At 56.5% G+C, this 126,010-nt stretch overlaps 4 protein-coding genes and 1 pseudogene across 14 annotated transcripts; 2 read left to right on the top strand and 3 right to left on the bottom strand.

Moving 5' to 3' along the window:
• The first annotated feature begins 8,452 nt into the window (after positions 1-8,452).
• Positions 8,453-57,459, top strand: PKD1 (polycystin 1, transient receptor potential channel interacting). 3 transcript variants are annotated; one of them, XM_037034671.1, is made up of 46 exons: positions 8,453-8,847; positions 23,489-23,560; positions 23,679-23,750; positions 23,991-24,160; positions 25,318-25,989; positions 26,107-26,290; positions 27,033-27,253; positions 27,591-27,706; positions 28,151-28,277; positions 28,621-28,868; positions 29,450-30,205; positions 31,070-31,201; positions 31,313-31,488; positions 31,748-31,881; positions 32,481-36,097; positions 36,285-36,434; positions 37,034-37,177; positions 37,294-37,573; positions 37,655-37,868; positions 37,948-38,119; positions 38,919-39,071; positions 39,635-39,779; positions 39,952-40,572; positions 40,735-40,891; positions 41,162-41,414; positions 41,518-41,713; positions 43,355-43,525; positions 43,610-43,753; positions 43,843-44,053; positions 44,154-44,280; positions 47,219-47,335; positions 47,428-47,477; positions 47,714-47,898; positions 48,002-48,095; positions 52,222-52,340; positions 52,422-52,624; positions 52,700-52,894; positions 53,108-53,247; positions 53,671-53,783; positions 54,047-54,182; positions 54,296-54,421; positions 54,701-54,875; positions 54,999-55,289; positions 55,365-55,499; positions 55,573-55,875; positions 55,971-57,459. In XM_037034671.1, exons 1-46 carry the CDS (start codon positions 8,642-8,644, stop codon positions 56,436-56,438), a joined length of 12,891 nt encoding a protein of 4,296 aa, XP_036890566.1. In that variant the 5' UTR covers positions 8,453-8,641; the 3' UTR covers positions 56,439-57,459. The 3 variants fall into 3 exon arrangements, with proteins under 3 accessions (XP_036890566.1, XP_036890565.1, XP_036890567.1); XM_037034670.1 differs by having other exon boundaries at positions 54,035-54,182; XM_037034672.1 differs by lacking the exon at positions 37,034-37,177 and having other exon boundaries at positions 54,035-54,182.
• A 49-nt stretch (positions 57,460-57,508) lies between these two features.
• Positions 57,509-93,376, bottom strand: TSC2 (TSC complex subunit 2). Of its 5 annotated transcripts, none has more exons than XM_037034673.1 (41): positions 93,285-93,376; positions 92,577-92,743; positions 90,686-90,772; positions 88,552-88,662; positions 87,470-87,614; positions 86,295-86,412; positions 85,833-85,881; positions 85,315-85,440; positions 84,862-84,935; positions 83,616-83,742; positions 82,671-82,814; positions 81,696-81,833; positions 80,788-80,891; positions 80,221-80,302; positions 79,023-79,178; positions 78,462-78,578; positions 77,292-77,414; positions 76,283-76,389; positions 75,918-76,068; positions 74,533-74,655; positions 73,902-74,036; positions 72,423-72,612; positions 71,438-71,531; positions 71,192-71,294; positions 70,809-70,903; positions 69,452-69,580; positions 67,880-68,044; positions 67,472-67,624; positions 67,221-67,333; positions 66,477-66,692; positions 64,984-65,187; positions 62,995-63,125; positions 61,943-62,436; positions 61,615-61,690; positions 61,268-61,354; positions 60,093-60,279; positions 59,635-59,774; positions 58,343-58,421; positions 58,168-58,259; positions 57,983-58,081; positions 57,509-57,847 (listed from the first exon to the last, which is right to left on the bottom strand). In XM_037034673.1, exons 2-41 carry the CDS (start codon positions 92,712-92,714, stop codon positions 57,677-57,679), a joined length of 5,373 nt encoding a protein of 1,790 aa, XP_036890568.1. In that variant the 5' UTR covers positions 92,715-92,743; positions 93,285-93,376; the 3' UTR covers positions 57,509-57,676. The 5 variants fall into 5 exon arrangements, with proteins under 5 accessions (XP_036890568.1, XP_036890571.1, XP_036890570.1 ...); XM_037034676.1 differs by having other exon boundaries at positions 67,880-68,041; XM_037034675.1 differs by lacking the exon at positions 93,285-93,376 and adding an exon at positions 93,184-93,261.
• Positions 93,377-93,459: 83 nt separating this feature from the next.
• On the top strand, positions 93,460-99,362 carry NTHL1 (nth like DNA glycosylase 1). 3 transcript variants are annotated; one of them, XM_037034682.1, is made up of 6 exons: positions 93,462-93,617; positions 94,940-95,178; positions 95,864-96,034; positions 96,999-97,158; positions 98,962-99,067; positions 99,186-99,362. In XM_037034682.1, the coding sequence occupies exons 1-6, from the start codon at positions 93,500-93,502 to the stop codon at positions 99,307-99,309; spliced, it is 918 nt and encodes a 305-aa protein (XP_036890577.1). In that variant the 5' UTR covers positions 93,462-93,499; the 3' UTR covers positions 99,310-99,362. The 3 variants fall into 3 exon arrangements, with proteins under 3 accessions (XP_036890580.1, XP_036890577.1, XP_036890578.1); XM_037034683.1 differs by lacking the exon at positions 93,462-93,617 and adding an exon at positions 94,164-94,188; XM_037034685.1 differs by lacking the exons at positions 98,962-99,067; positions 99,186-99,362 and adding an exon at positions 98,635-98,952 and having other exon boundaries at positions 93,460-93,617.
• Positions 99,363-100,625: 1,263 nt separating this feature from the next.
• NHERF2 (NHERF family PDZ scaffold protein 2) lies at positions 100,626-110,962 on the bottom strand. 3 transcript variants are annotated; one of them, XM_037034679.1, is made up of 7 exons: positions 110,580-110,962; positions 108,146-108,346; positions 102,640-102,819; positions 102,236-102,389; positions 102,115-102,158; positions 101,505-101,567; positions 100,626-101,261 (listed from the first exon to the last, which is right to left on the bottom strand). In XM_037034679.1, exons 1-7 carry the CDS (start codon positions 110,790-110,792, stop codon positions 101,103-101,105), a joined length of 1,014 nt encoding a protein of 337 aa, XP_036890574.1. In that variant the 5' UTR covers positions 110,793-110,962; the 3' UTR covers positions 100,626-101,102. The 3 variants fall into 3 exon arrangements, with proteins under 3 accessions (XP_036890574.1, XP_036890575.1, XP_036890576.1); XM_037034680.1 differs by lacking the exon at positions 101,505-101,567; XM_037034681.1 differs by lacking the exons at positions 108,146-108,346; positions 110,580-110,962 and adding an exon at positions 105,380-105,613.
• A 10,609-nt stretch (positions 110,963-121,571) lies between these two features.
• On the bottom strand, positions 121,572-125,396 carry LOC118978817 (F-actin-capping protein subunit beta-like; annotated as a pseudogene).
• Between the last annotated feature and the right edge of the window lie 614 nt (positions 125,397-126,010).

The raw sequence follows: 126,010 nt of genomic DNA, 5'->3' as shown, positions 1-126,010 counted from the left end.
TGGGCACCTTGAACAGAAGAGGTCAAAGTGTGGTCCAGTTGCTTGGAAGAAATGGCAGATAACCCAACTGGTAACATAGGAGGGGGACTAGAGTATAAGGCAAATGTAAACGTTTTGCCTATAAGCTTGGAGATTGTTCAGCAAGAAGTAGGGAGCCATGCGTGGTTTCTGAGCAGAGCCTCAGAGGACACAGCTACAGGAATACTGCAGAGTAGCAGAAAGGGAGTGGATGGTGCAGCTCATGGAAAGGGAGGTAAGTCTGAGGGGGGTGCAGTAACCTAATGGGAGGTAATAGGGACAAAGGGGACCTCCAGAAGGGACAGAATCTGTAGGCCTGCAGGTGAGGCAAAGAAGAGTCAGAGCCCATGGGGCAGAGACTGTGTGGAGTGTCCCGATGGATGAGAGATGGCAAGTTCTTTGCTACTCCTCCCAATCAGGGAGGAGGGTCTATGTTCCCCACCCTGGGGCCTGGACAGGAGCTGTGATTGCTTTGCTGGCAGGGGTGACCCTGTGTCCCATTGTGGACTCAGAATTTACAGACTGGCAGAACCTCCTTCCTGTCTCCTGGAACATCATATTTGGAACCCAGCTACCATACTATGATAGAGCCCAAACAGCCTCTTGGAGAAGCCCATGTGGAGAGGAACCAGCTTGCCAGCCACGTGAATAAAGAAGGCATTCCATGTAGAACAGTTATGCCATCCCACTGAGCCCTGACCAAAATGTAGATTCATGGGCATTTGGGAGATGTTTGTTATACAGCTGTAGATAACAAGAACAGGCTGCCAGCCAGGGGAAGGAAAATGGCCCATTTGGTGGGAAATGACCGCAGAGCAGCCTTGGCTGGATCCGGGGATGCCCAGAATCTTGGGACCTTCAAATCTACAGAGAAGACCCTCTGCAGGCCAGGTCGGGTTCCTGTAGCAGGGCATGGAGTTGTGAGCCATGGGGTTTAACAGTGGAAGTGGGGGCGTGGGGGTGGCAAGGACCATGTCCCACTGGGGACAGAGGCCTACTGCCCTCAGCCCTGTTGACATAGGGTTGGCTCTGCTATGCAGGGGAGGGTCTACATGTGTCCATGTTCCAGCAAAGGGATGGAGCAACCCCAGCTTCCTTGAGGCTTCCCTCCTGGACTCCAAAGCCCAGCACCCTCTGGCACTGATTTCTGGTTCCCTTATGTCCTGGGCCTCTAGCTGCTGTACTCTTTCTGGGTGTCTGACCCCCTTGTCCTGGAGTGATATGTGCCATGCGTACCAGATACAACAATCCTCTAGGACCTGTGGTCGGGGACCGTCTCCCTCTGGGTTCCCATTTTCCAAGCCCTCCTGCTTCGATCGCACATTTCGCTCATCCATAGGACGTGGCCCTTAAGTCAGGCAGGCTCAGGAAGCAATGAGCGTCCTCGTCATCGTGCTTGGAGCACACTCTTCCAGGCAGTCTTTTCTGGCTTATCCCACTCCCACTTCTTGTTCCATGGACATGCAAATTTGCTGTCCAGTGGTCCGCTGCAGGTCGGGGTTGTGCTGTTCTAAACCAGCCCATGAGCTTCCTGAGGACAGTGTGGATGCTGCTTGCTCCTGCCCGCTCCTGCCCAATCCGGCCCTCCCGCTCCTCCCGCTCCGGCCCTCACCAAGCACTAAATGGGAAACTTCGTGACTGAGCAGAACAGAGCTAGGCTGGACTTCAGGGGTCCTTTAGCAAGGGGGATATGAAAAAGCCCCCGAAGTTTGTGCCCCCGGGGTACCTTCCAAGAAATCAGTCCTACAGAATTCAGTTGTCTGAAATCTCAGGGAAAGGAACCCTGGCTGGGAATGGCACCAGGAGGTAGAGGCCCCCGGTTGGTCCTGACTTGCTGTGTGACCCTGGGTATGTGGCATCCTCTCTTTGAGCCTGTTCCCCTCTCTGTGAAATGAGGGGGTTGAAGGAACTGATGTCTGAGGTTCCTTCCAGCTCAAACACCTTATGTTCTATGAAATCTGCATGAACGTTGCCATGGAGACGTCAGAGAAGAACTGCAGCAGCACTGAATGTGACTTCCACCCCAAAGGAAGAACCCAACCACCCCAGAAGCAGTTGGTGTCAGAGGTGTGTTTTCCCACCATGCTCAATGTCCAGGTGCAGACCTCTTGCCTTGGTGGCACTGAGGCCCTACCTGGCAGGTGGGAAGGTGGGGGTGTCCATCCCTGTCTGAACAAGGAAAGGACTGTTCCACAGAGGGCTGCTCCAGCAGAGGGGGCAGATCCACTCTCTGCGTCACTCCCCACAGCACCTCAGGTCCTCACACGTGAGTACTCTCGGAAGTTTTAGGATGAAAAATGTGCCAACTGCAGAACAGGGGATTAGGAGGGGCCCCGCTCTGCTCCAGACCCTGAACTGAGGCCCCATTGGGTGAGACCTCTGGGTTTGGGCGGATGGACCAAACCCAGAACCTCCCCAGTTGCCTCACAGTCCAGGCTCTCCAGGCAGCCTCTGAGTGCCATACCTGATCTTTTTTTTTTTTTAATTTATCGACTGATTGATTTTTAGAGAGAAAGGAAGGGGAGGGAGAGAGAGAAAGAGAGAGAGAAACATCCATTTGTTGTTCCACTTATTTAGGGATTTATTGGCTGATTCTCTTCTTTAAAGATTTTAGTTATTTATTTTTTAGAGAGAAGGAAGGAAGGAAGAAAGAGAAGGATTGATGTGCAAGAGATACATTGATCACTTGCCTCTCACATGCCCACAACCCAGGCATGTGCCCTGACTGGGAATTGAACCAGGAGCCTTTTGGTTTGCTGGCCAGCACTCAATTCACTGAGCCACACCAGCCAGGACCTTACCTGGCCTTATGGTGGTGGGGCATAGGTGCAGTATAAAGAAATAAAAACGGAGCCCTGTGTAACCATGACGACCACTAAAGTCTGAGCAATGGCTGCCTCCCAATTAGACCAAGTGCTTCACTTGCATTGTCTTTACTTTTTCTTTTTCTTTTTTAAAAATATCTCATCTACTGTCTTTTTTATTTTTTATTTTATTTTTTAAAGATTTTATTTATTTATCTTTAGAGGGGAAGGGAAGGAGAGAGGGAGAGAAATATCAATGTATGGTTGCCTCTTGTACATCCCTGCTGGGAACTGGCCTGCCACCCAGGCATGTGCCCTGACTGGGAATTGAACTGCAATTCTCTGGTTTGCAGGCCTGCGCTCAATCCACTGAGCTATACCAGCCAGGGCTGTCTTTTCTTTTTCTAAATTATAAAAGTAATATATAATATTTGCTGGCATGTCAACGATTAAAAGGTAAAGGCAAGAATAAAAGTTCCCATCCTCCTCAGATCCTATCTTCCACAGGTAACCACTGTTAGGTTTGGTAAGGGCACCCGTATCAGTTTCCTATTGCTGCTGTAACAAATTTCCACAAACAGTGGCACAAAACAACTCAAATTCATTATCCCACACTTGGGAGGCCAGAATTGTAAAATGAGTCTTATGGGGCTGACATCAAGTTGTCAGCAAGACTGGTGCCTTCTGAAGGCTCCAGGGGAGAATCCTTGCCTCTCAGCTTCTGGAAGCTTCCAGCTTTCTTTGACTCATGGCCACATCCCTCCGATTTTCATTTCCATAATCACCTGGTCTTCTCTTCTGCTGCTCTCAAATCTCCCTTTTATCTCTGGCTGGTGTGGCTCAGTGGATCAATTGCCGGCCTGAGAACTGAAAGGTCACCAGTTCAATTCCCAGTTAGGGTATGTGCCTGGATTGCTGGCCAGGTCTCCAGTGTGAGAGGCAACTGATTGCTGTATCTCTCACACATCAATATTTCTCTTTCTCTTTCCCTCCCCTCCCCTTCTCTAAAAATAAATAAACAAAATCTTTTAAAAAAATTTCCCTTTTATAAGGACACTTGTGATTACACTTAGCCCCGACCTGGATAACACCCTCTACCTCAAGGCCATTAATTTAATCGCAGCTGTAAGAACCCTTTTGCCATATAAGGCAACATTCACACGTTATGGGGAATTGGACCCAGATATCTTTGGGATCCATTATTCAGCATATGAGTTTCTGTTTTGAGATTTTGTTTGAAACTGTGCCTGAGACCAAAATCACTGGGCTATGTTGTTGTTCTTGTTGTTTTTAATTGATTTTAGAGAGAGAGAGCAGAGGGGAGAGAGAGAAACAGATTTGTTGTTCCACTTATTTATGCATTCATTGGTTGATTGTTGTATGTGCCCTGACCAGGCATTGAACCTGCATATCAGGGTGACAAGAACCAACTGAGCTGCCCAGCCAGGGCTGGACTGTTTTTTATGTACTATCTTTTTCCAGTTTGTTTAGGTACCCACTAAGTACCCACTAAGTACCCACTGAGTACATTGTACCCACTAAGTACATTGCATATTTATGCATAAATATACATAAAATACATTAAGATGTGACTGTTCTTTAAGAGTATAAATAAAATAATAATTATTTGGTCTTTTCACGTTTGATAGGATTTGTCCATAGAAACATCTGAATTCAGTGTCTTTTCCTGGTATGGTTCTGATATGTTCTCAATTTCTTTCTTTATTCTTCTTCTATTCAGGTTTTTTAAAATCTCCTCTTGAGTCAGTTTTTAGAGTTTTGTTCTAATGTATAATGATCTCACCTAGATTTCAAAAATTAGACAATTGAACATAATTTTCTCTTGTAATTTTAACTATTTCTGTGAACAAAGCTTTGTTCTTGATCTTAACATTCTGTACTTTCTTTTTACCTCTGTCTTTCAGCCACAATTGCCAGCAGTTCTTAAAAAATCTTAATAGCCTTATATATTAAAAATAGCTCTTGACTTTATTAATCAATTCTAGCCTTTCTTTTAAAATTACTTATTTATGGTTAGTTTTCTAATTTCTTCTCTTCTACTTTGCTTTGGCTTATTTTATAGTTGTGTATCTAGAATGTTGACATGAAAGTTTATATGCTAGTTTGATTTTTTATGCATAATAATACAAAAGTGATATCATAGTTTCTTTCCATGTATATCTATTGCTTCCCACAGATTTAATAAAAGGCATGCTCATTACTATTCATTTCTATATAATTTGACTTGAATTTGGATTTTTGGGGGTCCGTTATTTAAAAGAAGGTATTTTAGTTTTCACATTGTTAGGTTTTTACAAATTAGCTTTATTGAGGCATCACTTATGTAAAGTAACATTTACCAATTTTAAATGTACAGTTTGGTGAGTTTTGACAAGTACATAGTCATTTAAACATCATAATACTAATTATATGAAACTTTGTTTTCACTCCCCAAAGTCCCTCCTGTCCCTTTGCAGTAGTCCCTCCACCTGTCTCTAGTCCCTGGCTACCACTGACCTGCTTTTTTGGTCACTCTAAATGGTTAGATATTTAAGAAACAGTTTTACTGAGGTCGGATTGATATGCAGTAAATGCACATATTTAAATCATACAAGTTTTGACATATGTATATACCCATGAAGCAATCACTGTACACAAGATAATGGAGATATCCATCACCTGCACATTTACTTTCAATTACCTGGATTGCCAGGCTGTCCAAGCCTGTCCCGAGGTCCTCTGGAGACATCTGGCAGACAACCCTGAGCTGGGGAGGGGTCAGCTGTGGGCCGGACTCAACCTGTGGTGCTGTGAGCAGGTGAATGAACCTAGGGAACCTCTAGGGGGAGGTGTTGCCTAAGGCCACTTTCTTGCCTAATCAGTTCCCCTGATCTAGCCAACATATTGTTACATAAAATAGAACTTGTTAACTGTGCCATTAACAAATTGCTTAAGCGGTTTTCAAGCGATGTGCCTCAACAGGTATACTGGTGTACTGCAAGAATTTTCCAAACATGCACAAGGATAGCTGTCCACTGTGAATGAATCAAGAGTGTGCCTTTCTGGGGGGTCAGATCAGCAAATATGTTTGTGTGTGTGTGCAGACACTCTCTGCATAATTTTAGTAATTGGTTTGCGTGTACCATGAGATGAAAAAGGTTGAAAAATCACTGCTCCATATCTGTACTGATTTTAAAAATTGCTTCATTATTACGATTCAAAGAAATGGGTAATAAAGTCTCCCATATTGATTTTGTCAATTTCTAATAGTTTAGCTTTGCATGTTGATTTCTATTTTTGAGAACACAATGGTTTATTATGTATTCTACACAGATTGTACCTTTAATTTTTCATTTATTTAATTTAAAATTTTTTTTAAAGATTTTATTTATTTTTAGAGAGAGGGGAAGGGAGGGAGGAAAACATCGATGTGTGAGAGAAACATCAGTTGGTTGCCTCTCACATGCCCCCAACCAGGGACTGTCCTGTGCCCCTACAGGGAACCAAACTGGTGACCCTTTGGTTTGCATGCTGGCACTCAATCCACTGAGCCACACCAGCAGGGCTTAGTATGTTTTCTTATATGAGATCCTTGTTCTTTAATGGGGGAATTTTACTCATTTATGTTTTTTATGATCATCCATGTGCTTGGTCTTATTTTGTGTTTTCTGATTAAAATACATTGTTTCATTTCTTTTTTTTTTAGATTTTATTTATTTATCCTTAGATGGGAAGGGAAGGAGAGAAATATCAATGTATGGTTGCCTCTCGTGAGTCCCCTGCTGGGAACTGGCCTGCAACCCAGGCATATGCCCTAACTGGGAATCAAACCGCGATCATGTGGTTCGCAGGCCCACGCTCAATCCACTGAGCTACACCAGCCAGGGCCATTGTTTCATTTCTTAATCTGTTCCTGGGCCATTCAAGTTTTCTTGTTTCTCCTCTTCCCAGTAGTTTCCTTCTTTATTTTATGCTAATAGTTATCATTAACTGTTAATAAAAACTTTAAAATCTATATTTGATCAAGAATTAAGCATTTCCCCAATGTCTCCATCCCTAAATCAAATAATGATCTTTGGCAAATTTTATTTTCTCTGTTTTACCACAAAGTCTGTTGAAATAGTTGAGAATTTCATTTAGATAATGAATTTCTTCTTTAAGCATATATATTTTCTATTTCAGAAACCCTTTCCAAAGAGTTGCATGTATTCCACAACCACCTTAAACAAGTCTTTAAACTTGATTAATATCTTTTTCTCCAATTGCACCTCTGTTTCTCTTGGGTATTTCTTCCCTCATCTAGAGTCCTTGAGTTTTAACAATTTGTCATTTGACTGTATTTAAAAGCACGGGTCTGGGATATAATCCCAGTTTTGGCACTTACCTGCTGTGGGACATGGCACATTTCTTAACCTCTCTGTGCCTCAGTTACATTATTTAATACAGGGACTAATATAGTACCCAAATCCTAGAACCGTGAAGACTCAATGGAATAAGGCAATGAATGAGTGGATGGGGAAACTAAGGAATGTGTTTCCTTCCTCCTGCCTCTCAAGAAGCTCTCACCACTAATCTTCCTGCTTTCTGTTCCCAGTGGTGGAACAATTTTATTATTTCTTCATTATTCAAAAAGCTGAGCTGTAATTCACATACCATAAAATCCACCCTTTTAAGAGCACAATTCGATGATTTTTAAAAGTATATTCACAAAGCTGTGCAACCATCACCACTAATTCCAGAACATCATCATCTCAAAAGTACCAGGTACCCAGACCCTGGCTGGTGTGGCTGAGCTGGTTGGAGCGGCTACCTGCAACCAAGGGTTGCGGATTCCACTTCCAGTCAGGGCACACACCCGCGTTGCGGATTCCATCCACAGCCTGGGTGCATATAAGAGGCAACCTATCAATGTTTCTATGTTTCTCCCTCTACCTTCCTCTCTCTGAAAGCAACGGAAAGAACGCAGCGCGAACGCGGCGCCCAGCAAGCAGAAACCCTAGCAGAAACCTGTGTTCTGACCAGGCGGGCGGGATGCTGCACTTCACTAGCCCAGTGAGGCCCACCTTGGGTGTCTCCTCCGTGACTGCGGGAGCTATCAGTGACACCACGCTGGGGCTCTCACGGGAACTCCAGGAGTTCTATGTATAGAACATGTATATCTACTGTGCGCCAGGTTCTCGGGATACCGCGTAAAGCGAGAGGGACAGAGGCGCTGGGAGTGATTGAGCACACGTAGCAGGCTGTCTGACACCTCCCTCCGCGGTGATTATTATTGCTAGTGTTTTCAGTGTTGGGACTGTGGAGACTGGCCGGGGTTCGGTGCCCGGGGGCGCCGGAGGAGCGCTGGGAGGCGCGGATACGACCGGAATCTGAGGTGAACTCTGGGACAGGCGAACGCGAAGAGTTTGCGCTGAAGAGGGGCGTAGCCTCAGATCGCCCCGCCCGTCGCGCCCCACCCTGCAAGGCAGCAGCACCGCTAGAGCAAAGGGCGGAGCCACAATGAGCGGGGCTCCTCGAAAGACTCCGTGGCGCAGAGGGCGGAGCCTAATACGCCACGCCCCCTAGGACGCCACGCCTCGTTGTGCGGGGCGGAGGAGGAGCCGGTGGTTGGCCGCACTGCCCCGCGCGGCCGGGCTCGAGCGAGGAGCGGGTGTAGCGCAGGCGGCCGGGCTCGAGCGAGGAGCGGGTGTAGCGCAGGCAGACAGGCCACAGACGCCCCTGGATCCTGTCCTGCCATGCCATCCGCGGGCCCCGCCTGAGTCGCGGCCGCCAGCGCCGGGCGGGCTCGGGGTCGGGGCCATGAGCTCGCTACCCTGACGATGCGGCCAGCCCGCCTGGCGCTCGCCCTGGGCCTGGGCCTGTGGCTCGGGGCGCTGGCGGGGAACCCCGGGCGCGGCTGTGGGCCCTGCACGCCCCCTTGCCTCTGCATCCCCGCGCCCGGTGCCGCCTGCCGCGTCAATTGCTCCGGCCGCGGACTGCGGACGCTGGGGCCTCCGCTGCACATCCCAGAGGACGCCACCGCGTTGTGAGTAACTCGCTGCCCCGCAAAGCGGGCCGGGCGGTTGCCGTGGCGCCAGGCAGGCGTGAGGACCTTGTGAGGCAGTGCGGGCCTAGCCGGGCGCAGGGCGTCTGCAGGCCTCCTCGCGCCTGCACCCTCCTGGGAGAGGCCGGGCCGGGCGCGCCGCCGGCCTGGCGGCCTGGCGGGCCTCGCAGGGCGTGGGCGCGTCCCCGGCCTCTAGAAGGGGAAACGGAGTGCGGGCCAGGCCTTTCCCAGGGCGAGGCTCCAGCGTAGTGAGGTCGGCCCGACTAAATAAGGAAAACCGGGGATCGCAGCCGGCTGTCAGCCCTCCTGGCGCGGGCCAGAGGGAAACAGAACAATCCCGGTTTCTGTGAAAACATAGACATCCCACCCGGTGGGGCTCTGCAAACGCGAGCTGATGGGGGGCCTGTGGCAGCATGCGGGGGCGGGGCGGGGTGGGGCGGTGTCTGAACGGAGTCTGCAAACACTTTAAAGGCTAATTGGAGACTTAACAGGATTGTGCCTGGCTGATACCCAGCACCCGAGAGCCTCAAGGGAGCGAAGAGGTGGAGAGTTCTGTGTGGAAGGCTTCCTGGTAGAGGTGTCTGGACAGGGATTGGATGGATGTGTAAGAATTAACCTGAAACTTAAGGATGGGCAGGAAGGTGTGTCTAGGGGAGGGGAGGAGGGAACCGTGTGTGCAAAGACTTGGAAGCTGAACTTGGTTGTGTGTAGATGTAGGGTTCATTCCCAGTGTGGCAGCGACAAGAAAGTATGAGGGAGGGCACCGTGGGAGGTGGGCAGCGGTCCTGAAGGGCCTCAAGTGTCCTGCCTAGGGCTCTGATGTTATCCTGGGAACAGTGGGTGGCTGGGGTTTAAAATGCCAAAAAGCTATTGTCAGATTTGCAATTTGGAAGTAGTAATGAATCAGCTTTTATGGATAGCTTGCCTTGAGTGAGGTCCTGTGCCAAGTTCTGATTGTGGTTATCATGCTTAACCCTCACCCTAATCCTCTGAGGTGAAGGTACAGTGAGGATCACTATTTTACAGATGAGAATACTGAGATGTAGGTGATTCGGTTTGTCTAAGTACAAGTACCAAGTAACAGCCAGTAAGTGGCAGAGCTGGGTTTGACTGTGAGGTGCCCAGGATCCAAAGTTGGGATGAAAAGTTCGTAGGAGACCAAGATTTGCAGACAGTACCCGCCCCCGCCCCCACCCGGGGCTGAGGGCAGGCTCAGGGCCTGCTGATCCACATCCCTATGGCCCTGTTGGCATTTCTTGGGCACTTCCAGGCACCTAAGGCAGGACTCCATCTCTCCTTGGCTGCAGGTTGTTAAATCTGGGGGTGGGTTTTGGCATTCAGTTTTGTAACATTGTTTCCTGGGTGACTCCAGCGCCTGGCCACNCTCGGGGGGGGGGGGGGGGCTGTGGTTGGATGTTGAGGAGTGTGTGGGAAGTAGGGATGTGTGCTTCTCCTGAATGGTCTAGATGTTCTTGGGGCTTTGCCAAGTGGACTTGGGGGTAGGTTCTCCAGGGCCAACCGGGAGCCATGGGGACTGTGCTGGGCCTGTCATCCTGCTCCACAACCACTAAAGCATTTGCCATCTTTGCTATCTCTACGGAGACGAGCCTCCTGCCTGCCACCAGTGCTCACATAGTTGCATCAATCCTCCCTACCTGTCGTTTCTTGATGCTGTGGGTGAAATTACCTTCATCTCAGGTGGGCTGGGAGTTGCTGGGGATCTGGCCTGGCTCCTGCTGACTCATCTGAGCTGGCCTCTGGTAGCTGTCCAGGGAATAAGCGATGCTGGTGGGTCTAAACTGCATCTGGGCACATGCTCGGGAGGCTCTCAGAGACGATGATGGAGTCCAGGGCTGTTGCCTTGCCTGTGTCCCTTTAGACTCTGCTTTTGGTTTTGGAGGTGTTGGGAGCTGGTGGCATGGACCAGCCTGAATTGGCAGGATTCCCAGGGTTGTTGGCCCCTCTGAGTGTGTGACAGGACCTGGGAAGTAGGTGGATGGGGAATAGAGGAGACTTCATGCTCTTCTCTACATCCCTGAGCTGCTTCTGTGAGATTTCCAGAGGCTGAGGGTGAGGACCCAGGGGAAACTGGGCCCTTGGGTGCAGACGGTAAGGCTATCTCTGGTTCTCTGTCTGCACCGTGTGGGCTGCCCCAGCCATTCTGCCTATCAACCCTCTATCCCCTCCTGAAGGAGAGGGAAATAGGTGAGTCTTCTCCTAGAGAGAAGGGCCGAGCTTGGAGTAGCCGGAGAGCCTTCCCGGCGAGTATATGCATGTGCAGGGGACCCGGCAGCCTCCTCTGGGGGGCGTGGGCCTGGTGCCTCTGTGACCAGTGTCTTGCAGCCCCTCCTCTATTTGAAACCCCTTGGCCAGCCTGGGATGTGGTAGGACAGTTGGGCTAGACCTGTGTGGGAATCTGGCCAGTGTGGTTCTCTCAGCTCCTGGGGCTCCCAGGCCCCAGCCTTTCTTGGGTTAGCCCATGCTGCCTTAAGGTGGCAGCCTGAAAACGGTGATGTCAGCAAAATGCTGCTACTCTACTTTTAAAGCGTTTTTCGCAGAGAATTTGAAGATAATACAGAAGAAGAACAGCCTGGTGAACCTTGGACTCACTGCCCTATGGCTTATCCTGCCCTTCCACACCCCCACCCACTTTTTTGAAACAAAGTCTGGCACCTGACTCTTTGATCCATAAGTATTTTGGAGTGCACGGTACCACCATGATCATACCTACGGCAGTGAGTGATTCCCTGACTCCATTACAGGTCCAGTGTGTTCAAATTTTTGGCTGTCTCAGTTTGTTTTACTGATTGGAATTAGGATCCAGATAAGGTCCACACAGTGCTGTCTCTGTGGATGTATAGGCTCCGCCTTTATTTCTTTTTTCTTTGTGCGGTTTGTTGAGACCGGCCTCCACCGCGGTGCCTGGTCTTTGTGCCACCTGCATGGCTCAGCCACTGTATCCCTCCACCCTCTGTTTCCCATACATTGATAGTTGGGTGCAGAGCTGCAGTGTGTTGCGAGTCGCATTTCAAGTGCTCTGGAGCCACCTGCGGCCAGCAGTTACTGTGTTGGAAAGAGAATGTTCACCACCACAGGTACTTCTAGCTGTGGCAGCGCTGTGGCTCTAGGTGTGGTCTCGCGACCAGTTAGTTTCAGGTGTGGGTGATTTTGGCCGAACATCCCTCAAGGTGTTGTGCGCTGCTCACTTTGGCCTGGAACCCACACTAGGTTTCGTGTGCTGTATTGTGCATGTCTCACGTCTGGGACTAGGCTAGGAATGGAGACTCAACGGGGACTTGGTGCACTAATTAAAATACTTGGGGACCTTAGGGTCATCTGTTGGCTGGGAGCACTCAGGGGCTCACACTTCCTCCCCCGTGACACTAAATAACAGGAGAGTGTGGGGGAGGCTCGGCCCCTGGTGTCTGCACAGGGCGTGCGTGTGCGGGAAGTGAGCCCGGACTTGGTCTGGGCCTAGTGTGTGTGTAGCATGTTGGACTGCAGGTGCCATGTGTGTTGCTGCCTTAAGGGCTGGCCCGGGCACCTGGAGGGCGTGACTGCTGTGTGCCAGCCCTGTGCCGTGGGTCTTCCAGGACCACCTTTGTAAGGCTCAGTTACAAGGGAGCGAGTGTTGAACCAAAGACACAGGTGATGAGGAGGGGGCCGCTTTGGAGGGGTTGCCTGGAAGGACCCCCAGTGTAAGTGACATTGAAGTCAAGATTCAGTGTTTGCACAGGGGTCATCCAAGGACTGGCGAGAGTGTCCCAGACAGAGGGGACAGCTTGAGAGTCTCAGATGAAGGGGTGGGGGGTGAGAGAGCAGGTAGGGAAGCACCGAAGGACCTAGGAGCAAAGCAGCATGCTTGGCATCTTCTAGGAAGAGCACTGGCTGCTGTGTGGAGACAGCAGGTACTGGGAGGACCTGCGTGTCCTGCACACTATGCCGGTCTCCCTCTCACATTCCCTGCGCTGCACACGACAGCTGGCACGTGGGAAATCAGACTCTGAATGTGTGTGTGATGTTAGTTTCCTGATGAGACACAGTGCAAATTTGCCAGAACTATGGACAGAAGGGCACATACACCTCTGTATGTGGTCCCCTGAACGGGGGCCTCGGGGAAAACACGTGCAAATCATCTGTCTGGTGAGAGACTGCAGCCCGAGTATACAGGGTCCGGCAGAAGTAATGCCTGCTTGAGTGTGGTTGGTAGGGGAATAAATGGGTGTGATAATTTATAGTTTTAACTTGACATTTTAACCTAAAATGTCATATGATGTGCTTGAGTGTGATATGTTACAGAATTCCATGCTTATGATTTTGTACTAAAAGATTTTTGTTATGAAAAAGGGGCATTATTTGTGCTGGATCCTGTATAAAAAACACCCTTACAACTTAATGCAAAAAAGACAAATGACCCAATTAAAAATAGGCAAAGGATTATCTCCCAAAAAGATACATAGATGACTAGTCAGTGTGTGAATAGATGCCCAACTACTAGCTTTCAGGGAAATGCAAATCAAACCTCAGTGAGATTCACAGTGGGACCACTAACCCCAAAAAGACAGACAAGGAGGCGTATCAGTGAGGATGTGGAGAAACTGGAACTTCCCCCACCCTGGTGGGGGTGCAGAATGGAGCAGCCCTTTGGAAATAGGCAGTTGCTCAGGAGAGTAGACATAGAACCACCAGTCCCGGCTGATGTGGCTTGGTGGACTGAGTGCCGGCCTACAAACCAAAGGGTCACAGGTCTAATTCGCAGTCAGGGCACATGCCTGGGTTACGGGCTGGGTCCCCAATGGGGGATGTGCGACAGCCAACTGCACGTTGATGTTTCTCTCTCTTTCTCCTTCCTTTTCCTTTTCTTTAAAAATAAATAAATAAAATCTTTAAAAAAGCAAAAACAAAAACATAGAGCTACCATAGAACTAGAAGTTTTGCTTCCAGGTACCTACCCAAGGGGGATGAAACATACGTCCCTACGAAACCTGTATACAAATGTTTATAGCAGCATCATTCATAGTAGCCAAAGGTGGAAACAACTTAAATATCTGTCAGCAGATGAATGGACGAACAGAATATGGTCCATTTGTACAGTGGAATATTACTCAGCCATAAAAAGGGATGGACTACCGATGCACTATAATCGTGGATGAGTCTTAAAAACTTGATGCTCAGTGAAAGAAGCCAGGCACAAAAGGCCATAGATGGAGGGCTTCCACTGATATGAAATGTCCAGAACAGACAAATCCATGGAAGCAGAAACCTGACTAGTGTTGTTTACAGTTAGGGTGGGGAATGGGAGTAGGGGGTGATAGACAAGGAGTGTGGTTTTTCTGTTTGGAGTGATGAAAATGTTCTGGAATTAGATAGTGGTGGTGGTTGTAGAACCTCGAGAATATACTAAACCATTGAATTATATACTTTAGAAGGGTGAACTTTATAGTATGTGAATTATGTCTGAATTAAACAAGTCTCGGAAGAAAATGCCCAGGCTGGTGGCCCCACCCCACTACTGCCTCGCCCTCTCCCACCAAGGTCTCCAAGCACCGTGCTCCATACGGGCCCTTTCCAACCGTTACCTCACGGTTCCTCCCACAGTGCTGTGCAGGCGGAACCATTCTTGGTCCCATTTTACAGACCAGGACATTAGTCTCCTGGAGGTTGAGTCACTTCCTGGGGTCACGTGGCTGGAGTACTGTGGCAGAGGTGACTTCAGCGGCACGCTTTGGAGTGTATCCCCACAGCTTCATGCAGGGGCCTGGGGTACAGCACCAGCAACCTGGCCCATACACCATGGAGAGGGCGCAGTGGGGGTGTCCCTGTGTGGGACCAGGTGGGCTCTGGGCTCAGGCCCCAACTCCTTGCTTGGCCCAGCCCTTCCCACACAGACCTCCCTTGCCTGTTCCTGTTCTGGTCCTTCCCAATGACCTGTTTGATTTTAGGAGGGAGTCATGGGAGCCCAGGAGTAGGGGGTTTGGGTCCTGGGTCAGACTGGGTTCACATCCCAGCTCCTGCATTTCCTGTGTGACCTTGCCTGAGTCACTCAGCATCTCTGAGCTTCAGCTTCCTCACCTGCAGAATGGACGCCATAAGTGGACACATCTCATGGGGTCGCGGGGCATCAGAAGAGTGTGCGCCCATCCATGGGGCTCAGTTGCTGCTGGTCCCAGTGACTCTAACTGTTGCCAAAGCGGCCCCTCCATTCCTCCTTTCCACGTTCTCAGAGCGCATGACTGTGTCCCCAAGCACTGGCCAGCAGGAGATGGGCCCCCAGGAGCACAGGGCACAGAGCTCAAAAGCATGAGTAGAAGGCCCCGAGCTGGTGTGCACGTGCCCGGGACTCTCTTGCTCAGACCGAATGCCAAAGCGGGCGGGAGAAACTCAGGTGAGCCCAAGCAGGCAGGCTCCTGCATGCCCCTCGCGCCCAGGCCGGAGCCCTGTGTCCAGAAGCATGATCTAACCCCAGAGGTGCCTTCAACTCAGGGCCGCACAGCTACTGGCATTCATCACACCCAGGCCTGGCACGCTCCTGTTGTGTTTTTATCTCAGTTTTAAGCCTTTGTTTTTTAGTTTAGTTTTTTGTTGTTGTAATCTTTACCTGAGAACTTTTTTTATTGCATTTTGGGGGGTGGGTGGGTGGGGAGAGATTGAGAGAGAAAAAGAGATCTCTCATTTTCTGTGGGGAGAGATCAATGAGTGGTATTGATTGGTTGCCACTGGTAGGTGCCCCAGCTGGGGGTCAAACCCGCAATCTAGGCGTGTGCGTGACTGGGAATGAAACCTTTCGGAGAATGGGACGATGCTCCAGCCAACTGAGCCACATTGGCCAGGACTAAGCTTTTGTTTTCTTTTTCCCTCTTTTTTTTTTTTGTCTTTTCTTTCTTTTCTTTTTCTTCTTTTTTGGGGGGGTGGTCTGTGTTCTCTGAGCCTTTCTTTTTGATGGATTCAGGTGGAGATACGTAACACAGTGAAGGTAGGTGTGTGAACAGAGTGCTATGGACTCTCGAGTATTCCTTGTTTTGATGATTTGGTGGCCTTGGAACCTGCCCGCCTGTAAGCTGTTCAGTGTCCCCCTGGCACATTGTCCCTGCTTCCACCTCGGCTGTCACACCCACACCCTTGTGGGGGAGTGACAGGAGGCGCTAACTGATGAGGTCCTTCTGGAGAAGGTGTGTCTGGCTGCCCCCTTCCCCAGGCTCAGTTTTCCTCTCCTCATTTCCTGCAGGCTAGGCCTGCAGTCCCCCGCCCCCAAGCCACCGCCCCCCGCCCCCCAGCATGTAGTCAGGGCCAGGACATCTCCTGGTAGACTTCTATGGGGACCTCCTCGTCCTGCCTTCCAAGGCTGTGCCTTGGAATCACCAGCATGTGACAGCTGGCGGGGTTAGTGGGTACTGCCGGATGTGGTCCCACCCTCCACCCCTCCCAGCTTTCCCCACGCCAGGTGGGCCGGGAGTGTGGAGACCCTGGCTGCGGTTTGGTTTCCAGTGAAGAAACCATTTTGGATGGAGATGGACATTTTCCTTTCTGGAATGTTGTGTGGTGGCCAGTGCCAGCAGTGAAAACCCAGTGGGCCTAGCCCGCCAAACACTGTGGAAGGAAAACATCCCGTTTCTTCTGCCACCGTCTAGGGTGGTAGGCATGTCGTCTGGATTCAGGCGCACTGAGGCTGGCCCTGTGTGCCAAGTGTCTGTGTCTCCAGCTGGCTGAGGCAGCAGGGGCACTGCAGAGAGAAAGGCGGCTGGAAAATGCGGCTCATGTCCTTTTTCCCTGGAACACCTCGTTCTTTACTGCCTGGCAGCCATCTCCGTCAAGGGGCCCAGAGGTGCCCAGCTGCTGAGACCAGGGAGAGGGCTGCATTTGGGGGCCAAGGCAGAGCTCTCTCTCTCCCTGAGGAGCCTGTGGGCCCAGCCTGACCAGGTATGGTGCTCCCGTGCCCGAAGTGTGTGGAGCCCCCTCCTGTGATCCTGTGGGGCGGGCCGCCCTGGAAAGGGCTTTGCCAAAGGAAAAGGAGAGCCGGCTTTTCTTTCCAGCTGAGGTGGGGCATGAGAGCCAGGGCTCAGGGCAAGGCTAATGCCATTGGGGGCTCAGAGTTCTGTGCCCCCAAACTGCTCTGTGACCCTGGCATCAGGCCGTCATGCCATTGGCTGTGTCCAGCTGCAGAGTGGATGGTGGGATTGCTGGAAAGCCAGAGGCCTGTTCTGGCCCCCTGGCCAGAGTGGGGAGAGGCCTGCCTGCCTTTCTCCTTTACTCTTTGGTTTCTGAGGACGTGATGGTGAGGTGAGGGGTGTGGCCTTCCTGAGCCCCAGCGTTCCCATCTGTAAGGAGGTAGTGCGGGCCTTGTTCTGTTTGGCTGACAGGCCCAAGTGCAGAGGGACGGACCAGTTGAGTACAGTGCCTGGGGGGCCCCCAGGTGCTGGTTTTTGTCTCCCCTTAACCTGGAAGGAGGCCCCAACTCTCCAGCTTCAGGTGGACGGGTGAGCTGGGCCCCCCTCCTAGACAGGCCCCCCTCCTTCCCAGCCTGTGGCCCCCCACCCTGGTCTGTTAATGTCCCAGCAGTGGCTGATTTCCAGACACTCCTCTTCGGGGTTGGGCTCTGCGAAGGGGACCCCACACCTTCACCTCCTGCCTGAGGCCCCCCCTCCCTCTCCCTGCCTGTGGGCCCAGGGTCATCCTGGGCAGTCAGTGTCACTGCACCGGACGCCCATGTCTCATCCTGGTGAGCTTTCAGTAATGGGACGGCAGAGCTCCTCAAGGGAACCTCACCAAAATGGTCACTGCCTGCTGTTCCAGTGCCACGGGGCTGGGGGGCAAGAGGTCCTCTCACAAGCCTTTCCCTCTAGTCTTCAAGGTTGGGACACTCCCCACCCCCCTTGCTGATTCCCTTAGACCCAGGTGGGGACGGGAGCTTGGACGTAGAGCCAAGGTGGGTCTGATGGGCCCTCCCTGCCCCTTTTCTCTGGCGGGCCTGCCCCCTGCTCGCCACCAGCCCCCCTGCCCCGCCCCAGCTCATCCTCTCCAAATGTTTTTCTTCAATTCAGCTCTCTCCCCTAAACTTGAATTCATTAATTTAAACGTCATCACTTCCGGCCCTGGAAGCCAGCCTCACGCTCCATAAATAGAAGGGAATGAAAACAGAGTGAGGTTATTAGACTCAAACTGGCGCAGGCACTGGGCTCCTGGATGCCTGACCCCCATGCTGAAAGGAGCCGATAGTGGGGTGTCAGGGTGGCACGTGGGTGGCACTGCTTGACCTGAGGGCCGAGGGGTTGGGCAGGGGCCCCCGAGGGATCAGATCTTCCCTTCGGCCTGGCCATGGCTTCCAGGGACCTTGTTCGGCGTTCCTGTTGCTGGGCTGAGAAGAGCCTGTTTCTCCCCAGAGCCTGTGGGGCCTCCAGGGAGAGGACCCTGGCTCAGCAGGGCCCACAAGGCTCTGATTCCAGGAGCCCTGAGGGCTCGGGTTGGAGGGAGGAGCCTAGGCCTTGAGCCCTGGACGAGGAGTAGGGTGCCTTCTCCCGATGCCCACTGTGCTGTTCTGTCCTGCCAGAGGGAGGAGGCAGCTGCTGGCTTGGGAAGAACAGGTTACATAATGTGCGGGCGGCCCCTCTGGAGCCCATTCCCCTCAAGCCCAGTATCCACTGCATAGGCCAGCACTGGGGTGGGGGTGCTGCGCTGGGGCCTGGCACTCACCCCCGCCACTGACCACATGTGTCTGGAATGTGCAGATGTTTCCTTGGGGGCTCCAGCAGGCCCCCAGACCTCGCCCGGCATCTGGACTGGGGAACTCGAGACTGGGGAGCAGGCACCCAGGCCACTCCCCTCCTTGGCAGAGGGAGAGACTTAGGCAGTTCTGGGCTGCTGCCTGGGGGCTTTGTTTCCTCAGCTCTGAAAGGGACTGCCCTTGGAGCCATCCAGACCCCCTGTCACTCAAACTTCCTTCCCTCTCTTCCTGCTGGGGCTCTGGGACTCCTTCCCTGCCTTTCTTATCCCCTCTCCCTTTCCTCCCTGCCTCCCCTGCAAGGCCTGGGATGTGAGCAGGAGCCCTATACGGGGAGGGCAGGGGGAGCTGCCTTTGTCCATGGGGTGGGGGCCCTCAGTGCCTCCTGCTGCGCCCCTCCAGCTTGGTGGTGGGAGCAGGGATCTCCCCCTGCCTTCCCACACCCTGCTCTAGCTCTTGCTTGGACCAGGAAAGACCAGAGCCAGAGGCATGGGGATGTGCCATTGGGTACTCAGAACCTGAAGATAAAGATGCAAGCCCAGAGAAGGCTGCTGGCCCTCCCCTTGAGAATGTCTGATCTGGAAGGCAAGGGGTATTGGGGCTACCCCTTCGTGGGCAAAGGCTGGGATCCTCAGTGACTGATGGGAAAGGAGGAGGAGAGCCCCATCAGTGTGTAGTCCTGGGGCCCTCCCGTTGGTGTGTAGAATAGACCAGGAATCTTTCCTTCTCCTCCAATACACTTGCCTGTCTTGGAGTAGGAGAGGGGGCAGCGGAAGGGATGGGCTGGAAGAGTCCCCATTCCTATGGGGTTTATATTCAGTGCTGCAGACTATGGGGACCCCTCCCATCCCTATCTCTGATGCCTAGGTAGGTGACACATGTCTTGTGCTGTTATAGGTATGTGTCTGTTCCCAGGTCACCTCTTCCCCTGGCCCTAGACGGCTGGATCTCTCCAGCCTTGGCATCCCTGGAAGTTGCTGGTTCGGAGTTTGCAGGGACCTGAGAGGGTCCAGCTGGCTCAGAGGGTGGGCCCTGCTTGGCCTAGGGACTCTCAGGGTGCTGTCCAGACAGGCTGCTGGCTCTCCTCTTGTGGGGCTGGCCGCTGCCCTGCATGTCCAGCCTCTGCTGCTTCTGCCCACTGCATGGGCTCCTGTAGGCAGCTCCTGGGGCCTGCTGTGTCCTGTCAGTCACCCCCCCATGTCACTCTCCCCCCAACTTTTACGAGACTGTGGGGGAACCATGTGGGGGCAGAGAGTCAGACTTCGATGACATCACCTGGGGGTGCAGAGGAAGCCTAGGGCCAGGAGAGGGGATGGGGCTGGCCCGTGGCCTTGGTGCTCTCCCAGAGCACTGATGGCGACAACAGATGGCGATGCGGGAAGTGGCTGTTCAGGGCCACAGGGCTGGGGGGGCTGGGTGAGCGTTCTCCCCATGTCCCCTTCCCGTGACTGCCCCTTAGTGACCCTCCCCCGTGACCCCTCCAGTGGCCCCCACTCAGGACCCTCTCTGCTCTTCTTCTTCCCAGAGCTCTCTGAGTGCAGAGATGGCTGGTGCTGCCCTAGCAGAAAGCACGTGCCCCTTCCATGGCTCCCAGACCCAATTTTTTTATTGATTTGAGAGAGAGAGAGACATCTATTTTTTGTTCCACTTACTTAATGCACTCATTGTTTGCTTCTTGTATGTGCCCTGACCAGAGATCAAACCCACAGCCTTGGTGTACTGGGATGATGCTTCAACCAACTGAGCCACCCAGCCAGGGCCCAGACCCACTTCTAAATGAATATCTGGGCTTATCTGATAGCAGCTGCCAGACTGTAAGGAAGAAGGCTCCTCTCACCCCCGTGTGGGAGCAGACAGGGAAACTAGGCTCAGTTGGGGAGAGCAGAGGTAACCCTGTCCCCGGCCCACAGAGGCCTCTGCTCCTGGAGTTCGTGGAATCCACACTCTTGGCACAGGCCCCCTGTCCCACAGCCCTTGGGGGAAACAGACTGGCATGTGCAAGCACACACCCCCATTTCCAGATGGGAAACCTCTAGTCTCCGCGAGGGTAGTGTGATACCTCGCTCAGATGAGCTAGGGTGGAGATCTGATCCTGAGCCCACAGTGCCGGTTCTGGAGCGGAGGGGGCCTCGCTGTCCCGAGCACCTTGGCTGGAGTGGCTCCTGACCACCCTTGCCCACCCCTTGCCATCCGCTCCCCTCCAAAGCCCTGTCTCCTGGCCCCATCCATGTCCTGCCTCGGCCCCTGCCCCAGGCTGCCTTGGGCAGTCTGTTTGTCTCTTCTGCCCAGAAGCCTCCACACCCCATTTCTCCTACTTCAAGAACAGAATCTGAGTGTGGAAAATCTAGGGTACCTGTCTGCTCTTGAGAATAGGTTTATGACTCTGCACTACCTTCCAGCACTTTGTAAAAATTTTAATGTAATCTTCATTGTTGTTTTTCCCCCCACCAGCGCTTTCTTTATTTCTCAGTTTGAACAGTTGCAGGGAGCGGGAGGGGGGGGGTTGCTGCATTTCGCACCTGTTTCTCCTGCCACTGTGTGCTGAGGGGCCTCCCAAGCCATGCCTGCTAGTGGGCCTAGGGCTCTCAGACTAGAAATCACGTCCCACGTCACAGGTGAGGGAAGGATGTTTGAGCCTCTCCCCGTGTGAGGCTACACTGGTTCTCAGAGCTGCCAGGCTCTCAGGGTGGTGGTGGCCTGACTGGGAGAGCTGGCACCTGTGGTGCCGTTTGACCTTACAGGGCAGAGAACCTTGCCAGATTAGGTGTCCGTGTCCGGCATCCTGCTGGTTGGGCCACTTGGTCAGAGCAGTGGTGGGGCTGCTATGGGTCTTCCGGCAGAAGCCCCACCCTGTCTGGTCCCTGCAGGAGCTCTGAGTGTCTCCCCTGCCCTGTAGGAGCCCAGTCCAGTCTTGCAGATGTTCCACTGCCGGGAGGACCGGCCTTCTCTTCTGCTGGCCTGGCCCATCTGACCGTGTTTGAGGTTTCTCTCAGATTTTCTCGTGGAGCCCCTGATTCACTGCAGGGCCGTGGTCTCGCTCACCCGCTGCCCGTGGCCTGCCTCCCCACCTGCCTCCTGCCCAGGCAGCCTGAGGCCAGCATCTTCACGTCCGTGTGCCATCTTCTCATGACGTCCCTGGGTGGCTGCCGTACTTTACAGAGAGCAAGGGAGGCCAGGTTCCCAGGGTTGGCTGATTGCGCCCACACTCCACCTCCCCGCCCTTGCTTCGTGGAAGCCACAGGGGGCAGGAGCCTCTCTGGGCCTGGCTCCCTACATTGGCCACTCAAAGGCCAGTGGTGCCCCTCCAAAAGCTCCCGTGGTAGCCCCCTGGCTATGTTGGGAGCCAGGATAGTAAGAGCAGCCTAGATAAGACCCAGCCCCCAGCTCCCAGCCCCTGTCCTTGATAAGTAGCCAGCATTCAAGTATTGGTTGCCATGAGGCCCCATGTGGCCAGCAGATCTTCAGGGAGGAACAGTGGTCAGTGGTTGGGGTGGGGGCATTTCCCGAGCCTGGTTCCAGAGGTGGTCCTTGTCACTGGGAGCCGGGCAGAGGGACTGTGCCAGGTACTCCAGCCTGCCAAGCCCTGAGACCCTGTCTCCCCCTCAACTGTGTCGTTGGGGCCTGGACTGGCATTCAGTGCCCTGGCTCCCAGGAGGACCTTGTTTCACACCAGCGCTGTTACTGAGCTCCTGCCATGTTCGGAGCTTAGGCTGGAGGAAGCAGGGCCCATTCAAGAGGGCGGCTGATGGAAGCTGGACTTCGGGACATCCCCCGCCCCATGCTGCCATGGGAGCTTGGATAGGAGGGGTCTTGGAGGTAGGGCAGGTGCCAGGGATGGGGGTTTGGACCAGGCTCTAGCTGGGGTAGGACGGGGGAGGCTGAGTGCTTTAGGAACTGGGTTGGCAGGCCTGGAGGCGGCATTGACCCACACCCCCGTCTCTGCATGACGGGGTGGTCTGGTCATTGGTGGGAAGACAGGGCTGGTGAGAGGCATTTTGAGACATCAGAAGGCAGAGGCTTAAGGGTGGGAGGCCTCATTCATTCAGAGTCTATGGCCAGAGGTGCCCACTGAGTCTGGGTGATCCGAAGGTCCCCGACTCAGGAGGTAGATAGGCAGGGGCGACTGTGACCTCTGCCTGTGGGCTGGGAGGGGACATGGAATTGGGGGCTAAAGAACGCGTCCTGGTTATGTCAGTCCTGACTTTCTTTGCACAGATTCTTGTGGTGCCACAGCCAGTTTCAGGAGGTCCTCTTGCTTTCCTTAGCCAATGCATCCACTCCTACATGTGTGGCGCAGTTTACAGCTTGTCTGGATGACTCTCGCCCAGCCACGCTTCTCATTGAGCCTGTGTGCTATCTTGGTGACTGTGTGGGGTTTTTACTGAGGTCCTGTTGACCTTGAAGTTGAACATGGGCCATCACCATCACTGTGGCACTGTGCCATCCTCGAGGGTCCCTCCCAGTTCATCTGGCCTTTGTTTCCCCCCTGTATCTCAGGGACATTCAGAGGCCTCTGCAGCTGGCAGCAGCTGGGCTCCTGGCCATGGAGACCCCTGTTCTGCCCTGGTGTGTCCCAAACTCTATGTGGAGGGGGAAGAAGTCTGCCCTCCATGGTGTGGGATGACCTTGCTGCGCCAGGGGGCAGGGGACTGGGTGGGACCTTGAACCTGCAGGGAGGGAAATGGGGCAGGGCACAGATGGAGGGCTGAGGCCTCCAGCCCTTTCCTGCCTTGGTTTTTCCAGATGAAAGTTCATTCCAGTTCTCCATTCTGGCCCTAGGCGTAGGGAGCTTGGAGAGTGGGAGGCCACAGCTTGGGGGTACTAGGGAACTTGCAGGGACGGGCTTGGGGTTGGCTTTGTGCCCTACCCAGGAATCCAGTGTTGACTCACGGCCTCTTTGCTCCCCAGAGATGTCTCCCACAACCTGCTCCAGGTGCTGGATGTCAGGATCCTGGCGAATCTCTCAGTGCTGACAGAGTTGTGAGTGTCCACTTTGGCCTGGCTGTGGGACCCCACAGGGCAGGCAGGCGGCAGCAGCTTGCACCGTGGGGTTATGGGGGCATCCCTCAAAAGCTCTGAGTCCCTCCCTTTCTTTCAGGGACATAAGCAACAACAAGATTTCTACCTTAGAAGAAGGAACATTTGCTAATTTATTTAATTTAAGTGAAATGTAAGTTGCACTGTTTTGGGCGGGCTTCAGTGGCTGGGCGCCTGGTCCCCCAACAGCACCCTGCCCTCCTGGCCTGGCCTTTGTGCTGGCTTCCTAGTTTGAGACCAGACCCTGAAGGCTGTCCCCGGGGAAGTGGGAGGCTGTACTTGTCAGGGAGCCCAGACGCTCCCTCAGGGCCAGGCCTGGTTGCCCATCCCTGCCCCACTGAGCGCTGAGCACTTGGCCCTGCCCTTCCCGCAGAAACCTGAGTGGGAACCCACTGGAGTGTGACTGTGGTCTAGCTTGGCTGCCGCGCTGGGCAGAGCAGCAGCAGGTCCGTGTGGTGCGGCCTGAAGCGGCCACTTGTGTGGGGCCTGGCCCCCTGGCTGGCCTACCCCTCCTCCAAGTCCCTCTGTCTGACAGTGGCTGTGGTGAGTGTGGGTGGGGCAGGGCCAGCTTGGTCCTTCCCCTTAGGACAGCCCTTCCAGGCAGGGACCCCACAGGTGCTCAGGGGTTGTCAGCTGGGGTGGGGCGCAGTAGATAGGGACCTGGGGCACAGGGCTGAGACAGAGTGGGTCAGGCAGGCCCTCTGGCCCGGGAGTCAGTGTGGGTGGGATGGGGGTTGACTCACGGCCTCTTTGCTCCCCAGAGATGTCTCCCACAACCTGCTCCAGGTGCTGGATGTCAGGATCCTGGCGAATCTCTCAGTGCTGACAGAGTTGTGAGTGTCCACTTTGGCCTGGCTGTGGGACCCCACAGGGCAGGCAGGCGGCAGCAGCTTGCACCGTGGGGTTATGGGGGCATCCCTCAAAAGCTCTGAGTCCTTCCCTTTCTTTCAGGGACATAAGCAACAACAAGATTTCTACCTTAGAAGAAGGAACATTTGCTAATTTATTTAATTTAAGTGAAATGTAAGTTGCCCTGTTTTGGGCGGGCTTCAGTGGCTGGGCGCCTGGTCCCCCAACAGCACCCTGCCCTCCTGGCCTGGCCTTTGTGCTGGCTTCCTAGTTTGAGACCAGACCCTGAAGGCTGTCCCCGGGGAAGTGGGAGGCTGTACTTGTCAGGGAGCCCAGACGCTCCCTCAGGGCCAGGCCTGGTTGCCCATCCCTGCCCCACTGAGCGCTGAGCACTTGGCCCTGCCCTTCCCGCAGAAACCTGAGTGGGAACCCACTGGAGTGTGACTGTGGTCTAGCTTGGCTGCCGCGCTGGGCAGAGCAGCAGCAGGTCCGTGTGGTGCGGCCTGAAGCGGCCACTTGTGTGGGGCCTGGCCCCCTGGCTGGCCTACCCCTCCTCCAAGTCCCTCTGTCTGACAGTGGCTGTGGTGAGTGTGGGTGGGGCAGGGCCAGCTTGGTCCTTCCCCTTAGGACAGCCCTTCCAGGCAGGGACCCCACAGGTGCTCAGGGGTTGTCAGCTGGGGTGGGGCGCAGTAGATAGGGACCTGGGGCACAGGGCTGAGACAGAGTGGGTCAGGCAGGCCCTCTGGCCCGGGAGTCAGTGTGGGTGGGATGGGGGAGACTGGTTGTGGGGCTGGACGGGGTGATCTGGGGTCTGGAATGGGGGCCAAGAGGCAGCCATCTGCCCTTTGCAGGTGAGAAGTACATCGCCTGCCTCCCTGACAACAGCTCAGGTGCTGCGGTGCCGGTGGCCTTCTCAGCTGCCCATGAAGGTCCGCTGGTGTCCGAGGCCTGCAGTGCCTTCTGCTTCTCGACTGGCCAGGGCCTCGCGGCCCTCTCAGAGCAGGACCACTGCCTGTGTGGGGCTGCCTATCCCCCCAACATCTCCTCTGCCTGCCTACCCTTCTGTTCCAGCCCCCCACTATCCCCTGCCTCTGTCTGTGGGGGCCCCATCCTCCTCCAGAATGTTTTCCCTGCCTCTCCAGGGGCTGCCCTGGTGGGGCCCCAAGGACCCCTGGCCTCTGGCCAGCCAGCAGCCTTCCATGTCACTGCCTTGCTGCCCATCAGCTCCACACACTGGGACTTTGGCGACAGCTCCCCTGAGGTGGACGTGGCTGGTTCTGCTAGCACTCACCGATATGTGCTGCCTGGGCGCTATCACGTGATGGCAATTATGGCCTTGGGGGCTGGCTCCGTCCGGCTGGAAACGGAGGTGCAGGTGCAGGCGCCTCCTGCCGCCCTGGAGCTCACATGTCCAGTCTCGGTGCACAGTGATGAGACCCTCGAGCTTGGCATCCGAAATCTTGGTGGCTCAGGCCTTGAGGCCACCTATAGCATTGTGGCCTTGGGCGAGGAGCCAGCCCAAGGTGGGTGCCTCCCTGGGCCCAGGTCACTACTGTTCCTCACCCCAGGGTCAGAGGTGGGTGGGGCAGAGTTCCAGGAGGGCACACATTAATGGCCCCTCTCTCCCCGCCGGTCTCCAGTGGTGAATCCACTGTGCTCCTCTGACACCGTGATCTTCCCTGGAAATGGGCACTGCTACCGCCTGGTAGCAGAGAAGGCAGCCTGGCTTCAGGCACAGGAGCAGTGCCACGCCTGGGCTGGGGCCGCCCTGGCCATGGTGGACAGTCCTGCCATCCAGCACTTCCTGGTTTCCCAGGTCACCAGGTGCCTGCCCCCACCCCTGAGAGGCGGGGAGGTGGGGGTTGGGGGGCAGAGCACAGCCCAGGGTGGAGCCTGAGGCAGGCAGGAGGAGGGGTGGCAATGGGGGAGGGGGCAGAGGCCAGATTGTTACCTCCAGGGTTCCCTGTGTGGCAAGAGCCCAGCTGGACTGTGAAATCACACCTGGACATTGGCAGTGTGCAGAAGGGGAACTGAGGACCAGAGTGATCAAGGCCCTTGCCCACGGTCACCCAGTTAACATGCTTGGCCCCGGTGCCTGGCTCTGACTACAGCACCTCATTTCCCTCTCTGTGTCTGTCCCTGTCCCTCTGCCTGTCCCTGTGTCTGTCTGTGTGTTCATCCCTATCCATATATCTCTAATCCCTTCCTCTAAGAGGGCCTTCCTACCTTGGCAGAGTGGTGGGGAATAGCCCTTTGGGGACTGATCTGTGGGTGTCTTGGTCCCCACATGCTGTACCCTGGGCCTCCCCGCAGCCTGCAATGCAGGTCTGATCGAAGCCGGGCTCCCTTGGCTGGGCTCCTAGCCCCTGGCCCTGGCGGCTGCATGAGCACTGCTGTGGGCCTTGCTCTCCAGGTTATGTCTCTAAGCCTCAGGTTTCTCATCTAGAAAGCAGGAGCAAGGTCCCCCTGAGGGGCTGCTGTGAGAAGCCTGTCTCCAGAAAGGGGATGAATGGAGGGGCATCTATCTTTGGGGAGCCCCCGGGGTCCTCACTCTCCCCATCTGCAGGAGCCTGGATGTGTGGATCGGCTTCTCGGCTGTGGAGAGTGCTGAGGAAGGCCCATTGCCTCGGGGCGAGGCCTTCAGCCTGGAGAGCTGCCAGAACTGGCTTCCCGGGGAGCCACACCCCGCCACTGCAGAGCGCTGTGTGCGGCTAGGGCCTGCGGGGCAGTGTAACACGGACCTGTGCTCGGCGCCACACAGCTACGTCTGTGAGCTGCGCCCCGGAGGTGCGCCAGGTTGGCTGGGGGACTGGGGAGTACCTTCTGCCCTGAACCAGGACAGCTAACCCCAAAAAACACACAGTCTCACAGCCACCCTAGAGCTCCTCCTACCCTTGGCCAGGACAGTGCCCCCTCCACCTCCCCCCAGGCTCCTTTCTCAGCTGGTCAGTGTTTAGGCATTTGCTGAGCACCTACTGCTGTCCTGGGCTGGGCCTGCACTGAAGGGAACAGACACAGATGAGGAAGCTGGGGGTTCCCACCAGGTGGCTCGGTCCCACCCTGGCCCCCGACAGTATCCTCTTTGGCCTGGGACTAGAACCTCATCACACACTTGCTACCCTAGGCCCTGTGTGGGATGCAGAGAACTTCCTCGTGGGGGCGTCCAGCGGAGACCTGCAGGGACCCCTGAGTCCCCTGGCACAGCAAGAGAGCCTCTATGCCCCCCAGGAGCCTGTAGAGGTAGGCCAGCCAAGCCCCTGCTCCCTGGCACAGTCTGGAGATCACCAGACCACCCTTGCTCTGGCTGCTGTGTCTCTTTAAAAAACAGGCTGACTTCCCCAACCCCTGGGCCTTTCTAATGTCCTGTGTGCCCAGTAAAGATGTTGGGAGAAACCTGCTATTGTGCAGGGAGGAATCTAGGAACGTGCTGAGCTCCTGCGCCTTTTCTCTCTGTGTGGATTTAAAAAAAAAAAAAACAACAACAACAAGGTGCTACTGCTCACAGATGGTGTTTCAACATGGCTCCTCCACCCTAGTGAAGCATTTGTGGAGGGCCTGGGAGAGCCCCATACCGTGGCTCCTTCCTCTCTTGGCCAGTGGGAGCTGAGATCCAGGATCTGTGGAGCTGTGTGTTCCAGCCCCAAACCCCCACTCCTGTCCTTGTGCCCCTCCCAACTTCACCAGGTGATGGTGTTCCCTAGCCTGAGCCTGGGCCGCACAGCCTTCCTCACCGCTGCAGAGTTTGGAACCCAAGAGCTCAGCCAGCCTGTCCAGATGAGGCTGCAGGTGTACAGGCCCATGGAGGGAGCAGGTGGGACCCTGTTCTGGTGGTAGGGGGAGTCGGGGGGCTGGGGTAACTTCCCTGCGCTGCCATGTCTGCTTGTCCCTGGGCCACTAAACTGGTCTCTAGCCTCAGGATGGACAGAGTAGGGTCCACAGAGACACTGACTCCTGCTCGGGACCCCAAGGGCAGATTGGATAGGCTTGCCTGGGTGGAGTTCCCTCCTGAGTGAGTCAGCCGGCCTGGTGTTGTGGGGGCAGGGGAGTGATGGTGGAGGCCAGGAGAGCTTTTCTGCTGGGCCTCAGGTAGTAGTGGGTGTCCTCGACTGTGGCCTGTTGGCAGATCAGACCTGATACCTTTCCTTCCCTGGCAGGGGCCCCAGAAAACAGCAGCAAGCCTGAGAGTGGGCCCCCAGAGAATGGGACTGAGCCAGCTCCTGAGTGCACGCCGGAGGGTCTCTGGTGCCCCAGATCCAACATCTGTCTGCCGCTGGACACCCCCTGCTGCCCTCGGGCCTGTGCCAACGGGTCTGCGTCGGCGCTGGGACTCCCCAGGGCCTCCTACGCACTGTGGAAGGAGTTCTTCTTTTCTGTGCCTGCAGGCCCCCCCGCTCAGTACTCGGTGTGTGTCACTGGCCCAGGTGTCGTCTGCCTTCCCCTCAGTCCCCCAAGGTCTGGGTCTCCTCATAAAACTCAGAGAAAATGCATATTCTTAGGCATAGCCGACTGGGTCCCTCTGACCAGGCTCCTGCCCACCTCTGGCCTTGTCAGAGCCCTTATTCATCTCCCATTATGAGAAGCTCCTGCCCCAGGGCCTTTACACTTTCTGTGCTTTCTAAGGATGACTCTAAATGTCTCTTGGCTTGGCTGACTCCTTCCTGTCACAAATCTTGGCTGCATTGTCCCTCAAAGGTTCCTCCCCTGTCTGGCGAATCCCCATCCCTGCCTTATTCTGTCTGCCGGTACATGTTCATTTTGTCCAAGGCCCCGACCATGAATGCCTGGGGCCCCTGTGAAGCCTGTTGGAGTGTGAGTGACTGAGGAGTGTTTGAGACCCTTGTGGAGGGGTGACTGTGTCACCCTGGGAGGGGATCTCGCCCGCCTGTTGGATCTCGCCCCTGGCTCAGTCCCTCCACAGGCCCCAGACCAGTGGAGGGGACCCACTGTGAGGACCTGACACAGCCCTGCCTCCCTCTCCTGTAGGTTGCCTTCCATGGCCAGGATGGCCCCCTGCTCCCCGGTGACCTCATAGGCTTGCAGCACGATGCCGGCCCAGGTGCCCTCCTGCGCTGCACCCCGGCACTTGGCCACCCTGCCCCTGAGGCCCCATACCTCTCTACTACTGCCTCGGCCTGGCTGGCCTGCCTGCCTGCCCAGCTGGAGGCCAGCCAGGCTGGCCAGGCGTGTGCCCTGCGACTGCTCACTGCCACAGAACGGCTTACCCCACTGCTGGGCCTGAGGCCCAACCCGGGGCTGGGGCGTCCAGGACGCTACGAGGTCCGGGCCTCAGTGGTCAGCAGCGTGTCTAGGCACAACCTGTCCTGCAGCTTCGAGGTGCTCTCCCCGGTGGCCGGCCTGCGGGTTATCCACCCCATTCCCCATGACGGTCTCCTCTATATATCCACCAACGGCTCAGCCTTGGTGCTCCAGGTGGACTCTGGTGACAATGCCACAGCTACAGTGCGCTGGCCTGGGGGCAACATCAGTGCACCCTTCGAGGCTTACTGCCCTGATTCAGTGGCTGCCCTGGTGCCTGGCTGTGCCCGTGAGGCCAACATCACCTTGTACTCAGTGTTGGCACTGCCCAGGCTCAGTGAGGGCAAGCACGCAGTGGAGGTTGTGGTGGAGAACAGCGCCAGCCGGGCCAACCTCAGCCTGTGGGTGAAGGCGGAGGAGCCCATCTGCGGCCTTCGAGCCACGCCCAGCCCCGAGGCCCGAGTGCTGCAGGGTGTCCTGGTGGTGAGTGTGGCCAGCTGGTCTGCCCAGCCTCTCTTGAGACAAGGTGCCCCGTGCACAGAGTGGCCCCTCCCCACTGAGGAAAGAGCTTGGTTGATGGGCAGGTCCTGTTAGGTGATAATTCATTCCTAAGTTACTAAAAAATTACCACTAGAATAATGGCTCTGAAAATGTTTCTTTCTCTCCTCACATTTGAAGAAACAGACTATGGAACTCTTTGCCCACCTCTGACCTCCTCAAGCCTGGGTGTGTTTATGAGGCCCTGAGTACTTTTTGAGTTGCTTCTGACACTACCTGGCCACCTCAGTGCCTTTCTGGGGAGGGGCTGTCCTTGGCTGGGACTGCCCGTCCTGACCAAGGCAGCTGTCAGCTCTGCATCTTTGCACAGGGGCCGTGGAAGGCTGTTTCCGACAGCCCTGCCACTGCGTAGCTGTGTCCCCAGCTTGGCCAGTCTCACCTGTTCTGGGTGATGCAGGCAAATACCAGCCATGAGGCCTGGTGAGACTCCCATGCCTTCCCAAATGGCATTGTGTTGTCCAACTAAGAGGCCTGAGAAGGAGCCCTGGGAGGGGTGTGCAAATTGAGAGATGACAGGTGGGGAAACTGAGGTCAGAGAGGTTAGGCTGTGACTAAACCCAAGCTCAGCCCCATACCATGCGGCTCCCTAGTCGACCATGGGCCCCAGGGCCCTTCGCCCCCTCCTTCTTGCCTTCCCACTCTCCCGTAGTGTTTTCAAGCCCTGTTCCATGAAGCCCCGTGGGGAGGTGTGTCTGAGCCAGTAGACGTGGTCCGAGGTCACAGTTGGCTCTATAAAGACCCTGTGCTGCAGCAGGGTCACTGTCAGCCAATGCCGTGTCCTTCCCCCAGAGGTACAGTCCCACGGTAGAGGCCGGCTCGGACGTGGTCTTCCGCTGGACCATTGATGACAAGCAGTCACTGACTTTCCACAATGTTGTCTTCAACGTCATCTACCAGAGCGCTGCCGTCTTCAAGCTCTCGGTGGGCAGAGGAAAGGGCACGGGCAGGGGCAGGGGTGAGTGTGAGGCGGGACTCTGCCTACTCTGCCTTGAGGCCCGTTGGTGACTTGATCACTGCCAACTGTCTCCATAGCTGACAGCTACCAATCACGTGAGCAACGTCACTGTGAACTACAATGTCACTGTGGAGCGGATGCATAGGATGCAGGGCCTGCGCGTGTCTGCGGTGCCCCCCGTGCTGCCCCCCAATGCCACGCTGGTGCTGGCAGCTGACGTGCTGGTGGACTCGGCCGTGGAGGTGGCCTTCGTGTGAGTGCACTGGGCCCAGCAGGTAGCAGGGGTGCCAGGTTCTTCCCCAGCACCCCTCCACAGTTCTCACCTCATCTGCCAGGAGGTGCAGGGTAATGGGATGTGGGAGGGGGTGGGAGCTGCAGTGGGGCTGGGTGGCACTCTGAACAAAGGTACGAGAAGAGTGGTCACGGCTGGGCCAGTGGGCGCCCCCCATGGGAGTGGCCAGCCTCTCCCACTCATCCCCCAGCGACTCACTGCCTGCCTGCTGCCCTGGCAGGTGGACCTTCGGGGATGGGGAACAGGCGACGGGCCAGTTTAAGCCTCCATACAACGAGTCCTTCCAGGTCCCAGACCCCACGGTGGCCCAGGTGCTCGTGGAGCACAATACCACACACACCTACGCCATCCCAGGTAAGGATGGGCCTCGCGCCCTGCTGGCCCCCACTGGGCAAGCCCTGCGCTAGGGGCAGCTCTGTCCAAGTCAGCTTGGGGTACTGACCCTGGCCTTACTAGCATGCAAGAGGGGTGGCTAGGGGTGAGGGGTGGCCTAGGTCACCGAACCCTGTGATTTGAAGCTGCTGATCAGAAACTGGACCCTCCTGTCTACTGAGCCTTTTTTTTGGAGAGAAGGGGGCTATTTTTCAGTTACGGTTAAAGCCCTGGAAGCCTCTCACGCAGAATGCAGAGTAAACAGCAGGCCCCTGGCTCCTGTCCTGCGCCACCGCTCGCTAACCCGAGCTCGCTTGCGCGTGGAGACGGTTTGCTCCTCGTCCTGCAGTGGCTGTGGCCCTGTGTTTTGCCCTGTGCTGATGCACTTCACATACACCTCACTGTGAGGACCCCTGGGGTGGGACCCGAGGGTGTTCTTTTCATTTTGATGGTGGCCCTGCTCTGCCCTCCAGACAGGCTCCTCCTGCTCACGAGCTGCCCTCGTGGGGTTAGGGAAGGGTTGTGCTGAGCAGGCGGCGTAGTGGCCACGGTGCCATTCCTACTCTGGGCCTGTCCCCCAGGCGAGTACAACTTGACCTTGCTTGTATCCAATGCCTTCGAGAACCTGACGCAGCTGGTACCGGTGAGCGTGCGAGCCTCTCTGCCTGCCATTGCTGTTGCCGTGGGCAGCCCTGTCCTGGTGGCTGGTCAGCCCGTCACCTTCTCCCCACACCCAGCACCCTTGACTAGGGGCATTCTCTACACGTGGGACTTTGGGGATGGCTCCCCAGCCATGACGTACCACCAGTCAGTGGTCAACCACACGTACACCTGGAGGGGCACGTACCACGTCTACCTGGAGGTCAACAACACAGTGAGCAGCACAGTTGCACACACTGATGTCCACGTCTTTGAGGAGCTACGTGGCCTGAATGTGAGCCTGAGCCCAGCTGTGGAGCAGGGTGCACCTGTGGTGGTCGGCGCCACCCTGGAGTCAGGTGACAATGTCACGTGGACCTTTGACATGGGGGATGGCACAGTGCTCGTGGGCCCTGAGGCCACAGTAGAGCATGTGTACTTGCGGGCACAGAACTACACAGTGACCGTGGCCGTGTCCAGCCCCGCCGGCCACCTAGCCCAGAGCCTGCCCGTGCAGGTGTTTGTCCTGGAGGTGTTGCGGATCGACCCTGCCACCTGCATACCCATGCAACCCCAGGCCCGGCTGGTAGCCCATGTCACTGGAGACCCTACCCACTATTCCTTCGACTGGACATTCGGGGACGGCTCATCCAACATGACTGTCTGGGGAGACCCATCTGTGCTGCACAGCTTTACCCGCAGCGGCACCTTCCCCCTGGCACTCGTCCTGTCGAGCCGCGTGAACAAGGCACACTACTTCACCAGCGTGTGCGTGGAGCCCGAGGTGGGCAACGTCACCCTACTGCCTGAGAGGCAGTTTGCGAGGCTCGGAGACGAGGTCCGGCTGGTGGCCCACACCTGGCCTCCGTTTCCCTATCGCTATACCTGGGACTTTGGCACCGAGAATGGGCCCAGCATTGGGGTCTCTGAGGCCACATTCACCTATTGGGACACAGGCTCCTACCTGGTGACGGTCACTGTGTCCAACAACATCTCAGCTGCCAATGACTCGGCACTTGTGGAGGTGCAGGAGCCTGTGGAGCTCACGGGCATCAGGGCCAATGGGTCCCGGGTGCTGGAGCTGCAGCAGCCCTACCTGTTCTCCACCGTGGGCCGTGGGCGCCCTGCCACCTACCTGTGGGAGCTGGGGGATGGTGGGCAACTCGAGGGCCCTGCAGTCACCCACATCTACACCAGCACCGGCCACTTCACCATCAGGGTGACTGGTTGGAATGAGGTGAGCCGCAGCGAGGCCTGGCTGAATGTCTCTGTGCAACGGCCCGTACGGGGGCTCAGTGTGAATGCCAGCCGCACGGTGGTGCCCCTGAATGGCAGCGTGAGCTTCAGCACCTCGCTGGAGGCAGGCAGCGATGTACAGTACTCTTGGGTGCTCTGCGACCGCTGCACCCCCATTCCCGGGGGCCCCACTATTTCCTACACCTTCCGCTCTGTGGGCACCTTCAACATCATCGTCACGGCCGAGAATGAGGTGGGCGCTGCCCAGGATAGCATCTTTATTTATGTCCTGCAGCGCATCGAGGGGCTACAGGTGGCTGGTGGTGGTGGTGGCTGCTGCTTCCCCACCAATAGCACACTTCAGCTGCAGGCCGTGGTAAGGGATGGCACCAACATCTCCTATGGCTGGACTGCCCAGCGGGACGGTGGCACAGCCCTGGTTGGCAGCGGCAAAACCTTCTCACTCACTGTGCTCGAGGCTGGCACCTACCACGTCCAGCTGCGGGCCACAAACATGCTGGGCAGTGCCACGGCCAACCGCACTGTAGACTTTGTGGAGCCTGTGGGGTGGCTGGCCTTGGCTGCCTCCCCAAACCCAGCCCCTGTCAACGTGAGTGTCATCCTCTGTGCTGAGCTGGCTGGTGGCAGTGGTGTTATTTACGCCTGGTCCCTGGGGGATGGGCTGAGCTGGGAGACCCCAGAGCCCTCCGTGACCCATACCTTTCCCACCCCTGGCCTATACCTAGTCACCGTCACAGCCAAGAACCAGCTGGGCTCGGCTAACACCACCATTGAGTTGGCTGTGCAGGTACCTGTGAGTGGCCTCAGCATCAGGACTGGTGAGATGGATGGCAGTTCTGTGGCGACTGGATCAACTGTGCCCTTCTGGGGGCAGCTGACCTCAGGCACCGACGTCAGCTGGTGCTGGACTGTTCCAGGTGGCAGCAGGCATGGCCAGCATGTTGCTGTGGTCTTCCCCGAAGCTGGCACCATCTCTCTTCAGCTCAACGCCTCCAATGCAGTCAGCTGGGTCCTAGCCACGTATAGCCTCACAGTGGAGGAGCCTGTTGTGGGCCTGGTACTGTGGGCCAGCAGCAAGGTGGTGGAACCTGGGCAGCTGGTCCACTTTCAGATCTTGCTAGCTGCTGGTTCAGCTGTCAGCTTCTACTTGCAAGTCGGCGGGGCTGGCCTTGAGTTGCTCCCAGGACCTCACTTTTCTCGCAGCTTCCCCCGTGTTGGGGATTATATAGTGAGCGTCCAGGCCGAGAACCACGTGAGCCGGGCACAGGCGCAGGCGCGCATCCTGGTACTGGAGGCTGTGGGTGGGCTTCAGGTGCCCAACTGCTGCGAAGCAGGCATTGCCACTGGCACTGAGAGGAACTTCACAGCCCGGGTACAGCGGGGGTCTCGTGTCGCCTATGCGTGGTACTTCTCCTTACAGAAGGTCCAGGGGGACTCGCTGGTCATCCTCTCAGGCCGCGATGTCACCTACACCCCTGTGGCTGCGGGCCTACTGGAGATCCACGTGCGTGCCTTTAATGATCTGGGTGGTGTGAACCACACTCTCGTGGTTGAGGTCCAGGATGTCATCCAGCACGTGGTGCTGCGCAGTGATCGCTGCTTCACCAACCGCTCCGCCCGGTTTGAGGCTGCCACAAGTCCCAGCCCCCGGCGTGTGGCCTACCACTGGGACTTCGGGGACGGGGCCCCGGCAGAGGTGACAGAGGATCCCTGGGCTGACCACTCCTACCTGCAGCCTGGGGACTATCGTGTGGAGGTGAATGCTTCCAACCTGGTGAGCTTCTTCGTGGCCCAGGCCACAGTCACGGTGCACGTGCTGGCATGCAGGGAGCCCAAGGTGGATGTGGCCCTGCCCCCTCAGGTGCTGATGCGGCGCTCCCAGCGCAACTACCTGGAGGCCCACGTTGACCTACGCGATTGTGTCACTTACCAGACTGAGTACCGCTGGGAGGTGTACCGTGCCACCAGTTGCCAGCGGCCTGGGCGCTCGACCCCTGTGGCCCTGCCTGGCGTGGACGTGAGCCGGCCCCAGCTGGTGGTGCCTCGCCTGGTGCTGCCCGTGGGCCACTACTGCTTTGTATTTGTGGTGTCGTTTGGGGACACACCCCTGTCCCAGAGCATCCAGGCCAACGTGACAGTGGCCCCTGAGCGCCTAGTGCCCATTGTCAAGGGTGGCTCATACCGTGTGTGGTCAGACACACAGGACCTAGTGCTGGATGGGAGCAAGTCCTATGACCCCAACCTGGAGGACGGCGACCAGACGCCACTCAGCTTCCACTGGGCCTGTGTGGCCTCGACACAGGTGAGCTGCATGGAGGGGCCAGGGGAGAGGGGTGTCCTTCCAGATCCCTCAGGTGTTTGCACTAATGAGTTCAACAAGGGGAGGGGGGCTTGACCCCACCAGGGGAGGGGTGTCCCCAGCTGTCCTCTGGGCTAGCTCCTGCTCTGAGGGGCGTCTGGTGTCTCACCGCCCCTGTCATGGGCCACAGAGCGAGACTGGCGGTTGTGTGTTGAACTTCGGGCCCCGCGGAAACAGCATAGTCACCATTCCTCGGGAGCGCCTGCAAGCTGGAGTGGAGTACACCTTCAACCTGACCGTGTGGAAGGCTGGCCGGAAGGAGGAAGCCGCCAACCAGACGGTGGGTGCTGACTGCCCTTGGCCATCACCCAGGAAAGTGGATCCATAGGCCTGCAGTGGTTGGGGTGCCGCCAGGAAGGGCTGAGCGCATAGGGCCCGGGGGGTGGGGACAGCCAGCCCAAAGGGAGCGTCCGGGGAGGTAGGATCTTGGAGCAGTGTCCCTCCTGACTGGGCTGTGAGGCGGACCCTCTTTGGCCCAGGCAGCAGGAACCTCAGAAAGGGCTGTGTAGAACACAGCATCCTCCACGTGTGCCTTGATAGAGCACACAGCAAGTGCCTTGTGTGTGCCAGGCTCAAGCCAGGCACTAGATACTGCAGAAAAAATACGCCCCCTGTGGTCTCCGCTCCTTTAGATGACCCCTGCCCTCAGAATGGGAGACCCAAAACCAGATGAATGCACTGGGTGAGGGCCAAGCTTACTGTCCCTTGGGAACTTGGACTTTGGGCTGTGCAGTTGGGAGGGCTTACAGGGGCGCTTTCTCATCTGGGGCAAAAGCACAGGGAGAGGGAGAGACCACCCTGGGCAGATTTGGGGTTGGCCTCAGAAGCAGAGCTCCTATCTCAGGGCGCGGCCTCCCCACAATCCCACCCCATCCGCAGGTGCTCATCAGGAGTGGCCAGGTGCCCATAGTGTCCTTGGAGTGTGTGTCCTGCAAGGCGCAGGGGGTGTATGCCGTGAGCCGCAGCTCCTACGTGTACTTGGAGGGCCGCTGCGACAACTGCAGTGGGGGCGCCAAGAGAGGGGTGAGCTGGGCAGGCCTGGGGCGGGGGCAGGGCTGGGTGGGCGGGGCTTGTCCGAGCCCTGGAGGTGACCACAGTGGCAGCAGCCCTGCCCCTGAGTGCCCGTCTGCACCCCACAGCTCTGGGCTGCACGCACCTTCAGCAACCAGACACTGGTGTTGGACGAGGCCACCACGTCCACAGGCAGCACTGGCATGCGGCTGGTGGTGCGGCGCGGCGTGCTACAGGATGGCGAGGGCTACACGTTCACACTCACTGTTCTGGGCAGCTCCGGCCAGGAGGAGGGCTGTGCCTCCATCCACCTTTCCCCCAACCGCCCTCCGCTGGGGGGTTCCTGCCACCTCTTCCCCGTGGATACTGTGCACGCCCTCACCACCAAGGTGCACTTCAAGTGCACGGGTGAGTGTGGCCAGGCTGGGGAGGCAGGGGGCTACGGTGATGCTCCTGGAGGGACTGAGGTGACCATGTTGTGGCCCGTAGGCTGGCAGGATGCGGAGGATGCAGTCGCCCCTCTAGTATACGCCCTGCTGCTGCAGCGCTGCCGCCAGGGCCACTGTGAGGAGTTCTGTGTCTACAAGGGCAGTCTCTCCACCTACGGGGCTGTGCTGCCGCCTGGCTTCGCACCCCACTTTGAAGTGGGCCTGGCCGTGGTGGTGCAGGACCAGCTGGGTGCTGCTGTGGTCGCCCTCAACAGGTGAGCAGGGCCCCTGGTAACGGGGCCTGGAGGGTGGGAGCAGGGTGTCTCTCTGTTTACCCATGGCCTCTCTGCGTAGGTCTCTGGCCATCACCCTGCCAGGGCCCCTGGCTGATTCCCTGGGTGGCCCCCCAGACCTTACATCCTGGCTGCACAGCCTCACAGAGAGCATGCTGCCCAAGCTGCTGAGACAGGCTGACCCACAGCACGTCCTTGAGTATTCACTGGCCCTCATCACTGTGCTCAATGAGGTCAGTTCCCTGGGGGAGTCTGCCCTCAAGTGGGTGGGCACTGACTTGGAACAATACTTTTACTGGGTCCTTGCGTTCTTATAAATGGCTTTTCCCTGGCTCCTGACAGATAAGAATCCCTTGAATTCTTGCTTTTGTTCAACAATCCCTTGACTTCTGCTTTTGTTCCTAGCTGGGTAGCTCAGTTGGTTAGAGCATCGTCCCAATACACCAAGATTGCAGGTTCTATCCCTAGTCAGGGGATAAATAAGAAGCAACCAATCAATGCATAAATAAGGGGAACAACAAACTGATGCTTGTTTCTCTCTCTTCCTCTCTCTCTAAAACTAATAAATATAAATAAGTAGCCCTGGCTGGGTGGCTCAGTTGGTTGCAGTGTCATCCCATACACCAGCACGGTTGTGGGTTTGACCCCTGGCAGGGCGCGTACCCTAGTTGGGGCACATATGGGGGTCAACCAGTCCATATTTCTCTCTCACATCCGTGTTTCTCTCTCTGTCTCTCAAACCAATACAGTGTCCTCAGGTGAGGATTTGAAAAAAAAAAAAAGACCTCTGCTCTTAGCAGACCCCTCCATGGTCCCTCCTGTGCCAGACTTGCCCGACTTGCCCGACTTGCCTCTCCCTGTGCCCCAGACTTTCATGAGAGCCTGGGAAAACCCCCTTTGCCCTTTAAGAGACAGAGTTTGGGTCACTGCACACATTATGCAGTGCCTGCGGTGGCCTGCACTGTGCCCGGCCGCGTGGCTGCTAAGGCTGCCTGCTGCCCACTGACGGCTGCCTTGCGCCCACTCCCACAGTATGAGCAGGGCCTGGCCATGGTGGCAGAGCTGGACTCCAGGTGGCAGCTGCATGCCCAGATACGCAAGAACATCACAGAGACCCTGGTCTCCCTGAGGGTCAACACCGTGGACGACATCCAGCAGATCACGGCGGTGCTGGCCCAGTGCATGGTAGGCCGGGACCCAGGCATAAGGAGCAGCCCAGGTATGGAGAGGGGTGACATGAAGAGGCCTTCCTGTGCCCTTTACCTCCAGCCTGTGGTCACACCTGACCTGTCCAGCCCTGAGAGGCTGCTCACCACTTCACCCAGGACCTGGGAAGTGCTGGGCACGGTGCCCATGAGGTTGGGTACGCCACTATATCCAGGGGGCAGGGGATCGCTACAGGAGCCTCAGCAGAAGAGAAAGGAGCAAATAGCCTTCTGGGTGGGGGTTGCCTGGTCTACCATCTGGCATCTGTGGCTATGTGTGTGCCTGGGGTCAGCCAGTAGGTCCACATCACCTTGGACTTTGCTTGTAGGTAGGGAGGGGCCCCAGAAGGGTTCCAGCAGGGAGGCACATGGGGGAGGCTACGTTGGGGTGGTTCAGAGGGACAGAATGAGGGTGGGGGGCCATGGTCACGGAGGCCGCCCCAGAATCATGGTGAATGGAATGGAGCTGCGCTGAGCCAGGGGGCAGAAGGGGGCACCACCAGGCTGCAGTGAGACTGGATCCAGGGCCTGGATTCCCTGCAGGTATCCAGCCGGGAGCCTGTGTGCCACTCGTGCCTGAAGAAGACACTGCACAAGCTTGAGGCCATGATGCGTGTCCTGCAGGCTGAGACCACTGCGGGCACTGGGACGCCCACCGCCATCGCCGACAGCATCCTCAACATTACAGGTGTGGGCTGGGTCCTGGGGGCACATGGCACTTCCCCCTCCTTCCATCTCTTTGCCCCCATACCTCTTCTCCAATTCTCTCCCCCAACCCCTCCTCTCCTTCCTCCCCCCATTTCTCTCCTACCAACCTCTCCTCCAACACCCCGCCTCTCCTCTCATGCCCCCATCTGCAGGTGACCTCATCCACCTGGCCAGCTCAGACGTGCCTGACCTGCAGCCCTCAGAGCTGGGGGCTGAGTCACCTTCACTGATGGTGGCATCCAGGGCCTATCACCTGTCATCCGCCCTCATGTACATCCTCATGCGCTCCCGTGTGCTCAATGAAGAGCCCCTGACCTTGGCGGGCGAGGAGATTGTGGCACAGGGCAAGCGCTCAGACCCACTGAGCCTACTGTGCCAGGGCAATGCCTCGGGCCCCGGCTGCCACTTCTCCATCCCTGCCGCCTTCAGCGGGGCCCTGTCCAACCTCAGCGACGTGGTGCAGCTCATCTTCCTTGTTGACTCCAACCCCTTTCCCTTCGGCTACATAAGCAACTATACTGTTTCTACCAAGGTGGCGTCCATGGCCTTCCAGACACAGGCTGGTGCCCAGATCCCCATTGGGCGGCTGGCCTCGGAGCGCGCCATCACCGTGAAGGTGCCCAACAGCACCAGCCAGGCTGTTTCGGGTCACCGCATCCCTGCTACTTCCGCCGTCGTCCCGCCCAGGGCCTCAGTTGTCGCCGTGGTTACCCCCGACCGCAGCAAACCTGAGGCTGGGCTGCACCTGCAGCTCATCTACACGGTGTTAAGTGGTGGGTGCCGTGGGCTGGGCACTGTGCTGTGGGTGAACCAGGGAGGAGCAGGTGCCGTCTTCCAGTGTGGAGGTTCCTCTGGCTTCTGCAGCAGGGAGGGTTTGCGGGTTCTCGGGTGCCCCCAGGTGGGCAGCCGTCCAACCCCACATGTGCTGCCCCTAGAGCACTACCTGCCTGAGGAGCCGGAGCCCTATCTGGCCGTCTACCTGCACTCGGCCCCCTGGCCCAATGAGCACAACTGCTCGGCCAGCAGGAAGATCAGCCTGGAGGCGCTGGCAGGCGAGGACCACAGGCCCTACACCTTTTTCATCGCCCCAGGGTGAGGAGCTGGGAGTGGCCTGTGTGCTGAGTGGTTGGGTCTGACAAACCAGTTGGAGACTCGGTGGCGGGGCCGGCCTCTGAGGGCAAGCTGGACCAGACCAAATCTGTGCGTGCCGAGGCTATGGGCCCCGTGGGAGTGGGAAGAGGGATTGGGGGAAGCCAGGCTTGGCCACGCGTGGTGAGCGCAGCTGTAGCTGAGAACCCTTCCCTGACGTGGGGCCAGGGCCTTGGCAGTGTGTGGCTGTGACACTGCCCCTGCTTCTCCCAGGACCGGAGACCTGGGTGGAAGTTACTACCTGAACCTGACCAGCCATTTCCGCTGGTCTGCTCTGGAAGTGTCGGTGGGCCTGTACACGTCCCTGTGCCAGTACTTCAGTGAGAAGGAGATGATTTGGCGGACGGAGGGGCTTGTGCCCCTGGAGGAGACCTCCCCCAGCCAGGCTGTCTGCCTCACACGCCACCTCACTGCCTTTGGAGCCAGCCTCTTTGTGCCCCCCAGCCACGTCCACTTCGTCTTCCCTGTAAGTGGCACCGTGGTCCTGAGCAGTGTGGAGGCCCCAGCTCCATCCTGAGACAGTGAGGCAAGGGCCGTGCTCGCTGGGCCTGATGGGTCTGTCTTCCCAGGAGCCGGCCTTGGACATGAACTACGTTGTCCTGCTGACATGTGCCATGTGTCTGGTGACTTATGTGGTAATGACTGTGATCCTGCGTAAGCTGGACCAGCTGGACGTTAGCCGGGTCCGTGTCATCCCTTTCTGCGGGAAGGGGGGCCGCTTCAAGTACGAGATCCTGGTCAAGACTGGCTGGGGCCGAGGTTCAGGTGAGGGAAGGGCTCTCCTTCGGTCTCTCTGGCCACCTTCCCCAATAGAGGTCATCATAATAGATGACATGAAACGAGGACTCACTTTACCAAATGCCGTGCGAAGTAGTAGCTTCCCAACCCTGGCAGTGCCCTGTCAGGGTCCTTTCTGAGAGTGAGAACATCCCCTGCGCGAAGCGGGTACTAGTACCCCCATCTCCCCGCCCAGCCGCGCAGGACCTGCTGGCGTGCGCGGCTGTGAGAGCGAGCCTCGGGGCTGGTGGGGGAAGTGGTTCTTAAATGGTAGTAGATCCCCGTGAAAGCAATAAAGATGATTTCTAAGACGTCAAAAGCCATTGGTTACATACATAGTTAGTACAGTGTAACTTGGAACTTTTGGTTAGTACAGCATACTTAAAACCTTAGGTGCACTGGGGATTAAAGTGTTTTATTTCTTTGTGAAGAACTTTGCAAGGATAGCTTGAACAGTGTTCTCTCGGGTGACTCATGATGTGGAGTGAACGTCTTTTCTGTGTCTAGGCAAATTGCCAGTCCTGACAGTTGTCCTTTGTGCCCTTCATATCGTGAAACACCTTGGAGAGCTCTTTTAACATGAAGCTTTTGCTGGCATCAGTTGCTCTGTGACATCTTCATCCATTTTGTCACAGCCACGTCCTTATTTATGCTAGTAAGGTTGTCACTGATGGCTTTTCTAGAGTCTCTTTGGCTGCTTCTTCAGTAGTTTACCTTTATTAAAAAATGTATTTATTTATTTTTAGAGAGAGGGGAAGGGAGGGAGAAAGAGGGAGAGAAGCATCAATGTGTGGTTGCCTCTCGCACGCCCCCTACTGGGGACCTGGTCTGAAACCCAGCCACATGCCCTGACTGGGAAGCAAAGCAGCGACCTCTCAGTCCACAGGCCGGTGCTCAGTCTACTGAGCCACACCAGCCAGGGATGTGGTTTGTTTACCTTTGGTTCAGATTTCATGTCCAGCATTACCAGTTTTCATTTCTTGGCTGTGCTTTCATCTTTGCTGGCCCATAGCCCCTTTCGATGGCCCATTCTTGTAAAACACCAAATGGGCTTCCCTCTGGGAGATGGCAGCACCCCTGCACACCCGGTGGTCTGCGGGAACAGAAGGACGCACGGTGACTTGTCGTCCGCAGGCTCTGGAATAAGGGACATGACTGGTCACTGATGAGTGGGCTGGGGACCTTGGTGCCCTGGAGGGTAGATCCTCATTTCCTTTGCGAAGGGCTGTGCTGTAGGTTTGTCCAGTATGGCAGCTGAAGAGGGAAAATCAGCAAGGCCTTTAGCTAGAGAAAAAATAAATTCAGATTGCTGAGGCCTCGAATAAGTGAGGGGCTGTCGCTACTGACGGCACTGTGCATCCCTAGTTACACAGTGGGCTGAAGAGCTAGCAGCCCAGTTTATATTCTATTTAGTTACAGTTAACATTCCACCATAACAGACATATGAATCGTATCGTTGGGAGCTGTGTTTATGTAACAAATTTAGGTAACAGATTTGTGTTTGAGAGCTGAGCAGAGTGAGGACTGCCTGTGCTTGAGGGAAGGAAGACAGAGGAAAAAAATCTCTGGGGTCACATGTCTGGTGGGCAGCAAACCCAGAGTCCTGCTTCCGATCCTTTCATCCCCCAGGTACCACAGCGCACGTGGGCATCATGCTGTATGGGGTGGATAGCCGGAGTGGCCACCGGCACCTGGATGGGGACAGGGTCTTCCACCGCAATAGTCTGGACATCTTCCAGATCGCCACCCCTCACAGCCTGGGCAGCGTGTGGAAGATCCGAGTGTGGCACGACAACAAAGGTCTGGGTGGGCTCCTGCCGCTGCCTCTCTGCCCTGCCCATCGGGAACCCAGGAGCCCTGACCCAACTCCTGCCCCCTCTGCAGGGCTCAGCCCCGCCTGGTTCCTGCAGCACGTCATCGTCCGGGACCTGCAGACGGCTCGCAGCACTTTCTTTTTAGTCAATGACTGGCTGTCGGTGGAGACTGAGGCTAATGGGGGACTGGTGGAGAAGGAGGTGCTGGCAGCAAGTAAGACCCAACCCCTTTTCACGCCCATAGGATGGAGGAGGTGCCAGGGCCTCTGGCCTCCTGAAGACCCTCCTGTGCCCTTCCTGTAGGTGATGTGGCCCTTCGGCAGTTCCAGCGCCTCCTGGTGGCTGAGCTCCAGCGTGGCTTTTTTGACAAGCACATCTGGCTCTCCATATGGGACCGGCCGCCTCGAAGCCGCTTCACTCGAGTCCAGCGGGCCACCTGCTGCGTTCTCCTCATCTGCCTCTTTCTTGGTGCCAATGCTGTGTGGTATGGGGTCGTGGGAGACGCCGCCTATAGGTGGGTACCTGTTGGGGTTCGGATGTACTCCCTGTGCCCAGTCCCTCTTGTTCCCCTGCCCAGCCTGACCCAGTTAGGTCTCTCCTCTCCTGCCACATAGCTCGGGGCCTGTGTCCAGTCTGATCCCGCTGAGTGTTGACACAATTGCCGTTGGCCTGGTGTCCAGTGTGGTTGTCTACCCCATCTACCTGGTTATCCTCTTCCTCTTCCGGATGTCCCGGAGCAAGGTGGGCTGGGGACCTTGGTGCCCCGGAGGGTAGACCCTCATTTCCTCTGTGAAGGGCTGTGCTATCCGGTTTGTCCAGTATGGCAGCTGAAGAGGGAAAATCAGCAAGGCCTTTAGCTCTAGAAAAAAGAAATTCAGATTGCTGAGGCCTTGAATAAGTGAGGGGCTGTCGCTACTGACGGCGGGGAAATGGACACAGATCTGATGGGGAGTTCCGTGCACTGCATGGGCTGGCCCACTGGGTAACTCAGAAGAAACCAACAAGTTCCTAGAAAGACAAACTACCAGAACTGACTCGAGGAGAAACAGAAAATCTGAATGGCCTGTAGAAAGTAAGGAGGTTGAATTAGTTATTTAAAACCTCTCATGAATAAAAGCCTGGATGGCCTCACTAGTGATTATACCAAGCACTTACAGAAGAATCAACGCTCCTTCCTGGACTCAAAAGACATACAGGGGAGAAAGCACTTCTGAGCTCACCCCACAAGGCCAGCACTGCCCAACAGCACAGCCAGGCAAGGACGTCACAAGGAGAGGGAACCATAGACCACTCTCCCTTAGGAATATGTGGGTGAACATCCTCAACAAAACAGCAAATCAGCCCTGGCTGGTGTGGCTCAGTGGACTGAATGCTGGCCTGTGAACCAAAGGATTGCTGGTTCAATTCCCAGTCAGAGCACATGCCTGGGTTGGGGGCCAGGTCCCCAGTAGGGGGCACACGAGAGGCAACCACCTCCTGATGTTTCTCTCCCTCTCTCCCTCCCTTCCCCTCTCTCTAAAAATAAATAAACAATTTAAAAAAATAGCAACTCATGAAAATCAAATCCAGCAACTCATAAGACAGAACTATACATGTGACCAAGAGGCATGTACCCTGGGAATCCAATGCAGTGATATTAGCCATAGGCAGTGTATATTTAAATTAATTAAACATAAATAAAATCAATACCTAGTTCCTCAGTTGCACCAGCTACGTTTAAAGTGCCCCATAGCAGGACTTCCGCCAAGATGGAGGCATAGGTGGAAACACTGTGCCTTCTCCCACAGCGAAGTTTGAATACAACAAAGGTTTGGAGAACAAAGACACAGCCAAAGAACAGAAAATTGAATTATACAGAAGTCCCCCAACAACAAACCATTCAACCAGGGCGGTAAGAGGGGCGGAGCCAGCAGCGGAGCAGGGTCCGGCAGGAAGAATCCCTCGACCTAGGCGAGCAGGTAGCCCGGACCCAGTCGGGGTGTGGGGCAGACTGACCGCAGTCGCACATTCGTGCACAGTGAGATGGACCACGCAGGCCCCAGGGGGTGAACCCCGTGGTGGAGGGCTGATGGTGATGGCACACTTGTGTGCAGTGGGACGAAACGCATGGGTCCTGGTGACAGTGGCAGCTGCAGCACCTGTGGCGTCTACGGTGGGAGGCAGCAGACCGGACGCCATTGCTCCTCTTTGACCCCGCCCCCACATACAGCGTCACAACCCAGCAACTGAGTTGCCCCACCCTGGTGAACACCTAGGGCTCCGATCCTGCTATGGAACAGGCACGAACAGCCCAAAAGATGGCGCAAGAAGAAGTCCTAGAGCCGATAACTCTAAGCGACCAAGAGATTGCCAGCCTCTCGGATGCACAGTTCAAGACACTGTTTATCAGGATGCTCACAGAACTGGTTGATTATAGTCACAAATTAGAGGAACATATGAAGGCTAAACTAATTGAAATGAAGGGAGATGCACAGGAAACCAATAGTGATGGAAAGGAAACTGGGACTCAAATCAATGGAATGGACCAGAAGGAAGAACAAAACATCCAACCAGAAAGGAATGAAGAAATGAGAATTCAAAAAAATGAGGAGAGGCTTAGGAACCTCCAGGACATCTTTAAACGTTCCAACATCTGGATTATAGGGGTACCAGAAGGGGGAAAGAAACAGCCACGAACAAATAATAAAGGAGAACTTCCCCAGTCTGGCAAAGGAAATAGACTTCCAGGAAATCCAGGAAGCTCAGAGAGTCCCAAAGAAGTTGGATCCAAGAAGGAACACACCAAGGCACATCATAATTACATTAGCCAAGACCAAAATGAAGGAGAGAATCCTAGAAGCAGCAGGAGATAAGAGGACAGTCACCTACAAAGCAATACCCATCAGACTGTCAGTGGATTTCTCAAAAGAGGCCTTACAGGCAAGAAGGGGCTGGAAAGAAATATTCCAAGTCATGAAATCCAAAGACCTATAGCCAAGATTGCTTTATCCAGCAAAACTTTCATTTAGAATGGAAGGACAGATAAAGTGCTTCTCAGATAAGGTCAAGTTCAAGGAGTTCATCATCACCAAGCCCTTATTATATGAAATGCTAAAGGGACTTATATAAGAAAAAGAAGATGAAAAATACGAACAGTGAAAGGACAGCAAACTCACAGTTATTAACAACTACACCTAAAACAAAAGCAAACCAAGAGGACAGCTAGATCAGGAGTGGAACCATAGAAATGAAGAACACATGGAGGGTTAGCAACAGGGGAGTGGGAGGAGGAGAAGGGGGGAGAAGGTACAGAAAATAGCATAGACAGTAGGTAGAAAATAGGGGGGAGGGCGAGAATAGTGGGGAAATATAGAATCCAAAGAACTTGAGACACGTGGTTATAAACTAAGGAGGGGAGAATGGTGGGGGAGGGAGTGTGCAGGTGGAGGGGAATGAAGGGGGGAATAGAACAACTGTAATGGTATAATCAATTATATATATATATATATAATAAAGTGCCCCATAGCAGCCTGCAGCTAGTGGCCACGGTGACAGAGAGTGCAGACATGGAATGCGTGCGTCACTCCAGAACACTCTCTAGGAAGACAACAGCCTAGGCTCTGCCCGCTCAGGAAGGCGTGTGCCCCGTGGAGCGGGGGCAAGCACTGCCCGCACTGACTGCCTGCCTCGCTCCCCGCAGGTGGCTGGGCCCCCAAAGCCCACTCCAACAGGGCAGCAGGTCCTGGACGTGGAGAGCTTCCTGGACTCTTCTGTGCAGGACAGCTCCTTCTTCACCTTTCCTAGACTCCAAGCCGAGGTGAGGACCCCAGAGGGGCTGTGCCTGGGTTGGAGGGTCCCACGGCCTCTGGGCAGCCCAGAGTCTGAGGCTGTCTCTGTATGTCTCAACAGGCCTTTACTGGACAAATGAAGAGTGACTTGTTTCTGGATGATTCCAAAAGGTGGGGGTCCCCAGAGAAAAAGTGAGCCCTGTGTGGGCTAGCCACACACATGCCGCATCACGGTGTCTGTGCTGCATGTGCTGCATCACATGTCCCCGTCTGGTGTCTGTGAGCCCCAGGGGTTGGCACGCGCTGCGCCGGGGGTGTGCTTGCTCAGAAGTCCCGCGTATCTGTGTGTGACTGCATGTGCAGGTGCGTTCCCTTGGGCCTCCCTCGCTGACTTCTGTCATTTACAGCCTGGTGTGCTGGCCATCCAGTGAAGGCACACTCAGTTGGCCAGACTTGCTAAGCGACTCATCCGTCATGGGCAGCACCCTGCAGCGGCTGGCACAGGGTCGGATGGGCCACATTCTGGGCCCGGAGGAGGACAGTCTCTCCCTGGTCAGCCCCTCCTCGCCTGCCAAATACTTTTCAGCTTCAGGTGAGCAGGCCTGGGGAGGTATCCACAGGTTCTCTCCAAGAGGGTTCAGAGGCGCAGGGTGGGAGGAGCCCACACCCTCACTGACCCATTCTGCTTTCTCTAGATGAGGACCTGATCCGGCAGATCCTGGCCGAAGGGGTCAGCAGCCTGGCTCCCACCCAGGATGCTCAAGTAGAAGCAGACCTGCCCACTGGCCTGTGAGTGCCCGGCTCACGGGGGATGGGGGCCTGTGTGGGGACCCAGGCCAAGAAGTCCTGCCTGTTGCATGGGACTGGCCTCTTGTCGTCCAGACCTGTGTCTCTAGTGTGGAGCTGGAGTGACACTTTGTCCTCTGAGCCCCTCCCCTGTCGAAGGGGTGTCATGGGGTCAGCTGTGGCCCAGCAAACGTTCCCTGAGTGAAGGACATTCGAGGAACAGAAGGGGCGGCTATGGTGAGGGATCGCTGGCAGGTTTTTAAATATCCCATTTTTTTCCTTTTGAGACTATTTTGATTTTATATTTCTTAGAATTGCTCATTACTAACAAGATTCATTAGGAATTAGCTTCTTTCCTCATGCGTGTTATTTTAATACCCATGTTTCCATTACTTTGAACTCTTCTAATTTCCAAGCAACCAAACATTGCTGAGATGCACAAAGTGACCCTGCACACAGAGAAAAGGGGAAGTTTCTCCAGTAATTGTATGACATGATAGCATTTTAAAAAAAGATTGTATTCATTTATCTTTAGAGGGGAAGGGAAGGAGAGAGGGAGAGAAATATCAATGTATGGTTGCCTCTCGTGTGTCCCCTGCTGGGAACTGGCCTGCAACCCAGGCATGTGCCCTGACTGGGAATCGAACTGCGATCCTGTGGTTCCCAGGCCCGTGCTCAATCCACTGAGCTACACCAGCCAGGGCGACATGATAGCATTTTTAAGAAGAAATTGCCAGTTGATTAAATACTACGGCATAGTGAGATCCTGGGGTAGTAATTATAAGCTGAGCGCCCCAAATATCTCCAGCCCACACCCTTCCTGATCTGTTGACCATCTGCCTAACAGCTCCCCCCTCCTCAAGGATATTTGGGGCACAGCCCAGACTGAACAGCCTACTCAGCGTACTCATTTTCCCCACTGAGACATTTCCATCCTCTAGACCCGAACCCTGCGTTCTACACCCTCCCTCACACAGCCTCCTCTCCATCGCATTTGCACCTTCCAGCCAAGCGCCATCTTCAGACCAGACCCTTCCAGGGCCACCTCAGCACGGTTGTGTTGCTCCACCTGCAACAGACAGAGCCTGCTCCCCAAGGCGGGCCCTGTCCCCGCGCTGCGGGGGCGCTGGTCAGCTGTCGCTGTGTACTGGCTTCCCCCAAACTCAGGGCTCAGGACAGCTCAGACTGCAGGTGTCTTGCTGTGCGCTGCTGGTGGAAGGCCTTACTTCTCCCCGTTGGGGCCTCCACTGAGCTGCTCAAGCGTCCTCACAGTGTGGTGGCCAGTGTCCCCACAGCAGGGCATCCAAGAGACCAGGGCAGAAGCCAGTTTCCTTGACGGCCCAGCCCCGTGAATCCTGCATTTTTGTTCCACGGCGTCCTCTTGGCTTCTCCATGGGAGGAAACCATGCAGAGGTGTGATGCCGGGAGGGAAGTGTCATTGGGGCGTCCTGGAGGCGACCCACTGGGACTGGGCACACTCCTCACCAGCTGTACCCAGTTTGGCCCAGGCTCCTCAGGTCCTGTCCTGCCATTGTCCCTCTGTCACCCACTTCCCTTCAGCTGTAGCACCCCTCGCCTTGCTACCTCCATCTTTTGTATCTGCTGCCCCCTCTGCCTAGGCCGCTTCTCCGCAAGACAAGAGCCTCCTGGTCTACTTTCTTTGGGTCTTCGCTCAAAGCTACCTAATTGGAACCTTCCTTCCTGCCTTGATGCAAAAAGAGTACGGTACACACACGTGCGTGCACGTGCCCACGCAGCCTCTGTCTCCTGCCTGCGTCCTGTGCATTAAGCCATGCTCATGCTCACTGTGTGCTTCCCATACTGTGTGTGCGCATTACAAGTGTACAGATTTTGTTCGTTTTCCCAGCACGTGGAGCAGGGCCCAGCCTTTACTAGGGGGTTGACATACTTGTTGAGAACTGAAGGAATCAGTGAATGCTACCCAATTCCAGACATGTCTTTACTGACACACAGCGCAGAGTCGAATGTAAAATTCTATGTGTATTCTATGCTGTACCCACCATGTGATGTGGTACAACGTATTCACAGGCCCATGTAAGATATAAACATGCGTGTAGAGAAAGGCGACTGGAAGTGACTGTTAACACTGCTGTTCTTGCCTGACAGAAGTGCCGGCACTGTCGGTTCTTTCTTCTTCTTCTTTTTTTTTTTGAAACTCAAACATTTAGTAAACTGTGTAGGGCTGGGGTGGGGTAAATTTGCCACATGTTAGGGACACCAAAGCTGGGCCCATGGTGGAGGCTGGACTCACTGCATTTTTGGGGGGGCGGGTGGCAAGATCCCTTATAGAACTGTGAGAAACAGTTTCCTTGGTGTGGCCAGAATGGTGGCCTTTGAGCCTTCTCTTGGTGTCTGTCACTCAGTGACAGCTCTCAGAAGCTGTCAGCACTCACCGTCTTTATGGGCTTGTTCCTCCGAAGCAGTCGCCTCCAGCTGAACACACAGATCCTTGTACGTGGTCTCTGCGATGTGGCCCATTTGTTTAAGCTCTGTTTCCAAATGGCTGATCTTTGCAGCTTTCTGGGTGAGCTGCTGGAGCTGTGCCTGGCCGACCTTGTGGTGGTGACCATACAGCTGACACGGGCTTTCCTCTGGCTTCCCTGTCAGGTCCGCACCTTGATTTTGAGGCCGTCTCTGGAGATGGTCACGAGTGCCTGGTCTCTCTGCCCGCTCTCGCTAATGGTTTTGATTAGCTCCTGGGCCCTCTTCTTCAGGACTTTTTAAGATTTTATTTTTAGCCCTGGCTGGTGTGGCTCAATGGATTGAGCACCAGCCTAGGAACTAAAGGATTGCCGGTTCGATTCCCACTCAGGGCACATGCCTGGGTTGCAGGCCAGGTCCCCAGTAGGGGGCACACAAGAAGCAACCACACATTGATGTTTCTCTCCCTCTTTCTCCCTCCCTTCCCCTCTGTCTAAAAATAAATAGTCTTTTTAAAAAGGACTTTATTTTTAGAGAGAAAGGAAGGGAGGAAGAATGAGAGGGAGAGAAGCATTGATGTGGGAAATATCAGTCAGTTGCCTCTCACAAGCCCCCAACTGGGGACCTGGCCTGTGACCTGGACATTGAACGGCAACCTTCTGGTTCTCAGGCCAGCGCTCAGTCCACTGAGCCACCCACTGAGCCACACGGCCAGAGCTCTTCTTCAGGTTCTTGATGCTGGAGCTTAGAGTGGAAAAGTAGGGTCCTGACTTCCCTTCCAGCATCATCAGCTGGTGACCGGCACTGGAGGTGGCAACAGAGGGGCTAGAAACCCGAATTCTCACCGGCCCCCGACCAGCGCCTCTCTGCGGCTCTCCCCGTGCGGCGGCTGCTCCTTGCTTTCGTCCGGCAGCTGTGCCCCCTGGTCCTCGAGTTCTCTGTGGGGCATGTGCATCTTGTTGCTACGCCTCGTCTTTTCTGTACTCTATTTATTATTACCCTACTTTCTACAAATGAGCGGTTTCTGTCTTTCATTGCCCTTCTCTCTGTGATCTCCCACCTCCTAAGTGTGTCTTCTCCCCAGGAGCCTGTCCAGCTCCTGCTTCCCTTTCTTTTTTATCCCTGCCACCACCCATCTTTCTTTCTCCCCATTTCCTCTTACTCTTTCTCACTAGGGCACCAGCTCTGGAGCTGGAAAGGGCAGGTGGGACTGTGAGAGACATGTGGTGTGCTGTGTCCTGTTGGAATGTAAAAGACATACGCACACGCCCTTGTCCCAAAGTTAGTCTTAGGTTACAAAGGCGCATCAGCATAGGGCTCCTTCGTGTGCTGTGCATGCGCAGTAGGGAGTCTGAGGGGGAAGGCCTGGGCATGGGGAGTGCGCCCTGGAAGCTAATCATGTCGCCGTGAAGAGCAGGTAGTGGGATGTCACCACGGCCACGGTGTAAAGGCAATGGTTGCTGGAGTAGTGGCAGGACAGGAGGAAGGCGGGACAGGTCACAGACACAGCGCAAGGTCGGTGGAGTAGGCAGGAAATGAGGGGACAGAGACAGGCTGGCATGACTGCCTGGCTTAGGGGTGGTGGTGAGGGGCAAAGCCCAGAGAGGCCCGAGGAACGGCACACAGATGAGGTGGACTGTGTGGGGCTGACAGGTGAGTGTAGCTGCTCCCCCTTCTTGTGCTTCAGGTCCGGTGCTCCTGGGGAGAGGACCGAGATGCTGGTGCTGCAAAGGCTTGGGGAGAGAGGGCTCCCCAGTCCGGGCCTGACCTGGGAGCAGCCCCAGTCAGCAAAGCTCTCCAGCTCAGGTGTGCTCATGTGTCCCCAGGGTGCCCCTCCCTGCCCCTCCTCTGGGGCTCCCAGTCACCTGCCTGTCTCTGTCTTCTCAGGGCTGGTGGAGGGCCTGCGCAAGCGACTGCTACCGGCCTGGTGTGCGGCCCTGGCCCACGCGCTCAGTCTGCTGCTAGTGGCTGTGGCCGTGGGGGTGTCGGGGTGGGTTGGTGCCAGTTTCCCCCCTAGTGTGAGTGTCATGTGGCTCCTTTCAAGCAGTTCCAGCTTCCTGGCCTCATTCCTTGGCTGGGAGCCTCTCAAGGTGAGTGGGATGGGGGGCAGCCAGGTTGCCAGCCTCTGGTACTTGTGGGCCCCTCTGACGCTGCCTCCCGCCTAGGTCCTGCTGGAAGCCCTATACTTCTCACTGGTGGCCAAGCGGCTGCACCCCGATGAGGATGACACCCTGGTGGAGAGCCCAGCTGTGACACCTGTGAGTGAGCGTGTGCCCCGTGTGCGGCCCCCTCACGGCTTCGCCCTCTTCCTGGCAAAGGAGGAAGCCCGAAAAGTCAACAGGCTGCACAGGATGCTGCGGGTGAGTCAGGCTGCGGCGGCCAGCGCCTCCTCCCCTCCTTGGCCTTCAGTGAACCGTGTGTCTGCCCCCAGGTGGGGCACTGGCAAGGCATCTGTCCTGCCCTTTCTCAGTGCCAGCCACTCTAGCCATGGGCGGTTTGCTGACCAGAAGCCTTGTCCTGTTATGCTGGCTGGACTAGGATTGGCTGACACCCAGGCCATCCCTGCCCCCCAGAGCCTCCTGGTGTACATGCTTTTCCTTCTGGTGACACTGCTGGCCAACTACGGGGACGCCTCGTGCCACAGCCACGCTTACCGCCTGCAAAGTGCCATCAGGCAGGAGCTAGATAGCCAGGCTTTCCTGGCTATCACCCGGTATGAACACCCCGCATGCATGTACACACCTTTTTGTTGCACCAGGGCGGCGTGGTGCCAGCCTGCTGCATCATGATCCTGCCCTCCATCCAGCTCAGCCCCCAGAGCACATCAGGAAGGGTCTTGGTAATATTTTTAGTTACCAGGACTGGAGTGGGTACTGCTGGCAACGGGTAGAGACCACAGATACCGGCAAACATCCTATGGCACCCAGGACAGCCCATCTCAGAGTTATCCGTTATCTGTCCGTACCCGTCAGCAGGCCAAGGTTGAGGACCTGGGCCACGCCTCGTCCCCTCCAGCGGCACCGGCAGCCCCCTGTGGGCTGGGCTGGGGCTGCAGTGTTCGCGCTCCCTGGGCCTCTGGCCCCCCCGGTGCCGGGAGCCGAGGGGTGGAGCGTATGACTGTGTTTGGTATGAGCAGGTCTGATGAGTTCTGGCCGTGGATGTCCCACGTGCTGCTCCCCTACGTTCATGGGAACCGGTCCAGCCCGGAGCTGGGGCCCCTGCGCTTGCGGCAGGTGCGGCTGAAGGAAGGTAAGCCAGGGGCCACTTTGGCACTCGTCCCTGCTCTTTTCCAAAGAACCATCCTGGTTCAGCTCCCCAGCTGTGTAACCATTTCCCTCTCCCTGCCTCATTTTCCTTGTGGGTCAGGGAGACCAGGACATCCACCTTCAGGACTGCTGGGAGGGTTTCAGGGGAGATCATGTGGAGCTCAGCCCAGGCAGCTGGTAAACAGTAAGCTCCCCTGCGTGGGTGGTGCTCAGTCCCCAGCCCTCTGATTTCAGCACTCTGCCTAGACCCTCCTGGCTCAGGGGTGCACACGTGCTCCGCAGCTTCAGGCGGCTTCAGTACCAGTGATTATGGCATTGGCTGGGGAAGTGCTGCCCACAATGGCTCTGAGGTGTGGGCCTACTCTGCGCCAGACCTGCTGGGGTGAGCACAGAAGGAAGGGCTGGGGTGTTCAGAGGAGCCCCTTTGCCCCAGCCAGCGTGGCTCCCCGGTTGCGGCAGAGCTGGGCTGTGTCTAACACTGCCCCTCACTCGCAGCATCTGGTACTGGGGCTACTGTGCTGTGTACGACAGCGGGGGCTACGTGCAGGAGCTGGGGCTGAGCCTGGAGGAGAGCCGAGCGCAGCTGGGCTTCCTGCAGCTGCACAACTGGATTGACAACAGGTGGGCAGGCACTCAGGGGACAGGCTGCCTTGCTCTGCCTGCCGTCTTTCTCTGGGCCCTCGGTGGTCCCCTTCAACACTGGTCTCCCATCACCAGTGATCCCACTTTACTCCCACCCCTCAGCTTTGCCGCTTCAGATCAGTCCCAGAAGTTCCAAGTGAGCTCCTCAGTCCACTCAATCCCCGACACCAGAGGCCCTGCCTCCTAGGTTCATGGGGTAGAGGTTTCTGCCCTTTCACCCCTCCCGTGTCCCATTCTTTACCCCTTCCCTCTGCGTAGGAGCCGTGCAGTGTTCGTGGAGCTCACACGCTACAGCCCAGCTGTGGGGCTGCATGCTGCCGTCACACTGCGCCTCGAGTTCCTCTCTGCTGGACACGCAGTGGCTGCCCTCAGTGTCCGCCCCTTCTCACTGCAGCGCCTGAGCGCAGGCCTCTCCTTGCCACTGCTCACTACGGTAGGCTCTGCCTTCCGGGCCCCACCCCCCGCATATCCCAACCCTGCCCGCACCCTTACACCCCATTCTCCAGCCCCGCCCCCAGTGCATTCTGATGCGTCCATTCCGGTCCTGTCCCCACAGGTGAGCCTGCTGCTATTCGCAGTGTATTTTTCGGTGGCTGAGGCACGTGCCTGGCGCAGGGAGGGGTGTGTGCGCACAGCGCAGCCTGGGGCCTGGGCCCGGTGGCTGCTGGTGGCGCTCACTGCCGCGGCAGCACTCCTGCGCCTGGCCCAGCTGGGCGCCGCCGACCGCCAGTGGATGCGCTTCATGCGCCGACGCCCGCGCCGCTTTACCAGCTTTGAGCAGGTGGCACAGCTGAGCGCCGCGGCCCGTGGCCTAGCCGCATCGCTGCTTTTCCTGCTCTTGGTCAAGGTGAGGGCTGGGCCAGCAGGCCTGAGGCTGGGCAGGCTGGGCCAGGCTTGGTCGGCTGACGCCTCTTGCCCACAGGCCGCCCAGCAGCTGCGCTTCGTGCGCCAGTGGTCAGTTTTCGGCAAGACGCTGTGCCGGGCCCTGCCGGAGCTTCTGGGGGCAGCTTTAGGCCTGATGGTGCTCGCCGTGGCCTATGCTCAGCTGGCTATTCTGGTAGGTGACAGGGGGGCTCGAGGGGGAGGCTTAGTCCAGGACGCACCCCTCACTCATGCCATCTTTCCTTTAGCTGGTATCCTCCTGTGTGGACTCACTTATGAGGGCGACCCAGGCCCTCTTGGTGCTGTGCCCCAGGGCTGGGTGGCCAGCCCTTTGCCCTGAGGCCTGGCGCCTGTCTCCCCTGCTGTGCACTGGGCTCTGGGCCCTGCGGCTATGGGGGGCCCTGCGGCTGGGGGCAGTCCTTCTCCGGTGGCGGTACCACACTCTGCGCGGGGAGCTCTACCGCCCAGCTTGGGAGCCGCAGGATTACGAGATGGTAGAATTGTTACTGCGCAGACTACGCCTCTGGATGGGCTTCAGCAAAGTCAAGGAGGTGGGTACGGCCCAGTGGGGGGGAGAGGGACGTGTCCTGGGCCCAGGTGAGCCCAGGGCGCAGTTGGACTAACCGAGCCCCTGTGCCGCCCCCAGTTCCGCCACAAAGTCCGCTTTGAAGGGATGGAGCCACTGCCCTCGCGGTCATCTAGGGGCTCCAAGTCATCTCCAGATGTGCCCCCACCTACCGGGGACTCCGATGCCTCCCGTCTCTCCACCTCTTCTAGCCAGCTGGATGGGCTGAGTGTGGGCCTGGGTAGGCCAGGGCCACGGGGGGAACCGGAGCCCTCCCGCCTCCAAGCTGTGTTTGAAGCCCTACTTGCCCAGTTTGACCGACTGAACCAGGCCACAGAGGATGTCTACCAGCTGGAGCGAAAGCTACAGAGCCTGCAAGGCCATAGGACCAGCCAGCCCCCAGCCTCGCCTACCCCTGGCTCTTCCCCGGGCCTGCAGCCAACCCTGCCAAGCCGCCTTGCCCGGGCCAGTCGAGGCATCGGCCTGGCTACAGGCCCTAGCAGGGCTTCCCTACGGGCCAAGAACAAGGTCCACCCCAGCAGCACTTAGCCCCAGGGGCCCTGAGCTCATGCCCCTCCCCTGGTGTGGGTCTGTGGCTACACTCTGGCCCAAGGGGCCAGAGAGGCAACACTCAGTATTACCTTCTGCTGCCCTTAGTCTGGGGCCAGGCAGAGCAGCTGCATGCAAGTCCCTCAGAGCACTGGCAGCACTTGTCTGAGTCTCTCTGTGGGCTTCAGCACTTTAAAGAGGCCGAGTGGCCAGTCAGGACCCAGGGTCCCCTCCCCATCTCCCTGTGGGGAGGACACAGCAGTATTGGACTGAGTGCCCAGCCTCTGAGACACTAATTTATTTTGAGTCCTCAGGTACAGCGGGCTGTGCCCAGCCCCACCTCCTGGGCAGACATTTCCCCTTTGCTAAGGATCCAGGCTGTGGGGAGGGAACCTGCACCCCTTGTTATCCCCCCTAAATTATTACCTCTCCTGTCCCCTGCTGAGTGCACTCACTTCCAGCTGCCGTCTGTGTGTCTATTGTCAGTAATTTATATGGGGTTAAAATGTATATATTTTTGTACGTTGCTGTTTTTCACTAGGGCCAAGGGGCCTGATAGCTGCAATGGCTTGGCACCCACTGTTTGCATTGAGGGGGAGCTGGGGCTGCAGAGCAGGCCTCTTTCCCCAGACACCTGTCCACGTGGCCCGGGCCAAGAAAGTGACAGCTGCTTCTTGGGTCCGAGTCTGGCCTTGGGCAGACACTGGGACAGCACATTCATTTGGGGCAGGGCTTGTCTACACCACGGCCTTGTTCTCCTGCCCAAGGCCAGCGCCCAGGCCTGCTGGTGTCAGGCCTGAGTAAGGGACAGAACTAGCATGTGGCAAAGGCCCCCTCCCCGGGGCTGGCTCCTGGGGCTGGGGAAGGTGAATGTGACAATACTTGTGTGATGCTTTCCTGGAGGGGTGAAGCCTGACAGGCCTCCCTCAATGCTTCTGTGGGTGTGGCTGAAGCTTCAGCCTTGATCCTGCCCCCCAACCCCCACCAGACAAGGCCAAATAAATGAGTTGGCTGACTGCTACCTGTGTCTCCGTCCGAGCATGGAGGGCCAGTGGGCATGGCCGCAGACCTAGGCTTCACGACTACTTTATTCATTCACACAAATAAATACTGCCCAGGGCCGTGTATGCGGCAGGGAGGGCCAAGCAGTTGCTCAGACAACAGCCATCAAGAGCCCTGGGCACATCCTAGTAGCTCCATCAGCTCCAGCAAGGCCAGGTGCTGCCTCAGTTGTAACCTCACACGAACTCCGTGAAGTCGTCCACAGAGGAGATGAGGCGCTTCCGCTGGCCTGTCTCATAGGTGGGCACGGGCTCGGCCGGGGCTTGCACCGGGGCTTTGGTGTGGCCCGGGGGGTGCATCTGCATCAGGGGCAGGCTGGGGTTTGAGTAGTGGGCTTCCTCGCGGATCTGGGGGGAGAAGAGACCTTGGCACTAAGCCCACAATGGCAGCACGTGTTCTCTCCCCCAGGCGGTCGCTGGCACCCACCCTGGCTAGCCAGCATAAGCCGCTGCACCCAGGCGCCCGTGGCCCATTCTCCCTACCCGGTGGCGGAGCCGCTTGATGTGGCGGAGCCTGGCGATCCACTTAGAGGGATAGATGTCGGTGGGGTTGGAGCGGCTGTGGTGCACCTGGGAGGCCATCTGGGGTGGGGTAGACAGAGCGGTGAGCCCTCTGTGGGTGGCACCTACATCCTGTCCCACCTGCCCAGGATGTCACCTCTGCTCACATTTGCATGCAGGGCCATCTGGCGGGCCACAAAGGGCAGGTTGCGGTCAGACACAATCTTGGCCACACTGGTGTCCACGAGGCCCTCCATGTCTGGGGAGACACTGCACTCACATGGGGCTCAGGGCCTTGAGGGCCATGGCCCCCCCCCCCCCCAACCCGATCCCAGGCCTCACCTCTCCTGCACTGCAGGGACACCAGGTTGCACTCATAGTCCAGGGGGGTGACGATCACGTGCACAAAATTGAACTGGCCCTGCCCAGACAGAAGCAGGGTCACCCCAAAGGCCACTTCTTGCTACTTTCTCAGGTGGTGGCCCACCAGTGTTAGACACAAGCATGAGTATTGCTGTTTTTGCACACTTCCTCCTCCCCAGCCTGGGGGCTGGGGCTGCCGTCGCATCTCCCTTCAAAGGCCTTGCATTCTAAAACCCAACCTCTCCCCATCTGGATCCTAGTGTACGAAGTTGTCAGAAGTTTAAGTTCATAGTCAAGACAGTCACAAAGGCCACCCCCAGCAACATACAACACACTGCTTAGGGCGCTTGCTGCCACTGGCCTGTCAGGTGTTAAGCATGTGTAGCTCTGCAGATGCCCAGCCCCTGGCTCAGATGCCTTCCACACGCTGACAGGTCCCAAGAGCCTCTCCGGCCCACATGTCCAAGGACCTGTTCACCCAACAGTACACCTGAGCACCCACCTCAAGGAGCAGCTTCACCACCCACACATCAGGCCCCTTCCTTGTTTCCAAGTTTTGCAGCAAAGAAGAGCGAACAGGCCTCCCTACAGGCATGCCTGCTCTCCACCAGATATCCTGCCCAGCGGCCTTGGTTGGCGGGGGTAAGGGGGCCTGTGTTCAATAACCTCCAAGGCTTCCAGTTGCCTTTGGAATAAATCTGAACCCCTCTGAGGACCAGGCCCTCGGACACTTGGGTTGCGCTGGGCTCCCCGCCCCACTTGGCCTTGCAGCTGTCTCCCACAACCCCACTCTGACCTCAAGGCCAAGTGTCCTTGTGGAGAAGAGACGACAGGACTACCAGAGCCTGTCACCCGGCCCCATCCCCCACTCTGCAATGACACGAGGAGGTACCAGAGGAAAAGGGCGCACAGCCTCATGGCATTATGAGGCCTCATGCCATGCCCCCCGCTAAGGATCTGTGCACGTTGTTATTCCTCACAAAACCTCATGTGCCACAGGCTCCATGAAGAAACTGACAGGGCTGTCGTCATCCTCATTACAGAGAAGGACACAGGCTCTGAAGGGGGGCTGGACCAGCCCAGCCAGTAGTGGGAGACACTGAAGCAGGTCCGTACACCTCATCACCGCGCTAACGCTAATGGCGCTCACTCACTGCCTCCATTCAACACATGCCAGTGGGCACTTCACCAGAGAGATGTGGCCTCCAGCCAGGGCAGCCAGGGGCCCAGATCCATGCCTGCCCACCCACCCAGAAGGCAACCTCGCTCACTTTGATGGTGCCCAGCTTGAAGTCCTCGCCAGAGTCATTGTAGACAATGGACACAAAGTCGTTGCCCAGGTGGCGCTTCTTGTCACAGCGATGCTTGTCCACGTCCTTGGTGGGCATCAAGGTGGCGATGTGGAAGACAGCTGTGAGGCAGAATGGGGCCGAGCTGAGTAGGCCTGGTGCAGCCCGGGCGGGGTGCCGGCAGGGGCAGCAGGCCCCTGAGCCTCTCACCAGGAGCAGAGGCTCTGAGCACCCGCAGGAGCCGTTTCTCTGGTGCCTGGCCAGCAGCACGTGGCATCTCTCCCTGAGAGCGGAGCTTCTGGAAGCAGAGGTGCCAGCCCAATCGCTGCCTCAGTGCCCAGGCTGGCGACCTTGGGCCCTGGGACACCTCCACTGCTCTCCTGAGGGTGGGCCAAAGGCAGTGGGGCTGGAGGGGACCCATGCCCTGGGAAGGCGCCAACCTTGCATGATGTCGTCGTGCCAGCAGTAGGTGAACTGGCCGTCCTCGCCACACACGTCCAGGCCGCCCAGGTACACCTTGTCCGGCTGGCAGTCCTTGAGCTCGATGAGCTTGCCCAGGCCCGTCAGGAACTCCGTGTAGCGGTAGGAGCCGTGCTCGTTGGACAGGATGGCGAGTTCGCTGTTGCTCTGTGGGCAGGAAGGAGAAGCGTGCAGGTGCCACTTCCCAGTGGACCCCACCATACCCTGTCCCCGCCGCGCCGCCCCGCCCCCCCCCCCGGCACAGCTCCCAAGAGCCCTGTGGGCTGACTGCTACTGGGGACCAGGGGGTGGTGGTGGGGTAACTGGTGTATCTTGGCAAAGAGCCCCACTTCTGTGGTCACCCCGGACTCAGTGCAAGGTAACCATTCCAGCAGGTGACAGGTGACATCTTTGACTTTCCCTTTCTCTCAAAGTTCATCTGCCAGCAAAGGTGGTCACACTTCAAAACACACCCAGAACCCTAACATTGCCCGGCACCACGCCATGCTCCTCAGGCCCACCCCTCTCCACCACCCTCTGTGTAGCAGCCAGAGGATGCTTCTGAGACTTCCGCTGAGTCGTAGCAAACCCTTGGCTCAAAGCCACCCAAAGCCCTCCCACTTCGCTGGGAACAGAAATACCGTGGTCTATGAGGATGTCAATGATTGACCGCCCCCCCCCCCCCGCCCCGTTACTTCCCCATCCTGCCTCCTGCTCACTCAGTGCCTGCCCTTGATTACACAAAGCATGCCCCTCCCCAGGGCCTTTGGACAGGTTGTTCCTGCACAGGACGCTCCCACACACACCTGCACACATGCTCACCTCCGTTACTTCTCCGCTTGGTGTCCCCTCCCTTGGACTACTGATGTGAACAGATGCATTTTCGGGACCTGCCACTTTCCCCCTCCATAGCCCTTAGCACCGTCTGGCGTGTGTGCCATGCACTCCCACACCACCTGCCATTCTCACTCCTGTGTCCTGCCACCAGAACAGTATCTGCCACGAAGCTCAATAACCACTTGATGTTCTAGCAGCTGATGCAGTGACTGAGCTCTGTGGAGGATGAGGGCCCACACCCCCAACCCCCGCCCCAGGCAGGAAGGCTGCCAGCTCTTCCCTGGCACCCGGGCAGCCCCTGCCAGCCCAGAAGCCTTACCTGGCCCTCTCCCACGTACAGAACGGCAATCTTGTGCGTGTCGTATGATGGGATCTGGTCGAGGAGCTGCACTGACCGCTCGAAGGACTGCAGCCACAGAGCCCTGCCTGAGTCTGGGGCAGTGGCTGTGCCCTGCCACCAGCCCTGCCTGGCCAGCCTCAGCCAGGAGCCTGCCCGAGGGAGGGCTCTCCCCACCCAGGATGATTACCACAGGCTGCCACAGGGAGCGGAGGCTATAGCTCACCGTGAGCCTGGGCCACTGCTTCCACGACCCAGAGCTGGGCACCCTACTGAGCCCTGCCCCTAGGATCCAGGGGTGCCCTGAAGGGGAGAAAAGGCATACCTACCTCATTGGGCAAAAGTATTGGCTTGTTGGTTTCATCACCAAAAAAAGGTGAGTGGTAGAGCTGGAGGAACACGAAGCTGAAGAGGGAGAGATGAGCTTAGTGCTGCAGACCCCAGATCAAGGTCATAGCCAGTGGGGTCACAGCACACACAAAAAGCAGCAGGGCCTACACCCCATCACCACAGGACTGCCCTCTCCTGTGGCTCTGACCAGCCCCTTGGAGAGAGGGCATGCAGGCCTGTACCCTAGCTTTTCCTGCCCAGGGCTGCTTAGGTGCCACATTCCCACAGGAATGTCCAGGAGCCCACAGCCAGGGGGGCGAGGCTCACCTGGGGTTGATGCCTGGCACCTTGTCAGCATTGGAGGCTCCGGCTCTGCTCTTGAAGGAGTCCCTCTCCACCCTCTTGCCCCTGCGTGATGGGGCTGAATCAGAGATGGTGTAGCCTCGGGGCCGCAGGCCACTGGGGGAGCGGGGACAGCTGGAAGGCATGGGACCCTCGGCGTGGGTGGGGCCCTGGCTGGCTTTGCCCATGGCTGACCAGGCAGTGCTTCCCCCATCTAGGGTCCCTGACTGTGACCGGGCCTTGGCCTCAGAGCTCAGCCGGCCAACGTCAGCCTTGTCCCCAGGGTCACCGAGGATGTCCTGCAGGGTTTGCAGTTCAGGTGAGGAGCTGGACTTGCTCAGGGGCTGTGAGGGCTGGAAAGAGAGGTCCACAGATGGCCGGGCCGCCTCGGAGGGGGCAGCCCGCTCAATGGGGATCCCCCCAGCAGACAGCTCCTCTGCGCGAAATGACTTCTCCTCCTGGCTAGAGGTTGAAGATGACTGGAAAAGAACGGATCCCAAGAGAACCTTCATTGGTTGAGGTCTGAAGTGAGCCCGGCCCACTGAGCCCACCTGGGGTTCACCGGGAGGCAACGAGGCCCGACGCCGAGGCCTCAGGGCCACGAGGCCACCCAGCACCAAGCTGATGGTCCCAACCCCACCCCGTCCCCTGCCCTAGGACAGCACCTGCCCGTGTCCCATGCTGAGCAGAGCCAAGAGCCCCATAAACCAAAGGGTGCCACCAGAGAAGCTATCCCTAGATGGAGCTCTGTGAAATTCACTTGCTGAGTAGAAGGGACTGGGAAGAACAGCAAGCCATTTTTTCATATGAGAAAGAAAGGATAAAAGACTCGCCCAAGTTCAGAGCCACAAAGCCTAGAGTGGAGGGTCCCCACCATCCATCTGCCTGAAACATTATCCCTTTGCCTTGACCCCACCCCTGCCTCAGCCCTGCCCTTCCTCCACTTCAGACCCTGCTCAGCCTGACCCCAAAGACCTGGACAGAGAGCAGCCATAGGGCCTGACAGGCCGGCGGCTCCGGTGCCCCGTGGCCCTCACCCTGCTGTAAGCTTCAGCGTGCCGGCAGTGCCTGTCTGTGCCCAGGGTTGCCTCGAAGTCCTCCAACTCTGGGGGTTCCGCCGGTGAAGGAGCCTCACTTGGACTTCCCTCCTCCAGAACCACGGCAGAGTCTGGAAGGACACAGACAGGACTGCTGGGTGCTGGCCCGGCCCGGGGAGCTCCAGTTGCCTCAAAGGCACCGGCCTCCCCCCACGATAGGGCACAGCTGCCCCCAGCAGAGGCCCCAAGGCTTTCCTTGCCTGTGGCTCTGAGCCACCCCACCCCCACCAAGCCAGCTGGAGAAGGGCATTCCGAGGGGCACGGGTGTGAAGTCTGACACAGGGCGACTTCTAACACAGGCTCCTGGGGGTCAGGACGGGGGGGGCATCTGGTTCCTCTCATCCCCATCAATCTGGCCTGGTGCTCTCCAGAAGCTTCCCTCTGCTCCTCCAGCAGACAGGTAGGTGAGGGCAGATGGACCCCGAGAGGAAGGAATAACACCCGAGAGGAGGCCTCAGCTCAGAAGGAGTGGCTGGATCAGCCCAGGAACTGGGAACGAGGACCGGACTCCTCCCAGCCTGGGCTGGGGGAAACAGTGACGCAGAAGCAGTCCCTGTGCGGACATAGACTGGGGAGCTTGTTCTGGGAAGCAGAGGCTTGCCTTCCGGGTCCAGGCATGCTCAGGAGAAGGCACGATGCCCCAAAGCAGCATTTCCTGTGCCAATGTCAGGGCCAGGGGCAGGGTGAGAAGAAGCCGCTGAGGATTAGCACAGCCTGAAGCCACCTGCACACAGTCCTGCACACGTGCCGTCCATTAGCCACCTGCCAGACACCATCTGCACACGGCCCTTTCCTAGCTGGTTCCTGCCCACACGGGGACGCAGGTGGGCCGGAGTGCTGCATTAGTCCCTTGCCAGGGCCCAGGGGCAACAGACCAGAGGCCAGTCTGCAGGCCCTCAGCCAGCCCATGATGAAAGGCAGACACAGCTCAATTTGGGAGTTCTCAAAACTAATCAGACCACCAGAGGCCAGGGCAAGGGCGGCTTGAACCCCAGGGCTGGAAGGGCCCAGGAACAAAGATCAATCATAAAGGCACAAGGCAGCGGGGTTCCTGTCAGCAAAGCAAAGACATTCTGCACAGATGTCTTCATTCGAGTCGGGGCCCTGCTCCCGGAGGGCAAGGAGAGGCTGATGGGATCAAGCAGGGCAAGCAGATGAGGGACAGTGAAAACAGCACCTATGAGGCAGAGCAGGGCTCTGCAGCAAACACTGCTTTCCTCAGGAGATGTGTGAATACCTGCCCAGGAAATGCTCCTGTGCAACTTTCCTTGGCAACTGGACTGGTACAGGGAGGAGAAAGAGGCCACTGCAAGGGAAGCCGTGAGCGGCCAGTCAGCAGAGAGACTACACACAGGTTGAGCAGAAAAGACAGGCACCACTAGTGCTGCACAGACCCGGAGCCTGGAGAGAGAGAGGGGAGGGCCAGCAGCATCCGGGGAGGCAGTGGGCAGGGCACACGTGGGGAGAGGAGTGTATCCCTCCTCCTCAGGAACAGCTCAGCCTCTAAATGATACCTGTGGCCAGAGGATGGCCTAGAAGGACGGCCCTGGCCCAGCCAAGCAGAGGCATTAGAGCTTGTGGAAGGCTCAGGCTGTATGCTTGGTGCATCCAAACCCCACCCCGGCAAAAATGGGGCCACCCGCACAGCCCCACGCACTGGGCATCCCAAGGAGGGTACAGAGCAAAGGCTTCCCAGAGTCCTGCCCACATCCTTCCTGTGAGACCAGCAAAGGGAACACCAAGCCTGCCCCTAAACATCAGGGTTGGGAGCATGGCATCCTCCCACAAGTCCGCCTCTGCAAGCCACCCGAGGCTGGCAGTACCAAGCAAGAAAGATTCCAGGACCCCATCCCAGGCACGTCCCCACAATGCAGCGTGCCACACACCATCGGATGGTGCGTACCAGGTGGCAGCTGAGCCAGTGCTCACCTGTGTTAGACCGTGGGGGCGGCGGGGGCTTGGCTGAGCTGGCTGCTGGCACCGACAATGACTTGTACAGGGCCGTGTCTCGACGCTCCTTGAAGCGCTCGGCAGCCATCAGGGCATTGGACAGCTCCTGCAGGGGCATGTTGTTGATGTCCGAGGAAAAGGGGCTCAGTGGGTTCTCCAGGCTCATCAGCCAGCTGGTGTTCCCTGGAAAGGGAAGGCAGCACCCCTCAGGCTGCAAGCTCATGTATCCGACCAGCTCCCTGCTTCCAGCCCTCTTTGGGGAGCCCCTGGTGCCTTGACCCTCAAGGGCACACACCTGGCGCCTGCAGGGCTCTGTGCGCTCAAAGTGGAGTGAAAGCAAGCAGAAGGACCAGGCCCTATTCAAGGCACGTCCCTGACTTTGTCCTGATGTTCCCACCCCCAGGTCCCCCAGGCCCCAAGATCAGGGCAACACCTGTCTGGTGGGACCAGTGATGAGCACTCGGCTGCCCCAGGCCAGCTTCTGCCCCCAGGCCAGGCTCAGGAGGTGCAGCAAAACAGCAGACTCCTCCCCAGTGGGCTGGGAAGGGAGGGCCCAGCTGGGCAGGTCCTCCTCCCCACAAGGCCTATGGCCTACACTTAGATTTGACCTTCCTTTCTGAGCATCCTCGCGCCCCTAGTATCTCACCTGACCCACCTCCTCCTACCCCATCTGGCCCTTCTCATCTGTCTCCCACCTCCAGCTTACCCACCACACAGCCAGAACCAGCAGGACTGAGTCAAAACACGAGAGAGGAGCCCCTCCTGGCCCCACTCCCACAGCCTCCTGCCCAGCACTTGCAGCCTCCGAGGGGCCCGACACCCTCTCCCTCTCACTATCTGGTCCCCACTTGGCCCACACTGTGGCCAAGGTTATCTCCTGGACCTTGGGCCTTGGCTTATAAGTCCTTCCTTTAGCCTGAAATGCCCATTATGGGCTGGCTGTGTCCCAAAATTTCATGTTAAATTCTTAACCCCCAGGATCTCAGAATGTGACTATTTTGTAGATAAAGTCTTTAAATAAGTGATTAAGGTACAACGAGGCCACATGGTGGGTCCTATCCAACCTGACTGGTGTCCTTGTAAGAGGAGATGCGGACAGAAACAGAGGAACCTGGGTATGGGAACACGGGGAAAAGGCAACTGTCTACCAGCCAAGACCTCAGGAGGAACCAGTCCTGCGGACATCTTGATCTCAGACTTCCGGACTCCAGGACTGGGAGGAGACATTGCCATTACATAAGATGCCTGGTCTATGGCGCTTTGTTGTGGTGCCCGAGCAGACAGTTACGCCCCTTGCGCCTCCCTCACTGTTCACCCCTGGGGACTTAACTGAAAAGTCACCTCTAAAACGACCCTGTGGCCCAGCTGCCTGCTGCTCACTCCCGTGTGTCCCCCTCATGGGTGGGTACCTGTTCCACACTATGTGCGACAGAGACCCAGGCTGGCTGAGTGCAGGGCCACCCCCTCAGTACCTGTGGGCCTCCGGACCAAGATCTCCGCCCAACCCTGGGTCAGCAGGGGTACATAGGCCGCCAGGTTCGTCTTCTCCTTCTGCACCGGGAGCTGGGTGCTCGCTGAGGCCTTCTCAGGCTTACTGGCTGGTGTAGTCTGTGGGCCCTGGAGGGCAGGGCCGCCTGGGAAGTGGGAGGCTGGAGTGTCCAGGGCACCAATGCGAAGGCCATGGCCCCCTAAGGGGGGTGAGGGCAGGAGAGCTGGTGACCACCTCCTGCTCAGCCACCAGCACACACCTGGCTGCTCCACCCAAGCAAGGCCCATCTGGCCAAGAAACCAAGTCAGTGCCTGGCACAGCCCAGCCCTGCCTGGGCACAGTCCTCTTACGGCATCAGCTTCAGGGGACCCGGAGCCACAGAAAATGGCCCCAGCGTCGTCCACACAGTTGGACCACAGCTTATTCCAGCTGCATCAGAGAAAAGCCCCAGGGGGGAGCTGCACTCAGGGCCAGGGCTGCTAAGGGCATCTAGGAAGCACTGGCCATGAGAACAGACCCTCAGCAGCAAGGGGGCCTTGGGCCATGGCTGTGTACAAGGTGCGTCCCTCCCCGCACACCCATGATGAGGGCTCACAGGAGTAGCACCCCAGTTATTCAGGAACTGGGCCAAGCCTGAAACCAACCACCCTGTCCCCGGCCTCCCAGGGGCCTTCCTGAGCACAGGGATCTAGAGACACGTCCGCAAGGGAGTGGGGCAGAGGCTCACCCGACATGGAACGGACACGGTCCCGGGCCCCAAGGCACACCTGCTGCCCGGTCTGGGACTCCAGCTTGGCTGGCGCCTCCTTTGTCTGTCTCATGTGCATGCTGAGGTCAGAACTGAGGATGGAAGGGCCCACACGGACAGTGACCAGGGCGCCCCCTGGGCTCCAGGCCGGCAGAGCACCATCCCATGGAGGTCTGGACTCTGTACGGCCACTGTCAAGGCTCAGCGGGCAGGGGATGGGAAGTAGTCACCTCAACTCTGGGCTGCCCTGCAGCTCTCCTGAGTCCAGGCCCAGCAGTGACCGGGTTCCAGTCCCCACACTCGTTGTCACTGTGATAAGCTTATTCCCAACCAGCCAGGTTTTGGTCCTACCGCCAGCCAGCAGAAACTCTCCCACAGGGGACCTGAAAGCACAGGAGCATAGGTCCAGCAGCTGGACACCACAGCTGGTGGAAGCTCCAGGTGGGCATCTTGGCTTCTAGAGATCTCTTGCCTAGAGAAGGGGGAGCCTCAGACATCCAGAGCTGCCCTGCCCGGGGTGACCCAGAGGAAGGAGGCTGCAGACCATGCCTGTTGCCACTACTTTGACCACGTAAGTCACAGAAGAAAAGCTGGGCCCTTGCCCCTCCCCCCCCCCGACCCTGGGGCCTGGCCCACACCTCTTGGGGACTGCTGTGAAGTTGGAGAACACATATCTGGCCATCATATCCAGACATGTTTCTGTGAGCTCCAAGTGGAGAGTTTTCAAGTTGTCATCAGCCTGGGCCATCGAGTTCTCATCTGCAGACCCCAAGCTGGCGCTTGTAAGGGATGTCTGGATCCTGCTGGAGGGAGGGACCACAGCAAGGTCAGGGCACTGGGAAGGCCACAGCATCTACCACCGAGGACCAGAGATGGAGGCATGCATGAGCTGAGGGCCAAGCTCAGAAAGACACCCCCTGCCACCCCCCAGAGCATGTGGCTACTTGAACCACAGCTTAGCAAACAGAGTGGATACGTCACCCCAGAGAGGAAGTGCAGGAGCTCCTGGGAGACCCAAGCCCACTCCTGGGAGCAGAGGCTTAGGAGGCGGGAAAGACAGGGTGTTCCCTCCCCAAAGCACAGGGGAGTTAGACATGGCTTCGTGGCAGAACAGTTTAGTCATGCAGAGAGCGCGAGACCGGGGGACACACGCACAAAGATTGCATTCTGCCCACAGGGCCATCTCCCATCGAGGACAGGGAGAATCTGGGCTTCGTGTGCAGCTCTTCATCCTCACACTCAAGTCACCTCGTGCTCCACATGAACCCCAGTGACCACAAGGGGCTTATGCAAGTTTGATTCTGGTACAAATTCCACAGCCCCTTTGACATGTTTTGCTTATAATAGAGAATTTGCTGGGAAAAAGCTAAGAGGGAGCCTCCCTGACCACCTCCCCTCCCCACAAGCCACATCCCACTCGGTGGAGGCAGGCCTAAGACGGGACCCAGCCAGGCATCGGCGAGGAGGTGGGTCTCTGAGCAGCAGGATGCTAAGGTACGAAGAGGCTTCCGAGTGAGGAGACAGGTCTCCCCTGCTCAATGCAGCCTGGCCTGGTCGGCACGAAGCAGCTACCCCTGAGAGCCCACACCTACACCCAGACACAGCAGGGAGAAGTGACTTCACCCCTTGAGAATCCAGGTGTTCCCTGCCCCTCCCAAGTTGGCCACTGTTCCCACTGCCCTACAAAAAAGGCCCCATTCCCTTTCAGCTACCACAGAGAGCAGACCTTTTCGACAAGAGAGCTCAAGAAGAAAGTCCACTAGAGGTGATGTGGAAGGCCAAACCCTGGAGACTGTGTTCCCACCTGACCTGCATCAATTTGCAAAGGCCCCTGACAACTGGGGACAGGCCTGCAAGAGGCTGCCACTGGACATTCTCTCAGAGAAACCACCCTGCTTTGGGCTCCCAGGCCAGCCTGAGGATGCCGTGTAGCTAGCCCATGCTCGTTACAAGGCTTGGGGACAGAATGCAACCTTCCCACCCCTCTTTGCCAGGCTCCCTGGACCGAGGGCTGGGCTCACCAGCGCAGGCCCCTATGGCCGGGGGCTGCCACTTAGGCTCTCTTCCTGCTCCAGCCAGGGAGGGCAGGGGCAGACAATGAAGTCATGCAAGCAGCCCCATGCACCGCCACCCGGGTACTCCCGCCTGGCAGCACCACTTCACGGGCAAAGCTCCAGGGTCTGAGCCCCCCGCCCGACAAAGCCCACTACCTGCGGACCACATGTTCAGACACACTGATGCTGCGGCACCGGAAGGCATCGGCTGCAGAGCTCTCCTTGAATTCTTTGACGGGTGGAGAGTTATTCAAGCCTTGTTTGGGGGGTCTGGCTATCCTCAAACTACCAGGTGAGGAAGGAAGGCCCAAGCCCCAGGGAGCCCAGCTCCCAGGACGGGAGAGCAAGCCATTGGAGGAATGAGGAGGAAAGGTCACAGGCCACAGGGTCAGATGGAGAGCCCGTGGGTGAGATGAACAAAAAACCATGCCAGAAGCCAGTTAGCAGGGGGAAGAAACAGAAAACAAAAATGCATGAAAATACATCTTGTAAACATGACAGAAAAAGTCAGGTTTCACGCATGACACCAAAACAAAGAACACTAGTGCAAACCAAACATGTGAATCCCGCCACACGGCAGATTCCAGGCCGTGCTGACCAGGTGTCCTGTGTGCACCCCGAGGAAGGCCCACACTGTCCGGCTTAGAGACCGGGAAGAGCTGAAGCCCCGAACATAATTGTTCAAAGGAGGCCAGTTTTAGTTAGTAGCCCCAAGCCACCAGAAGCTTGAGAGAAAAGCTTGTGACTTTAGGCACTGACCTGGTCATTCTGGAAAATGCCATATTCCCACTTAGGGAGAGCCAAAAAAGCTTAGGTGGGAAGGTGGGGGTCTGGAGCGGGGTAGCCATTCAAGTGAAATGCAAACAAGAACACAAGGCCTAGCACAGCTCTGTCAGATCCGGCAGAAGCGGCTGTGATGGCAGAGAGGAACACGTCTCCTGGTTGGCCAGGGGCTGGAGAGTGAGCTCTGGAGAAGGGGCAGCCTGGCCAGAGGTTGGGCTGACCTGGGTCACCAGGGGAGGATCTTCAGGCCCTGGGGCTCTTCCCCATCCCAGCGTTTGGCTTCCCGGGAGTCACAGCTACCCTAATGCAAGCCTGGGCTTATCCAGTGGAGTCAGACCCAGACCTAGAGGCCCTACAGCTGGCACCCCGATCCCCAGCCCAATTCCTCTTGCACTGGCCACCCAGGCAAGGCCAGGTCTGGCCACAGCCCAATAAACAGACTCCACGATGCCACAACCCTGGTGCAAAGGTCTCTGGACTCTCCAGTTGAATGTGGAGCACTCGTGGCCTTCAGAGGCCCTGCCCCGCCTCAAAACCCGAGGGCATCTTGGTGCCCAGGATGGCCTGAACAGGGGCACACCCTCAGCCACGCATCCTATTTCCATTCACTGGCCTGGGGGCAGCCGGTCAGCCCCAGGCCCTGCATGCACCATGCTGGTCACGGGTGACAACTCGCAGACCTGACCCCACCCCACCCAGACACCAAGCACACCCATGACTGGCCCCACACCTCTTGGGTCTCTCGTTGAGACTGGTGCTCCGTGCTCTGAAGCTGTCCTTCTCAGGGGTATCATCAAAAGACAGGAGGACATTGGAGCGCAGGCCCTGGCAGAGTGGAGCAGACCTGAGCTGGAGGTTAGGGAGACTGGCCCTCAGGACACCCACATGTTCCTCCCCTGTGCACCCATCAGCCCACCCAGGTGCTGCCAGCCTGGGATGAGCTGCAGATCCAGGACAGAGGTGGCAGCCCCTGCCCCAGCGAGCTAGGCTCCGCAGAGGCCCCGGCACCGTAAACACAGGACCGAATGACGTCCGACCTCTCTCCACCTATCACCCTGCTCCAGCTGTGGACGGCCAACGGCAAAGCCGGTCCAAGCCCCAGCACCGGCCTACCTTAGTGATAAAAGGAACAAAGTCTTTCCGGAAGGGAAGGCGGCACCTAATGAACCACATAGCTATGACATGGTGGGCCAGGCACACAATGTACTGGTTGAACCTGTGAGAAGAAAAGGGAAATGCCCCAGCAGCTGGAAGCACAGACCAATTGTAGGGTGCAGGAGCCTTCTGCTCCGAGCCACCTGGCTCCAGCAAGCAGAGGCCCCTGGGCTGGCTTCCTAGGGGACGCGTGGCAGCACTTACTTGGAAGGGTTGGTATATGGCAGGGAGATGGCGAACACGCTCGCGTACTGCTCTGCTGCAAAGTTCCTGTAGAGATGAGGCAGCCTGGCCAGAGCTGTAAAACATGGAGACAGCCAGTAAGAGAGCCCACGCTATCCCAGCAGGGACAGGCCAAGGCTGCAGCGGGGGCTGAGGCCACCAGGGTCCTGTGCTGTCTGAAAGGCAATGCAGCCACTCTGACCCAAGAGGGCTACAGAGGGATAAAGGCCATGGCCCAGCGAAACAGGGCCTTCCCCCAGCCTTTGGCTTTGGCTCTCTATTCCAAAGTCTGGCAAATTATGGTCCCTAGGCCAAATCCAGCCAGTGGCCTGCATTTGTATGACCCTGGAGGTAAGAACCATTCTTACACTTTCACAGGGGTATAGACAAAACAAATGTGTAGCACAGGCCGCCTGTGGCCCTTTGCAGAAGTGCTGGCCCTGTTTGGCTCATGCTGTTCACACACGAGGGCTTGCTGAAGCCCTAACACACTGTAGGGTACTGGGAATGAGAGGTGAGCGGGCACCTTGGGGCTCCTAGAAGTCATAGTCTGAAAGGTGGGTCTGCAAAGCCCTCTCCAAGCTGTGCTGAGTGCTTTGAGGGGGACAAAGAGGAGGTGGTGAGAGCCAAGCTGAGTGCAGGGACAAATGGCAAGTAATAGGAGACTTCTGCACAATTTAAACCGACAGAGGGGACAAAAGGAGTCAAATACTCAAAGGCCCAGGAGGAGGAAAGCATTCAAAGCACAGGGGCAGGAGGTGCAAAGGTCCTGATGCAGCAGAGGGTGGCATCTGCTAGGTTCCCAAGAGGACGGTGCACCAACAGGCAGCCACAGAGAGGTTACGAAATGAGGTCAGACAAGTTAGCCCAGGTTATTTCGGGCAATGCAGAGCACAGCCCCAAACTTAAGCGTCCACCCCACACTCACACACGCACATATTTGCACACCTGGACTACAGACACTTACTTGACAGGAACTCGAGAAGTGGAATGGCCATACTGGCCGTGGCCGAGATGTGTGTGAGCTTCACCACCAGGATGGGCAGAGCCTTGACCATGATGTCGGGCATCTCCACGCTGCAGACGGCCAGGGCCACCACGCACTGGCTGGCGCAGCGGTAGATGAGGCCTTGCTCCAGGCAGTACACCATCTCCCGCTGTGGGGTGGCACAGGCTGTCTCGGACCCGGGCCCCTACAGGCAGGCCCTCTGTACCCCTGTCCATCTGCTGACAACTGTGCTGGTGAGCCAGGGCACTATCTACCCCTCAGCCCACTCGACAATGTGCTACACAGAAGGAGACTAAGGCTTATGAAGACTGAGTGCCTTGTCTCAGGTCTCTGAGTGCCTAAGCAGCAGAGCCGCCAGCAGCTGACCCCACCCAAGCTGACTGGATATTGGGACTGTTCCAGTCAGGGACCCCCGACACCTCCCCACCAGCCAACATCCTGGAGCCAGGACACGCTGGGCCCCTCACTCCCTTGGCACTGGGACCCCCAACCGGTTGGCCTTCTTGCAAGGGAGGTTCTGCCTGACGCAGTAAGGCCACTAGGCCCACACCGACCCTGGCAGCCTCCACAAAGACAGTGAGGCTGGGCCCACAGGACACAAGCACCAAGCGCAGGCTTGGACCACAGCCACAAGGCCCCATGGGCGACTATGATTTCCTGCAGCTGCCCCACCGCTGAGAAATGTTTCCCGTCTCAAAAGGACTCAGGGGACCTGCAGTCCCACATGGCTAGCAGCCTCTCTGGGGTTTCAGAGAGGGAAGGGGGTGGGGAATTAAGTGTGAGTTCCCAACGGCACTGTGATCAGGAGTGCAGGCTCTGGGCTCAGAAAGCCCAGAATGAGTGTTGGCCCCTCTCCTTGCTGGACATGACTTGGAGCACACTACCTGACCTTTCTAAGGCAGAGTGACAAGAAAAGCGTAAGGAATTTAAATGGTAGTAAATGTAAGGGCTCAGTGTGGGCCTCACTCCCAGCAACAAGGAATAAAGAAAACAAGCATTACTGTTCGTGCTCGCTGCACCTGGTTGCTGCACCTGATGGCAGGTGTGGAAGCAGATGGAAGTCAGGAGACTGTGGCCCAGCCACACTACCTCACAAAACAGGGCAAAATCTGCCGAGTCTCGGCTACCTGTCCTAAAGCTGCAGCAAAGACAAGCCAGGCAATGCTCCTTGAAGAACAGACGCTTCTGTGTGTATGTTGGGGAGCAATCATGTGGTGCATTAAGCCCATGGACCCCAGAGGAGTCAGATGTCTGCAGTTCCAGGCTGCACCAGGAGGTAGGGGTCCAGCGGGCACATGGGGAAGCAAAGCCAGGACCCCTCGCCCTGGCCTAGCAGCTACAACGAGGTAGGAGAAAAATACTGGGCCCATTTAGCTTAATGAAAAATCCTGAGGACCAGGCACCGCAAAGTTTGACCGGCACTCTCCCAACCGGTACCTGTCTGGCTTTGTCCAAGTAGTTATGGTAGGAGATCAATGCTGTCAGCACGGGAACCACGGCCAGATGCAGGTCAGTTCTGGAGAACCCTTCTGGGGTGCCTCGAAGCCGCTCGAGGGTCTTGGGACCTGAGAGCTAAAAACCAAGGGCCAGACGTGAAGCCCTGCCCAGTGGCGAGGTCAACTGTGTTGGGTGGCTGGGGGATGAAAGGAGCCCCTGTAAACCGAGGCCAAGCGGGAGGAGGAGCCAAGAGCCCCAGGGCCTTCTACTTCCTTTTCTGGACAAAGGTCTGACTTTTCAAAGTGCAGGAGAACCCATCCTGATGCTAGGGAAAGACATGCAATGTGACTGATGTGCCTGTCACAGAACCCTGCTGAGGAAGAGACAGGAAAGGAGAGGAGACATCACACTCAGTTTCTGAAGTTCCGGCTCTACACTGGGGACCTCCCCTGTTCCTCCCCATAAGCTGGGAAAGGGAGGGCGGGTCCAGGAGGCATGATGCACACTCCAGAGACCACATTGGGAAGGAAACGCTGAGCCTCCCATGGCCCTTCCCTCAAAGCCTTTTGGGGAGGGAGGAGCTATGCGGCAGCACCACCCCTAGTGAATGGTACCAAAAGCAGTGTGTTACCATGGAGCAGAGAGCAGAAGACAGCTGGTCAACACTGCATGGAGAGGTGAAAATGAGGACCTTGTAGCGTAGCGACTCGGGCAGCTTGCTGAGCACAAGCTTCAGCACCTTCCAGTCGGTCTCCTGCAGGAAGACACATCAGTGAGGAGAGGTCTACACCCTGAAACAGTGAGATGGAGTTTGCAGATCTGAAGCTCTGTTTGGGGCAGAACAGCTATGGGGGCGGGTCTGTGGACCCTCCTCTTCTGGTTTCCATACTCCCGGGCTAGACAAGGAGGGCTGGGCAGAGCTGGGGAGGGCAGCAGCTGCCCGTCTCTGTGCCAGGCTGAGCGGGAGGCCCAGTGCAGAGACAACACCGCTCTTCTTTTCAGCCAGACCTGGAACTTCCACACTCCTGGCTGCACCCTCCCCACTCGCCAGATGAGGGACTGCCCGGGACTGCCCGCCTGTGCACCGATGCCAAGGGGCCCTGACTGACGCCCACCTAGAGCACGACGAGGTACGGCAGGTAAAAGCTCTGACACCAGCTCAAGGGGGGCAGCAGCGAGCATCCAGCTGGCAGTCCTGGAGCCCAGGACTGCAGCCAACCCAGGGCCACAATGAGGAGAACAGTCTCAGCACCATCAGACCAAGTCAGTGGCCCTTCAAACTCCCATTAGCAGTGACCACTGTCCATAAGCTACACCAGCAGGTGCAAGTCCTGAAAGCCTTGAGATTCATGGGAAATCTCTGATGGTTCCCTTTAGCGCCGACGTCAGGTGCACCCAGCAGCCTGGCCCTGCCTTCTGCTACGGCCCTCGGGGGCTCCCCCAGCCTCTCACCGGCTGCCCTGCCCTCCCCTGCGCGGCACACCGCTGCCCACTTCTCTCTCGCTGGCTCCTGTCAGGAAACACGCCTGAACTCTCCTGCCTCCCCACCCCACCCAGCTAAGTCTCCACCAAAAAAACTACCTATCCTATTTCCATGCTTTGCTTACTCTTGCCACTGGAACCATTCCCACCTTTCAAGACTGACCTTACCTGCACTCCAGGTGCCTCCAACCAGAAGTGACCATGCCTACCTGCAGTCCCTCTCAGCCAGTCTGTGCCTCCCTCTGAGGCCAGCCCTGCTCTGTGATTCCAGTTATCTGTCTGCACACCTTAGTCTTGCACCAAAACCATCTTCTAGAGGCAGGAATGTCTCCTCAGTCCATTCCATGTGAGGGCTTGCACACAGCAGGTGCTCAACACATGGTACAGAACTGCCGTGCAACCTTGGCGTAACACCTGACAACCAGCAACAAACCTCCCAAGGTCACCAGTGCGGGGAAAGGGCCTGTATGTATGCTCTGGGCAGCACCAGTCTTTGCTCAGTCTGAATGCAGCTCAACAGACCAGCCACCTCACCTGCTTCAAACACTGCAGCAGGACACGGAACACCAGGGAGTAGGGCAAAGAGCCACGCCGCATGGTGGGGCCGGAAGATGTGGGGCCAGACAGCCCGGTGGGCGGTGACAGTGGGCCGCTGGCCTTCTTTTCAGAGCCTCTCTCCAGCTCCCTGTGGAGTCAAGTAGGAGAAGCACTGAGGCTGAAACACCTGATCCGCAGAGCAAGAGGGTGAGAACACCAACTGTGTCCGTCCCTCAGACACATGACAATCCTTGGGGGGAAGTGCAGCCAGCTCCACCCACATACCCCAAACCCGAATGTCCTGGAACCGGGGGAAACAGGGCTGACCGCAGCAGTAGGGAGTGCTATCGGCTCACACGTACACGTAGTCACAGAGGCAGTAGGGGCTAAACCGCACAACCCCATCCTTAGTGGGCAGGCCGAGGCGATGCAGCGAGTCGGCTCGTAGCAGTAGCAGGAAGTCAAAGGCCTGCAGGGAACAGAAAGCACCACCCACAGAGCAAGACCGCATCTGACCCATGACCCCCAGACTCACACATCTCTCAGGAGACACTGCTTTCACTAATAGCAAACACATCCAATTTCTCTACGCAGACAGCGGTGCTGGGTGGTAAGGTACACAATTCCTGGCCTTTCCCTCAGAGCCCAAGGGCTCCGTGACAGTCCCATAGCAACTGGTAATGCTGTGGCCTTCCACACCACAGGCAGCTGGTCCTGCCCCCAGAACAAAGGGATGAATGCCTTGTACACTGGCTGGACAGCACCGCATGGCCCAGCCCCAGGTGCCAAAGAGAAGACCTCTGTTCAGAATACTGTCACTTCCTCCAATGAAGGAAGGGCCATTTAAATGGGCTCCCTAAATGACTGAGGGCTGCCCAATCAGGAAGATGCTCCGGGAAGGACCAGGGCCTCTGTCCCAGTGACCTCTGCTCAGCCTGGTGCCAGCACCCACAGTGGAAGCTCGAGGCGGTCTGTCCTGCCCGGCTCTGCCCCACCGCATGGCTCATGCCCTCTGCTACAGGCTGCTGACAGACTGAGCACCAGGAGTGGAACCCGTGCCACCCTGTAAATCAGTGTGACACGCCTCCTCTTTCCCCATCGCAGGCCACTGCGTAACTCAGACTGACATGCCACAGAGGCTCGTGGTGCTGCAGGCAAAGGGAAGGGCAGCAGGTGCCACAGCTGGTGCTAAGGAGGAGACAGTCTGTTGGAGACCCCTCCTGGGGACATCGGTCACCTCTCCTGTTTGAGATCATTCCACCACCAAGACTGAGGCAGCTGCTGGGCCCCCGAGAGATCTACCTTAGGCTGGCCCCGAGGTGTGACTGGGCCCCACCACAGCCACTGACCACCCGCGCAGGCCTGTTATACCTGCAGCCGGATGCTGCTGGCAATGGGCAGGGTGTAGCTGTGTTTGTAGTGGAGCTGAATGTGGTTAACGAGCATCTCATACACACGCATAGCATGACTGGCCGGCAAGGTGTAGAGCTTGGTCTGCAGAGAAAGTTGTCACCATGAGGACAAGAGGCCATAGTGCAGCCAGGGAGCTGGCACCCAGGGGGGGAGAGACAAGCTTTGGAGGTAACTGGTAGCATCTGCCATCCTTCAAAATGCTCAAACCCTTCAGGCCACCAGTAGCTCTCCAGCGCTTTGTCTCATGGACACCCCCACACAGGCACTTGGTAACAGCAAAAAAAATCAGCCTCATGTCCCCATCGCCTACAGGGAACACGTTACTGAACCGGGAAAGTCCCCCCAGTAGAGCATGGTGCAGCCATGTGGGAGACGAGGCCCCTGGGCCAAACAAGCGCGCCTCACAACCATACAGCAGAAGGGGCAGGACACGCACGCGGCACGCTCCATGAGGAACGGAGTATCTTTTGAAGCAATAACGATGTTCTAGCCCTGGCTGGTGCGGCTCAATGAACTGAGTGCCAGCCTGTGAACCAAAGGGCCACTGGTTCCGTTCCCAGTCGGGGCACACGCCTGGGTTGCAGACCAGGTCCCCAGTAGGGGACACATGAGAGGAAAACACCCACTGATGTTACTTTACTCTCCCTCTCTCTCTCCCCCTTCCCCTCTGTCTGGAAATAAATAAGTAAAAAAAATTTTTTAAAGATGTTCTAAAATTCTCTATAGTAAATTGCCCGTTGTGATAACTGCAGGACTCTGAATACACCACAAACCACTGAATCATACACTTTAAACAGATGAATTACACGGCATGTAAATTACATCTCAATAAAGCTCTTAGTAAAATCACACAACCCTGGGGCCAAACGGATGGCAGCCCTTCCCCCCTCAGCTGCGGGGAGAGCTGAGGGGAGGTGGGCAATGACTGAGCGGCTCCACACGCATGGGATGCCTCTGACCAGGCTGAGGCCCCTCCCCCACCATGCTGTGACAGGTCAGGACCACACCCAGGCTGCTCTCTTGGACCCCCATGCAGTGCCCAGGTCTCCCAGGAGGTGTGTCCCTAAAGATCAGCACCCCCCACACACAGCTGGCCATCGCACGCCTTCCCGAAGAGCGGAGGCCCACCTGGAGGATGACCAGGAGCCCCAGGACAGCAGTCTTCACATCCTCCAAGGAGGCAGAGTGCGCCTCCAGGTCCCTGTCCTCCAGCTCCGGGGGTGGAGAGAGGGAGCGGGCAATCACCTTTGGAGAGAGGGTCTGCGTGTCACTCCCGGGTCCGGGTTCCCAAAGCCAGCGCCCACCGGACTATGTTCTCCCACTAGCAGGCCCTTTCTCCTCTCCTCCTCAAAAGGAGAGGCACACGTTACACACACAGCGACCATCTAGGTACTGTGATACATTTCAAAATGAGAAGAAAATGACGTTGGCTGTGTAGGAAGACAAAGGGCCAAGCCCCAACTCAGCCCAACCTGCAACCCCACAGCAGCTGCTTCTCAGGACCCCAGGCAGCGGGACCGTCGGACCGGCCCATCACGGCCGGCGGGGAGCCCTGCCTCTGAGAGACCCAGCCCAGAGTTCCGCAGACAATGGAGACAGCATCCAGAGGATGCTGCTGCCTACAGGGCTTTGCCCCAAAGAGGAAGGGTGCTTCTGGCAACCCAGCACCCTATGCCCCGCAGCTCTCACTTTCTCGATGATGTCCAGCAGGCTGTTGAAGTGGTGAGTGTGGCAGCCCTCAGCCAGGTCCACCAGCAACTGGGTGGCCAACTTCCGGACCTGGTGGTCTCTGTCCTCAGGGATGTGCGAGAGCTGCGAGATGACCACCGTGTTGATCAGCTCCTCCTGCAGCGAGTACAGTGGGGTGGGGGTGGCTATCTGTGACAGGCTGGACAGCAGCTAAGACGCCCATTGAAACAGGAAACCCACAGCAGGGGTAAATCAGTGCCTGGGGGGCCTGGCCCCTAAATTCAGGAGAATGGTGACAGCTACTTGATGGCCCAGCTTAGGCGCAGGACCACGGGCTCAGACAGGATGCAAGAGCAAATGTCCCCACTTGCTCTTTGTCACTGAATGTCACTATTAAGAATAATCTTACACAGAAGGCCCTCTGTGTATCTGGGGGAAGGAAGACCTTCTCCCTGACATCAGAGTCCACTTCAATGGCACAGCATGAGGAGAGACTCACAGAGGCAGGGCCAGGCCGACCCTGACGTGAGGAACCTGAAAACCCAGAGGGGCTCCCTAAAAAAGGCAGCTCCAAGCCGGACGGTGAAGAAGGGTGGAACACCAAGAGACAGAGACGCAGGGCAAGGGAAGGCCGAGCAGGGAGGAGGGGCACGTCCCAGGAACACTGGGAGTGCCAGGAGGTGCTGGAAAGCAAGAGAAAACAGAGAGCCTGAGGTGCAGCTCCTGGAGGGAAGGGCACGGTGGGCAGGCGCACACTAGTGTTTCTGAAGGAAGGACGGGCTCTGGCCACAAACGTCGTGAAAGGTGAACTGGAGGGAAGAAACTGGCAGAAAAAAGAAAGGCAGCCAGTGGTTGGGCTGGGGTCCAGAGGGTGAGTGGGATTACAAAGGCGAAAAGAAAACGTCCCCATGCAAGACTCTACAGAACTCTTCTGTATTCTGGGTGAGGACTAGGCTGAAGCTCCCTAAGGACAGACACTGTGCCCCCTGACAGGCCTGGCAGGGACACCATGGAATGAGTAAGTGGACGGATGTCTGAACAGACAAAGGAGTGAACAGACAAAGCCTAGTTAGAAAACCTGCCACAGAGGAGAGTGGCAGACCCCGAGCCCGGGCAAACCCCAGAGGCTCTCGGTGCCCAGTGAGGGCCATGCAGGGCCTCCAGGGTGAGCCGCCCCCGCCAGCCATGGGACACCCACCTCATAGAATTGCCTGTTGATGAGCAGCACGAAGGACAGGACGTCCAGCACCTTGATGCGCACAGCACTGCGAGCCTCGCTCCTGGGGGTGGGGGCGCACCTGCTGGGGTCGGGCGGAGGCCCTGCCACCAGCCTTACTCACCCCTGCACCGGCCCCGCTGACACGGCATCCTGAGCTCTGAGGGCTCCCCCAGGGACCCAGACCCCAGACCCACTGCGGGCAACAAAGCCCCCCCGCCCCTCCCCAGCAGGAAAGCCTGACTCCAATTTTCCCTGAGGGGCCCAGCTTGTCAATATCCAGACCAAGAACTGGGAAGGGGGCGCAGAGCTCAGCCCCCAGAGACAGCACCTTCTACGCAGCTGCCCCACAGGAAGGGTGAGCGCAGGGGCCGTGGGGGCTCTGCCCACAGGAAAGCGGGCTGTAGGGAAACCTTCTCCTGCTCCTTTAGAACCGTTACTTTCAAGAATCAGAAAGAAAAGCCCTGCTCTTGGTTTCCTAGCCCCGGGCCCAAGGCACAGACACAGGGTCAGGTTCCAAGGCCCACGAGGTCTCCAGAGCTTCCATACCTGAAGAACTTCTCCATCAGCAACTGCAGGTTGTGAATCCAGCCAACCTTTGCCGGGTGGATTGACTGAGCCCTGTAGGTTATTAGGTTTAAGAGGGAGGACTCCTGCCAAAAGAAGAAGGACCTGGTGTGAACGAGCCACCTTGGCTCTCCAGAGGTTTTGTTATAAATGACGCCCTGTGCTGCTAGCCCAGAACGGTCTGCTCAGTGAGACCAACCATTCCAAGGCCCGGGTGGGGAGCACACCAAGACAAAACTTTACTGGCAGCGGTGAGAATTCATTTAAAAACCTAGGTATTCCCTGGCTGGTGTGGGTTAGTGGACTGAGGGCCGGTCTGCGAACTAAAAGGTCACTGGTTCGATTCCCAGTCAGGACTCATGCCTGGGTTGCAGGCCGCCCCAAGATGGAAGGAGTAACAGGCAACTGATTGATGTCGCTCTCACACACTGATGTTCCCCTCCCTCTCTTTCTGCCTTCCTTCCCTTCTCTCTAAAGCAAATAAATAAATAAATAACAAAAACCTATGTAAAAACCTTGGCATCAAGCTGAGCATTTCTACCACAGGCCTGCCCACTGCCCGGGAAGCAGACGTGCCAAGCAACAAGTCCCCACAGCGCCGGCTGGCACCTGCCCCCACACAGGTGGGAGAAACTGGCGGTTAGGCTAGTGCTGCGCTCTGAAGGACCCGCACACACGTAGTCTGCTGATACCTTGACAGACTTCCACGCAAGGACAATCCCAGAAAAGCAGGGGCCTTTATTTCAAACACACTGAACTCAGTTTCAGATCTACACAGCCAGGGCTCCCACAGCTAAGCAGGTCTGCCCCTCCCTAGGAGCCTGACAGAAACTACCCTCTGTGCCTGAACACCCAAGGCCCTGCCAGGTTTGGGGGACAGGTGGTCTTACAGGTCTTTGGTCCGCACATCTCTCGATGAGCTCGAAGTATCTCTCCTGGGAGCCATGGAACTCGTTCTGATCACACAGCTCCTCCACCGTGGTCAGCAGGTCATGGACAATGGCCCTGAGCTCTGGGCTCTCCAGGTTCTGCAACACAAAGGCCCAGTCACACAGGAGTGACCTCTGACTCCCCCCAAGGACTCAAGACCAGCTGCATCCAGACATCCCCTCAAGTCCTTCTGCTGGGTAGGGGACACGACCCTCACCATGCTAGGACACATGTGGCAGCTGGGCTATTTCTGCTTGCCCACCACCGCCAGGGGGTCCTGGCTGTGCCCCACAGCCAGCCTAGAAGGGGCCAACTTTGGGGGCTTCATGTTCCCCCCAGGCTCACGCACCTCTGAAGGCCCTAGGATATGCCCTCCCAGCCCGCCACTGGGATCGAGCACCACTTGGCTGGCTGGACAGTGACAATGAGGGATGACAGCCCAGTCCTTCCTCTCCCTGGCCTGGCCACCTAAACACTGGTCCACCCCAGTGCCCCAGAAGGCCCAGCCCTTAGCCCTTGTCATCTCTGCAGCCCCCACACCAGCAATGGCCTCCAAAATTATGCCAAAGCTGTGGCCAGCTTTCTAGACACTTAAGAAACTGTCTTCAGTGCCCACTTCCAGGCCATGGAGGTGACCTGGTGTGTGACTTGATCTTGATCAACAGCAACACAGCCCCTTGCTTGTCTACTACACGTTCCTGCTCCCAGTGATGAGCAGGGTTGGAAAACCTGGCTGACTGCAGTGGACGGCGAGTTGGTATCACTGAGAGCCATCAGGAACACCCGCAGCAGGGTCAGAAGATCTCACGGGAGCTGTCATCCAGGTGAGACGAGCCTGGCAGCCCCACAGGTCCTGGCCACCCAAGGAAGGGCCATTGGGCCTGCCTGTCCATGGTCTTGGTCCTCCCCGGGCCCAGCCTTCCCACCAGCCTCACCTGGAGCTGCTGAAGCAGGCGCTCGATAATGTTCAGAAGAATGTCCCATGTCACAGCCTGGAGCTCCCGCCTGTACTTCTTAATGAGTCTGGTTATAGAGAGAACAATCTCATAGGACACCACCTCGTTTGGACAGGTCATGGCCTGGAAAACAAGGCGCAGGGGGCAGACGACCGTCACCCACTTCTTGCTCACACAGCGGAAGCCCTCTGTCACATCACCCTCGGGTCCCAACATAAGATGCCCTGGGAGGGGCACACTGCCCACATGTCTCATGGGCCACCCACATATCATAGGAGCCCAGAAGTGTTTTCTACACTGACTCCAGACAGCCTGGCTCAGCTAAATTCCTGGCCCCTGGCTCACTGGCCTAGAGGCACCTAAAAGTTGCCCTAATGTAAGCAACGTGCAAAGACTGCACACTTCGCTGCCTATGAGGTGGGGGCAGGGCAGAAAGAACAGCCTGTCAGGAGATTCCACGTAACCCTGGACACGACACAGCTTGTCTGGGCAGCTTTCCATGTAGTGTGATGAGGCTGGCACAGCGGCACAGCTCCCAGGGCTGCTGTGACGGCCACGTGAGAAACACACACACAAACACTCCGCATCCCACCAGGAACTCGGGAAGCGGAAGCCCTCTTACGGGCTCCATTCTACAGCAAGGCCGAGATTACCAAATAAAACTGTCACCAGTGAGAGTGTTGCCACCCCTGGAGGAATTCTGCAATTCTAATGCTAACTGAGGATGTGAAATTCAAAACATGTAACATTTGCTTGAGGCTAAGTCTGTCAAACGGCTCTGAGCCTCATCTGCAGTTACAAAGCAAGTGCCTGGAAACACCCGCTGCCCATGAGACAGCGTCCGGCTCGTGGGCCTGTTCTGCTCAGCGGGCCAGCCTGACTAAGGGGACTGCTCTGGTTCCCGTGTCAGCAAAAATGAGTTACCTCATAAAACGATGGCAACACAGATGTCGGGGAGTTCTTGAGAGAATAGAGCCGGTGGGCTCCCCAGAGAGCCATGCCAACGAAGAACACAGCTCCTCTCAGCAGCGGGGCATCTTCCATGTAGGCTCTGAAAGCATTCCCCAGAGACGGGACATGAGCGGGCCTGGTCCACCATCTGCCCACTGCAAGGCCCAAAGACAGGCCAGGGTGGGCCCTGGCTCCTGGCAGCCTCCCCAGAGGACCCTGCACTTACAGGGCAGAAGTAAAGATAGGGGGGGAATGTCAGTCAGGGAACACAGAGGCTAGCAGCAACCATTTGATTCTTTCGTGCATTCACTCCATAGTCATCACTGCTAACCACGGAGCCATGCTGGACGCCAGGGCGCAGACGTGAAAGAGTGCTTACAGTCCAGGAGACACAGACACGAACAGAAGAACATAAGGAAATGTTGAATGTCTACCTCACACCATAGCTAAGAAGGAAAGCCACAGGATAGCAAAACCTGCTTGGGGTGGTCAGGGAATCAACGGTGCTGCCTGCACGTCAAGGAGCACTCAGAGAAACTTGACCAAGGCGGAAGGACCTTCCAGCAAGAGTAAGGGCATGTGCAGAGGCCCGTGGCAAGATGGAGGAAATGGGAAGCCAGGGCTGGGGCGGGGCCAGACCGCCCACGCCTTGCTGCAGTGAGGCGTTTGGTTTCTAATCCTGAAAGCCCTGGGGGCCACCCTAGCTTCAAACAAAGGGTGACACAGTCAGATCTGCATTGGAAAAAGAGCACGGGGCTGCTATGTGGAGGAACAGACTTCAAGAGGCCAAGAGTGGGTGCAGAAGTCCTGCGAGGAGGTGAGAGCCGAGGGCCTGGGGTGCAGGCCCTGGGTGGGCAGCTCTGAGCCATCTCCAAAGGACAGCAGTGACAGGACTCGTGACGGTTTGGCTGTGGGAGGTGGGGACGAGGGCCTCATAATAGGATCAAAGGTAAAGCAGCTTCACTGGACAAGATCCAGATATGGTAGGGAGGTTATGCGTTCCATTCTGAATGTTCTGATTTGACTGACAGGTGGGAAGGGACGGAAAACCAAGAGCATAAGCTGTGTGCTTCTGGGACAGACACCTCAAAGGCACAGGCAGCCTCCCTGTTGGCCCACGCCAGGCAAGAGCCAAAATGGACAGCACCGCACGAAAGCTCTGTAGCACCTGACCCAGCCACTTCACCCTCCCCACCCACTCCAGGCCCTGACCACTCACCGGTCCTCCATGATGCGGCACATGTTGTAGATGGCACTGTGGCCCAGGTGGGTGCCCAGAAGGTTACGCATCAGCTGGGAAACAAAACACACCATTAGACTGGCAGATACGAATCCCAGGGCTTCAAACCCAGCCCCGCGTGCCAACCCTGCACACCACTGCTCTAACACCCCGCATGTCCAGCTGGCTTGCAACTACCTCCTCCCAAACACAGAGGCTGCCGAGTTCTCAAAATGCCACCAAAGCCCTGACCTCAGCTCAGCTGCCTGGGAAAATGTCACTGGATGCCCCTCAGCAGGCCATTGTATGGCCACCCTGAGAATCAGATGGCCATTCATTAAAGACAAGATGGCCCTTGTCCTGTAAAGACAAGATGGCCCTTGTCCTGTCCATGCGCCTGGCTTACAACTTCCTCCAGGGAAGGACTCTCCAGGACAACAGTGCAGACCCCACCTTCCAGCAAGGCTCGCAGAGCTCCTTCACGTTGACGGTGCGGCACAGAGTGACAATGAATAGGGGGAGGCTCTCGGCCGGCAGGCAGTTGTAGCAGACCACGGCATCCAGCACCTGCAGAGACACCTGGGGGTGGAGGGGGTCACAATGGCCCTGCCCAACTCCTGCCCATAAGGAGGTAACACCCCTAGCCTCCTTCCCACCCTCCTTTGGTCAGTGACTGTCGTCCCTCCTCAGTGCCAAAGCAGCCTCCCTTGGAACCAAAAGGGCAAGTGAGTGTCTTGGAGGAACTTCTACATTCCACACATCGGGGTCACCTCATCCTGAACTATGACCCCACAACTGAGGTCTTCCAACCACTGTTATTTACAGGAGAGAGTCCAGAGGCTCAGAAAGGCTGAGTGGCTTGGCTGGGGCCACACAGCCAGTGCGGGGCAGCAGGGAGCTTAACCTGAGCCCACCCAGCCTGCCCGGAAGGAAGATGACAGAGACTGCCTCTGAGAGGGGCAGCTACTAACCTCTATGTCCATGGAAGACACAGTCCGGACACACAGCAGGCAGATCATGCTGTTGGAGGAAGCACAAAGTCCACTGAAAGGACATTCCCCAGAGGCTGCGTGGCTCCAATTTACTTTTTGATTACCCTACAGAGTCAGTTACACGAGGGACTCATCTTCCCTAGGGCCCCACTCACCCACAGACAGGCAAGTGCTCAGTGCTGCCCCTGCCCTGATGGATTTCACAGAGTATTTTGAAAGAATGGCAACAAAAATAATAAATTAAACATCAGATAATATTACATACATTAAAAATAAAATGCTAGGTCAATATTCAAAATATCAGCCTAAGTAGAAGGTAGCTGTGGCCACTTTCAACGTCCCTATTTATTCAATAGTTTTAGCTTCATCCTGCAGAGCTGAAGTACAGACCAAGACAGTGGGACTATGATCAGAGTAACATTATTTGGATTCTTTTCTTACTGGACCATTGATGCAATATATTCATCGAGGTAACAGCTGTTGAACTTGACCAAGTTCACAAGCACCAGAAGGAATTCTGAGGTCAGGCCGATGTCCATCCACCGCAGGACAAACTCAGCTGGGGAGAACGGGAGGAGAGAAATGTACTTCCTACCACCTCCTCCCAAGGAAAACGTGTCCCATCCCACTCACTGCTGGAAACCCCGTCCTAAGTCCCCATGCAACGGCAGGCAGGCCACGCATGCACGGGGCTGAGGGTGGCTCAGCTGGAGCCCGAGCAGGTCAGTATGTCATGGACTCTGGAAGTGAAATTCACCAATGCCCCATCTCCCTTTAAGAGGGAGATCTGGGCTAAGAGGCGGCAGCAGTGTGCGTGCACCTGATGCTCAGAGCCCTGACCACAATGCTAGGGGTGCCGGCATCACCTCAACACATATCTAGGAGGCATATTCGTGGCCCCCTATCCCCAGAAAGAATCTCCTGAAGAAGACACAAGCAACACTTGGGTGCTAGCCAAGTAAACTTAGAAAACCTGACCATGGACCCCCGCCAGCACTTGTCCTGGAGGCAAACCGACAGCTGAGACCCATTTCGGGGCAACAGAACAAGGCGTTAGTCAGATTTACTTCTTCTACCTCCTTCCTCTTCTCCCCTCATCAGTGACATGAAATCTCAAGACTTATGGAAACCTCACACAGTCGTAGCAGCAAGGAGGAAGGCCAGCAAAGGAGAGAGCTGGAGGCCAGGCCCAGGCACAAAGAGAGCAAGGAGGCAGACACAGTAAGGCGGTCTGGCCCTACAGAAGCCTTGGGGCACTCTGGGTAACTTTACCTGTAGGCTACGCCTGATGGCCAGATCAGCAGCCTACTCTTCCTACAACAGAGCTCAGATCACCGCCTGCCCGCCTCAGATGCATACCTTAGCCCCACTTCCCAGGAGTTCTGAGCCAGCATGTCTGGCTTGAAACCCAGGACTCTGCATTTTTAACAAGATCCCCAGGATTCTGGTGGCTGATCCAGGTGGCACACAGGTAAGTAGAGCTGCATGGTGCAGCGCCCTCTGCAGGCCATTCCTGCAAACTGCAGTACTCCCTCAGGGACCCAGTGGCCTTCCACATCCCAGATTAAATTTGATCACCAAGGCCAGAGAAACCTCACACCCAGTGTGGCACCCACCCAGTTCTTCTTCCAAGTAGGTAATGTGTCTCCCATTGTCTGTAAGGGCCTTGAAAACTTCCAGTCTTTCGTGGAGGTCTTCATTGGAGGGGTAATCCTTGATGACCTTGAAGAAGAGGGCCCTGAGAACACCCAAGCGGTCCCCCTGAAGACAAAACCAGGAGGTCAGCAGTCCTGCCAGGATCCCCTGGCTTACTGGGCTTTGTGAACAGCTGTAAGAAGTCCAGGAAGGGCAACAGGCTATCAGACTCCTAACTCTGGGGCCCTTTCCCCTTCCCACAGGGACTGGCTGTAAGGGGCAGACTGGCAATATCAAAGAAGCTCAGGGTAGGAGAGCAGACACACTGGTCACTGGCTGACCAGTGCGTGTGGAGCACCCACTATGTGCCCAGTTCTAAGCATGAGTGTGGGCACACAGTAGGGACAGTGCAGTTCCACTCCCCCCATACTCACAGCCCAGGGTGGACACATTCGTGCCCATACAATGACAACGGTCTAACTGCACTGAGGGTGTCCAGGCTTCTTGGGTGGCCGGGTGCAAAGAAGTAGAGTAAATGGGGGGTCTGGGGGGGGGTCGGACGGCAAAGAGCCTTCCAGGCAAGAACGGTGAGAGGTGGCCTAAGTGGTCCAGGAACAGCAGAGACCAGTGTGGCCAAAGCACGTTGAGCACAGGCAGCCGCCCAGGAAGAGGGGATCAAGGTCGGCAAGAACGACAGCCCAGTCCATGGCTTGCTCATGCCAGGCACTGTTCTCATCATCTTGCATAAACTGCCTCATTTATTCCCTAAAACAACCCAGAGGAAGAAGGCATCACGGGCATCCCCTTTTACAGGTGAGGAGGTGGAGACTCAGGAGGGAGCTCCAGTGACTTGCCCAGGGTCACACTGATACAAGAGGTGATTCCAGGATGCCCACTCAGGCCATCTAGCTGCAGAGCCCCTGGGAACCACAGAGCTTGTGCCTGGTGCCCTCGCCAAAGACAAGAGTCCAAGTGGGACCAGCAGGAGCCATCAGTGGGCGGCCCAACATCATCCCACACACCCATCCCAGCTCTGCCTGGGCAGAGACCCAACACCCCTTACCTGTCCCTGCACGATGGCCTTCAGGAGAGAGAGCACGGCGTGCCGGGCCTCTGGTGGCCGTTCCGGTTGCAGCAGGTCTGCAACGGCCTTCCAGAGTGCTTCCACTGCATGCTGCCATCAGCAAAGAGGGGACAGCTAGTAGGGTGTGCTGGCCCCTCAACTCGAAAGCAAAGGGCAGGGCAGAGCAGAACAACAGGGTGTTTTGACTTAAATCCTGTGCCACTAAAGTCCACATCTCGAGGATCTGTCACAGCCCACAGCAACCACGAACCTGACAAAATAGCTCCAATCTACTTTAAAACCCCTGTCAGGCCACAGGCTAGAGGAGGAAGGAAGGCACGCAGGAGAGAGAGGGGGTCCTGGCTGCCTCCAGAGACCACAGGGAGTCCACCCTATAGCCTCCCCACTCTGGTGGGGAAGACCACTGGGAGAGTCTCATAACCAGAGGCACCACAGTGGTCCCTTGGCCTGCAGCCCGACTCCCTCTCTGTAAACACACCAGCCCAGCCCTGGCTGAGCGGCTCAGCTGGTTAGAGCATCATCCTGCTAAGCCAAGGGTGCAAGTTCAATCCCCAGTCAGAGCACATACAAGGAACAACCAATAAATGTGTAAATAAGTAGAACAAATCAATGTCTGTCTCTCTCTTTCTCAAAATCAATAAAAATATTTTAAAAACGTGTTAGCCCTGATCAGTGTGACTAAGTTGGTTGGTTGTCATCCCGCAAAGTGAAAGGTTGCCAGTCCAATACCCGGGCAAGGCGCATGCCTGGGTTGAGGGTTTGGTCCCTGGTCAGAATGCATTTGAGAGGCAACCAATTTATGTTTCTCGCTCACATCAATATTTCTCTTCCTCTCTTTCTCTCTCCCTTCCCCTCTCTCTAAAAAAGAAATATTTTTTAAAAATAATATACAGTAAAAAATTTAAAAACATATTAAACACACTAGTCCAGCCATGGACCACTCACTACCACACCCCTGCCCCATCTCTACTGCCCCGCGTGACCTGCCAAGAACCCTCTGCAAGCTTCTGGAATTTGCCTCCTCTAAGCACACCCAGCGCATGGGAGACCTGGCTCCTGTCCCCTGCAGCTACCCCCAGTCAGTCTCTCTCATCACCTTCCCTCCTCCACATTAACCATCCCAGATTCCCCTCAGTCAGGGTTTTCAGACCATTCACCCTTTCCGGAGCTCTTGCTCACTCTTAGGGGCAGGACTGAAATGTCTTTTAGATGTTGTCTAACCAACATTCTGACTAACTCCGGATACACTAAAACTTTTACTTCCTTTGTCCTATTTACAATACTCCTATGGATGCAACCAAAGCTGCAACAAAACAGATGCTGGGCTTGTGGACTATCCCAGCCTCTTAGGCCCACCTGTCTATTCACATGACCAGCACCTCAGCCCCACCTCACCTTTCTGTACCTATACAGGCAACTTTATGAACACAGGTACCTACTGTCACATTTCTCCTTGGCAATGTGCAGCTGGCCCAGCTCAGATGGGCTGCTGAGGACGTAGCGGTCACTCTCCCCTTTAGCAGATCTGAATCTGCTAGGTGAGATCCACGTCTCCCCCACCACCCTCATTCACACGAAAGCTGCTCGAGGCTAGAGAGCACAGAAGTGCTGTAATGATAACTTCCCACTCTGTCCACAGGACGTCAGGAGAGAGCCTGGAAATAGCTGCCTGAAATAAATACGCTTGTGTCTGCAAGGCCACCTGAAACTACCGACCCCCTCTCCCAAAAAGACAGAGATGGGCGTGCCTTGAATTGTTCTCTGTGAAACCACACTCTTCCCGCACACGCTTCTATGTTCCCTTCCCCTGAGTCTACAGCAACAGGACGCGTGCACGTGCGTTCCTGTAAACCACTGTAAGCCCCTTCTCAGACCTGCTAGAAAAGCCTTAATCCCTTTGCTCCCCCACCTCCACACATGACTGGTTCCTCAGGGTTGTGCTCAGGGCATTTCCAGAAGTTTCCCCACAACTAAGATGAAAGTTAAATTCCCTAAAGTGGTGTATTAGTTCATTAGCAAAGTTAACTGTCAACCCTGCTCCTAGAAAGAGCCAAATAAGGCTTCTGAACAGCTCCCATGCATCCCTCCAGTAGCCCAACTCAGACAGACCTACCTCTTCAAATTTCTTCGTTTTTGCGACTTCAGAGATCTGGCCTATCACTCGAATGCGATTGTTGAGGCCACATTCAACACTCAATTCCTGGAGAAGGTAAAAGAAGGAAAAGGAGCCTGTGCTCGGGCAACAGGTCTCCTTAACTGCCACTCACTGACCACTCTAAGAACTACACTCATGTTTCCCACTCTGGCCACCCTCAGCGCACCTTTCTGAAATGAGCGATGACCAGTTTACTACTCCATCCCAACTGAGTGAGAACAGACTTTCCCCCCATCACTGCATGACTTTATTTTTATTTTTTCGAAGATTTTATTCATTTTTAGAGGGGAAAGGAAGGAGAAAGGGAGAGAGACATGATGTGTGGCCTCTTGCATGCCCCCCTGCTGAGGACCTGGCCTGCAACCCAGTCATGTGCCCTCACTGGAAATCGAACCGCAACTCCTTATTTCGCAGGCCTGTGCTCAATCCACTGAGCTACAACAGCCAGGGCACCCATTATTTTTTGTGTGTAACATTCACATCACATGAAACTCACCATTTTAAACCATATAATTCATTTTTCAGTGTATTTACAATGATTGTAACCACCTCTGTAATTATAGAACATTTTCATTACTTCAGAGGTAAGCTTCACCCTGGCTGGTGTGGTGCAGTGGACTGAGCACCGGCCTGCACACTGAAAGGTCACTAGTTTGATCTTCAGTCAGGGCACATGTCTGGGTTGCGGGCCTGGTCCCCCAGTTGGGGGCACGAGAGGCAACCAAATGATGTTTCTCTCCCTCTTTCTCCTTCCCCTCCCCTCTCTCAAAAAGTAAATAAATAAAATCTTAAGGGAAAAAAAAAAGGAAACCTCATACCCTTCAGCAGTCACTCCCCACTGCTCTCTCCACCAGGGCCGTGGCAAACGCTTTCTGTCTCTGCAGGTTTCCCTGTTCTCAATGTTTCATATCAATGTAATCACGCATCATATGGGCTTTTGTATTGGTTTTTTTCTTAGCATGTTTTCAATGTTCATCCATGTTGCAACATTCCTTTTGACAATACTCCTGCACATGGATGCACCATATTTTGTTTATAGCTGACCCTTGAACAGCGTGGATGTGAACCGCGAGGGTCCACTTACAGGATTTTAAAAACCTGCATTTAAGGAGACTTGACTTGGGGGGTGGGATGGGATGGGAGTAATAGACAGAAAACTGTACTTGAAAAATAATTAAATGAACTAAAAATAAATAAATAAAAAAAGGAGTCTTGTCTTGAGGTGAACACACAATACAATGTACAGATGGTGTATTATAGAATTGTACACCTGAAACTTATAAAATATTACTAACAAGTAAATTCTATTAAAAGATAAAATTAAAACAAGTTGAGTTTAAGAGGACCTGTGCAGTTCAAGTATGTGTTACTCAAGGGACAATTCACCAGCTGATGGACATACATCTTGGCTGTTTCTGAACAGGACACTATCAGAGTGCAAAACCTAGACATTTATTCACAGGCAAAGCAGGGTGTCAGGAATGTGGTAGGGGAATTCAAACAAAGACAAAAAATGAAGACTTCTCACAGGGACTCACAAGTTAATGGTATGCACCTGTCCATAAACCTAATCACCTGTGGAGGCCATGGAATTCAGGCCTCATGTCGTAAAATAGGTTTCCTTGCATCAACATCCAAATACTAACTCATGTGCAGAACCAAGTCACCAAGATTCTGACTTCCTGAATCTCCAGAAAAAATATGTAAGCCTCTGTGGACCTGGGGACAGCAGCCCCATGCAGACTGTTCCAGCATCCCCTCTCCCACAGTTTGATCTGTTGACAGATCAAACCCAGCCTTCTTTGTACCTCCCAGAGGCCAGCAGGGAAGACACCCGCAGCTCACTCACTTTCAGGATTTCCGCTGTGATGACAAACTCCGTCTGTTTGCCCTCTGCAGACCTTGGATTTGGTCTTGGAGTTCCCAATCCCAAAAGAATCTTGAACTTCTCCTTCAAGCCTGAGTCTTTGCTTGTTGGCTTGGCCATGGTGGGCAGGGACACACCCGGAGACTCCCCTGCAGGGAGGAAACAGGCATAGAGATCTCAGAAACAACTCCACACAGCTGCCTTGCGGACCTACAGCCACCAGGGAACCCTAGCTGTCTGATAGGCACCTTTCCTCCCACAGACCCTGGGGAGAACTCGACCGCAGCCACGTTGCCCTGGCCAAAAATAAACCTGGGAAACGCCAGGCAGCCGCCCCTGACTTAGTGCATGGGGTGAGGGAGCTTAATTGGGGGTGAAAGAACAGTAGCCATGGGGCCCAGGAAGCCTTGACATTAGCCATCTCTCTCCTCCATATGTGAAGGATTCTCGCGGGGTCGCGAGAGCAGGGACCTCCTTTCACCCGACATTACTTAAAACGAAGGAGTGCCTGGAGCTACAGGCTCTGGCTAAGGTGGGGGCGGCCTACACTCGGACCCAGGACACTGCGGGATTGGCCCCGCCGCATCACCGAGTAGGCCGGGCGTGGCTGCCTCCCCTCAGCCCCATCGGAGTCGCACCACACCGCGGTCTGGGCCTGCACCGGCCGTCAGGGGACCGCAGGCCACTCACTCCGGGCTGCGGCCGCTGCGCGCCGTGCCGCCCGGGCGCAGAGCAGGGAACACACCCCCGCGGGCTGCGCGCCGCCGCCGGAAATACGCACTCGCGCAGCACGACTTGCTGGAAGTCGTAGTTCTGAGCTTCCCCTGTTGGAAAGACCGCTGAGTGTTGAGTCACATGACAGGGCCGCGAAGACCGCCGGGACGTGTAGTCCGCGGGAGTTCAGCATGAACTACGCGGGCATGAGGATGGTGACCCGCAGCCAAAGCCGGGGATCTGGGGCTAGGCCCCCGGGGAGTGGGGAGGAGGCCGCGTCGATCCAAAGGGGAGGAGAGGCGTCTGCAGGTAGCGCCACGACCGGGCTGGGGAAAGGAAGGCGAGGAGGGAGGGAGGGAGGGACGGCAAAGGACTGAGGGCTGGGGTCCTGGGGTGCCCACGAGGGCTGCTCGCTGCGCGGGTTAGGATCCGGACACCGAAGGCGGGGGACCCGGCAGCAGAGAGGCATTTCCTCGTCCCCAAGTGAAGTTGCGTTCCCACCTAGCGCCCTGTTCCCAAGAGAAAGGGACAGGGTCCACAGGGGCTGGTCCCTGGCACTCACACCTCCTCACAGCCTTGTCCTGAACAGGGACGTTTTCCCCGTCCCACTAGCCTGGCCTGGAATGTTCCACCTGTGCCAAGCTATCTGTGGGGCAGACTGGCCCTGTTCTCGTAGCTGCTTACCTCTCGGAGAGGTCAGGTACCCAGGTTACCCCTAGCCAGAAGTCCTCTCCCCTTGCTAGAGGGTGCCTCTGAGAGAAAACAGGAAGGGGCATGGCCTTTGTTATGTTTATCCTGTAGTCGTTAAGGGCTTACCGGGTGCCTACCACGGGCCTGAGAGGTGAAGGAGACTGACAGGGTCTCAGCAGCATGTCCTATGGTGACGTCTGCAGGACTGGACAGACAGAGATTCCCATAGGCACCCAAAAACCCCTGGGGTAGTCCAGGAAAGGAGACCCGCAAGGACAGAAACATGATGGGAGGAACTCATGCGCGAGGGATGGGGGGAACTGGTGCGGGTGACAAGTCAAGCCAAGTAGGAAGGAGCTTGGATGCCAGGACAGAGTTTGGAGTTCATTATGAGTACAAAGAAAAAACAATGAATTTTTAAGGGAGAGAGAGGGGAAGGGAGGGAGAAAGAAAGGGAGACCTAGCTGCCCCTCACCCCCCCCCCCACTGGGGACCTAGGCCACAACCCAAGTAGGTGCCCTGACTGGGAATTGAACCATTGACCATTTGGTTCACAGGTTGGCATTCAATCCATTAAGCCACACCAGCCAGGGTCAATGAAGATTTAAATAGAAAGTGACACAATCAAATTTTGGTCTTAGAAAATTCTTTCTGATGGTGTGGAGACTAGATTAGGGGGTATAATGGTGGAGGCTATTACAGTTCTGGAGTGTTCACTTGGACTTGGTGGGGGTGGGGGGTGGGGGAGAGGCGGGCAGTGGCACAAGGAAGGCTGACCTGCACTGGGGTGCACGCTACAGAGGACAGCACCCCCAGGTGTAGTAGATGATGGATGCTTATTAAAGGGAAGAATGATAAGAGCTGAGAGAGCAGTTAGGGCAATGCTTTATCCTTACCTGTGTCCCCCACTGAAAGAACTGAGTGGCATTTTTTGTTTGCAGAAGGAAGGAAAAGCTACCACCCTGTGAAGCGTCGACGGAAGGCCCAGAGCCTGAATGTGGCCTACGAGGCCTCGGATGATGAGAAAAAAGAGGCGACCAAGCCACTTAAGGTGCCAAGCTGGGAGCCTCAGGACTGGCAGGAGCAGCTGGCAAACATCCGCACCATGCGGAGTGGGAAGGATGCACCTGTGGACCAGCTGGGCGCTGAGCACTGCTATGACCCCAGAGCGCCCCCAAAGGTAGGCAGGGGCCCTGTCTGCCTGGTGACCCCCTTCTGAGCGAGGTGCTTATCTCCTTTCAGGCCTGTGGCAGGGCACAACCTTACAGCTCTTGTTTGACACCACCCTGAGAGCACTGGGCAAACTCATTTGCCTTACAATGGCCACTCAGCAGGCCAGGGATACCTGTGGCCTGGGGCCTGGTGCTCTGACTGCTGCCAGCACCGTGCTGGGTCATAAGGGAAGTTCAGTAAGTTTGCTGATGGAGAAAGAAGTTTTTGCACTTCCCTGGCCTGGAGCCCGGTCCTTTGACCAGCGTGATTCTAATCCCCGCTCTGCCCCTGCTGACTTAGGTACATGTCTCTTTGGGCCTCAGTTTGCTTGTTTGTCACGTGGGCGGTAGCGTCATTCACATGGCAGTGCTGCTGCACTGACATTACACAAGGTGCAAGTCTACGTGTCGTAACAATTCATTAAGCCTCACAGTGTTTCTGAGAAGCAGGTGCTATTATTGTCCCCATGTTATAAATGAAAAGCAGGCCCAGGCCAGACTCTACACACCTGTCCCTCATTGGCCAGGGTGGGTGGGAGGCTGACAGCCCATACATTCCCAGGTAGGTAAAGGGCTTGGCTGGGCCTGGCCCATAGTGAGCACCCAGGCCCCCCCCCCCCGCCCCACCATTCTTGTTCCTGTCACTGAGAGCAGGTGCGGAGGTACCAGGTGCTGCTGTCATTGATGCTCTCCAGCCAGACCAAAGATCAGGTGACAGCAGGTGCCATGAAGCGGCTGCAGGCCTGGGGCCTGACAGTGGACAGCATCCTGCAGATGGACGACATCACGCTGGGCAGACTCATCTACCCTGTGGGCTTCTGGAGGGTGAGCCCAGCCTGTGGTGACCGTGGCCCGGGGTTGCCACTGGCCTGGAAAAGACATCAGGTGGCTGGGGGCAGGGGTGAGGCGCTCGCAGCTGGGGGCATGCAGGAGGCCAGGTTGGACATTTCACACATTTCTGGCCACAGGCGTCTGGATAGATGTGAGTTCTCACTGGAGCCCCCCCACCCCTCTGAGCAGCCCACAGTGGGCCACAGCAGCCCACAGTGGGGCCTCTAGTCTAGGCCCTGGCGCTCCTTGGCCTTTCCTGTTTGCAGCCCACCCCTTCCTTCCTCCACCTCCCCACCCAGCCGCCTGGCCCTTCCTTTCCTTGCTGAGGCTGCCCACCCACCATTCCCTTTGTTTACTCTAAGCCTCCCTGGAGTGTGTCACCCCTTCCCTTTCAGAGTCCCAAGAGGCCACAGCACAGGACTTCGGATGGGCAGATCTGGTGAAAGTAGCCGAGTGGGTGTGGCTGCTTCCCTTAGGCAGTGGTGTGGGTTGCACTGTGTCAGATGGTTTTAAATAGCCTCGTCTGCTCAGGCACAGGATGGGAACCACCCAGCTGGCCTGGCGGCTAGCGGGGAACCCCAGGCTCCAGCCTTCCTTCCTGAAGGCCCAGGTGCTGCTGAACCCAGCTGCTGAGGTGGCTGGCCTTGCTTAGCGTACCTAGCCTTTGGGAGTGATAATGGGGCTGGGAGGAACCCAAGCTGGATTCCACAGGCATGTTATTGGCCCAGACAGGTGGGAGGGAAGGGTACATGCCTACACTGAGCTTCCCCCAGGCTGCCTGCTGCCTTTGGTTCAATCTTATTTCGTGGGGGAATAGGAGCAAGCAGGTGCCTCTGAGTATGTCCTGGGCAGGTGACGAGCAGCTTTAGGCACCTGTGGTTCCTCTTTGGCCCTGTCCTTCCAGGTTGGACCTACCTTCTACCTCCAGGACTAACCCCTCCTTCTCCCCGTCTTTCAGAACAAGGTGAAATACATCAAGCAGACCAGTGCCATCCTGCAGCAGCACTATGGCGGGGACATCCCCGCCTCTGTGGCAGAGCTGGTGGCACTGCCGGGTGTCGGGCCCAAAATGGCACACTTGGCCATGGCTGTGGCCTGGGGTACTGTGTCAGGCATCGGTGAGTGGCATGTCCCCACGAGGAGGGTGGGGCCAGCTCTGAGCATACTGACTGCTCTCAGGGTTCCCCACAGCCTGTGACCTGTGATCCCAGCTCAGGTCTCCTCTATAACTCAGCCCAGAGGGTCAGAAGGTATTCCCAGCACTGAGCTAGGCCTTTGTCGCCCTGAGATGAGTACCAGCGGGAGGAGCTCCCATTTGCTGAACACCTCCTTTGTGCTGGGCTCTGGTGATGGACTCAGGGACAGACTTGCGGTCTGGGCTACCTGAGGGAGAGAGACATTGCACAGTCCTTACTGGTGGGGTAGAACCATGATGGGGCGTGCATCTGGGAAGAATTCCTGAGGAAGTAATAACTCAGCCCAGAACTGAAGGGCGGGGAGGGGGGAGGGGGCCAAGAGAATGAAGTGTGTTCCAGGCAGAAGAACAGCATCTGCAAAGTCACGAGGTGGTAGAGAGGGCCAGAAGCACGAGGCTCTGGAATGAGCGAGGGCAGATTGTGGTGACGTTGTGAAGGCAGGGGGTCCCAGGGAGAGGAGGAACAGGGAGGAGGAGCTGGGGTGGAGGAGCCCCTTCCTGGAATCCCTTCCTGGATCCAGGCCCAGCATCCTGGCATCAGAGGACCGCTGTGTGGAGACAGACCCTGGGTCAGGTGCAATGGCTGTTTTCTAAGGCTTTGCCCAGAGTTAGGGCTTCTGAGGCCCTAGCAGCAGGCCCAGCCAACTCAGAAACGAAGGCATGACCTGCGACCTCTCTGTACTCCCCAACCCCATTGCTTCTCTGGGACTCATGGAGGGGGAGCTGGGAGGGGGTGGGGACACCACCAGCTCCTGTAGCTTGTGAAGCCTGCTCCCTGGGGTGGGAGCCTTTCTCTGGTCCTGCCTGTGAGCAGAAGGGCAGCTAGGGGGTGGTAGCCCCAGAGAGCAAGAACCGGGTCACAGAGGGGCAGAGCCTCCCCCGACTGGGGCTCCTGAATATGCCAGCCTCTCAGCAGATACTTGAGCTTATCTATGCGGTTGTCCTTAGCTGCTCTTTTCCAGGAGTGGTCTGGCAGGTCTGTGGTGAAGGGCCCCCTGCGTACTTCCTGACAGGACAGGGCTTTGGGAATAGCAGACACAGCAGACAGGAACATCAGAATGTCATCCTTTCTGGTTGTCTCTGAGCCCTGTCACCTGTAGGGAGACCCTAGTGAGAGTAGGACTTGCCTCCCAGGGGCTTCCCCAGAAGCCCCTTCAATGAAAAAACTGATCTCAGCTCTGCCACCCTACCTGGGTGACCTTGGGCAAGGCACTTGACCTCTCTTGAGCTTTGGCCAAAAAGGAGGGGAAGCAGTTGTCCTCCTGGACCAGTCCACAGGAGGTGTGGTGTGGTGTGACCCTAGGCTGGGCCTCTGGGTGACGGAGCACAGTTGCCTCCATGGTCTAGGTAGATGACAGCCACAGCTGGCCTGGCTACACCCCCACTTTGTCCTTTACAGGTGCTGCCTCTGCAGGCAATGGCCTCATGCTGGCACCCTCAGCCAGTGGCTGGGCCAAAAGGTGCTGCTCCCTGAACCTCAAATGAGGGCCCAAGTCCTCTGGGTTCTGGCTACAGCCCCTGCCCAGTAATGGGGGGTGGCCTTGTGACCCACTGTCATGTCTGTGGCCAGTACTGTGCAGTTCTGGGCTCTCCTCAGATGCTCCATGTGGAAGGCCAGGGAGACTCAGACCCCCACACACACACACAACCTGGGCAAAAGGTGGGGCCATGGGCAGGAAAGGGCTGGTCTGCTGCTGTGCCCCACATGCACCCTGTCTCCCAGCAGCAGTGGACACACACGTGCACAGAATTGCCAACCGACTCCGGTGGACCAAGAAGATGACCAAGTCCCCAGAGGAGACCCGTGCCGCCCTGGAGGACTGGCTGCCCAGGTGCCACCGCAGGGGCTGGAAGGGGTTTCCCTCCCTCCCTCCCTCCCTCCCTTCTCCTCCTCCTCCTTCTCTCTCTCTCTCACACTCTCACAGCATTCACTCATGCTCACCCCCACAGGGACATGTGGAGAGAGATTAATGGACTCTTGGTGGGCTTTGGCCAGCAGATCTGCCTGCCTGTCCGACCACGATGCCAGGCCTGCCTCAACCAGGCCCTGTGCCCAGCTGCACGAGGACTCTGAGGCCGTGTCTAGAGAGCCGTGTCTGTGCATAATAAAGTTTGGGGGGGGTTGCAACAGTTGGGATCCGACTTCTGCCCTTGGTAGGGTGTGTGGGCTTTGTGTTCTGTGTCTGGAGTGGGGCTGCCCGAGGGACCAGGATGTGGACGTGACAGTCGGGGCTGTGTGCACCGTGGGCGGTGGCGTAGGAGCCCAGGCTGAAGCAGCAGATCCTGGGAGCCGGCTGTAGCCTGCTGCTGGGAAGCCTGCTGGGGATGCTGGGGGCCTAGGCTTCCTCCCTCCCTCAGCAGCTGGCTGGGGGCCCAGAAATAGCCCCCTTCCTGAACTTGGTGCCCCCCTGAGAGCCTCGCCTCTACCAGGAGGCCCCACCCCCAGGGCGTACAGAGCCACTGGCCCTCCAGAGGAGAACACCAGGAGGCCCAGGCTGTGTGCCACAGGGCACAAGGCCTGACCTTTGTGTACCTGCTGGGGGGTTGGGGGTGACGCTGTACCATGGGGTGTCAGGGGCCCAGAAAGCTTCATGGGAGGTGCTGGCAAGGGAGCTGGGCCTGACCAGGCAGAGAAGGTGGGCAAGGCCCCTCAGAGGGTCAGAGGGTAAGAGGAGAGCAGGGCTCCCAAGTGGCCTGGGGGAGGGACGAGGGAGCTGGAACTGAAAGGAGTTTGGGTTTAGCTACCAGGTGGATGGATTCAGGGAGGGGAGGTTTAAGAATAAGACCCAGTTTCCAGCAGCTGAGACTTGGGGAGGGGGAGGCCAGGCTGCTGTCTTCCTGCCTGGACCACCATCCCCCACCCCTGAGGGCTCAGGAAGGACAGAGGCAGCCAAGGGTGCAAGAAAGGCCTGTTTATTCCAAGGGTGCAGGTGCGCTATGGCTGACGCCAATGTCAGATTTCAGGGCAGTCTGGGGCCACACTGGGAGAGGGCTCCAGGCAGGAGCTGAGCTCACAGACTGGAGTCGCTTCAGGGGTAGCTTCCACACAGCCACACCCCCCAAGCTTGGGGGCGGTGGTGCAGGAACAAGGGGCCTGTCCAGAAGCTGCCCTCATCAGCAGCAGGAAGCCTCCATCCTTGGGCCCCTCAGAGAACCCAGGCCCTGCACCCTAGACCCCTGGTGGTGGGGACCAGGGCCTGGTCTAGTGAACCCCCATACCACAGAAGGCAAAGATAGAGCTCAGGGAAAAAGCTCTTAACAGCCACGTCTGGCCTCCCCAGCTTCATCTGAAGCCCCTCAAACAGCTTGCCCACCCCTCTCAGTCCCCGGAAGTCCCAGGGATTCTCACCCAGGATAGCTGCTGCCAAGGAAGGGGTGGGGGAGGGAGTGGTTTGTAGAGGAAGGTTTGTTTTATTGCAATTATTTAGAGAGCACGTCCTGGTGGGGGTGGGGGCTCTAGTATTAAGTGGAAACATGTGTCGAGCTGGAGCTCTTGTTGGAAAAAAAGCAAAACCACAAATTCCTTTAAGTCAGCAGGCCCAGGCAGAGCAGCAAGGAAGGGCCTGGCCCCTGGGGTCACACCGCTGCCCCTCCCTTTCTCAATGTCTCTCTCACATACTGGGGGTTCCCCCTCCCCAATCTTGCTGCCACATTCCCTCAGCACCCCATGGTAAGGGGCTCAGGACGGGACTCACTGAGATGTGGGTGGATTCCTGGGTGGTGGTGGGACCACCATGGCTTCTGGGAGTGAGGCTGTACCGCCTCCAGTCCACTGAGGCTTGGGGGACTCTGGTCTGGACCCAAGGGGCGAGACCCAAAGTCCATGCAGGGAGGTGGCCCAGGTCCAGCAAATGGGTAGGGAGGGACTCAGAAGTTGCTGAAGATCTCACGCTTCCGATTCCAGTCCATCTGCGGTGCCCGCTTATTGATCCGGGTGGCTCTTGCCTTCTCCTTGGCCTCAGCCGCTGTGGGGCTCAGGTGAAGGCCACTCTCCTGAAATGGGTCGTGCTTCCAGGTGCTGCCATCCTGAGGGCAGGCAGATGGGCAGAGTGAGCCCTGGACCCAAGCCCCCAAATTTGGATCTTCCCCAAGGAGCTCACACCAGAAGATACCTAGAGTGGGGCTGAGGCAGCAGGCCCTGGAGGGCTTCCTGGAGGCAGAGGCCCCACTGCCCAAGTTGAAAGTTCCACAAATACCCACCCTAAAGGCCTCTCTGGCCTGCCCCCAAGAGTGTAAGCACAGCAGAGGAGGTGGGTGGACATTCGCTACCTCATTGTCCTTGTCTAAGCCAGGTAGATCGCTTCGGGATGAACACGCTGAGCCACCATTGAGCTGGGAAACCAAGGGCAAGGTGTAGCTTCAGGGGTCCTGCCCAGAGTTACTAGTGCACACACATGCACCCGCACATACATGAGCACACACCAGAGCTGCATTTGTTCCTCCATTCGGCAGTGGGCACCAGACCTCCACGCTCCAAGCCCATTGTAGGCAGGACTCTGGGCACTAAACAGTGAACAGGCAGGTGGCCTGCCCCTGGCCAACTCACAACGGGGAGGGGCAGTTTTGATGCACACATCACCCGCGAGCATCACCTGGGGCAGAGCCAGGGACAGCTTCCTGAGGAAAGACCGACTCCAGGTAACCAGGCAATGCTGAACAGAGAGACGGCAGGGGCAGCACGCCCCGGGCTGGAGGCGCCTGCCTGCCTGCCTGCCTGCTGTGTGGCTGGCTCAGGACAGAACCCATAGGGGGCATTAGAGCTGTGAGTGTCGGGGCCAGATTGGGTGTCACAGCCTTGAAAATACAGAGAGGTGGGGGGCTCTGTCAGGCCTGGAGACCCCCAGAGGTGCCCCTGTGGCTCCTGGACCCACCCTCTCACCTGCACAGGGCTGGTCCCATTGGTGACTGGTGACGGCAGTGGACCTGTGGAGACAGTGTGTCAGTGGCTGCCCAGCCCCCCTTACTCCAACCCATCCCAGGCCCCCAGGGCAGCAGCCCACCTTCCACATGCTCCTCGGTGGGTGTGACCCGCAGCCTCTTGAAGTGTTCGTCTGTTTCAGGGTCCACTACCAGTAGCCGGGCCTCATCCTCCCGTGCCTTGATGCTGGCGACCACCTCTGCGTGGCGCAGCCCCTCCACATTCTGCCCATTCACCTGCCACCAGCAGCATGGGGACAGCACTGCCTGAGGGCAGGCCCCCACCAGCCCCCCAAGCTGCCTGGCCAGGTGTGGCATCAAATATTCATCAATGTTGTCACCAGCCACGGCGGCAAGAGGAATGCCAGCTCAAGTTCCCAGAAACTCCCCTCCTCCCAGGGAGAACCTGGGGCCCAGACACGAACATGCGGGGGACACAGGCACAGACACAGGACACCTGACCTCCCAAAGCCTCGGTGATGGGTACCTCGATGAGCCGATCCTGGGCACGGAGGCCAGAGTGGGCGGCGGGCGAGCCCGGGTCCACTGAGCGAATGTACTGTCCTGGCCGGGACTTGTCACTGTGCAGGTTGAACCCGTAGCCCTGGGGACCCTTTACCAGGTGGCAGAGCCTTGGGCGAAGCTCCCTTGCAGGCCCATTGACATCCTGCAGAACACGGGACTCTGGGTCAGGCTCCGGCTCTGATCTCTCACCCCCGGAGGCCACGGACGCCACCCCAAGGCCTCTGCCCCACCCCTGTGCATCACAGCATCGGTTGTGGGCAGCAGCAACCACTGGGCACGGCCCCTCACTGGGCATCAGCCCTTGCCCAGGGGCAGAGACAAACGCTGTGCACCCACGCCCGGGAGCCCCATTCGGCTGCCTGTGACTGAGTTCCGGCCCTGACATCTTGGGCAAAGCCTCAGCTTCCAGTCCCCACAAGGACTTCTGATGGGCCAGGGCCTTAGGGACACTGGGAGAATCAACAGGCTCAAGGATCAACAGCGCTGAGCACAGGCCCAGGGCCCTTAGAGAGGCCAGGAGAGGCCGGCTGCCACTCATCTAGATGTCGAGGACAGCTGTCCTTGTGGGCCCTGCCTGCAAGCAGCCCCCTCCCTACCTCCCTCGGTGAGTGTGGGGCTCGCAGAGTCCAGAGTCCGGGCTTGGGCAGTTGTTTTCTCTCCCAAAGGGCTGGCGCAGTGCTACAGTGTTTGCTTTCACATTCCAGAGCAAGCTGGAGCCACCCCCATCTCCACCCCAACCCTCACCAGAGACAGGGATGTCCGGCTGGGGCTGCAGAGCAGGGCTGCGGCAGGAGCCCAGCGAGAGGGCCGAGGGAGGGGCCTGCCCTCCTGCCCTCCCTTCTGAGACACAGAGGCCTATGGTGCCCTGTGGGTCCCCCATCGACATCCCAGGGCCCTGCCATGCTTTACCTCTGGCATCCTGCAGTAGGGTCTGGGCCAAGGAGCTGTGCCGACAGGGGCTGGGCCCCAGGACCCCCACCCAGCAGGGGCCTGGGGCAGTCAGTGACCACAGTACTGAGTGGCCAGCGGCTACTGGTGCTCAATTAAACATGGCGGTGGCCGGAGTGAGCAGGCAGGCAGCAGCAGCTCAGGTTTCCCGGGACGCGCTCGGGGCTCAGGTGCATGTACAGGTGAGTGTTGGGGTGGGAGTGCTCACCAGGCCCCTCCCTCACGGGTGGTGGAGGGACCTGAGGCCAGGCTGGGGTGGCACTGAAGGGAGGCTCCTCGGCCTGCAGGGAAGGTCTCCAGGCCCTGGGCCCCGCCCCCACAGCAGCCCCGGCCCCCTCCTGGACCACTCCAGCCTCCAGACCTGAAACCTGGTTCCAAACCCCAAATCTGACTGTGAATATTCTGCCTGCCAGTTGGTGGCCACCCAGCTGTGGGAGCAAGAGTGTCTTTCCTCAGAGTGTGCTCCTTGCTCCGGGGACACAAGCTCCTTCTTACCTGTCGGGAAAAGCTGCTTCCTGCCAGCTCGTGTCCCTCCTCCAAGACCTCTTCTCTAGGCCCCAAAGCCCATTCAGAACTCCCTGGGGATCCTTGCCCCAGGCTACCATCTGGCCCCATAACCCCAAGAACTCCAGGGACAGAGCTGCTGCCTTCAGTTCCCTGGGGACAGGGCTGAGCAACATGGTCTGAACTGGGGGAGATGTGAGCCCCCAAATTCTCCACAGCCTCGCCATACAGGCTCATGTCCTCTCCCACACAAACCTGGAGGTACAGGTGTGCAGCTTTGAGGAGGGCCCACACCTCCCCAGAGGCCCTCTCAGGCACCGGCTGTCAGAGCATGGGCCCCCAAGGCTGACTGGTACAGGGCTGACCCGGGGCCAGGGCCACACATGGAACTAGGAAGCATGACATGACCACACCTGGAATGTAGACATGGGCCCAGGCAGCAGAGGCACAACCCATGGTCAGAGACCAGACACCCAAACACAGGTTCACAGACATGCTACAGGACACACAAGGCTGTGACAGGACAGCCCGGTGGTACGGGTTGTGGCCTCCTCCCACACCGGCCGCAGTAACCTTCAGGGCAGGGGCTGTCGAGGCCCCAAACGGGAAAAGGACTGGGGGGAGGGCATCGACTTAGGGGGCGTCCCGGGCCATGAGGCCAGGCTGAAGGCACATCCGGGTTCAGGACCACACTGGCCTCAACCCAGCACAGCTGCCTCTCATCACACAAGGAGAGGTTTCTCTGTCTGGCCTAAATCCTTCTCCTTATAAGAGCCCAGGTTCCACGGAGCACCAAACCTGGAGCTAGACCCTCAAGCTGAGGGGCTGCAATGCAGTGACCCAGCAGGGAGGCCCTGCAGGAAGGCAGGCAACAGTGGGTTTGGAGGGGGCGCCGGCGCATTGCTCACATTCCTCACTCCCGGCCCTGGCTCAGCACACTTCCTGCCATCTCCCAGCCAGGCCCTCAGGCTCCCACGGCTCCCACGGCTCCCAGAAGGGCCGCCCCAGAGCTGGACAAGCCCTGTCTTCCCAGCCGTGCCTTTAACCAGACAAAGAGGCTGACATGGGGTACCCCAGGAGCCAGGCTGTGCCCCCCCAGATGATGACTCACCAGCCTTGGCAGAGAAAGGCCCCATTGTCGTTCAGGGTCCAGCCTGCTCGCACCAGGGTCCCCTCTCCTAACCCTGGGTACACAGGCTAAACTAGCTGTTAGGGTTCTCACTGCCCACCCTGCCCCCACCCCACCTAACCTGCACAAGTCCTAGGGATGGGCTCCGTGGAGGGGCTCCTGGGACTGGGGCACGTGGTGTGGAATTCCAGGAGTGGGCCATGGAGCCAGGACAGAAGTGGCAGGCGGTGAGCATCCACCTGGAGCGGCCTGAGCTCTCTGGCTGGCCCAGGCTGCCACCTCATTTATCCATCTCCCACTGAGACTCAGGCTCCCCAGGGACAGGTGGGGACATGGGGCTGAGTCACTCAGGGGAACAGGGTGGTGGCTGAGCACAGCCCCCCTTACTGAGGCTCCAGCCCGGCGCGCCAACCCCCCTTCTCACTGACTAGGTTTCCGTCCCAAGAAGGGAAGGAAATTGCTGCAAGGCCCTGCCCTGCTCCCAGGACCCAGGGCTGGGGAGACATGGAAGCAAGGGAAGAACCCAGGCCCCAGGAGAGAAGACAGACCAGTCTGTGGAAGATCACAGGGCGGTGGCAGAGCAAAGAGCCCCAGAAACCCGCTTGCAGAACAAGGTCCTATGCCAAGTAGTCCCCCCTGCAGGACTCTGGTCACCTCACTCACTCTCGCCCTGCAAGGACTCCCACAACCACAGGCTGGGGGCACAGGCTTCCTGTGAGAAAAGAAAGGGCCCCGGTCTATTAGTGCCCCCATCTGGCACTAATTGCTAGCTGCCCTGGCTCTGTTTGGGGCCTGCCCCCTCTCCCCACTATCAGCCCCTGTCTGGCCAGGGGCTGAGTCACCACCTACAAGGCCCTGACAGTCCTCTAAAGGAGGGGCTGGTCACATTAGTGTCTTCCCCCATGTGTCGTGTCCCACCCCCCTCAACCCCAGGACAGGAGGTAAGTTAGTCTGAGAAGGCAGAAGGGGCCCTCCACCTTGCACAAAAGCAAAGCACACACATCCTGCCTGGTCTCTCCTGCCCCTTGGAGCTCAGCCATGTGAGCGTCATCCCCACTGAGGCCCAGTGCCTCCTTCTGAGGCTCTGAACTCAGCCAAACAAAACTGGGGGTCTCTGTCTCCTGGGCCTCCCCTGACCTTCTGGGGTCCCAGGCCCCAGGCCAGCCCCAGCCACAGAGAAACCTGTCATTCAGGCCTCCCTCTGTTTCTCTAAAAATACACCCACAGGAAGCCCCCTCCCAAGGCTTCCTGCAGCCCCAGAGCCTGAAATAGCAGAGGGGGAAGGCTCCACCCAAGGACAAGGTGGGTCACCCCATCCTGAAGATAAGGCCTGAGGGTGAAGTTTTCCGCAGGAAGGTGAACACTGGCATTTGTGTTCAAATCAATGGACACACGCCTGGGGGGAGGGGCACGTCCTGGCAGGGGTGTGGGAGGCCCAGGAAGGAGGGAGGCTCCCACGCACAGTCCCAGGACCCCCAATATCACGGATCTGAACCTAACATTCCCTAGTCTGGCCTTCAGTGGCCCCAGGGCAAAATGCAAACTACAGGGCCTAGCACCAAGGACCTGGGACCACCCCCCCTCCTTTTAGAACAAAAACCTCAGGCCTGTGCTCAGGCAGATGTTGGCATCCCCTGCACACCCAGAAACGTCAGATCTCACACCTCCGGGGAACCCCTGGGCTTGAATCCCCTAAAGGGATTTATTTTTCTTTGAAAATAAAAAAGGGAGCCTGGACCGGTGAGGCTCAGGCATCGGTCGGGCGTCACCCCGCAAAGCAAAGGGTCGCAGGTCCATTCCCTGGTCAGGGCATGTGCCTGGGTTGTGGGTTCATCCCCTACGTGTGAGAGGCAACCAATCATTGTTTCTCTCATGCATTGATACTGCTCTCCCTCTCTTTCTCCCCTCCTTTCCCTCTCTCTCAAAATAAATAAATAAAATCTTTTAAAAATAAAAAAGGGAGAAAGGACATGAGAGACAATACCATGGGACCTTCAGGAGGGAGGAACAAGCAGCCCCAGGCTCTTCCGCCTGGCCTCCAGGTGCTTCCCAGGTAGGGTCACCTTCCCCAAGAGATACCCCCTAGGCCAGGGCCCCCAATCCCCAGGCAGCAGACCAGTACTGGCCTGTGGCTTGTCAGGAACCCGGCCGAAAGCAAAAGGTGAGCCACAGGCGAGCGACCACAGCTTCACTCTCTTCACCACCTGAGCTCTGCTTCCTGTCCCCAACCCCCCCCTCCCCCCCCCCGGGGGAAACTGTCTTCCATGAAATCTGTCTCTGGTGCCAAAAAGCTTTGGGACCACTGCCCTGGAATAGCCTCCTATCCCGTGAATTCTTTTTCAGCTCTCCAGCTTTGGGGCAGAGATGCGGGAGGTGCCCCTACCCCACAGACCATCAGATGAAGACTCAGCCTAGAGAGTCTCCTCAGCTGCCCCCAGCCACACACCGCCCACAGAGGAGGACCAGCCCCGGTTTCCCAAGGCCTTCAGTGAACAAGCTGACAGACACAAGGACAGAGCCACAGACACAAGGACAGAGCCACAGACACAGGCAAAAGAGTTGGACATCCCAGCAGCCCTCCCTGGGCTGGGTTCCTGAGCACCCTAGACTGGGGAGGGGGCCTCGCTAGATCAGAGTGGCCCCAGACATTCCGGAAGAGGCCCAGGGGCTGAGGACCAGGCTGCACTGATCCTAACCAGCTTTAAACAGACTGAGGGCAGAAAGAGTGTAGCCAAGAGGGTAGTCATCAGAGGCAAAGATAGGCTGTGAGAGGTGGCAGAGTCTGAGAGAGTGACTTCTGGAGGTGACCAGAAACAGACTCTTGTCAGGAGGCCAAGACGGTTCTGCAAAAAGCCAGGGTGGTCCCTATGGGCAGAATCTGCCATACCTTCTGGCCATCCTTGGAGCCAAGGCTGCCTGCATGTGTCCAGACCGGCTTTGGCTCCCAGAGGTCATGGGCGGGTGGAAGACCTTGCTGGGCCATCTCCTCAGTGCAGGTCAGCTGCCGCCGGCGCAGCTCCTCGTCCGTCTCCTTGTCTACCACCAGCAGCCGGGTCTGCCCTTCCACAGCCTTGATCCTCTGCACCACCTGGGACAGGCAGGTGGGAGTGGGTCAGCAGCCAGCTCTCTGGGCAGCACATGGACAGTGGCACCACTCAAGGCTGGCGTACTAGGGGTGGATGGCTGGACCAAGAGGCCTGTCAGCTCCACCCCTTACCCCCAGGCTCCAGCAGTCCCTCCCTCCTCTGCTGGGGATCCTGATACTGGGGCCCAGGCTGCAAGAGGTGCAGCGTGGTCCCAAGGCCTTGCCTCAGCCCAGGCTCTTCTCCAAGAGGAGATGGGAAGCTGGGTGAGGCAGCTGTGCAGGTATGCATCTATCTATTCCACGGTCTATCTCAGTCCAGGTTTGAGAGAGTGTCTCCTGGCTGTCTGTCTGGGTGTGTCTGTGCCCATTTCTGTCCTTCTCAGAGGTAGAGCATGGAAGTCTAAACCCCTGCATCTAGGCCGTCTGTTCCTGTCCCCCCACCCCCTGATCACGGACCCATTCCTGCTGGACCTGCAGAAGGAGAAAGCCCTGGGTTCTTGGCAAGGCACCTACTAAGGAACCACACATGTAGCAGAATTCAAACCCAGCAGGCGGAGGCAGGGAGGGGCAGGATCACCTGTGGGACAAGTGTGGCATGTGGCCATCCACACGTCTAAGCAGGTGCCTATGAAGTGTCTGGAGCACATGGGTGGCCATAGGGCACGCATGCCAGGGTGTTTCTTGCAGGAAGAAGGAGCAACTGCCCACTTGGCACTGGGGTAGGAAGGGTAACGTCCTCATGCCCACCCCAAAGCCTGGGGGAAGGCAAATGAGAGGCCCCCATCAGCTGCTTGGCAGAAACTGTCAATGGAGAGGAGGGTCCGAGCCAGCCCCATGGTTTCCCCGGTGCTCCTCTGCCCCTCCTTTCTCCCTGTGCAGCAGGACCCCAGCACCCGACTGCTTCCCAACTCTGGTACCCAAAGGAGTCACTCAACATCTCCAACATCAGTTTTTTCATCTGTAAGAGGGGAGCTGTAATTGCACGTCCTCCCTGCCGGGCAGTGAGAGGGTCCCATGGGGTCCTGTGTGTGAAGTTCTTAGACCAGCAAGCACCCAGGGGCCGAGGACAAACAGCGGCGAGAGTGGCAGCGCCTGTTAAACAGTGGCTCAGTGCCAGGCCTGCCAGCCCCTCCCTGTGCCCTGACAAGCCAAGCCTTCTGGCCCTGACGCCCACCTTCCTTCAGTAAACAGTCTTATCAGGTTGACATTCTGGGTGGAAGACAGGAGAGCAGACAGATGGATGGACAAGGCCCAGAAGCTCTGCTCCCAGGCCAGCCATGAACAAATATATTAACCTCTAGGCCCCGGGGCCAGATACCCAAACAGTCATGGACGCGCAGGTGCTGTGGAGACAGAGGAACCTGAGCAGGAGTGGCTGTACCCAAACCAGGTGAGTCACCAGTCAGTGGGAGATGGACACCCCAGGGGTCGGAACCTGTGGAGACAAGGTACACTGCCCTCCCTCTGGCCTTTATTTCCAGCTGCAGGAGGCATGAACTTTGGCCTGGTGGCCCTGGCAGGGCAAGGCAGCCTCTGAGGAGAGGAATGTACGACGACCAGCAGTGATTCCCACTGGGACCCAAACACCATCGCCAGGACACCCACGAGAACACCGACTGCCGACACACACTGACAACTACACACAAGCAGGCTGGTCAACACACAGGCCTGGGCACGCACGCACACACAGTGCAGCTCACACACATTCAGGAGTACAGATCTGTCCACACACACATACACACGCACCTGGGGTGCAGACCTGTACATTTACAGGCACAGTCCAGCCCACACACACTCATGGATGCAGGCACACACAGGGGTGCCCTTACTGTGACACATAATGCGCACATGGGTGACCCCCAGAGGGAACTGCACACTCACATACATACACAGTTGTGTACACGTGCGCATGTACACACATAGAAAGCACCCAGGGCACTCCTTTGCACAGAGACCTCCCCAGGGTGCCCCGCAGCTCTATACTTGGTACACTGAGGCCAGAACACGCCTAAAGAGCCAGAGATGAACTGAGGAGCCGCAGTGCGGGCTCCTCCCTGCCAGGATTTCCCTCCGCGGTGCAGGACCGAGCTTGGTGGGAGGGTGCTAGGAAGGAGGCCGGCGGCCGTTGCCTCCGTGGCTACGTCCCCCCACCTCCCGGAGCATGGGGCATGTAGGCCCTGGTGCGACCCCCTTCTGGCCCGGAGCACAGAGTTGAGGCCTGGGCGCAAGCACCCACCTGGTGATGCGTTTCGCCCTCCACGTTGACGCCGTTGACCTCGACTAGGCGGTCCCCCGCGCGCAGCTCGGCCGCCTCGGCCGGGGAGCCTGGCTCCACGCGGCGAATGAACTGCCCGCGACGACCCTTCTCGCCGTGCAGGTGGAAGCCGTAGCCGTGCTCGCCACGCACCAGGCAACACAGGCGAGGCCGCAGGGGCTCTGGAGTGGCCATGGCGCTGGCTACCCACCAGCCGGCCACGGGCTGGCCAAGGCACTCACAGCCACCGCCAGCAAGCAGGGGTACAGGGTGACGCTAGAGACCCGGCGGCGATTCCCGCGGCTCGGGCTGCCGCGGCTCCAACCCGGCTCCCGTCGCCTCAGGCTTGAGCTGGAGCTCGGGCGGTGACACCGCCCCCGCACCGCCCCTTCCCCGCCCCCTCCGCCCCCGCCCGGAGTCCAAGCCATCCTGGCCTCGCCCCTGTCTCGGCAGCCCGCCAGCTCTGGGGAGCCCAAGGGAAGGCAGCGAGGACGGAGGGTTCCGAGTCACTGGGAGCCCCTCTGTTTGCCCCCCACTCTGGGCAGCCTCGTTCCCGTCAACACCTTTGCTTCCTATGCCAGGCGCATTTATTAAGCACCTACTGGATGCAGGGCACTGCACCAAGACAGGCTCTTCAGGTGGGAGAGGGATAGAGGAAGGGTCCTAGGACTGACGTCCCATACAAGGGACAGAGGGTAACACAACCTACGGCTCTGCCCACCCTTCTTGGGAAGCACCACCAGCACCAGTGTCCATGTATCTGGATCCTCCCTGTGCGAACAGCTGCCCTGGCCGGGCTCAGAGATCCAGAACTGTCCAGGGAGCAGAAAGAGGGGTTGGAAGGTGAGGTGACAGCAGCCCCTCCCTCCCCAGGAGTGTTTGTCCTGATCTGTGATGTGTGTGTCCATTAAACATTCCCCTGCCACCCCCTCCCTGTGCCAGGGCCCCTCACTCATGACCCTCCCCATTGTTGGTGACTGAAAAGGTGGGAGGGTGAAGTAAGGAAATGTGCTTGTCTGGCTGGGATGAGAGGGTCTTGGTCCTCCCTCCCAATCCTGACCTGGGATGAAATGTGCTGCAGACTCTGGCCTCTGAGTGCTGGCCTGTGGTCAGCACTCACAGGAGCTGTTTCTATGAGCAGGAACCAGGGTATCTCCCCTACTCTGCCCCCATCTCTCCCCTCCCCTCCTGGAAGTAAGAGCTAATCCTTCCCTCAACCAGACAGTATTCTCCATCATCACAATGGAGAATCATTTATGCTTTGTCGTGCCTCAGTGCATTTTACTTGTAATAACCTCAGAGGCTCAAGCCATTTTACAGACCAGGGAACTTAGTGTGGAGAAGGAAAAGACCCAGGCCAGGTTCCCCAGCTCCTCTTGGGCCCAGGACTGTGAGATTCCAAGTCCACGCACTTCACAGCCGCAGACAGAAAAAAAACCCTGAGGGCTGCGGTCTCCCCCTCAATGTATACCCATCCCCAGCACATACCTGGTCCCCAGGAGTCAGGCACAGCCAGCCCCAACAGTTCCCCATGAGGATAGGAGCAGGCTCTGCTCAGGCCCAGTCCTTGCTGCTACTTCTCTCTTCAGTGCACTCAGCCTGGGCTCCCAGCCCTCACCCAAGCACAGGGCCCGCCCAGGGCGGGAGCCCCTTGGGTGTCCATACCCCAGCTGCTGCCCCTAAAAGCCACTTAGGCCAAAGCTGCATGGTTAGTCCCCACCCACACCTCTGAGTTCCAGGCTGATGCTACCATAGGCTCTCATCTGGCTGCTTACCTCCATCTGTCTGTTTGCTGGTCCAGAGGCTGCCTGTCTGGACTGTGACTGGCTTCCCTGGGCTCAACTGGGCAGTAAGGATGGGAGTGGGCAGTGAGGTCCACCATATACCACCCCAAAGGGTTACCCCAGAGCAACGAGGATCACCCAAGGCCTACCAGTCTGTAGCTTTGGGGTGACCCAGAGTTGAGGGAAGTGGCTGAGTGGGAGACCACCAGACAAGTTAGGGGTCCCAGGTTCCCTGGGTCAGAATGCTTGCAGATCTTCTCCCCACTCCTCCGGATCTGCCTTAGGCCCTTTTGCCTTCCATGGCAAAGGCCTCGGCCTGTGAGTGAAGGCCGATAAGAACAATACAGCTGGAGGGAGGGCTAAAAGGGCATGTGGTCACAGCCAGGGTTCAGGCACAAACACCACGCATCTCAGAATAATAAAGGAGGCCCCAAGGCCTGAGAAATACCAGGGAAGGTAATAGAAAAAAAGGGGGTGGGCAACAAAGGAAGTGGATAACAACAAACAAATAAAGGCCCAGAAAGAACTACAGGTAAAAATTCCAAAGAGGGAACAGACATGAGTGGGAGGGCGCAGGGTCAGTGTGTAGGGCCTGAAGTAACAGCGGTGAGGAAAAGCGACCAGCAGCTCTCCAAAGCAAACTCCCCCGCCATTCCTCCAGCCTTAGGCCTCCGGCGCTGTAATGGAGGTGAGAGGTCCAGAGTTTGTGAGTTGTTTGTGATCGCTGGAGAAGGGGTAGGGGAGGTGGGTGGTGAGGCAGGCAACAGGCGGGAAGGAAGTCAGGTCGGCGGTGGTCTCAGTGATTCCCACCCCCACGCCTTTACCCACTCCTGTCACCTTGGTTGGCTAAGCGGACCTTTGGGGCTCCCCTCCCCTGGGGAGTCGGAGGGTCCCCCTTGGGTAAGGAGGGGGCTCTCCTGAGCTCTGTGCCCAGGTCCCAGCAGCAATACCCCAGCGACGGGCGGAGCCTGTGCCTGGGCGGAGACAGGGTGTAGCAATGGGCCGAGGCCTCATCTCAGAGGATGGGTTCGTACCCAGCCATTTGTCCGACGTCCGGGTAAAGGCCCAGCGCTTCCTGGGCCGGCGCTGCCTCCTCCCTAATGGGCTTTAATTCCCCGCGGGGCGACTAGGACTCCAGGCTTACGGCTCCTCCCTCAGACAATACCACGCCTCCCTTCTGAGCCCGAAATTGGAGCAGGTGGGACCACGGTGGCTGGAAGAGATCGAGAGACTGAGAGACAGAGAGACAGAGAGAAAGACAACAAGAGAACCTCGAGTACCAAAGAGAGAGAAGGCGCGGGAAACCCCTGAGGACGTCTGGGCGGCCGTGCCCCACCCACCTCACTCTAGCCCCGCCTGCGACACACCCCAGTCCCACCCATTGCCGGAGGGGTGGAGCAGGGCTGTAGTCCAGAAGCGCGGCCCCACACTGCCACCTGCTGGCTCTGGGTTGGATTGCATTGCTTGGAGGGCTGCCCCTGGCCCCACCCCTCCTGCTCCGACTTGGTCCAGCCCTACAGAGTGAGGACTGGAGTGAGGTCAGAGCCCTAGGGCTGCTTGCGATACAGAGCATAGGGGTGCTACAACGGTGGTAGGCGAAGAAGCCTAGCCCCTAATCAGCTTTGCTTCCTCACCTTGGACCTAGCACCAACCTCCTGGACCCGGGTACCTTAGGCAACATGAAATCTGGCCTTTCACCAAGAGTTCCAACACTTGTGACCAAATATTTGCTGACCACTTGGTGCCAAACGCTGGCGAGGACTGGGGAAACATATCTGAGACTCATGAAAACGAATTTCTGCACCTTGGCAAGCCTAGGGTTTGGGGCAGCCCCGAGGAGGGACATTTAATCTCACCTGGAGCCCAGGAGTCTTTCAGGGTGGACCATGGTGCTGGAACCTACCCAGAGTGTTTGCAGTCTGTGTGGGGAGGGACAGAAGCCAGGAGAGTGAGAATCAGGGAGCCATTTTAGTGTGTACGGAGTATGACAAAGTCAGAAAACCTATGGTTTGAAAGGTCAGGTTTGAGGAGGAGCGAGGGCAGGAGTGGGCTCAGTGGGGTAGAAAGAGGACCTGAAGGGGTCTGGGTCCACCCCTTCTGCCAGTGCAGATCCTGGGGCAAAAAAACAAAAACAGAAATACACCAACCTGGGTGGAATCAGAGTAAATAAATTCGGGGTAAGAATTGAGAGAATGGAATAAAAATTAGCACCCACATTAGGGGACCAGGTGCATAGGATGCATCCAGGAGATGAGAAGGAATTGCCAGTGAAGAGAAATGAGGACTTTGAGAGGCCATGGGGGCAGTGTAGAGGTTGGTTCCACACGGACATCCCCAAACAAGGCAGACAGGGGACCACCCCTCCTTCAGTCCTTGTGGGGTGTCCTAAGGGGAGACCTGGGCATGTGGCCAAGGAAGGACTCCAGGGGCAGACAGCCTCAGATCACAGTACCCAGGTGCTTTGAGGTCCAGGACAGTTGTGGGAGTCTGAGCCTATAATGAAAAGAGCTGAAGAGGAAGCAGGAGGGCAGAGGGGCCCAGATACTTGTAAGAGAGGAGCTGGAAGGGGGCCCAGGTAAAGGGGGGTACAGCATATTACAGAGGGGGAGCTGGAGCCAAGAGCTGGAACAGCAGAGGGGGATAAGAGGTGGAGGGTCCCTGAGGAAGCGAGGAGACTCAGCTGGAGGGGCTCTACCTATTTAGAGGGAGAGCATGGCTGTGAAGAAAGGGCTGGATTCCCACTTCCTCTCCACAAGCTGTGGGGGGAGAGGGGTTCCTAGGACATCCCTGGGAGATGAGGGAAATGTTGGGTGGGCTGCCAGGTCTTGAGGTTCCGCCCCATTGGGGTAGACAATCTCCCCAACCTGGCCAGGAGGTGTAGTGAGGGAGTACTCTGTGGGGCTCCCAGGAATCTGAGGTGGAGGCTCTGGCTCAGTTGGTGAGGTGTGAGTTCCTGCTTTTGTCTACACCTTGGAGGATGACAGCAGGACTCAGGCCCTGACTCACCCCTCCTCTGGGGGAGAATCCTCCCTTCCTGGGCGACCTGGGACCTGGTCTGATACCCCCCACCCCCGAAGGAGGAGAGAGCAGCATTGGCAGAGAAAGGAGAAGTGAACCCAGGTCCAGGCAGTGTTTCTGCCTCTGCCCTTCTCCCCTTCCACCTTTCTTGGATGTACAGATGAAGGCGCCAGGGAGGAGGGGTGTTGGGCAGCTGGATAGCTCCTGATATTTGCAGGATGGGGGAGCAGCTGTTTGCACCACAAAACTTGATGTTAAAGTACATATCGTGGAGGAAAAGGGTCCTATGTGAGATGCAGAAATCAGGCAGGTTTTATTGGCCAAAAGGCACAGTTTGGGCCGAGCTGCATGCCCAGGAGGCCAAAGCTACTATTTCCGAGTCAGGCTGGGGGTGCCAAGGTCAGGAGCTGAGCCTCAGCATGGCCCTGGGTTGAGGAGGAGGTGCGTGTCATATCTCCCGTGGTTCCTAAACCCGAGGGAGGCAGGAGAGCTTGGCTGGCAGCAGCCTGGGGTACAGGGTGTCTCTGGCAGATGGCCCCTGGCAGGCCTAGGGTGTCCAAGCAAGGGGCCTGTACCACATGTAGGGTGAGCCCTGTGGCCCACCGTGTGGTAGCCAGGATTCACCAGGTGCTTATACCAGGCACCAGTGGGAAACAGCAGCAGCAGCACCAATTTGACAGTGGTCCACTCGCAGGGCTCCGCACTCCAGTGCCCCTCGCTAGGATGTTCACAGTTGCCCACCAGATAGGGTGTGCCAGGAGGAGCTGGCTCAGCTGGATGTAGATGGGGTGGAAGGAGGCTATCGGGGAGCCTGAGCGCAGGAAGCTATAGGTCAGGAGCTGGTCCAACTAAAACTGACCGCTGGCCTTGCCCCTGCTCACTCCTGTGGTACTGGCTGGGCTTGTAAGGGTAGGGTGAGGGGTGCAGGGAGAAGGGGAGCCCAGGCTGCTGCATCAGGGACGTGGGTTACTGGAGCACCCTAGCCGAGGAGGCCTTTAGCTAGAACTCATTTTGATGATCCCCTGAGGGTGCCCCTCCTCCCCTCCAAGGAGAGTGACTAACTGCCAGGGCACAGGGATGTGGGGATGGGAGCAAAGAGATGCTCTTTAGCTAAAGGCAGGGTACCCAACCTTCGGTGTCTCTGGGCCACAGTGAAAGAAGGGGAATTGTTTTGGGACACATATTAAATATACGAATACTAACAAAAACTGGGATATGTGGTATTTGAATTGGAGTTCCTGGACCCTTTACAACATAGGTGGGGTCCCCCACCAGTAAGCAATTCTCAGATGCCAGCAGGGTATCCAAGAATTCAGTTCTGACACTACCTGAAGACAGCAACAGATTCTACAGGTTAAGGGCTCAGTCTTACAAGACTGATCCCACTCTCCAGCACTGCGGACGTCAGTCGCAAGCCCGGGTGCTTCTCACCAGCTAGCTATAAATCAGATTACCACCACCCACTCCTTGGATTTGGTTCATTTGCTGAAAAAGGCTCACAGAACTCAGAGAAACAGGTCTCCCTGGCTGGGTAGTTCAGTTGATCAGAGCATCTTCCCGATAAGCCAAGGTTGCAGCTTCGATCCCAGTGAGGGCACCCACAAGAATTGACCAATGAATAATGCGTAAGTGAAACAACAAATTGATGTCTCTCTCTAAAATAAATAATTTAGCCCTGGCTGGTGTAGCTCAGTGGATTGAGCACAAGCCTGGGAACCAGAGGATCGAGGTTCGATTCCCAGTCAGGGCACATGCCTGAGTTGCAGGCCAGTTCCCAGCAGGGGACACACGAAAGGCAACCATACATTAATGTTTCTCTCCCTCTCTCCTTCCCCTCTAAAGATAAATAAATAAAATCTTTTTAAAAAATAAATAAAATAAAATAATTTTAAAAAATCTTACTAGATTACAGGGTTATTATGAAAGAATATGACTCAGGAACGGCAAGGTAGAAGAGATACACGAGGAAAGGCACTGGGAGAGGCAGGGAGCCCCCCCCACCACCCTCCCCATGTTTCTGCGTCCTTGCCAGTGTGGAAGCTCTCCAAAGGGACAGGCGTGCCGCCCTCCGGGGTTGGTTGTTTTGTTTTGTTTTTTTTCCCCAATCCCCACCCAAGGACATTTTTTTCATTACATTGAGAGAGAGGAAACAAACATGGATTGGTTTCCTCCAGGATGTACCCCAACCAGGGGATCGAACCCTCAACCTTTGTCTACAGGATGATGCCCCAAAGGAGCCCCACCAGCCAGAACTGCCCTCGGTTCTCATGGAGGCTTCGCTGGAGTTACGATCGATCGTCATTGGGAATTGGTGATGGATTCAACANAAATAAAATAATTTTAAAAATCTTACTAGATTACAGGGTTATTATGAAAGAATATGACTCAGGAACTGCAAGGTAGAAGAGATACACGAGGAAAGGCACTGGGAGAGGCAGGGAGCCCCCCCCCCCACCCTCCCCATGTTTCTGCGTCCTTGCCAGTGTGGAAGCTCNGGAGGCAGGGAGCCCCCCCCCCCCCCGCCCTCCCCATGTTTCTGCGTCCTTGCCAGTGTGGAAGCTCTCCAAAGGGACAGGCGTGCCGCCCTCCGGGGTTGGTTGTTTTGTTTTGTTTTTTTCCCCCAATCCCCACCCAAGGACATTTTTTTCATTACATTGAGAGAGAGGAAACAAACATGGATTGGTTTCCTCCAGGATGTACCCCAACCAGGGGATCGAACCCTCAACCTTTGTCTACAGGATGATGCCCCAAAGGAGCCCCACCAGCCAGAACTGCCCTCGGTTCTCATGGAGGCTTCGCTGGAGTTACGATCGATCGTCATTGGGAATTGGTGATGGATTCAACATCCAGCCCCTCTCCTGTGATGCGTGGCTCCGCTGGCAACCAGCTTCCCTTCTTAAGTGCTTCCAACAGTCACTTCATTAACCTAACAAGATACACTTAGGAAATCCCAAGGGTTTAGAAAGCTGTGACCCCAGGAACTATGAAGACCAAATATCTTAAAATAAATCACGGTATCGCAGTCCATGCTCTGGTCTTTGAACTAGGATCACTCACAACAAATCATCTAAGTCAAAAGATGCTGGCCCATTACTAGAATCTCATTCGATCATGAGTAACTATCCAGTCCATCTTATCACATGCAAATGTCTCCCAGGGCGATGTCATTCGGGTTTGCAGGCTGCCATTCAAACCTCTCCGGTTCCAACAGCATGGACGGTCTCAGCAAACACAAGGCTTCACCCCCCTCAGACTAAGTGTCATTTCTTGCTGAGCCTCTCTTCAAGTATTAATAAAAAATTAATAAATGTTGAATTTCCCTTGCTGCATAACCCAGTTATTCATCTCTTGCCCTCTACTATTATTGCTACTTCTCTCCATTTGTTGTTTTTCTGACCCTGACTTTTCCACCCTTGGAAGGGATGTGAGGTTTGGCCGCCATGCTGGTCCAGATTGCAGGCAGCAGCACCGGTTGGGCAAGTGCCTCCCTGTCGGCCACTCTCACTCGGACAGGGTGAAGCTCCGAGTGCAGAACTTGTGGACCATCAGGACCACCAGACGGCACACCAGCATCTCCTGTCAGTCCCAGCTCACCCGATAGGGTGAAGGCACAACCTGTCCCAGCATCCCTTAGGACTTCTGACACAAAGGCTTAACAGTACACAGTTAGTTTCTTGCTTAAGATCCTCTCTGTTTCAGGCACCTGCAGTTGCAGCGCAGGTACCAGGACCACTGTGTCAGGTAAGAAAAAATGTCGTGGTAATGTAGGGAAGAGCTTGAGTCACAGCGGCATCCTCCCCCTCACCCCTTCCCCAGAACTCTCAGCCCCCCTCAGGTTGAGTGTGAGCACACACTCAAGAAGGCGTGTAAGTCATCCTTTCATGTCTTGACTTCCTGCTGTTTTAGACATCCAGTGTTTTAATTGCTCTTTTCAATTTTCTATAAAATTTGTACTAAGGAGGACATCTCTCTGTCCATTGTGGGACATTATCAGCTGTGAAGTCTGCTCCTTGGTCTGAAGAAATGTAACCTGATGGTACAGTCTGATTTAGTATTTTCCATCCCAATTCTTAATAGTATTTTGAGAGTTTGTACTTGTCACTGGGTATGCAAAATGCAGTGTAAAGTTACACGTCTGTTCCTATTAGGACCTGTTGATAGTACCAAGTGGCTTCTGGCATCAGTCCAGCGTAATCCACTTCCCAGGGGGAATCTTTTCCAGAGCCGTCTGCAGGCTCTCTGAGAGACGGAACAGTTCCTGGTGGCATGTTTGTGCCTTGTTGGGTGCAAGAGGATTATGTCTAGATTCAAATCATGTCTGTACTGCTGCAGCCACCCATGTCAACTCATGTCATGGGCGGAGGTAGCCCCCTCAAGTGAGTATACCAAAAGGTCTGCTTGGTGGTTCCCATCACCTTCTGAACCAAGAAGGGGAAACTTCAGATGGGCATCAACATATCCTACTTTAATGCACCCCTCAAATTCCCACAGAGATGTCCAGAACAACACCATACCTGCACGGGAATTCCTCTAAAAGGCCAGGTTTCCACTGTCCTCGTGCCCGACCAGATGGCCAGGCCAATGGCCATTGCCTCTGATTGAATGAAAACCCAAACAACGGGGCTTTTACTGCTGTTCCATTCTGTCATTCCTGGAAAAATGGCGTGCTGTTCAGGTCACTGGGCTGATCTGTTTTTACCCTCTCTGAGCAGAGTGGTAGGCTTCTGAACAGGATGTTGTCCATTCACCGTGGAACCACCAAGCAGCTCTTTTGTTGACCAGTCAAGAGCTATTTATAGGGTACTGTCCAAGTGACAACAGAATCCAGCAGCTCCTCGGTCTAGAAGTCAGCCCTAGGGAAAAGAGGCTTCCTGCTTATATCTCCTTGCTACCCCGAGGCAGCAGGATTTTGCATAAATCATTTCCATTTCATTATCTTACTCTTGGGGCTTTCAATACCCATTAGAGCATCTCTCTGACATCACCCAAGATACTGTGAGTACTTCAGGTTTCTGGATCATTTTATGTCCTTCAGTCATATGAGTAGCTCTAATTTATGTCTGATGACAAGGTAGTAAATGCCCAGAAATGGAAATTCTCTTGTCCAGATTCTCTGGTCACAAGCCGGTGCTCACAGGACACTGTCATAATGCCCAATTCACTCTCTACATGGACCATCACACAGAGACCCACCCCACCAGCACTTCAGCTTCTGTTCCACACTGCGTGGGCTGGGACACTTGCACAGGTTCCCATTTAGCACGTCCGATTAAGGTGGCTCGGAGGGCAGATTTACATGCCTGTTTTACAAGACTGAGTAGGGAAATGTTCCCCAGTGAGGTACGACGTCCACCTGCCTAACACAGTCAGGTAAGAGTCATGATTCACACCAGGCCTGCGCAGCCATATCAGTTCTCCTATTAACTCTTCCTCGAATTTCGTCAACCCTCACATTTCTAACTGCAGCTCCTAATAGGACTTCATCAACACATCTTGATTTTACAATAAAGGTAGGGAAAGTGTTCCCCAGTAGGACATAATATCCATTCCCATAAAATATGAGGTAAAAGAGAAACAAATTCTCAACATAGAGCCTGCTTAAATATTCCATCTTTCGTCTGCCAGCCATTACATTTTTATATTCTCTCCATCTCCTTTGAGTCATTTAGCAGCAGCTTTGGCACCACACAGTTTGTGGGAACACCACAATCAGGGAGCACGCAGAAACTCTTTTCCCAGTCTCTGACCACTGTACCCACATTTTAAAATTTTAAGCTGTGTCCCAGTTTCTTTTTATTTTTTGTTATCTGCCCCCCCTTTTTTAAGTATGGAAGCTCAAGTATAAGATGTGAAATTTTTAAAGCTTTATAAAACAAAACAACTCCCTTTGCAGTCCATAAAAGTTGACAGAAAAGCCCCCCACCAGAAGAGAACTGCCAGTAGGCCCCACCCCCAACCCCCTACAACCTGGTCTCTGTGGGGCGGGGCCATCCCGCATGGACGACACTGAGGGCCACCTCTCCTTTCTCCCAGAGCTGCCCTCTGCCCCTCCACCTTCACCCCTAAGCAACTCCCAAACACAAGTGGAATCAGATTTCCAGTTTTTCTTCCATTCTGTAACAAGAAGGGGGGAAAGAAGAAGAAGTAGACAATATATTTTATGCCAGTAAATGGATGGTGGGGCAGGGGCAGGGGGCTGGGGCAAACAGCACACATACTTGGTCTCTATGGAAACATCAGGTTTAATAGCAAAATGTGGTGGAAAGCAGGCCTGGGAGGCGGAGATGGCTGTTTAGCAGTGTTATTCACCGGGTGTGACTGCACAGTGAAGGTCAGTGATACAAGTTGTTGTGTGACCTGTCAGGGAAGGAAGGGACAAGGGAAGTGGACAGAAAATGAGTTTTCTAAAGAGGGAATCTAACAAGTGCATGGCATGTCCACTTAGTGAGAAGCAGAGGTTTAACCTTGTTGCTTTCTTTGTAATGTCTCTAACAGGTCGTCCTTAAGAGCTTCTTGTTCTGATTTGTCTGCAAAAGTCTGCACAGACCTCAGCCCACTGACGATGTCCTTTGTGTTTTCAAAGTAGATCTCATTCGGCATACCTCTGATTTTGTTTTCCACGTCCTCACCCAGGTGAGTGCAAATATTGGCTGTGTGTGGGGAGCAGTTCCTCAGTTTCACTTTCTCCATGTGTTTGGTAAGGCTGCCTCTGAGGTTCATGGTGCCAAAGCCGGATTTGTTGGTTTGCAGCCACAGCATCACTGAGGAAGGTCAGCTTGTAACGAACGGCGCGGCCATGGGATGGCTGCTGCACTCCCACCACACGGATGGACTCCCAGCAGCCTTTGACCTTCTCTTATCCATCTCCGGCCTTCCTTATGAGGATCTCTCCAACAAAGCCATGGTCAGATCCCAGAGGTAGATGATGAGATGCTGCCCTCAAAATACACGTCTCGATCCTGGTCAAAGGCATCGTTGGCTTCCACCTCCAGCTTTCTCAGCTGGGCAGAAGGCAGGACCCCATCTTCCAAGGGAGGGTCATGCTTGTTCCTCCATGGAAACCTGTAGAAGTCCCCATCTATGTTGTAGTCACACAAAAGGTAACGCTTTCCCACCACCTTGTCTCTGGCGATTTTCAATGGCTGGTCAACAGAAGACAGATCTTCACATTGCCTGGGGACCAGATCCATCAGGCCCCTGAGGCTCCCCTCGATTTGCTGGGGAGGGAGGCACCTCGGTAAGTCCAATAAGCACTGCAGGGCTGATCACTCCTGGTGGTGGTGGTCCTGGTCCCAGTTCCAGCGCCTGTGGCTCTCCCCACCATGGTAGGGCCAGTGCCCAGTTTACCCACTTTTCTGCAAGAGGGTTTGAGTCCTGAGAGGGGCTGAGCCAAAGGACCGGGACCATTTTCCTAATATTTATTTATTTAGTTAGTTAGTTAGTGATTTTAAAGATTTTATTTATTTATCTTTAGAGGGGCAGGGAAGGAGAGAGGGAGAGAAATATCAATGTATGGCTGCCTCTCGTGCATCCCCTGCTGGGAATTGGCCTGAAACCCAGGCATGTGCCCTGACTGGGAATTGAACCGGATTGTCTGGTTCGCAGGCCCATGCTCAATCCACTGAGCTACACCAGCCAGGGCCTAATATTTATTTTTTTTAAAGAGATCTTATTTATTTTATAGAGAGATGGAGGAAGAAAGAGAAGAAAAGAAACATCAGTGTACAAGAGGTACATTAATTAGTTGCTTTGTGCATGGCCCTGCTGGGGACCTGTCCCCTCAACCCAGACATGTGCCCTGACTGGGAATCAAACCAGAGAACTTTCAGTTCACAGGTGGGCATTCAATACACTGAGCCAACCAGCCAGGACTACCAATCTTTAAGTTGACTAATTGTCCTAACAACTCTCCCTGGGGAGGTTGCTTGTACAACCTTCTAAGCCTTCCAGGCTCTGTGGTGCCTTCTTTCCTGGACGGAAGCTACAGGTCTGCCGAGACACCTGGCCACCCAAGAGTTACCTCATGCTCTGCCAGACTGGCTGGGAAGGAGGCAGGCTCTGGCAAAACTGGGAGGTGTCCTCTGAGTAAGCCCAGGGTTTCTCCAACTGTTCCCGCACCCACCTCTCTCCCAGGGCCACATCCATCTCTGTCCACCCCATCACAGACTGACTTTTTCTGATGGGGCACAAGTAGGTGCCCACAGAGTGCTCATGGGTTACAGAACACACTTGGCTCCTTTCACATAATATCTACTTAATTTTTTTCCTTTTCCTTTTTTTAAAAATACATTTTATGATTATGCCATTACAGTTGTTCTAATTCCCCCCCTTCATTTCCCTCCACCCTGCACACCTGCTCCCTCTCCATTCCCCTCCTTTAGTTTATGACCACGTGTCTCAAGTTCTTTAGATTCTATATTTCCCCTACTATTCTTGCCCTCACCCCTGTCTATTTTCTACCTACCGTGTATGCTACTTATTCTCTGTGCCTTATCCCCCCTTCTCCTCCTCCCACTCCCCTGTTGCTAACCCTCCATGTGATCTCCATTTCTACGGTTCCACTCCTGATCTAGCTGTCCTCTTAGTTTGCTTTTGTTTTAGGTGTGGTTGTTAATAGCTGTGAGTTTCCTGTCCTTTCACTGTTCATCTTTTTTATCTTCTTTTTCTCAGATAAGTCCCTTTAACATTTCACATAATAAGCGCTTGGTGATGATGAACTCCTTGAATTTGACCTTACCTGAGAAGCACTTTATCTGTCCTTCCATTCTTAATGAAAGCTTTGCTGGATAGAGCAATCTTGGCTGTAGGTCTTTGGATTTCATGACTTGGAATACTTCTTTCCAGCCCCTTCTTGCCTGTAAGGTCTCTTTTGAGAAATCTGCTGACAGTCTGATGGGAACTCCTTTGTAGGTGACTGTCCCCTTATCTCTTGCTGCTTCTAGGATTCTCTCCTTCATTTTAATCTTGGCTAATGTAATTATGATGTGCCTTGGTGTGTTCCTTCTTGGGTCCAACTTCTTTGGGACTCTCTGAGCTTCCTGGACTTCCTGGAAGTCTATTTCCTTTGCCAGAGTGGGGAAGTTCTCCTTTATTATTTGTTCAAATAAGTTTTTCACTTGCTCTTTCTCTTCCCCTTCTGGTACCCCTATAATTTGGATGTTGGAGCATTTAAAGATGTCCTGGAGGTTCCTAAGCCTCTCCTCATTTTTTTGAATTCTTGTTTCTTCATTCTTTTCTGTTTGCTCATTTTTTTCTTCCTTCTCGTCCACCCCCTTGATTTGAGTTACAGTTCCCTTCCATTACTATTGGTTTCCTGTGCATTTCCCTTCATTTCAGTTAGTTTAGCCTTCATTCGTTCCTCTCATTTGTGACTAAAATCAACCACTTCTGTGAGCATCCTGATCACCAGTGTTTTGAAATGTGCATCTGAAAAGTTGGCTATTTCTTGGTCGCTTAGAATTATAGGCTCTGGGGCTTTGAGTTCTTCTTGAGCCATATTATGGACTGTTCGTGCCTGTTACCCATGAGGAGCAGAGCCCTAGGTGTTCACCAGGGCAGGGCAACTCAGTTGCTGGGTTGTGATGCTGTATGCGGGGGCGGGGTCAGAGAGGGGCAATGGCGGTTTTCTCTGCTGCTTCCCGCTGCTGGGCTTGTACAGTCTGTCTCACTGCTTGCTCCTTCACTGGTTTATCTGTGCTCGAATGTGTCACCACGGTCAGCCTGCCACCTTGCCCCCTCACTGGGTCCACCCACACCTGGGATCCGCCCACGGCTGCCTGCATTCGTGGGCCAGGAGGTCTTTCCAGCTCCACTGCTGGCTCCGCCCCTCTTACCAGTCTGGCTGAATTGTTCGTTGTAGTCAGACTTTCATATAGTTCAATTTTCTGTGTTTTGGCTGCGTTTTTGTTACTGAAACTTTGCTGACTTTAAGCTTGGTTGTGAGAGGAGGCACAGTGTTTCCACCTACGCCTCCATCTTGGCAGAAGTCCACATACATGTCTACTTTAATAAAGAAAAAGCAAGAAACCTATTCCTCAACAATGTCTTCTATGAAGAGAAAAGTCAGATTCTCTGGCAGATGTCACCAGCCTGAGCTTTCCGTGAACAAACCAGGGAAATTTCACAACGCTGGAAGCAAACAGATCTCAAAGTGCAGCAAATCAAGGGAGCCCCAGCTAGGTGCTCCCGGCCAGCAGCTGGCATTGCAGGGAGGGAGGCGGCAAAGCTCACTGGTGCCCTCTGACCCCTCCACTAGGGACAGAGTCAGAATCTCCCCCTTCACTAGGGAGCTGAGTGAGCCATCAGCTGGAACTGGCAAGGACGGCGCTTTTATCCCTACCCACCAAGCACCCTGAGGAGACCTCAATGGTTCTGCCTTCCCCACGTGTGGGCAGGTCTGAGTGCTATTCCCACTCGATAGATGAAAAATGACAGTCTCAGTAAGGAGAGGTGAGGGGTGGGGCGGGGCAGGAACACAGCTGGGCTGGCAATGCCCAGTTTGACCCTGTGCGCCCAAAACAGATTGCCTCTGGAAGTTCCCTCCACCAGAAGGTTAGCCACAGAAGAGGCAGTAGCTTGTCTAGAAGGGAAAGCTTCAGTTCAGTGAGAAAA

The sequence above is a fragment of the Sturnira hondurensis genome, unplaced genomic scaffold (assembly GCF_014824575.4).
Source record: "Sturnira hondurensis isolate 20B ecotype Veracruz unplaced genomic scaffold, ASM1482457v3 Scaffold0022179, whole genome shotgun sequence".
Classification (NCBI taxonomy): domain Eukaryota; kingdom Metazoa; phylum Chordata; class Mammalia; order Chiroptera; family Phyllostomidae; genus Sturnira; species Sturnira hondurensis.
The sequence above is the reverse complement of the archived record's forward strand: the minus strand, read 5'-3'. Positions and strand labels throughout refer to the sequence as shown.

Coding starts and splice junctions, on each gene's coding strand:
- PKD1 (XM_037034670.1), top strand. CDS start 8,642: ATGCGGCCAGCCCGCCTGGCGCTCGCCCTGGGCCTGGGCCTGTGGCTC. Junction 31,202..31,312: donor CTGCCGTCTTCAAGCTCTCG/GTGGGCAGAGGA, acceptor CTGTCTCCATAG/CTGACAGCTACCAATCACGT. Junction 52,341..52,421: donor AGCAAAGCTCTCCAGCTCAG/GTGTGCTCATGT, acceptor CTGTCTTCTCAG/GGCTGGTGGAGGGCCTGCGC.
- TSC2 (XM_037034673.1), bottom strand. CDS start 92,714: ATGGCCAAGCCAACAAGCAAAGACTCAGGCTTGAAGGAGAAGTTCAAG. Junction 69,581..70,808: donor CTCAACGAGAGACCCAAGAG/GTGTGGGGCCAG, acceptor CTCACCTGGTAG/TTTGAGGATAGCCAGACCCC. Junction 57,848..57,982: donor TCAAGCGGCTCCGCCACCGG/GTAGGGAGAATG, acceptor TTCTCCCCCCAG/ATCCGCGAGGAAGCCCACTA.
- NTHL1 (XM_037034682.1), top strand. CDS start 93,500: ATGAACTACGCGGGCATGAGGATGGTGACCCGCAGCCAAAGCCGGGGA. Junction 93,618..94,939: donor GGGAGGAGAGGCGTCTGCAG/GTAGCGCCACGA, acceptor TTTTGTTTGCAG/AAGGAAGGAAAAGCTACCAC. Junction 99,068..99,185: donor CTGGAGGACTGGCTGCCCAG/GTGCCACCGCAG, acceptor TCACCCCCACAG/GGACATGTGGAGAGAGATTA.
- NHERF2 (XM_037034679.1), bottom strand. CDS start 110,792: ATGGCCACTCCAGAGCCCCTGCGGCCTCGCCTGTGTTGCCTGGTGCGT. Junction 102,159..102,235: donor CACCGAGGAGCATGTGGAAG/GTGGGCTGCTGC, acceptor CTGTCTCCACAG/GTCCACTGCCGTCACCAGTC. Junction 101,568..102,114: donor ATGGGACCAGCCCTGTGCAG/GTGAGAGGGTGG, acceptor TTGGTTTCCCAG/CTCAATGGTGGCTCAGCGTG.